This window comes from Haematobia irritans, chromosome 1 (genome assembly GCF_050003625.1).
Source record: "Haematobia irritans isolate KBUSLIRL chromosome 1, ASM5000362v1, whole genome shotgun sequence".
Classification (NCBI taxonomy): Eukaryota; Metazoa; Arthropoda; class Insecta; order Diptera; family Muscidae; genus Haematobia; species Haematobia irritans.
The window spans coordinates 280,244,930-280,389,108 of NC_134397.1; the positions used below are offsets into that span (position 1 = coordinate 280,244,930).

General features: G+C 34.4%; 12 protein-coding genes and 1 long non-coding RNA gene across 25 annotated transcripts; 7 read left to right on the forward strand and 6 right to left on the reverse strand.

Moving 5' to 3' along the window:
• Positions 1-3,962: 3,962 nt before the first annotated feature.
• Positions 3,963-12,907, reverse strand: Crz (Corazonin). Its single transcript, XM_075288624.1, has 3 exons — positions 12,829-12,907; positions 7,198-7,401; positions 3,963-4,545 (listed from the first exon to the last, which is right to left on the reverse strand). Exons 2-3 carry the CDS (start codon positions 7,392-7,394, stop codon positions 4,317-4,319), a joined length of 426 nt encoding a protein of 141 aa, XP_075144739.1. The 5' UTR covers positions 7,395-7,401; positions 12,829-12,907; the 3' UTR covers positions 3,963-4,316.
• A 4,340-nt stretch (positions 12,908-17,247) lies between these two features.
• CngB (Cyclic nucleotide-gated ion channel subunit B) lies at positions 17,248-24,879 on the forward strand. Its single transcript, XM_075297571.1, has 6 exons — positions 17,248-17,626; positions 20,140-21,876; positions 21,938-22,087; positions 23,283-23,367; positions 23,433-23,522; positions 23,586-24,879. Exons 1-6 carry the CDS (start codon positions 17,594-17,596, stop codon positions 24,746-24,748), a joined length of 3,258 nt encoding a protein of 1,085 aa, XP_075153686.1. The 5' UTR covers positions 17,248-17,593; the 3' UTR covers positions 24,749-24,879.
• A 5,846-nt stretch (positions 24,880-30,725) lies between these two features.
• LOC142227192 (uncharacterized) lies at positions 30,726-52,399 on the reverse strand. 6 transcript variants are annotated; one of them, XM_075297618.1, is made up of 11 exons: positions 52,310-52,399; positions 47,306-47,464; positions 38,244-38,293; positions 37,886-38,182; positions 36,945-37,484; positions 36,532-36,660; positions 36,348-36,464; positions 36,086-36,287; positions 35,912-36,009; positions 31,864-31,990; positions 30,726-31,792 (listed from the first exon to the last, which is right to left on the reverse strand). In XM_075297618.1, the coding sequence occupies exons 2-11, from the start codon at positions 47,415-47,417 to the stop codon at positions 31,656-31,658; spliced, it is 1,809 nt and encodes a 602-aa protein (XP_075153733.1). In that variant the 5' UTR covers positions 47,418-47,464; positions 52,310-52,399; the 3' UTR covers positions 30,726-31,655. The 6 variants fall into 6 exon arrangements, with proteins under 6 accessions (XP_075153733.1, XP_075153721.1, XP_075153729.1 ...); XM_075297606.1 differs by having other exon boundaries at positions 52,231-52,384; XM_075297614.1 differs by having other exon boundaries at positions 52,286-52,383.
• LOC142219823 (uncharacterized) lies at positions 49,209-49,747 on the forward strand. The gene is made up of 2 exons (XR_012717791.1): positions 49,209-49,470; positions 49,538-49,747. It is a non-coding gene; the product is annotated as an uncharacterized LOC142219823 (long non-coding RNA).
• Positions 52,400-55,540: 3,141 nt separating the features above from the next.
• mRpS21 (mitochondrial ribosomal protein S21) lies at positions 55,541-57,172 on the reverse strand. The gene is made up of 2 exons (XM_075297653.1): positions 56,929-57,172; positions 55,541-55,723 (listed from the first exon to the last, which is right to left on the reverse strand). Exons 1-2 carry the CDS (start codon positions 57,073-57,075, stop codon positions 55,607-55,609), a joined length of 264 nt encoding a protein of 87 aa, XP_075153768.1. The 5' UTR covers positions 57,076-57,172; the 3' UTR covers positions 55,541-55,606.
• Positions 57,173-62,891: 5,719 nt separating this feature from the next.
• Afti (aftiphilin) lies at positions 62,892-68,886 on the forward strand. 2 transcript variants are annotated; one of them, XM_075297677.1, is made up of 5 exons: positions 62,892-62,976; positions 63,294-63,572; positions 63,631-65,024; positions 65,091-65,322; positions 65,499-68,886. In XM_075297677.1, exons 2-5 carry the CDS (start codon positions 63,419-63,421, stop codon positions 67,109-67,111), a joined length of 3,393 nt encoding a protein of 1,130 aa, XP_075153792.1. In that variant the 5' UTR covers positions 62,892-62,976; positions 63,294-63,418; the 3' UTR covers positions 67,112-68,886. The 2 variants fall into 2 exon arrangements, with proteins under 2 accessions (XP_075153792.1, XP_075153802.1); XM_075297687.1 differs by lacking the exon at positions 62,892-62,976 and adding an exon at positions 62,997-63,153.
• A 923-nt stretch (positions 68,887-69,809) lies between these two features.
• Positions 69,810-70,439, reverse strand: Spase12 (Signal peptidase complex subunit Spase12). The gene is made up of 3 exons (XM_075297702.1): positions 70,283-70,439; positions 70,079-70,225; positions 69,810-70,019 (listed from the first exon to the last, which is right to left on the reverse strand). Exons 1-3 carry the CDS (start codon positions 70,310-70,312, stop codon positions 69,894-69,896), a joined length of 303 nt encoding a protein of 100 aa, XP_075153817.1. The 5' UTR covers positions 70,313-70,439; the 3' UTR covers positions 69,810-69,893.
• Positions 70,440-75,112: 4,673 nt separating this feature from the next.
• LOC142227250 (WD repeat domain phosphoinositide-interacting protein 3) lies at positions 75,113-76,983 on the reverse strand. Its single transcript, XM_075297691.1, has 5 exons — positions 76,828-76,983; positions 76,622-76,763; positions 76,121-76,554; positions 75,650-76,061; positions 75,113-75,584 (listed from the first exon to the last, which is right to left on the reverse strand). Exons 2-5 carry the CDS (start codon positions 76,686-76,688, stop codon positions 75,481-75,483), a joined length of 1,017 nt encoding a protein of 338 aa, XP_075153806.1. The 5' UTR covers positions 76,689-76,763; positions 76,828-76,983; the 3' UTR covers positions 75,113-75,480.
• A 3,573-nt stretch (positions 76,984-80,556) lies between these two features.
• LOC142227276 (uncharacterized) lies at positions 80,557-93,133 on the reverse strand. Of its 4 annotated transcripts, none has more exons than XM_075297731.1 (6): positions 93,001-93,133; positions 91,680-91,787; positions 84,226-84,294; positions 83,224-83,510; positions 81,216-81,375; positions 80,557-81,158 (listed from the first exon to the last, which is right to left on the reverse strand). In XM_075297731.1, exons 3-6 carry the CDS (start codon positions 84,263-84,265, stop codon positions 81,046-81,048), a joined length of 600 nt encoding a protein of 199 aa, XP_075153846.1. In that variant the 5' UTR covers positions 84,266-84,294; positions 91,680-91,787; positions 93,001-93,133; the 3' UTR covers positions 80,557-81,045. The 4 variants fall into 4 exon arrangements, with proteins under 4 accessions (XP_075153846.1, XP_075153852.1, XP_075153859.1 ...); XM_075297737.1 differs by lacking the exon at positions 93,001-93,133 and adding an exon at positions 92,865-92,912; XM_075297744.1 differs by lacking the exon at positions 84,226-84,294.
• Positions 89,474-89,959, forward strand: LOC142227302 (uncharacterized). The gene is made up of 3 exons (XM_075297763.1): positions 89,474-89,516; positions 89,585-89,671; positions 89,733-89,959. The coding sequence occupies exons 1-3, from the start codon at positions 89,474-89,476 to the stop codon at positions 89,957-89,959; spliced, it is 357 nt and encodes a 118-aa protein (XP_075153878.1).
• Positions 90,110-91,742, forward strand: LOC142227268 (uncharacterized). 2 transcript variants are annotated; one of them, XR_012719813.1, is made up of 3 exons: positions 90,110-90,770; positions 90,838-91,011; positions 91,065-91,742. XR_012719813.1 is itself a non-coding variant. In XM_075297715.1 (2 exons), the coding sequence occupies exons 1-2, from the start codon at positions 90,110-90,112 to the stop codon at positions 90,924-90,926; spliced, it is 750 nt and encodes a 249-aa protein (XP_075153830.1). In that variant the 3' UTR covers positions 90,927-91,742. The 2 variants fall into 2 exon arrangements, 1 of the variants encoding a protein (XP_075153830.1); XM_075297715.1 differs by having other exon boundaries at positions 90,838-91,742.
• A 19,359-nt stretch (positions 93,134-112,492) lies between the features above and the next one.
• Positions 112,493-113,886, forward strand: LOC142227342 (uncharacterized). The gene is made up of 3 exons (XM_075297820.1): positions 112,493-112,757; positions 112,847-113,033; positions 113,086-113,886. Exons 1-3 carry the CDS (start codon positions 112,744-112,746, stop codon positions 113,713-113,715), a joined length of 831 nt encoding a protein of 276 aa, XP_075153935.1. The 5' UTR covers positions 112,493-112,743; the 3' UTR covers positions 113,716-113,886.
• A 12,637-nt stretch (positions 113,887-126,523) lies between these two features.
• yrt (erythrocyte membrane protein band 4.1-like yurt) lies at positions 126,524-139,082 on the forward strand. 3 transcript variants are annotated; one of them, XM_075297887.1, is made up of 11 exons: positions 126,524-127,048; positions 132,606-132,753; positions 132,814-132,990; positions 133,048-133,256; positions 133,319-134,145; positions 134,205-134,348; positions 134,610-134,729; positions 134,830-134,978; positions 135,952-136,133; positions 136,425-137,159; positions 138,085-139,082. In XM_075297887.1, exons 1-11 carry the CDS (start codon positions 126,848-126,850, stop codon positions 138,226-138,228), a joined length of 3,036 nt encoding a protein of 1,011 aa, XP_075154002.1. In that variant the 5' UTR covers positions 126,524-126,847; the 3' UTR covers positions 138,229-139,082. The 3 variants fall into 3 exon arrangements, with proteins under 3 accessions (XP_075154002.1, XP_075154018.1, XP_075154010.1); XM_075297903.1 differs by lacking the exon at positions 136,425-137,159; XM_075297895.1 differs by lacking the exon at positions 134,610-134,729.
• Positions 139,083-144,179: the final 5,097 nt, after the last annotated feature.

A 144,179-nucleotide genomic window follows, 5' to 3' on the forward strand; every position in this document is an offset into this window, starting at 1 on the left:
CCCAAAATTGGACTTTCCGAATGGACCACCTAAGACGCAGCCGCGGTCAACATTTAAATGAAATTATCTTCAAAAAGTAAATGTCATGGACCAATCTAACGTTTCAAATAAAGAACCGATGAGATTTTGCAAATTTTATGCGTTTTTTTTTTTAAAAAAGTTATCAAGCTCTTAACAAATCACCCTTTAAAACCATTGCTCACGCAGATGAAAGACCATCCGAGACAAGATATTGACATTTGTAGACATTAAAAGGACATAAAACTAATGACAATCATTTAGACAGGTGAAAGAATTGAACGTAGCAAACAAGTATTGCACGAATGGGGGAATATTAGATGACGAAGATGTATGGGACTGACTTAGTCTTAATCACCTACAACTCCAAAGAAACAATTTCGAATTTAACGATACAAACGGAAGATTTTGTGTTGTCTGACATGGAGCCCCACAACTCCCTTTGTCGGTTTGTCGGTTTAACGAATATCATAATTAGTCTCATCGAGGAGGCAACAATGTAATGTGACAAAATCATTTTAGCCAATTTTGATCGTTGGTCGTCAGCCAGACGGAACTATTTTATTGTAGGCCAGTCAACGTCATGTTAACCGAATTGTAGTTCATGTTCAACAAAATGAGAATAATTACATCCATAAGGATAGCTCGAAATGTGAGTAAAGTGATCATAATTTAATTTGTTTTTGTTTTTTTTTTTTTTGGTTTGCTATTATCAAACAACAAATTTATATTGCAGTGGTGTATTCAACGATGTATGAGTTAAAATAAATTTACATATTTTTTATTATTGAATGCCGTAAAAGGCAGACAAAATATCCTTAGAGAAAAAAATTTTAATTGACAAAATAATTATTTAAACTAATTTTGATGTGAAGAAAAAATTATCTTCATTTCATTAACTAATAAAAAATTGGCCAAAATTTGAAATGTAAAGAACTTATTATTGTATTGTATTTTATTTTATTTTTTCATAACACCATAAACTACACTGAAAAAAAAAACATGATTCCGAGCCAAAGAGAATTGAAGTAAGGGTACCTTGGGAGAGAATTGGGTCTTCTCTTTTAAATTTGAGTTTTGCGTTTCTAAGAAACACATTTTAATTTACTCGTTGTCTCGTTTTTTTCTTAAATTTCTTTAAATTCTGTCTTAACTATAAGTAGAAATTATACTAGGTTTGAAGAAAAAAACATTATTGAAATACATTTCCTATTTGTGAACACTTTTTTCCTTGTAGTTCTAGTGAGCCTGAATCAAATCGGGCTGCCACTTTAACCTAATACGAAAATATATACAACCTACAATTTGGGCAATATGAATGACAAATTTCTTTAAAATATAGAATTTTTAGTAAAAGAAAGTTCGTACTCTTTGGATACATTTTTATACCCACCACCATAGAATGGTGACGGGGGTATAATAAGTTTGTCATTCCGTTTGTAACACATCGAAATATCGATTTCCGACTATATAAAGTATATATATTCTTGATCAGGGAGAAATTCTAAGACGATATAACGATGTCCGTCTGTCTGTCTGGCTGTCTGTCTGTCTGTTGTAATCACGCTACAGTCTTCAATAATGAAGCAATCGTGCTGAAATGTTGCACAAACTCGTCTTTTGTCTGCAGACAGGTCAAGTTCAAAGATGGGCTATATCGGTCCAGGTTTTGATATAGTCCCCATATAAACCGACCTCCCGATTTGGGGTCTTGGACTTATAGAAATCGTAGTTTTTATCCAATTTGCCTGAAATTTGAAATCTATAAGTATTTTATGACCATAAAGAGGTGTGCCAAAAATGGTGAGTATCAGTCCATGTTTTGGTATAGCCCCCTTATAGACCGATCTCCCGATTTTACTTCTTGGGCTTATAGAAACCGCAGTTTTTATTCAATTTACCTGAAATTGGAAATCTAGAGGTATTGTAGGACCACAAATACGTGTGCCAAACATTGTGAGTATCCGTCCATGTTTTGGTATGGTCCCCATATAAAACGACCTCCCGATTTGGGGTCTTGGGCTTCTAGAATCTGAAGTTTTTACCCTATTTGCCTGAAATTGGAAATCTAGAGGTATTTTCGGGTCATAAAGAGGTGTGCCGAAAACGGTGAGTATAGATCCATATTTTGGTATAGCCCCCATATAGACCGATCTCCCGATTTAACACCTTGGGTTTCTAGAAACCGTAGTTTTTATCTGATTTGCCTGAAATTGTAAATATTCTGGTATTTTAGGCTCACAAAAACGTGTATCGGATTAAGTTTTTATCGGTCCATTTGGTAATGCCTCCAAATAGACCGACTTCACTTCTTGAGGGTGTAGAAGGCGCACTGATCATGAAAATTGCTTGAAACTCAATGTAACATTTCCAGATTTTATTTCTACAGATTTCAAATCAAGACGTTATTTTATAATTTTCTTGCACACTTACAAGAGATGTTAATGATTCCTCTGAAACTCAAACAAAAATTCTTCTTATAAATCCAGAATCTGATATAGTCCTCATAGGTGAAATCTTTAAATTTATCTTCGGGAAGTATCCTCAAGTCCTCAAGCCCTCCTGAAATTTCAAAGGAAACCCTAATATTTGGTTCATGGTGGTGGGTATTTAAGATTCGACCCGGCCGAACTTAGTGCTGTATATACTTGTTTTCATTATATTTAATTAAATCTTAAATGTACACTGTATCTTTTAAGATACAACCAGAAAAAAAATTCTTACGTCTTAAAATGTTGACCGAATACTATGAAATCAAGTGTGTTGCATTTAAAACATCGCAGTGCTATTTCTAGAAATATGTTTTTCCGGAAATTTTTGAGTAATCTGCTGTCAAACTTGAGAATCAAATTTTGATCAACAATTCAAAAAAATACAAATTGGAGTTAAATAATATTTACCAGAGATGAAAGTAATGCTGTTAAAAAAATGTGTAATGTAAAAATATATCTACTCTCTACAAAAAAAAAAAAAAACAAATTGTTTATTTTGATTTATTTTGTTTTTTATTCGATCTTTTTCAGTTTAAATAAAATTCTTTATTTTGCCAAGCTTGAGATCTATTTGTTTTTATTATTTTCAATTCATCCGTCCTAATATATCGCAATTTTCGTTGAATTGCTTCATCAGAGGTGTATGATATATAACTCAATCACTATACCCAAAATTCTCATTAGAACATCACTGCTCTCGTCAGCTTTCGCTATTGCACTCAAATTGTTTATTTGTAAATAAAAACTTAGTTTAAATCTCGCTGTACTTTTTAAGATACAACCACCATTTCTTTTAACACATACTTTTTTTTTTTAAATGTTGTATGCAGATGTTCTTTCTTTAGCATCTTCACGGTGATCTTGTGCATTTAAGGGTTAAGGTATGCGTTTGAAGTAAAAAAAAAACCTTATACAAATAAAAACCTTTTGTTTTTTTGATTTAAAGAAATAATCTTTAAATTAACAAAGTTATTGACTAAAGATGAAAAGCTTCAAATACACGTTAAGATTTATTTTACGAATTTGGCATCTTTGGTTTAAAGATTTTGTTTTTTAATTCATGAAACATTTTTTAACTTTGATTTTAAAATTGACATTTTTGAAATTGTACATTTATTTGTTAATATACCGCAAACTGAAAAATTAAAATTTGATAAATGAGATCTGCATCCTACTTTATGTTATATGGAGCCTACATTTAAAGCTTGATAGCTTCCCAAAAAATATCTTTATTTTAAAAAAGCCGCATCTTTCGCTTGGAATCACTGCCAAAATCCTTAAGCGATATTTGGATTCAAGTAAACTTTGAAAGAAAATATATAGAAAAAGGTTTAGGTTTAGAACTGAGACCAGTATCATAGTTTTGAGTATGTAAAACTTTGTCTTTAAGTCTTTAATACACTTTTATTAAAAAGAACCCGCATAGTTGACTCAGAATCAAAACAAGTCGACTTTTTGTAAGTGTAGTTTTATTGTTTATCAATCACATTTAATTCGTTTGCATTCAATTTTTAATTTATACAATAAAATGAAATAATTACAATTTAATTCCTATTTACATAAAGAGACATTCGTACATAATAAAAACAAGAAAACAACCGCATGGAGCAGTTGTTGAGCCAGCCTCAAGTTGTATGTTTCGTGTGTGTGAGAGGGTTTGTGCAGTTTTTTGTTTTTTTTTTCACATTTTTATCAATTAATATTTTATATAGACCATAGAAGTGTAATACATTTATTTGTTATATCTTCCAGAGTAATCATTGTCCTTTATCGTTGTGGATTCATCTGCGGATTGGTGGTGTCTGTCTAGTGCTTGGCATAATCATCATTTGCTTCGATCACTTCCTCAAACAATTCATTTGATTGATGACTCCTTGAGAATGGATTATTGGGGATGTCTTTATTAATGTTGCTGTTGATGTTCTTGCCGCCGCTTTGATTACCCGATGCCAAAGGATTCAAGGCCAGAGCTGCTGCCGCTGCTGAATGTAAAAATAAAGGATTTCTTACTGCATGCTGGAGCTGTAATAAGCATCTGCAAATAATAAACAAATTAGGAATGTATAAATGATAATGGTATCCACTACAATTTATTGTGAAATATTAATCTCTACACTGTAAAAAGAGGATCAAGGGTAGGAAAAATTACGTAGTCGACATGCAAAATTAATTAATAATTAAATAATTTAAAAAAAAACAGTAATAATACTTTTGAATCTTTGGACTAAGGAAAATAAGTGAAAAAATATTGAAAAAAGAAAATTTCTTTAAAATAGAGGAATTTTAATTAAAATGTTTTTAAACATTTTTTCATTAAATTTAAGACACAAATCATTGAAATTTTGCATAACTCTGTTAAAGTCGTATGTCTTTGAAGAAAAAAATATTTATTTTCTTAAAGAAATTTCTGACTTACGGCCATTTTCTTGTAGCTCCGTTAGGCTTTAACTGCCAGTTAATAGAAATTAAATTGCAAATATCTTTTCTCCGGTTAACTTTAACTGAAAAATTTTCAGCAGTTAAATTTCTATCTGGCATGTGGAATATATACGCAAGATGACAGATATATCCATGGTATGGTTTAAAAGTTCGTTAACTAACGGAGCACTAACGGAGTTTCACGAAAATGGGGGTTAATGTAATAATTGGTATCTTTTAGAACTTCAAATAAAGGCTGAGATTTATTTTGAGGATTATGCATCTGTGGTTTAACTTTTTTTTTTTTAATCAACAAAACCATTCGTAACATTTAAGTATATGTTAAAATTTAAATTTTGAAACTTACATTTATTTGTCTATTTTTTTTTTAATATTTCGCCCAAAGTGAAACTTCGATAAATGATATGTGCACTCACATTTTAATTAAAAGTTTCTAATTTTTTCATCAAAAAAAAAATTTTTGTATGAAATTTAAGACACAAATTTGGGAAATTTGCATCCCTCATTTAAAGACGTAAGTCTTTGAACGAAGGGAAATGCTCCTTAAATTAAGAAACACATTTTTGATTTTAAAAAATCGTCCTTAAATTAACTGAAATATTGAATCTTTAGATTTAAGATAAAAAACGCTAAAACTTATTTTGAGGATTTAGCATCTTTGGTTCAAAGTTTTTCTGGAATTAATATAACAATTTTTTTCTTTGAAGTATCCGTTTGGATACTTTTGGATTTTCAAACTGCCATTTGTTTGTAAGCGAAAAGTGAATGAAAATCCGATAAATAATATGTCTATCCTAATTTTAATTTTATAGATCTTACATTTAAAGCCACATAAGTCGCTAAAAACTGCCTTTATTTGAAAGAAGGCGCATCTTTGGATCGGAACCACCGTGGTGCAATGGTTAGCATGCCCGCCTTGCATACACAAGGTCCTGCTTCGACCGAATACCAAAAAGTTTTTCAGCGGTGGATTATCCCGCCTCAGTAATGCTGGCGACATTTCTGAGGGTTTCAAAGCTTCTCTAAGTGGTTTCACTGCATTTTAAAGAAGCCGCATCTTTGGCTCGGAACCACCGTGGTGCAATGGTTAGCATGCCCGCCTTGCATACACAAGGTCGTGGGTTCGATTCCTGCTTCGACCGAATACCAAAAAGTTTTTCAGCGGTGGATTATCCCAACTCAGAAATGTTGGCGACATTTCTGAGGGTTTCAAAGCTTCTCCAAGTGGTTTCACTGCAATGTGGAATTCCCTTCGGACTCGGCCTTGTCATTGAGCTTAACATGGAATCGGGCGGCACTCAGTGATAAGAGAGAAGTTCACCAATGTGGTATCACAATGGACTGAATAGTCTAAGTGAGCCTGATACATCGGGCTGCCACCTAACTTAACCTTAACCTTTTGGCTCGGAATCAATAACATACTAAACTCCTTAAGGGAAGGTCAAAATCTTTGGATCCAAGCAAACTTTTTTTTGAGTGTGTATTCTAATTTTAATTTTATTAGTCTAGATTTCCAACTCCCCATTGCCCCATCTTTGGCTCAGAATTAAAATTCTTAAGGGAAGATTAAACTCTATGGATCCAATTGAACCAATATGGTTTATTTTTTTCTAAGATTCCAGAAAACATTTTTCACTTTATTTTTGTATCACATTCTTCATATACTTTAAAGACTCTTCACATATTTTAATTTTATGCGTACAAAAGTTTATGCATATTTCCAGGAGAAAATATTGTATCCCAGTATGCAACTATATTGACATTAGCTTACACAGTTGCTTCCATCATGCATGATTCTTGTGGGCGATGTCCCATTAAAGCGATACAATCACCATTAACATACACAACATGCCAATCGGAGGCAATATGGATGCAAAATAAATATTAAAACTATATTCCATGCATGCCGTATGCAATATAACATATTATTGCACTAAAATAAGTTCAAATCATACTTTGTCGTATAAACTTTTTTTTACAAAAATTACTTTCCAATTTAAGATATTTTCATATATACTTTTTGAACATTCTAAATGTACATTAGTATGCTAAAATAATTTCGTATTGGTTCCTACGCATGAGAAATTTTCTGCTGAGTTGCTTTCTTAAAAACAGTTCAATATATTATTTAATATATTATTAATATATTATTTATTTAAAAAAACAAACTTTCCTAATTTTTTCTTCAAAAAATTTAAGACACAAATTTTGAAAATTTGCGTCCCTCAGTTAAAGACGTAAATCTTACCTTTCCAATCTTCGTTCATTAGCGGTCTCTTGAAAATCAAATAATCCTGGAAATCCTTCATCGTCTTTGCTGAACAAATTCGTTGCTGAATTTCCCGTTCCGCTTCGTTTTCCATTGGTCCAACCACGGGAGTATTGAAAAGTTTGTCCCATGCAAGCCATCGAAAAAAGGAATAACAAAAGCACGATTCGCAACATTCTTTGGCTGTTAATGGCAAATTACAATAATAAATATTTCTATATAGTCATAGTTTCTACTCATAAAATAAATGTTTATTGATAAAAAAAAAATAAGACAGGTACTTTCATCACGACAAAAACATATGCTTTTATCATAAAATGTGCCTATACTAACATTTAAAATAAAGTTCAACTCTTGTTACAAAAAGTGTTTATTCCTTAATATAAGAGATTTTTTTTTCAGTGGAGTTTTTCCATAAATTGAAAATATCGATCGGTGAAATATCCTAAGATTGACTTTCTGGTTGTAAATCGTAGAAATATTCATCTGGAACCATATAAAATATCTGTCGTCAATTGAACTGACGATGTCGGCGAATTGGCTTGAAATTTTACTAACATTGGAGTGAGAAAACTTTTTGGCTTTTGCGTGTAGTTCATCATTAAGTTCCCAATATACTGTTTTAATCCTGCATATTAATCAACTAAGGACCGGTTTATTATCCTCCGGAGTATAAGTAACTCTTTTTGACACGATATTGAGAAACCGGGCCCAAGTATCAATAATGTATTGTTATGGAATCTGAAAAACGACCACCAAAGACAATAATTGAGGTAATTGTGTAAAATTTGGAATGGATATTTTTATATGGTTACACTCAGGGTTTTCTTCAGAATATAGATTCATCCCTATTTAGAAACTTGAGACAAAATTTTACTAAAATAAATTACCAACTCGTATTAAATAAATTATATATAATTTATTAAAACACTAATTAAAATTATCACTTACGTAAGTCATACACCGGGTTTTAGGTATGCGTTTTTTTGGAACCGTTTTTTTGGTATGCGATTTTTTGGAAGTGCAAGTGCAACTCGGTTAGACATTTATAGCGACCTCTTCAACGGTTATTAGAATGTATACCTTAGACAACAACCTCATGTCTACCAGTATCAATGGCATGTAATTGACAGAGATGTCGCGTTTACATTGCCGGAAAATCCAATAGATGTCGTTGTTGACGCCACAAGCATTTTTATACCCTCCACCATAGGATGGGGGTATATTAACTTTGTCATTCCGTTTGTAACACATCGAAATATTGCTCTAAGACCCCATAAAGTATATATATTCTGGGTCGTGGTGAAATTCTGAGTCGATCTGAGCATGTCCGTCCGTCCGTCCGTCCGTCTGTTGAAATCACGCTAACTTCCGAACGAAACAAGCTATCGACTTGAAACTTGGCACAAGTAGTTGTTATTGATGTAGGTCGGATGGTATTGCAAATGGGCCATATCGGTCCACTTTTACGTATAGCCCCCATATAAACGGACCCCCAAATTTGGCTTGCGATTGCTCTAAGAGAAGCAAATTTCATCCGATCCGGCTGAAATTTGGTACATGAAGTTAGTATATGGTCTCTAACAACCATGCAGAAATTGGTCCACATCGGCCCATAATTATATATAGCCCCCATATAAACCGATCCCCCGATTTGGCTTGCGGAGCCTCTAAGAGAAGCAAATTTTATCCGATCCGGCTGAAAATTGGTACATGGTGTTGGTATATGTTCTCTAATGACCATGCAAAAATTGGTCCACATCGGCCCATAATTATATATAGCCCCCATATAAACCGATCCCCAGATTTGACCTCCGGAGCCTCTTAGAGGAGCAAAATTCATCCGATCCGGTTGAAACTTGGTACGTGGTGTTAGTATATTGTCTCTAACAACCATGCCAAAATTGGTTCATATCGATCCATAATTATATATAGCCCCCATATAAGCCGATCCCCAGATTTGACCTCCGGAGCCTCTTAGAGGAGCAAAATTCATCGGAGCCGGTTGTAATTTGGTACGTGGTGTTAGTATATGGTATCCAACAACCATGCAAGAATTGGTCCATATCGGTCCATAATTATATATAGCCCCCATATAAATCGATCCCCAGATTTGGCTTGCGGAGCCTCTAAGAGAAGCAAATTTCATCCGATCCGGTTGAAATTTGGTACGTGGTGTCAGCATATGATATCGGTTCATAATCATGGTTGCCACTCGAGCCAAAAATAATCTACCAAAATTTTATTTCTATAGAAAATTTTGTTAAAATTTTATTTCTATAGAAAATTTTTGTTAAAATTTTATTTCTATAGAAAATCTTGTCAAAATTTTATTTCTATAGAAAATTTAGTCAAAATTTTATTTTTATAGAAATTTTTTCCAAATTTTATTTCTATAGATTTTTTTTCCAAATTTTACTTCTATAGAAAATGTTGTCAAAATTTTATTTCTATAGAAAAGTTTGTTAACATTTTATTTCTGTAGAAAATTTTGTCAAAATTTTCTTTCTATAGAAAATTTTGTGAAAATTTTATTTCTATAGAAAATTTTGTTAAAATTTTGTTTCTATAGAAAATTTTGTCAAAATTTTGTTTCTATAGAAAATTTTGTCAAAATTTTGTTTCTATAGAAAATTTTGTCAAAATTTTATTTCTATAGAAAATTTTGTTAAAATTTTGTTTCTATAGAAAATTTTGTCAAAATTTTATGTCTATAGAAAATTTTGTCAAACTGAATATTATAAGTATTTTATCGATCTTTTTTGATTTAATATAACCACGTATGGACTTACATACAATTTAGAAGACGGTGTTAGGAGGTTTGAAGATACCTTGCCATCGGCAAGTGTTACCGCAACTTAAGTAATTCGATTGTGGATGGCAGTGTTTAGAAGAAGTTTCTACGCAATCCATGGTGGAGGGTACATAAGCTTCGGCCTGGCCGAACTTACGGCCGTTCATACTTGTTTTAATCTCAATACTATGACAATTTGTATCTAGCTTACTGTTAGCCACTTTCGTCTCCAATGTAGAAATAATTTTCAAAGCAAAAAATATAAATACAACTAAAATTCGGAATTCCTTTGAAACTTCAAATTCATAAAATATTCGTGTGTCCAAAAACTACTTAAAGCTAAATAATTCTGAAAGTACACTCAAAAAAAATTGAACCATCTATTTCACTAAAGCCAATTTAACTTTATTTTAGTTCCCAGAATTATTATGTTTGGAGAAAGTTTATTTTACTCTAATAATTTTTTAGTTAAGTGAATTAAAAAAACAGGAAAAAATTATACACAAATGAAGTATAAGGATTTACTAAATTCGTACTTCTCATAAAATAGTTAATTATTTCTTCAAATTTGTAAATTTTACTACAAATGCGCCCATCTTGAACTTCGTATGGCACTAAAGACATTCTTGCAATTTTGAACTCCAATTTTTTTCGTCAAACTACAAAATTTTCTTTAATAAGTGAAAAAATGAATTAAGTCAAATACATTTTCTTGAATTTATCGAAAAACATTTGCTTATTTTTGTGATATCATCGTGATGTCAGCGTTTGTAGTACTGTTTAGTTAAAATTTTCTAAAAATAATTTAAATTTTCCAAAATTTACCAAAAAATTTCTTCCTGGCGGGTTCACTGTTTTTTACAGTGTAATAAACTCAATTTAGTTAAATTAACTTTATTCATAACCGATAAGCCAAGTTATGCTAAATAAATTGTAATAATAATAAACATTATATATGAGCTCCTAAAATGATTTAAATTCGTTTGACTGAATTAGATATTTATGCCCATGTTCCCAAATCCACTTCCAGGTGAATGTGAATCAATTCCACGATTTTCGTGTCCCACAATCCACTTTCACCGGAATTTTCGTGAAATCAAGTCACTAGCAAAAGTCTTGGAGAAAGTTGAATTATGTCCAAGATGGGTGTATTTCCGGTTAAAAAAAGTACTCGCGTAAAAAATTTGAAATGTTTTATATTTAATACATGAGTTTTATTAAAACTGCGTCATTTTTAATTAAAAAAAATATTAAATTATAATAAGTCTATTGATTCCACTTATTTTGATTTCCGCCTTAGTGAATTTGTGGGTGATTTGTGCAACCCAGCTGGTTACAGAAAAGTTCAAAAAAGCGTGGAATTAAGAACACCAAATTTTCACGTTCGTGGAATTGACGTGAATAGTGGAAGTGGAATTGAAGTGGATATCTGAACATGGGTGTTAAACTGTATACTTCATGTAAGAAAAGTGAATTAAAATGGCTTTTGTGATGTTTTTATTTTGAATAAAACGTTTATTTTCATCTCAAATCTTTGTTTTCGACTATTTCATGGGTGACGATTCTTCGACGAATTTTTTGACGATATTGACGAAAAATATTTTAAAAATTGACGATTTTAAGGCAAAAACAGTTGGCACCACTGCTCACGCATATTTACGCCATGAAAACCCGAATTCACACACGACAACCCACACTCACCACCCACCCATTCACGAGAATTAAAGGGAGTAATGAAAAATTCCCGTGATTCCCACTTTTTTAATTCATTTAACTAACCTACACCGACAAAAAAGTAAACTGTTTTATAGGAAGAATAAACTAACTCGTACGAAAATTGAACTAAATTTTACTCCACATTTTGAGATTTCGAAAATCATTGGCGCCAAATCATGACCATTTAAATCTTACTATTTTTGGGAATCGTACGAAAATGTTAATTTGCTTTAGTTCATATTGAACTTATGTGTACGGTCATTGAACTTTATACTCAAGTTTAGTTCTTAAAATGTTTGAGACATACTTAAAAAAACGAAATTTTCATTGGGCTGTGGAAAATTTTGCAAAAAATAATAAAATTTATTTTTTGCAATAAAAATAAGTTTAATTTAGCGTTAGTTTAACTACGGAATTTTTGTTCTGTGTACACACACATCATTACAATAAAGGAAACGTTCTCATATTAGGGAAATTTTCAACTATAATGATAATAATTACCATGAACTAAAATAAAGTTCACGGAAATTATTGAGTTGATTTTACACTTTTATCTTGTTGTAAATCTTGTTGTTGTAGAGCAAATGAACTCGAATTTATGATAAACGATTGTTTCAAATATTTGTTATATGTTTAACATCGAAAGAAACAATATCTAAATTCTCTCCTCTCACAGAAGAAAACTCTTCTTTCAGTGTAGAATACAACAAAATTCGATAAAGAATGTTTAAACTTCCATTGAAAGTTTAAATATTCTTCTTAGATTTAGATGATTCTACTTGGAAATGATTATCTTTACAAAAAGAGAAAATTCCGTTGAACCTCAGTTCGTAACCTTGAGTACGCAAAACCTCAATTTAAAAGTGAATTGCGTCTTAAAGATATCCTTAGTGTCATTTCTCACTTTTTTTGGCTCGCTATCAATACTAGAATAATTAAAGTAAAATCAAAGTTTTTGAAACTGTGTAAGATTTTTTAGTGTTTAGCCCAAAAAGTATTCCATGTAATTTATTCACTTAAGTTTTAGTCCTATTTACTTCTATTGATATTTTATAGACACTTTTGACTCCAAAAACATTACGGCACAAAATTTTACTTACATTTTGTTGATTTCAATATACACGGCAACTCAGTATATCTCCGAACTAAAGCAAACGTCCGCTGAATTTTACGTTTTGATGCAGACTGAATATCGAAGTGGATTATGTGGCCGGCTTTTATACAGCTTCTGTAGCTGATGAACAAAGGAAGGATAATTTTCCTAAAGGCACATCTAAGATCTACCTTACAATTATCCATAGAAATAACAATACACAGAACAAAATTTTTGGATTTTTTTCACAAGATTATTTTCATGATTTACTTCAGTCAAATCTTTCGAAAATTATTGCTGAAATCGAATAACCCATTTTTGGAATTTCAGGTCCTCCTCAATATTAGTTAAATGTTTCCTTTTATGAACATTACGAAATTCATCTAAAAATGGATTCTGCTACCAATCTTATATTTAACACTGTCAATTTTCACCATGTACCATGTACCGAGGTGACCCACCCTCTGTGTGGTTTTATTTAATTTGTGCTCTTTGAGGCTTACAAGCATTAAATGTTATTAGCAGCCAATTGTTTTTGTTAACTTGGACGAAAACAAAAAAAATCTATTCGAGTACATATGGGTGTGGAGCGTGTACCATCTTCCTTAAGCGTAACATCGATGAGCCACTAAGTCCCGAAACATCCCACTCAATATAAGATTTGGTGTTAGATGACTGAGCAAACTGAATGCATTTGCTGATTAAAAAATCATCGCAATTACTTTCCATGAACTATGAAACCCTTTCCTACCCATACCAATTCTCCCAAAGAACTTTGCCTTTGGCATCGCCTGCACACGCACTTCACGTATTTTGAGATTACGCGCAGGATTCAAATAACTCTTAAGTATTTTTTTTTTTGGCTGTGATTTTTTTACGAATTCAATTGCTTGTTTTTACCATTATTGCTATATAAAAAAAAACTATACAGTGGCCTTTAAAATAATACTGGTTTGATTTTTCCAATACTATAGACGTTTACATTTACAAAAGGATGACTAACTTATTACTCGTCCTCCCATTGTGGACACTAGGCTCGGATAGGTTAATGTCCTAACCACATTCTGATACCACAAATAGTGATGTTCTCTTTTATCACTGCAAAACCCTGCATTTTGAGGCCATATAAGTTCAAATCGGACGAAAGATATATATGGGAGCTATATCTAAATCTGAATCGATTTTGACCATATTTGGCACATACAATAGTATTGTTAAAAGTACCGCTTGTGCAAAATTTGAAGTAAGTCAGGGCAAAACTGTGGCTTTGAGCCGAAACATGACCCTATACCAAGTTTTAGGACAATCGGACTAAAACTGCGAGCTGTACTTTGCACACAAAAACACATCAACAGACAGACAGACAGACAGACAGACAGACAGACAGACGGACATCGCTAAATCGACCCAGAATTTAATTCTAAGCAGATCCGTATACTAAAAGCAGATCCGTATACTGTGCAAATTTTCACGTAAATCGGATTACATTTTTGACCTCTGTGGTCATATGGCGGAAAATCGGGCGAAAGATATATATGGGAGCTATATCAGAATTTGAGCCGATTTCAACCAAAATTAGCACGCATATCCAGAACCTTAATTCCACTCTGTGTGCAAAATTTCAACTAAATCGGGGTAAATCTTTGGTCTCTGTGGGTATATGAGTCTAAATCGGTCGAAAGATATATTCGAAATCTATATGTAAATTTGAAGCGATTTAAACAAAATTTAGCAAGCGTAGTTAGAATTTTAATTCTACTCCCTCTGCTAAATTTCACGTAAGTCAGAGTAAAACTTTTGCCTCTGTGGTCATATTAGTCCAAATCGGGCGAATGATATATATGGGAGCTATATCTAAATCTGAACCGATTTCAATCAAATTTACTACACTTGACTACACTACTAATTATATTCCTAGTGCAACATTTTAAGCAACTTATGGTAAAACTCTGGCCTCTGGAGCCATATAAGTCCATATCGGGCGAAAGATATATATGGGAGCTATATCTAAATCTGAACCGATTTACACTAAATTTGGAACAAATAATGTTACCATTAAACGTACACCTTGTGAAAAATTTCAAGCAAATTAGGGTAAAACTCTGGCTTCTGGGGCCATATAAGTCCCTATCGGGCGAAAGATATATATGGGAGCTATATCTAAATCTGAACCGATTTGGCTGATATTTTGCATATTTTACGAGAGCCTCCAAATATTCGGCCTTGAGAAATTTTAAGAAAATTCCTTGATAAATACGTCAATTATGACCAGATCGGTGATAAATATATATGTTATAGCAGCTATATCTAAATCGGAACCGATTTTTTTCAAAATCAATAGCAAATTGAGCCAAAGTAAAACTCTGTGCCAAATTTGAGAACGATCGGACTTAAACTGCGAGCTGTGCTTTGCACACAAAATTACATATACAGACAGACAGGCAGACGGACATCGCTAAATCGACTCAGAATTCAATTCTAAGACGATCGGTATACTAAACGATGGGTCTCAGACTTTTCCTTCTTGGCGTTACATACAAATGCACAAACTTATTATACCCTGTACCACAGTGTGGTGAAGGGTATAAAAATTGCAAAGGGATACAAATGTCGAAAATATATTTTTCGAAGAGTCGACTTTTCAAAATCAACGATTACAAAATCTACTTTTAACGTACTTTTTTAAAGCGGATTAGAAGTTTTTTTTAAAGCGGATTAGAAGTCAAATATGATGCTAATATGTCTATTGTAACTCTGGGTGTATCTGTAGACGATATCATTTGTTTAAAATTATCCGGTTTAACCGCAGTCCAAAATTTTGAATACGGAAAAAAGCCAATACTACACGGTTGAAAAAGACTGTTTTTCATATGTTTGGCTATAAACATTATATGTTTGGAACACAAATTTTTAAACACAATATTTTTGAGTGCAAGTATATAATGTTCATAAACTAGCATAACATGTTTGGGACATATATGTTAATATGTTAGAACATATTATGTTTGGGACATAAAATGTTTGTAAATATAATATGCTTGAATGCAAACATATATCAATTTAGAAACACACATATGTGTTTAGTAGCTTGGAGCGCTATTTAACAGGGAGCGATATTGAATTAAGTTGGTGGTTGTTGCTTGTTATTACAAAATTAGCATTTTATTTTTCCTTGGGCAATTGATCAGCTACTTCTTTGATCCTTACAAACTGTGTGGTCCGCTGTTCGAATCCCCGTCCGGCAAAAGGTAAAATTAAAATAAAAAACTCATAAAATTGAATAATTTCTTCTACAATGTTTGTATTACAGAAAAAGGTGCTAAGAACTAAAAAATCTCGTGGAAGTGAGAAAGATGTCGGGGAATATACAATTGGGCAGAAACAAAATTTTGAGCATTCAGGTCGAAAACCTATGTTGTTAGCACCTATATTACCTGTTTATTTTCATAATTCATTATGATTGTAAATATATAAATAAATAAATAAAATTTTGAGCACAATATTGTTTGGGAGAATTTTTTAAGCATATAATATTTTTGGGTGCAAAATGCTTCCAAACATATTATATGGTCACATAATAACATATTGTTTTTTGGAAGACAACATTATTGAATTTGGATGCAAAAATACAAAATGTTTGGAACTTAGACTACCCAAACATATATTGTTTAGACCAATATGCTTTCAAACATATTATATATTGGTAGAGATCAAACATATAAATGTTTGGCCAATACCCAAAAATGTATATGCTTGAAGCAAAATGTGTTTGGGAGTATATGTTACAGAAGCGATTTTTTGTGAGGGTGTAGTAACTAAAAAAATAATAGGAAAATTGTTGAAAAAAACAGTCCATAATATTCATGACTTAAGGTGGGTATTAAGTTCGAGATTAGCCGCTAAAATCGTCATTTTTCACGATTACTTTTCTTTAATAATCCATTTTAAGGAATACAAACATTGTGAAAATTTGTTATTCCCCATCAAGTTGTAATAAATTTTGCAACAAATATGTATAATTTTATGCCTTTTTTAAATGATTTAGATTTCACTTTAGCGGCTAAACTCGAACTTAATACCCACCTTTATGCTTAAATTGTTTTCTTTAATAAAGTAAAAAGCTTTCAGATAAAAGTTTGCTTCTCTTCGCCGTAAAGCTTTAGGCCTAGTACGTTTCTTGTCTTGATTTGTTTTCATGCCACGAATTTGGTCAAAACAAACAGCAACAGGTTGTCTATTTAGAATGAATCGAACAAAACAAAACCATTAGATATAACAAAGCGATTGTTGGCGGAACATGCGCAATTGCCTTGAATTGAAACTGGGAGTTGAGTTGGGGATTTTGGACACACATTGCTACACATCGGAAAAGATGAAAAAGCGAACTTATTCGCAGTTAAATCATTCAAGAGATAACAAAGAAATACATTTTCCACATTTTCCTCTCGGTCTGACTATTGTGTGTGTATAACATCTGAAAAGAAAAAAATAATATTTTTTTTAAATACAAAAAAAGACACTTTCTAACGTTGACAAAATATATCAACAATTTATTAAAAAGATATATTGCTAACTTTTCTTTCCTATAAAACGTAAACGAATTTCAGTCATTTCAATTAAATTCTGTATCTAAATGTCGACTATAAGCCAATAAATTTACACTACAGAACATATGTTAACGCATTCGCAAGTTTCAATGCATTTTGTGAAACTTGTTTGGTGTTTTCCATTAAACGTGCATATTTTGTGAACAAATGTAGAGGAGTCCTACTATGAATATGGAAAATATGGGTCGTCTTCGTAAGGTGAGTGATTTTATTTTTGTTTTTCAAGTATTATTATGCCTTTTCTGTCCCATTTTTCTCTGAACTGGCCTTCATATTGGCTGAAGTAATGAACACCTAAATGCCGCATATTACACCCTAAACAAAATCTCGGGAAGACATCTTGCCTGGAAGTATCTTAGTTATGAGCTCTAGTGAAAGAGGAGTTTTCCTTTCTGATAAACGAAATATTAGACAAACGGAGTTTAGTTTTGATATTAAACTATTCTTTAAAAGCAAAGAAAAGCGATTAGGAGCAATCATGATGTCACTTGTTATAAATTCGAGTTTATTTGCCTATAAAGAAAATTCTTGATAAGAAGGGGGAAATTTTGTTTATCTACGATTTCGTACCGGAGTACGAAATCGTTTCCATCTCTATTTCTTTCTCTCCCGGTTTCCATCTCTATTTCTTTCTCTATACTCTCTCTCTCTCTCTCTGTCGCTCTCTGAATAAAATATCACAACATATACATGTTTACTCGAAATTTGTAAATTTATATATGTTTACATTCACACATATTATTTTTATAAAACATTCATGCCCCAAACATAATATATTCTAACATATTAACATATATGTCCCAAACATTTAGTGTTAGTTTAGGAACATTGCATGTTTGCACTTAAATATATTGTGTTTAAAAAATGAGCCCGAAACACATTTTGTTTAAAACATTTTAATGAAATTGTCTTTGTATATTTTGAAGGCGCCAATTGGTTACTTCCATTCTTTTGCTTACAACATACTCTCTAGGTGTCTCTTTGTAAACACATATATGTTTATAGGCTATTTATAAATTAATATATGTTTGCATCCAAACATATTATTTACAAAAATGTTGTGTTCCAAACATAATATGTTCTAACATATTAACATATATGTCAAAAACAACTGATGTTAGTTTGTGAACATTATATGCTTGCACTTAAAAGTAATGTATTAAAAAATTTGAGTGCCAAACTTATAATTTTTAAACCCAAACATATGAAAAAAAGTATTTTACGTCCGTGCAGGGACATAATGTCTTGGTTTTCTTTTGGTCACTCTATTTTCCCCGCACTCGATGCAAGTAAGGCCAACTAGGGATGGCCGGTGGACATAGCTCACTCACCGAAATCCCCCATCATATCCATATACAGTGAAACCTCGCAGAGGTAGACGCGCGCAGTCACCTACATTTTGTCCACATTTGGAAGGTGTCCACACAGAATAAAATATCATCCAAAATATTTCCAATTAAAAAGTTATTTGAAGTTGGATTTTTTTTTAATTAATAAATTCATTGGTACAATTTACTTTTTAATCAAGCTCGGAAGACTAAGTCACTTAAAAAAGTGATCTATTCTTTTTTAATTTTAACTAAAAATTTATTTCAAACAATCAATTTTTTTATCAAACTAAAAAACACAAGCCAGTTCAGAAAGGAATTGAAAATCGTTACATTTTTAATGAACAAATTAATTGAGTTTTGTATTCAACATCAATTTAAAAAAAAATTAATTGAAATTTGCTGATGAAATTAATTAATTTTTTAATCAAGTATTTTTTATTTTCCAATTAAAACTGTAATTTATACTATCATTTTCGTGATTGAAGACATTTCAATTAAAAAATTAATTGGATCAATTAATTACGTGATTGAATCAGAAATTTTTTCTCGTGTCCACTTATGAGAGGTTAATTTCAAAGTGGTTATATAGCAAACGTCTCACCAAAGTTGTCCATTTTTTAAAGTGTCCATATCTAAATCTGTCATATTATTATTTCATCTTAAACAAAATTTGAAACCAGAAAAATGTTCTTGTTTTCTTTGTAATTTACTTTTCTTATAATCTCCACAACCAAAAAAACTTACTGCCAATTGGCATCCCTAGTAAAAAAAACTAATCCAAGTAAACCACCTAGCATCGATGATATTGGTATTCATGACACGACTGTCCCATTGTCAAACAGCGAACATACAACTGGAAAACAAATTAAACACAACAACCGAGTTGGCCAGTTAGTGACCACCCGCTTTTTTCGACAGAGAAGTTTGTTGAAGCTTTTAGTAGTTTGCTAAATGCCATTGCTAAAGGTTCTATTAACAATTTGAGGTGTTTCAAGTATTATGGCCTGTTCCTGTATATCGAACGAAAGCTTTCTTTCGTATTCCAAACGAAAGAAAATTGATTTTTGTTCTTTTATTTCGAAAGGCAAGTCACTTCATATTTTGTTGTCGAGTAATAAACGAACATATACAATAAGTGTCAAGAAAAAAGTAAAAGCTTTGTTAACATTTCAATGAATTCTCAGGCCAAAAATTTAAAAATACTCATTTTTAATAATCAATGTATTCTCGTACAAACGAATCGAACTTTCAAAAATAGAAAAACCCAAATTCATTCGAATTCGAGTGACTGCCTTTCTTTCGAACTGGTTTTCGTTCGATATACAGGAATAGGGCATTAATGTGCCTTCAATTCTTCTTTCCACTCTAACTTCTTCATAGCCGGTCAATGCTGGCAGTAATGAGACGCAGCTTTTGCTAAAATCTTCACCAAATATATTGGAAAATTTTCCCTACGAGGACTTTAGCATGCAACTTGGGTCGCAGCCGAAACGAATGACGTCACCGCCCACACGCCATCCTCGCCCTCAACACCATCACTCTAGCCACACTCGTCCAAAGTCACCCTTGTTCTGTGACACCCTGGAGCACCATGCATTCATGCAAAATGTTATCAATACCACCAAACCACCAAGTGCTGGAAGCAACTACGATTTGCGTTACTCATCGCCCAGCCAAAAAGAGGCCACTGTGCGACGGAGTCTGGAGGAGATATCCAAGGACATAAAGGAAATTGAGGATTTCCTCACGGTAACTGAACAAGTACTCAAGAAGGAACGTGAAATGGAAGCTGAGATCGAATTGGAATTGAAGAGAAAACGGGCCAAGGCTCAGGGAAGTCCCAACAAAGAGAACAAAACTCCTTCGCCCATCAATCGATCCCGTAGGAACTCCAGCAAATCAGTAACCTATAAAATCAATTCATTTCGCAATCGAAAAAAGAAGTGCACCTCTCCGAGATTCTTTAACTCACGTTTGTATTTTCGCAATGGGAAAATCGGTTGTTTGGAAGCTGAAAATGCCACCTGCAATGTACAGAGTACGCATGCATTGGTCAAGCACATCCTAAAATACGAAAATGAAAAGCCTTTAGTCAGTCCCGAGAGTGTAAGGAAGGTGTTGAGTGCAGCACCAGCGATTTCTCCACCGATTACTCAATCTAGGCGGACATCAGGTATTAGTACTGTGCCTTGTCCTCTACCTGGACAAATACCAGAAAAACCTCACTCTACAGAGGAATCGTTTGAGATGCAACCTCTCAGTGAAGCCATAACCAAGGCGACGGGTAAAGTTCTCTTGGATCCTGGGGATTCCGGAGTTCACAACTCTCCCCAAACTGAAAGTTTTGGCTCCAACAGTCAGCCATTGGTCGATGAAGATGAACAAGATGTGCAGATATGTTACGACGAACTGCCAGAGTTGCCTAATGAGGAACAGAATTTAGGTGCATTGATGGACAGTGAGGTACATGGCATGGATGCAGAAATTCCAACACATGTCATAATCAATCGTCTCTCCAGCGCAGACAGTTTGGACTCTGAGGGTCAACAATTCCTCAGGGACCAAGTGCGGCATTTGGTGCGTCGCTTTACAGCAAGAGCCAATAAAATGAAGACGCGCCTTGAAATGCCTCCAACACCCAGTAGCACAGCGTCCTCCCCTTCTCCACCACCTCCACCACTAAAGGCAAACAATGCGTTGATGAACAAAGGCGCAAATTCACCAGCAAAACCGCGTGCAACACCCCAACAAACACCCAATAAGAAACCCCTCTTCGTAGCCGATACTCCTCGCTCCAACGTGTGGCTCTGTTCGAGCCTCTGCAGTACCGATGACCAGAAAACCTTGGACCCGCAGGGAACACTGTACATTTCCTGGCTATGTGTGGTATCCATTTCATTCCTCTACAATGCCTGGGTCATACCTTTGCGTTCGACATTCCCCTTCCAAACTCCTGAAAATACAAACACCTGGCTCATAATGGATTTCTGTGCGGACATAGTTTACCTGGTGGACGTTGTGTTCTTTAAGCATCGCATTATGTATCTCTTTGAGGGTTTTTGGGTAAAAGATAAAAATCTAACAAGGAAGAACTATATGAGGAAATTGCAATTTAAGGTGAGTTGATTAAAGTCTCCATTTTTTTTTTGTTTCACCTTTGTCTTCTACTCCTTCCCAGTTGGATCTCTTGGCCTTACTACCTTTGGAATTGCTGTACTTTAAATACGGGACGAAGGCAGTATATTTGCGATTTCCCAGATTTTTAAAAATTCAAAGTTTCTGGGAATTCTTTAAGCTTTTGGATCGTGTCATCTCATCGCCCCATATCGTAAGTATTTTTCGTAGGCAAGATAATATCACCCTTGCAACAGCGTTACATACTTCAATGTTTTCTCCATTATGCATTTACGTAATAGACACGACTAGAAAGACGGCAAATTACCTTAAAACTTAAAATGTTTTCAAAATTATTACAGAACTTTTTGTCAAAATATTATTGTTTTTTTTCTATATTTTTAATTTTATTTCTATAGAAACTTGAAGTACCTCTTAGTTGGAGAGGAATATTTTGCAAAAACTACCAAAACATAAAGAATTCTACTATGCTACCAAACAGTAAAAAATCGACCATTTTTGGGAGAATTCGATCAACTGGGGCAACCATACTCCCACATCGAACAATGTTTATACCCTAAACCACATAGTGGTCAGGCTATAACAACTTTGATCTGCCAAAACATGTGCCTAACAGATCAGATATAGAATTGGAGCTTTATCTAAATGAGGTATCTCCCAATTTTCCAAAATTTCGCCATAAAATCCTTAATTATTAACCAATCTTACTAAAGGTCGGCGGAATCTAATAATATATTGTACTTACAATAGCTGCAGAGTATCATCCAAATCGGTTCAGATTTAGATGTTGTTCTCATATATATGTATCGCCGGATTTTCAAAAAATGTTGCCATAATAACCTTAATTTTGACCATAATGTCCGATCTTAGTCAAATTTAGCACAAGTTAATATTTTGTAATATCAACCAAACCTGTAAAATATCCACCAAATCGGTTCAGATTTGGATATAACTCCCATATATATGTATCGCCCGATTTTTCCGAAGTTTGGCTATAATGCTCTTATGTATTAACCATATCTCCCAAACCTATTTATACACCAAAAATTTAACGGGTGACTTAGGGTATGATATAGTCGGCCCCCGCCCGATTTTCTAATTTACTCACTTGTTTTATAATGCAATTATATATTCTTTTTTTAATTTTAGTTACATTTTTCTATCATCTATCTATCTTTACACACTGTTAATTGTTATCCATTATATTTTTTTTTTTTCAAACCCTGTATTTTATGTTAACCGAAACCTTATACACCTAAATCAAATTTTCTAGCATTTTAAAAGTAAAACACAACGCAAGTTGTCACAAGTTGCAATAGGTCGAAATTTTTATGCTAACTAACATGAAATACTGTAGAATTTCATTTTTCGGTTTTTTTGTTTCATAGGTCCGCATAGCAAAGACCTTACTCTATATGCTATACATGATCCATCTAACGGCAACATTCTACTATGCATACAGTGTTTATGAAGGTAAGATTTTCGAAGCACTTCAGGTTCCAAATAGATATGCTAATACATAATTTGTAACCCCCAAGGACTTGGAACGAATCGTTGGGTTTTCAACGGCAAAGGTCATCCATATGTTCGATGCTTTGCATTCGCAACAAAGACAGCAACGTCAATAGGTGAGGAATGCTATTTACGATTAAATGCCAATGTTAATAGCCTCTCTCTTCCATGTAATATAGGTAAAAATCCAAAACCAGAACTGGAGGGAGAATATCTGTTCATGACTGCGGCATGGCTAATGGGCGTCTTTGTGTTTGCCTTGCTGATCGGTCAGATACGTGACATAATTTCAACTGCTACCAGGACCAAAAACGAATATCGTCAACTAGAAGATGAAACTTTAGAATATATGAGACGTCTGAATTTACCCAAAGAGGTGCAGAAAAGAGTAAAAATGTGGTTTAAATTCACGTGGGACCAACAACGCACCTTAGACGAATCAAACATTCTGGATTCCTTGCCGATTAATCTGAAAACAGATATAGCCATATCTGTTCATATACAAACTCTGTCAAAAGTCCAACTGTTTGCCGACTGCGAAGAAGCTCTATTGCGTGATCTGGTCCTGAAACTGCGAGCGGTCACATTTTTGCCCGGTGACTATGTTTGCCGCAAGGGAGAAGTGGGTAGGGAGATGTACATCATAAAACTAGGCCAAGTACAAGTGATGGGTGGTCCCAATAGTGACACCGTATTGGCCACTCTCTATGAAGGTTCGGTATTTGGTGAAATTAGTTTGTTGGGCATCAATGGAGCTGATCGCCGCACAGCTGATGTACGCTCCAAGGGCTATGCGAACCTCTTTGTTCTATCGAAATCGGATTTAAATGAGGTGATTGCATATTACCCTAATGCCCAGGCTATTCTCAAGAAGAGAGCACGAGCCTTAATGCGTAAGAATGCCGCACGCGAAAAGGAGGAACGGGCTCGCAGTGCAGAACAAGCCGATGTTGTCATCGGAAATCCCAAAACTCCTGAAAATCCACCCAAACTTTTACAGACGGTCATACAAGCATTGCCTTATGAATCCCCAGCTGTCCTCTTACTCTGTCGTGGCTCCAAACGTATACGTAAAACGCGGCAATCAGTGAAAATGGAAACCATAGAAGATCGCGAAGTGGAAGAAATCCATGAGACCCATCATCGCATAAAAGCCAGAGATAGCTTCATGATACATCGAGATTCCAGGGCCTACTCGCCAGACCTGTTGTCTTCGATTCAAAGAGAATTGGAGAGCAAACATCAGTTTATCAATTTAACCGACTCGGAGAAAGCTTTGATAATATCAACGTCGAGTACTGATTCTGTGCGAGTTGAAGATATTGAAGAGTATGGAAAATAGATTTTCCGATAGAAATCGTTTAGAAAATTTATTGGTGATTTTATGTTATTTGTTAACATAGCAATTGTTGTAATTATATTTACAAAAGTATTTGAAATAAATGTGCTTTTGATGTTTTAAACAAAAAAAAAGATTTAGTTCCTTCTACTCGTATTTGTTCCTTTATAGTCCCTTTTATTTGTGTTTTTTTTTTTTAATCTGTGTGTGTCTAACCCATAACTTTAAACCTATTTTTCTGTACCCATATGACATCGAAATATTCATTTCCGCCTATATATGAAGTATATATATTCTCTAAGGCGATTTAGCGATGTCAGTAATAGAGCTGTATAGAATTTGGTAGATTCGTGTTTTGTCTGCACAATCCACAATGCCAGCCTCTTTAACATATACTCCCAAGCAAAATGTCCGAAATATAATTGTTTTGGAATACAAATAATAATGTAATTTATTTGAGTTATGCACCCCAAAGCAAAATAGTCGATGGCCAATCATAAACTTTTACCCAGTCCCTTCGCCACCTTTATCTTTCTCTCCTTTCTTTATTGTGCTCTCTTTCTCTCTCTCTCTCTCTCTCTGACGAATCTAAACATACATATGTTTATACGAAATTTCTAAATTAATATATGTTTTCATCCAGAGAGATTGAAGAAAATGCAATGTGTCAAACATAATATGTTCTAACATATTTACATATATGTCCAAAACATGTAATACTAGTTTATGGAGCACCATGGTGCAATGGTTAGCATGCCCGCCTTGCATACACAGGGTCCTGGGTTCAAATCCAGTTTCGACCAAACACCAAAAAGTTTTTCAGCAGTGGGTTATCCCACCTCAGTAATGCTGGTTTCTTTATTTTCGAAGGCACTTTTTTCGACGTGCGACATGCAACTTGCTTGGGTACATGCCTTTTTGTCCTATATTTAAAACTATCTATTATGTTATAAATTTCTCAAATGGTATTTAACAACAAAAACAATTTACCTTTAACTAGGGTTTCTTTTTCCCGGACTTTTTCCATTCCCGGGAAATCGGGAATTTTTTTCCAATTTCCCGGGATCCCGGTCATAGGAAAACTTGCTTCGATGTGGTATATTTTTAAAAATCGCCTAAGGTACGGTTATAAGGTGCTGTCTGGGCAATTAACTATGTATATTATACTAGAATAAGAAATATTTTGTAATAACAAAATACAAAAAGCTTTTTTTCTTGCGATACAGTGGGATTTTTCTGTACACCCTCACAAAAAATCGCTTCTGTAACATATACTCCCAAACATATTTTGCTTCACGCATATACATTTTTGGGTATTGCCCAAACATTTATATGTTTGATCTCTTCCAATATATAATATGTTTGAAAGCATATTGGTCTAAACAATATATGTTTGGGTAGTCTAAGTTCCAAACATTTTGTATTTTTGCATCTAAATTCAATAATGTTGTCTTCCAAAAAACAATATGTTATTATGTGAACATATAATATGTTTGGAAGCATTTTGCACCCAAAAATATTATATGCTTAAAAAAAATCTCCCAAACAATATTGTGCTCAAAATTTTATTTATTTATTTATATATTTACAGTCATAATGAATTATGAAAATAAACAGGTAATATAGGTGCTAACAACATAGGTTTTCGACCTGAATGCTCAAAATTTTGTTTCTGCCTAATTGTATATTCCCTCACATCTTTCTCACTTCCACGAGATTTTTTAGTTCTTAGCACCTTTTTCTGTAATACAAACATTGTAGAAGAAATTATTCAATTTTATGATTTTTTTATTTTAATTTAACTTTGCCGGACGGGGATTCGAACAGCGGACCACACAGTTTGTAAGGATCAAAGAAGTAGCTGATCAATTGCCCAAGGAAAAATAAAATGTTAATTTTGTAATAACAAGCAACAACCACCAACTTAATTCAATATCGCTCCCTGTTAAATAGCGCTCCAAGCTACTAAACACATATATGTTTATAGGCTATTACTAAATTAATATATGTTTGCATCCAAGCATATTATATTTACAAACATTTTATGTCCCAAACATAATATGTTCTAACATATTAACATATATGTCCCAAACATGTTATGCTAGTTTATGAACATTATATGCTTGCACTCAAAAATATTGTGTTTAAAAATTTGTGTTCCAAACATATAATGTTTATAGCCAAACATATGAAAAACAGTCTTTTTCATCCGTGTAGCATTAAAAATTGTATGGAAATGAAAGAAACTTATTTCGATGTCGCCATCATAAAACAGAGTCACTATATGTTGATGTTTCACTGCAATGTGGAACGCCGTTCGGACACGGCTATAAAAAGGAGGTCCCTTGTCATTGAGCTTAACATAGAATCGGACAGCACCCAGTGATAAGAGAGAAGTTCACCAATGTGGTATCACAATGGACTGAATAGTCTAAGTGAGCCTGATACATTTGGCTGCCACCTAACCTATATGCTCATGTTCGGTCAATATTCCCACACTGAAAAAAATATTGTCGTGAGTTCAAAGATTTCATGTCTTTAAAATACGAATACAAATTTTGCTTAGCATAGAAGACACATTTCTCTAATATAAAGTTTTTTTCCTTCCTCAAAAGTCGATAAACTTTTCAATGAAGTCGTATTGTCCTTATAATTAGTTGATTTCATTTAAAAATGGATATCATAACATGAAAGAAAAGATTGTTGGGCTAAGGTCAAGTTGACTTTAATAATTTAGAAAAATTCTTTAAAATTAATGAAATTGTCTTTATACAATGTCCTTTGTCTTTAAGTTTGTTGTCTTTTTGCATCTTGACTACAAAGCAAAAAATCGTTCAAATATAGGAAAAATAAAGTTGTCGTTAACTCCTTTTTAAAGGACTTTGATAGCATATGAAGAAAAAAAGCTGAAAAAACGAAAAACTAAAATTTGATTCCCAGAAGCAAGTACACAAAACCCAAATTTAAAAGAGAATTGTGTCTTAAAAGTGCCCTTACTTGTATTCTCCGCTTCTTTGGCTCGGAATCAATACCAAAATTTTTAGAGTAAAGACAAAATCTTTGAAACCGAACATGCTTTTTTTTCAGTGCAGAAGGAATACACTTTCTATATTTGAAGTTAAAGTAACTATCATAATAAAAGTTGCAATAATTAAGAAAATATTTTGATATTATACACCCAGTAAAAAAATTTGGAAGTTCTTCCAGAGGCACAACTTTAAAAGCACTTCCAGAAGATGCACTCCCATTGATGTTCTTTATTTTAACTACCCAGGAAGTTCTTTTAATTCAATCTTTTATAACTTGATTTGTTCATACTTTTAATGGGTAATTTTAACTTTTTTTGTTTCAAATAGGTTAAAAACAGAGTAAGAATTCATAAAATGGTACAAATCATTTAAATTTTGTCGAAAAAACTGCTAAATTCAATCTGAAAAAATTGTGAATTTTTGAAAATATTTGAGGTCAAGCGTTTCCAACAAACGTTAGAATCCATTAAAAATTATAAAAATTATTTATTTGACAAAATATAACAGAATTTTTTAATTTACATCCAAAACACTGAATTCAGATTACACCTAAAGAAGTGATGCAAATTCAGTGCAACGTCTGTTGAAATGGAGGACTTCCGTCCTATGACAAGCCCATCCCAACAAAAAAATTTGGAAGTTCTTCCAAAGGCACAACTTTAAAAGCGCTTCCTGAAGATGCACTCCCATTGATGTTCTTTATTTTAACTAACCAGGAAGTTCTTTTAATTCAATTTTTTATAACTTGGTTTGTTCATACTTTTAATGGGCAATTTTAACTTTTTTTGTTTCAAATAGGTTAAAAACAGAGTAAGAATTCATAAAATGTTTTTTTGAAAATATTTGAGGTCAAACGTTTCCGACAAGCATTAAAATCCATTAAAAATTATAAAAATTATTTATTTGCCACAATATCACAAAATTATTTAATTTACATCCAAAACATTGAATTCGGATCACACCTAAAGAAGTGACGCAAATTCAGTGCCACGGATGTTGAAATGGAGAACTTCCGTCCTATGACAAGCCCATGTTAAATTCATCGCTTCTGCGTCAATTTTGCACCACTTCCGGAACCAAAAAGAACATTTTCATTACTTTTTTGGCGACGCTTTTTTTGTTGGGCAATTACAAAAGATTCAAAAGGTTATATAAAGTAAAATGATCCATTGTTTATTATGGTTTACTTAGTCTACCAGTCTATTGGAATGCCGGTTTACAGAAATATGACGATAAACAATTAGGAAGAGCAACCTTCTATTAACCAATTGGGAGTTCGTTATATCCTGGGCCATATATGATGGACAAGGTAACTATTACTACTTGGTACCATATTGAAACAGGAGAATGCAATTTGCAAAGTAATTGAAAATTTTTACTTACATTATTTCATTCCATAGTTTATTTTTTCTAAACAAAAATACCAAAAACAACTAAATTATATCATATATTATTCTCTACTTACACTGAAAAAAATATTGACCTAATATGGAAGATTATGCAACTTGAATTTTAGGACTCCAAATTTACGCAATGCTAAGAACAATGACTTATTAATTACAAGAAAGTTGATAATCCTTGCTTCAAAAATTTTTTAATTAAATTTAGGACACAAATCTTGAAATTTTTCGAAGTTGTAGATATTTGAAGTAAGACAAATTTTCCTTAAAATAAAGAAAAACATTTTTAATTTAAAGAAATCGTCTTTAACTCAACTGACATAATGAATTTTTAAATGTACGATAAAAACGCTTCAAATATAGGCTACGACTTATTTTAAGGATTTGCATCTTTGGTTTAAAGTTTTTTTAGCATTAAGAAAACTGTTTTTACTTTGAAGTACCTGGCACAATTTGGATTTTGAAACTGGGATTTGTTTGTACATGAATATCTTTATTAATATATCGCAAACAGAGAATAAAAATTCGATGAATGAGATCTGTATCCAATTTTAATTTTATCGATCCTAGATTTAAAGCCGCGTCTTTGGCTCGGAATCAATACCGTAATCCTTAAGGGAAGGTCAAAATCTTTGGATCCAAGTAAACTTTTTTTTGAGTGTAGGCAAAATTATGCCCCATACACATGAGACTCAAAATCTACTCAAAATGGATTTGAAGTCCCTTATTTACAATGAAAATGATAGCTGAGAATAGTTAAAGTAGATTTTGGAGTGTAATGAGATTTATGATTTACCCAATGGTACTAAAAATTTTGTTTTTGCAGTATTTATCCCTCCATTTATATTTCCCGGGAATTCCCGCACTTAATTCCCGTGAAAGTGGGAGCGAAAAATTAGCGAATTCCCGAGAACGGGATCCCGGGAAAAATCCTACCTTTAACTCATGCTCACTTGGGTTATTTAACCACGCGGACAAATTGATCCCCTGCCGATAACATACACTTATGCTAAAGTTTTTTTCCAATCCCTAAAATAAAACTTGGGTTTTTTTGTTGGTCTTGTTCTGAACTAAAAACAATTTTATTATTTAGCATTGCATCATAAAATATAATTTTATTTATATTCTAAACAAAAGAATCGATTATTTGAACCAAAATTCTTGAATACTCAAATACTAACGAATATTCTATAGTTACAAATTTCACATAAAGAAAACAATTTCGATTACATTTGGTAGTTTTAATAATTCAGGTGCTCATCTACATACATAAGTCCATACGATTTCATTGACAATGAGAATGTTAATGGAAATGACAGGCCAATTTTGAAGAGATTTCGATTATATCTACAGTGGACTACTGCTGTCACTCCTAGTTCGCCACCTGGCACATAAGGCCTGTTTTATTTTTTTTTTTTTTTTGTTTAATTTTATATAATTTAATTTTGTTGTATATTTTAATAGGTGTGGTTTGCTTATATTTCTTACAATATACATCATAGATACATGTAAAGCTCGTAACATTTAGTCTGACATTAAAAATTCCTGGAATTTTTGTTTTTGGATTTTGTTTTATTTGAATTAACATTCAAAACTTAAAGAGTTTCCTTATGTTGTACATGTCTGTACCGTCCAAGGAGGATGAAGAGGGGAGGGGGAGATTAGTGGTAGTATCACTGGTCACACTTAATTCTCTATGATAGAATACTGACAGACAACTCAAAATTTTGATTATGGTTAAATAAAATCTTGTAGTAATTCGATTTAAGGTAAGGTGAGGAAATGTTTTGGAAACACTTCCCGCAAGTGCAATGTATATTTTATATATGTGTATGTATGTATTTATTTTTATACAAATATTTATATATTATTTTATAATATATGAATATAATTTAAAATTAATAGCTATGTATTTTATATTTCCATTTGCTGCATCCAAAATCTGCTTTGGCGTTACGTTACGTGAATACAGACACAAAACTCATTGCAATTTGCAAGCATATTTAATTAATATTTGATTTGTTATTATGCTGTGATGAAATAAATGTTCATAAATGTTGAGTCACTGATTATAGAGCTCTCCGTTACGTTTAATTTACGTTTGTTACGATCAGTTGCTAAGCCGTTTCGAAAGAAAGCTATACAGAATATATTTTTGTTTTTGTTGTTCCTTGGTATCGATTGGTTCATGAGTATTTCGTGGGATATTGGAATGGTTTGGGGGTTTCTCTATGGACAACATTGAATTTCCGATTTTTTTTTTTTGTTGATTCGATTTTAGTTTTTTAATTAGAAAGTTTCTCACGATATTTTTATTACAAAATTGAAGTGATTTTGATTATTTCCTCCTATGGTGAGTACATTTAATATTGGTAATTTTTATCGTTCGGTGTTTCTAATTGGTATATAAATATTGGTAAATATTTTGAAAAATGCCTTTCGTATGGATATTGGAAATGTTTAGCGTTTTACGGATAAGATTTAAACATTTGTTTGACTGGGTCGCATATAGCTTGTGTGGGCGTATGAACGCAACAACCGATTGTAAGGATATTGAGCTGCGGGCCAGAGTTCAGGTTTTTCGGTCAGTGTATCGGACAATGCTTGCAATAAGACGTCTGGAATGAAATTAAAAAAAAACGAGAAATGAATGAATGACATACCATTTATTGAGTAGGGTTTGTCTTACGTATAACTTTTTGCTCCAAGTCCAAAGGAATCACACCCAACTCATGTTCCCGCTCGAAGAAATCCATTAATTTCTTGATTTCTCTTTGTGCTTCATCTCCATGTGTTAGAGATTCCGTGAACATTATCTGAAAAAATTAAAATTTCATTATTATTATTATTATTATTATTATTATTATCAATATGTGCAACTGTTATACTTCATAGTGAACTACAATCTCCAAAGAATATTCCCGTAAAGGATTAATTTCTTTTCTGGGAAACGAAGTTACGTTGTTGCTTTCTAAGCAAAGTTCTTTACGAACAAACGTGGAAATGGGTATCATAAACAACGATTTATTTGTCTTTACAGAGACAACTTTACCAATAAACAAGTATATACGGCCAGGCCGAATCTTATGTACCCTCCACCATGGATTGCGTAGAAACTTCTACTAAAGGCTGTGGGAACTCTTGCCGGTATTAATGTATCGTAAAACTTCTTCACATCGTCTTCTAAATTGAAAGACAGTCCATATGGGGTATATGTTAGAAAAAAAGGCAGATTAATTAAAATATAAGCCTCTTTAGTTCTTGATCGGTTTATATAGAGTAGTTATCAATAATTTTGAACCAATCTGAACAAATTTTTGGGTGACTAGAACCAAATTTTAGTAGGACAGATGAAATTTGCTTATCCAGGACGCTCAAGAAGGGATCGGTTTATCTTGGGGCTTTATATAATTATGGGCCGATATAGACCAATTTTTGCATGGTTATTAGCGACCATATACTTATAAAGGGTGATTCTTTTGAGGTTAGGATTTTCATGCATTAGTATTTGACAGATCACGTGGGATTTCAGACATGGTGTCAAAGAGAAAGATGCTCAGTATGCTTTGACATTTCATCATGAATAGACTTACTAACGAGCAACGCTTGCAAATCATTGAATTTTATTACCAAAATCAGTGTTCGGTTCGAAATGTGTTTATCGACAAATTTTGTTCACCGATGAGGCTCATTTCTGGTTGAATGGCTACGTAAATAAGCAAAATTGCCGCATTTGGAGTGAAGAGCAACCAGAAGCCGTTCAAGAACTGCCCATGCATCCCGAAAAATGCATTGTTTGGTGTGGTTTGTACGCTGGTGGAATCATTGGACCGTATTTTTTCAAAGATGCTGTTGGACGCAACGTTACGGTGAATGGCGATCGCTATCGTTCGATGCTAACAAACTTTTTGTTGCCAAAAATGGAAGAACTGAACTTGGTTGACATGTGGTTTCAACAAGATGGCGCTACATGCCACACAGCTCGCGATTCTATGGCCATTTTGAGGGAAAACTTCGGAGAACAATTCATCTCAAGAAATGGACTGGTAAGTTGGCCACCAAGATCATGCGATTTGACGCCTTTAGACTATTTTTTGTGGGGCTACGTCAAGTCTAAAGTCTACAGAAATAAGCCAGCAACTATTCCAGCTTTGGAAGACAACATTTCCGAAGAAATTCGGGCTATTCCGGCCGAAATGCTCGAAAAAGTTGCCCAAAATTGGACTTTCCGAATGGACCACCTAAGACGCAGCCGCTGTCAACATTTAAATGAAATTATCTTCAAAAAGTAAATGTCATGGACCAATCTAACGTTTCAAATAAAGAACCGATGAGATTTTGCAAATTTTATGCGTTTTTTTTTTTAAAAAAAGTTATCAAGCTCTTAACAAATCACCCTTTACAACGTACACAATTTCAACTGAGTCGAATGCTCCTTTTATATGGGGGCTATATATAATTATGGACCTATGTGGACCAATTTTGGCATGGTTGTGAGGCCATATATCACCATAATGTACCAAATTTCAATTCCTCCAGGAGGCTCAAGAAGTAAACTTTGGGAATCGGTTTATATGGGGGCTATATATAGTAAAGGACCGATATGGACCAATTTTTGCAAGAATTTTAGAGACCATATACTAACACCACGCAATAATTTTCAACCTGATCGGACGAAATTTGCTCCTCCAAGGGGATCCGCAAGCAAAATCTGAGGATCGGTTTATATGGGGACTATATATAATTATGGACCGATATGGACCAATTGTTGCATGGGTGTTAGAGGTTATATACCAACAGCACGTACCAATTTGAACAGGATCGGATAAGTTTGTTTCTCTAAGAGACTCCGCAATCCAAATTTGGGGGTCGATTTATATGGGGGCTATACGTAAAAGTGGTCCGATATGACCCATTTGTAATACCATCCGACCTATATCAATAACAACTACTTGTGCTAAGTTTCAAGTCGATAGCTTGTTTCATTCGGAAGTTGGCTAGATCGACTCAGAATTTCACCACGACCCGGAATTATATACTTTTTGGGGTCTTTGACCAATATTTCGATGTGTTACAAATGGAATGACAAAGTTAATATAGCCCCTATTCTATGGTGGAGGGTATACAAATAAGTGTGTTTAAAATTTCGTTTCCCAAAAAAGAAATTAATAATTAAATGCGTCTTCTAAGCCAAGCACAGAACGAATTCGTGTTTTAAGGACACGACACCTTTGGCCTCTCGACAATTCTTTTCAGTGTAGGAACTATATTCGTTTTTTCCATCAAAACTCTAAATAAAAAGCGAAAAAATACACCCTGCCTCCCCTTCTATTAAAAAATGGAAAAAATTGGCCTAGGAAGAAATTTTAGGATACGCAATTTGCACAATATTAAGGAAATATTTCTTTAAAATAAAGAAATTTTAATTAAAAGAAAGATTATAATCCTTGCATTAAGAATTACTTTCTTTACATTTATGACGCGAATCTTTTATATGTTCGTCCCTCCATTAAAGACTTATACCTTTTAAGTAAAGCCTATTTTCTTTATTATAAAGATTTAAAAATTTTTGATTAAAAGAAATTTTGAATCTTGGGATTAAAGATAAAAAAGCTTCAAAAATAGGCTAATACTTATTTTGAGGATTTTTATTAAGGAAACCTTTATGCTTTCAATTATGTGTTATAATTTGGATTTTTAAACTAACATTTATTTGTACATGAATACTTTTGCGAAAAATGAATACGAAAATTCGATAAGTGGGATCTGTATCCTAATTATAAATATAAATGTGTATTTATTTTAAAGAAGCAGCATCTTTGGCACGGAATCAATACCAAAATCCTTAAAGGAAGATCAAAACCTACTAAACTTGTTTTGAGTGTACTATCGTGGATGGAAAATATCCAGGGCATTTGCATTGGCGTAAATTTCACCTATCTAAATAGATGGACTTAAAAAACTAAGCGCCAAAACAAGATGATTTTCGGAGCGAAAATAGTACATCTCATTCTCACCTTAATTTTTAGATGACCTCAGAATAGCGTTGAAGTAGGTCAATACACACTTTTATCATTCACATTGTTAACTGACATTTATTTTTACATTAACAGCTATTTAAAATAGATTGAAAATTAGATAACTGAGATCTGTATCCAAATTTTAATTTTATTGATCCTATATTAAAGGTATATAGGTCCCTAAATAATCTTCATTTTAAAGAAGCCGCATCTTTGGCTCGGAATCAATCCTTGGATTTGAGTGTATATAACCACTAATCCTATATAGAAATGTACAATGAAAAAAAGTAACCCACCAGGAAGACACATTTTAATTATTTTTAGAACATTTAGATTAATTTTAGAAAATTTTAACTAAACAGTATTACAAACGCTGACATCACGCCGATATCACAGAAATAAGTAAATACTTTTCGACAAACTCAAGAACATTTATTTGAGATTATTATTATTATTTTTTTTTTTCACTTGGAGTTCAAAATTGCAAGAATGTCTTTATGCTTCATTTGTGTATAATTTTTCCCCATTTTTAAGTTCATTTAACTAAGGTGCGCAAACAAATTTTAGAGTAAAGAAAACTTTCTCAAGACATGAATAAAGTTAAAATGGCTTTAATGAAAAAGAGGGCTCACTTTTCTTTGAGTGTATGTAGGAAGATTATGCCTTTCTTTCTAATTTATTTTAAGAAATCACAATGCATTTATATTTCCTACTTACTCTTGCTAATTTGTATATAATCTCCTCCAAATTATACTCTTTGTGATCGCAGTCTGCTATTTTGGGACGTTGTTGTTCGGCATCATCATCGTTCGTATCTATTGAAGAGTACAGTGATTTGATTACTATCCAAATTCCAAAAGGAAGAGAAAATGCTGTAATAAACTAACCAACCTTGTCTTACTTGATTGTTGTTCATGGCTTGAATCTTGTGCCACACAGCAATGCTGTCCAAAGCCTTCGCCAAATTCAAATTCTCTGGATCTTCCAAACTTTGTTCAAAATTCAAATACGCCAAAGTTGGTTTAACCGTAGTTGTAGTGGTGCTTGTAGTAGTCGTAGTAGAAGTAGTGGACGGTCTCGGTGTAAAGCTCTTCTGCGGAATTCACGCAAACATTAGCCAACATCATTTTCAATGAATACCTGAAGCTCTTACCTTTACTGTATTGTGACGGATTTCTTCGGGGAATATACGATTGGCATATGATTTCTGCAGATATTCAATGCCAACGCGAATCTCGTGCAAAAACTTTAGTGCGTCCTCTCGGCTCATCTAGGATAACAAGAAGAAATCTTCATAGACTCTCTAAATGTGTGATGAATGAAAAATGAAAGCTTACCATATCCTGTTGTATTAACTCTTCCACTGCACGAGCGACACCTGCCTCATCGCCAGTCCAGAAAACATATTGGGCCATATCAAAGGACGAATACTGACCATTGCCATGTCTGAGCAAGCTTTCGGCGGTCTAAATAAAGCAAAAGTACCAAGTGTATGTAATTATTAGAACATATGACAGTCCCGACTTTCTAGAGAGTTTAACGAAACACTGAAACAGAACAAAGCTTTCGTATTGAGTGCAAACAATTTTGTTGCAAAAACAGCCGATTGGATAACTTTTGGATGCATTGCTAATTTAAGCCAAAACAAAAAAAAGGTCCTCAATTCATTGGATGTTTGATTAAATATATATGGGGGTATTGTATATTTGTAGGAGGAACTCTAACGCTATTTGAATAGAATCATAAAAACCTTAGGAGCCATATGGGTCACAGATCGTCGCGATGTCGATTTGCGAAGTGCCGTTTCCTCTTCCAATATCAGATCACCAATTACTTGTCTTTCGGGTATTTCTTCTCGGTAGGGTTTCTTAGTGGTCTTGAATGGGCGGTATGTATATACCTTTGGAGTGGGTGCTGGAGTTGTTGCCACTGTAACGGGTGTCTCTGGAACTTCGGGAGCAGACTTGGTTATTACTTCCACTTCTGTAGGAGGTTGCTGATTCGTTGTTTCTACAGGGGTTTCAACGGGTGCTTCTTCCACCTTGTCACTAGTTTTTCCAGCATCCGATTTTCCAACCGTGTCCACTGGGTCGGCTGAGATATCCGAGTCATCGTCATTGGTCTCTTTTGTCGGTAGCTCCGGAGGTGTGGATGGCGGAGCTGTTGTTGTAGTCGTAGTGGTAGACGATTTGGTGGTTGGTATCACTACAGTGGAAGTTGTTGTTGTATTTGGAAGAACTGGATTCTGGCCATAAACTAGACGAGCAGCTCCATGTAAACCCAAACGGCACTAAGAAGCAGTGGTGGGTATATTAAATGCAAAATAGTTTCAATTACACCTAACCTCTTAATGTTTTTTTTTTAAGGAGTAATGAGCTATTAGCCTAAAAATTCTTCGAGTTTTTAATCACAACAAATCCCATGTCAATTAAAAAAGGACCTCACTGTAAAATCTCAGAAGTTTTTCTTACACATTCCTTTTTTAGTATTATTTATTTATTGTTTATTTTAATCATACAGTAAATGTATGATAAAGAAAAAAAGAAAAGTAGCATTGGCTGCTAAGGCCATCAATTTGTTTCATTTTTTTTTTTTTGTAATTTCAGACTATATATAAGATCAATCCAATCCAATTATAGGTCAATTTCTACTGTCTAATTTTGGCCGCATAAGAGAGTCTTCTAATCTTACCTTCGCTTTTGGCTTGTCACCACTCGTCGCTCTTGGTTGTTCCACGCCCGTGGACATTTCTGGTGGCGTTTCGGCAGCACTCTCAGCAGTCACTTGAGGAGGGCCCTGGGTGCTCTGTAGCTGTGATGCGGCAGACTCTAACTGTTGCTCTAATTCGGGTAGTGTTTCATTGGCAGATACCAATGCCTGAGGTTCTTCTGCAATAAGTGGCTCGGAATTGTGTTGATGACTGTAACCCACAGACTCATCGGGATGAACTTCTCGCAAATGCTCCAACTCAAGAACGTCATCGTCGATCTATAATTAGTAAATGGCTTTACAAAACATTGATCTACGTATGCATGAAGAAGTGTAATACTTGTGGAAATCCCATATTTATATTCTTGCTTAGCTCGTTATCCATGGACCCTAAAAGTAAAGAATACATTAAAATGAAAAATAGAATTTCTTCTAATTGACATCTTAAAAATAATTAATAATCTTAATAATATATCTGTCAAGTATATTCGGCCGTAATTTTGGCTAGGCCGAATACATTCCACCATGGAATACATAGAAAGTTCTCTTAAAGACTGTTAATAGGGTGTCAAAAGCCGTCACCGGTTAGGTTAGGTTAGGTGGCAGCCCGATGTATCAGGCATTAAAAGTTTCTATCACCTCGGAAGTACAGCATGAATTAATCATTAGTTTTTTTTAGTGTTAATTTTATTACAAATAATTGTTAATTCTTTGGGATTTTGAATAAAATTTGTGTGTTTAAACCCATTTTGCAATCGAAATTTCGGACCAAATTCAATCATAAAGGCAGCTACTTTGTTCGGTTTTCCCGGCGAAATCTATTGGTTTCTTTTTTGACGGCACACCCTCAAAAAATCACTTTTGTAACATATAATCCCAAACACATTCTGATCCAAGCATACAATGACTCACAAAAGTATTCGCTTATTTTGCTTTCTTGAAATCAAATGATTTTTTTTTGTAAACCGTTTAACATTTTTTATTAAACAGTTTTATTGAAATGTTGCCATAGACATACACAAAAAGAAAACGTAAACAAAAAGTCAAGAATTTAACTTCACTGTATTAATTCAAAACATTAAATCAAAAATCTTAAAAACAAATGTTCACAAAAGTATTCTATAAACATATATTCTAAACACATATATGTTTATAGGTAATTTCTAAATTAATATACACCCAGAAAAAAGTGCCTTCGAAACTAAAGGAAAAAATGTTTATAAATTTAGTTTAGCCATTTTATTTCCATTAAGTTACATTTTTGTGTGAAATATTAAAAATTACTTGTTTCGTAAAAAAATAAAAAAAACTGTAAAAACCGTAAAAACTAAAAGCAATTAGGAATAGTTCATTAACTAGAATAAGACATGGAATTTTACTAATACTGTTTTCTTCGCTGGGTATAAGAATTTACTACTGAACAAGAAAATTTTATTGACTGATAACAAAACATTCGTAAAAATAAACAAAATATGAACTAAAACCAAGTTTCCTCAAATTTAGTAAAATTTCTTATAAAACGATAACACTGACTTCCTTTATTATAGAAAGCTTATCGTACATACGAATAACACTTGGCATAGAAAAATATTTTAGTTCATTCGTACTAAGAAGTATTCAATCCTTTCAAAACTTAAGGACACACACTTGTTAGAATATAGGAAATTTACCTATATTTCTTTTATCTAGCTGTAATCGATACCTGTCATCGATGTAACCGATATGCTTGCGCGTGGGTTGTTTTTTTAGTTGGAATCGCGTTGTTATGGTATACGGAGAGATTGTTAAAAAATAATATAGTAAAATAATATAATAAATAACATATTTTATTTAAAATTAGTGAGAAAATTTTTCGTTTTTTCAAAATTATTGAACATAAATAACAAACAATAAGGGCCAGTTTCTCAATGTCTTGTTATTATTTATCGTGTCGATAAAACAGCTGATCCCATACAAAAATTTTACTAACCGGAGGTCTATCCACCGGTTAAAATTAATCGGAGGATGAGAAACTGGTCATAAGTCTATCAATGTTCGTGATGGTGTATAAAGAAAGAAAACAGCAACAGAAAAACAACCCCTTCATTCGTCTTCATTTTGGAATCTTCAATTATCAGGTAACATTCATACAGTGACCCTAACCTTTTGTGAAAACATTGGTTTATGATTTTTTATATTTGTAGGTATTGAAATTGTAAAAGGAGGACAAAATCGTTACGCAGCATCTTATTAAAAGTGAAAGGAACAAGAAGAAGAAAAGCATTACGTTTTACAGTTGGTAACTTTACATGGAATAATAAATTAATATTTCAAGGCCAGTCGATGCTGTTAATTCTTAATAAATATATTTAATATATTAATAAAACATGTCTTTTATTGAAGAAAAATTCCTATATAAAGAAATAAAACTGTAATTGAAAACGAAGGTAAGCAGTTCTAATTTTGAAATAAAAGGTTTACCACAAATATGTAAGATTTGTCCAAATGAATGAAAAATGTTCAATAAAATAATTCCATATATGAATTAAATTTAGTTAAATTTTTTCATTCTGTAGTATAGTGGTACATAAATATAGGAAAATGTTAACTAATATATGGAATGCATTCTACCTAATTTCTACGAAAATCAAGCAAATAAAAATGTCTTTGACGCTATACGAAGTTCAACTTTCTTCACTTAAAGAAGTGGTCACATTTTTTCTGGGTGCATATTTGAATCCACACATATTATATTTAAAAAAATCGTATGTCCCAAACATTATATGTTCGAACATATGCGTCGCAAACATGTTATGCTAGTTTATGGATCTTATATGCGTGCACTTAAAAATAATGTGCTATCTGAAAAAGTGTAGACTGTTGTTTTCACTTCTAAGTTCAATTTTTAGTACACATTTTTCACCATGTATAATACGTTTTCAATGAAATGCTATTACGAAAGTTTTCCCATAACCACTACCACCTCTTACCTTCTGTGAAAGGTACATGTGTCAATAATCCGTTTAATCCACTTTTGTTCAACGACCGGATATGTAATGTGTCTATGAAAGGGGTTTCCATAATACGTTCGTACAAATGTGGGTTCCTCTATGGGTTTCTATGTCGGTGATCGAATACATTGCCTAACACCCACCCTTTTTTAATGGGGAAAGGTTATGGCGTTTCAAAAAATTACATTTTGTATAAAATAACGTAAGAGACGATTGGATTCCCCCTGTCGTTGTTTTGCCACTGTTTTTAACACTGTGACAAGGAGACTGTCAATGGGTCGGTCATTTGACTATAAATTTAAAATGATTCGAGTTTAGTGTATAGTATATGCAGCATTTACGAGATTTGTATTAATCAAATAACTTTAATAATTGAAAGGGAAAAATAAGAAATCAATAGACAATCAAGACAAATTAAGAAATTGTGATAAATTCATAAAAAAAAAAACATAAAATTGAGGTGGACATTAAATTACCCTTCCACACTGAAAGTCATATTTTTTATGTTTACTTTTCTTATTATACGCCATTCACATTACTCTTTCATAATTCACTTTAAATAGAACTACGCCATGGTTAATATTTCTAGGAAACAAATTTTAATTTATTCGTTTTTTCAACTTTTTTCTTCATTTCCTTTAAAAACGTGTAAACGACAACTTAAATATTCAAATTCAGACGCGATTTCAAGTAGAAATTGTGCTTGTTTCAATTTCAAAAAAAAAAAAAACTCTTTAAAATAAAGTGTTGAAAAACATATCCTTTTTTTGACTTTATAAAACTTTATAAAAACTTTATAAAAATATAAAGTTTGGGACAAGCAGGCTCCATTGGTGTTTTAGCAGATTTTTCGGTTGTGTCTACTAACCAATTTCTTTGGCTGTATAGTTGTGTTCACATGCTTATGTAACGAAAACCAACTATCTGTCACAAAATTGTTCAGACGCTAAATACATTTTTGCAATTTCGAACACCAATTTTTACTTCCTGGTGGATTTACTTTTTTTTAAGTGAAATGTAAAGAATTATGCTTTAGTTTGCGTTGAAGTTTTTTTGTACGGCCATTAATATCCACATTTACATCATCAGATATTTGAGACATACTGGGGTAAGGAAATTTTCATTTGGCTGGGGAAAATTTCTTAAAAATATATATGAAAAGAAACTAAAGTAAAATACATTGTTTTGCAATAAAAATATTTTTACTTTAGCACGAGTTTGACGTTGGACTTTTCTCTGTGTATGAATATTCACCGATTTTAAATCCATATATTTAACTTAGGTATGGGCAGCCAAGAATAGTAATGCTACAATATTCACTTCACACCATTCCAACGACGTAGGGCTTCATTGTGTCATTCGCCTGAATGACCTTGGATTCATTTGAATAAAGGGGGAAAAAAGCAAAGCAAACTACTAGCCAACTTATAAATCTAGATACTTTCCATTGCGTGTGTTTGTGTGTGTGTGTGTGTGTATTGCTGATCAAAAATAACAAATTGTGTATACAGTGAAACCTTTGAAAGGTGGACACCTAAATTTTATCCACAAATTCAGCGAAATTTTTCGTTATTATAACGAATTTTCTTTTAATCCTTTGACGACGAAGAATTAACCGCTCGATAAAAGTAAGTTTTTCTTGTGAAATCATATTTAAAATATACCCAATTACAAAAAATCTAAAAAATATTTCCTTCTACGAGAAATTTCATTTCACGAATGCCCGTCTTCAGAAAAAAAAAATTTAAATACTTTATATAATTCACCACAAAATACATCATGAGCTTTGTTAGTATTTGTAAAATACAACCAACAAAAAATACGCGACTTAGCAAGTATGCATGACCATGCGTGCATGGTTATGAGGACTTTGTGTAAGCTTGCTCTCAAACCAAAATTTATTGTTAAACAAGTACGGAAAGCCTAAAGTCAGGCGAGGCCGACTATATTATACCCTGCACCACTTTGTAGATCTTAATTTTCGATGCCATATCACATCCGTCAAATGTGTTGGGCGCTATATATAAAGGTTTGTCCCAAATACATACATTTAAACATCACTCGATCTGGACAGAATTTGATAGACTTCTACAAAATCTATAGACTCAAAATTTAATTTAAAATTAGAGTCATTTTTAAAACTTTTCGACTAAGCAGTGGCGATTTTACAAGGACAATTTTGGTATTTTGACCATTTTTGTTTTGTCCACAGTGTGGCGCAGGGTAGTTTGCCAATTTTACACAAAATTAGAACGTTTATGATGCACCAGAGGATTTATAAATAAATTAATATATTAAAAGTTCATATTTGAACAAAAAATTGTGACCAAAACCGCGAAAATACGAAATTTAATATTGAGCAGCATTGCTCTTCACGAATAACACAAAAGCAAATGCACGAAAATTAATGTTTGAGACTGACTCTTTACGAAAAAATCAAAACGAAATGTCAGAAAATTAATTTTTGGAACTGACACATTTTTTTAAAGAGAATAGTGGATCATCTATGCAAGGCCGTATTCAGGGGGGGGGATGAGGGGGATCAAACCCCCCCCGAAATGAATGAATATTTTTATATAAATAAATATATATTTTTAGCTGCATAGAAAAATCTTTTCGAAGATGTTGAAGAAAAGCTGGAGGTTTTATTTTGAAAAACGCTTACCTATAAAACTTGCACAAATCATAGAATACTAGTTGAAAAGTCCGTCAAACGACGGTCGAAAATAACAAATTGTTTTTGTTTTCGCACCACAAATTTCATTTTTGGAAAATGTATTTCTGCTTTTTATGTGTGTTTGTTGTTCTTTTTGTGAACATGACTCGCTTTGTTTGGCCACAGAACAACAACGAAACAGCCAAACACACATGTGTAAATGAAATGGCGCAAAACCTGCGAAAAGAACCTGCCTAATTTAGCGATGGAAGCAATAAAGAGATATTTCCAAACGTGCATATTCTTTTAAAATTTTGGTCACTTTGCCAGTTACTCAGGGATGGAAAATACAATTTTTAGGAAAGTACAAAAAAGGTATTTTTTGATCGGAAAGGTACTTTTTACTAAATTTCAACAAAAATTTCACTGGAATATTATTGTCAAGAGACTGAATTTTAAAGAAAATAAAATTTTGACAACATTTTTTATATAAATAAAATTTTGCAAAAATTTTCTAAAGAAATAAAATTTTGCAAAAAAATTCTATAGAAAAAAAAATTTTGCAAAATTTTTTCTATAGAAATAAAATTTTGCAAAAAATTCCTATAGAAATAAATCTTTTACAAAATTTTCAATTGAAATAAAATTTTGACAACATTTTCTATAAAAATAAAATTTTTCAAAAATTCTATATAGAAATACAATTTTGACAACATTTTCTACCGAAATAAAAAATCGATAATGTAGAATCGCATTCGTTTTTCGACTAAAACATTTTTGAAGTTCAATAAAATCCTGTTTTTGACTATGTCTTTTACGAAATAGATTTTTTTCCCACATGGTCTGTTTTGCCATATTTGTAATTTCTCAAAATATTATAATATTTTGTCAAAGCTATTGTACCATAAATCTGATATCGACTCAAAAATGTCTACACAAAAGGTACTAAATCATTCGCGGGGGTACTATGGTACTGACCGGGGTGAAAAGGTTTGAAAAAAGTACTATAGAACTGCATTTTCCATCCCTGCAGTTACTACGTGCTCATCCGAACGTTCATTTTCAACAATGAAGATATTAAAGACGTATCTTAGAAATTCGACTAGCGAGAGTAGACTCAAAGGATTGACATTAATGTCGGTTCATCGCCGAATAAATGTGCCGACTGAAATAGTCATTCATTTATTTGCTGCCCAAAAAGCCCGTCGGCTCAATTTAATATTATAACAAGTATATACAGCACTAAGTTCGGCCGGGCCGAATCTTAAATACCCACCACCATGAACCAAATATTAGGGTTTCCTTTGAAATTTCAGGAGGGCTTGAGGACTTGAGGACACTTCCCGAAGATAAATTTAAAGATTTCACCTATGAGGACTATATCAGATTCTGGATTTATAAGAACCATTTTTGTTTGAGTTTTAGAGGAATCATTAACATCTCTTGTAAGTGTGCAAGAAAATTATAAAATAACGTCTTGATTTGAAATCTTAAATCTGTACAATTTCAGGCAAATCAGATAAAAACTACGGTTTCTAGAAACCCAAGGAGTTAAATCGGGAGATCGTTCTTATGGGGGCTAAAATATCGACCGATACTCACCGTTTTCGGCACACCTCTTTATGACCCGAAAATACCTCTAGATTTCAAATTTCAGGCAAATTGGATAAAAACTACGATTTCTATAAGCCCAAGACCCCAAATCGGGAAGTCGGTTTATATGGGGACTATATCAAAACCTGGACCGATATAGCCCATCTTCGAACTTGACCTGCCTGCAGACAAAAGACGAGTTTGTGCTAAATTTCAGCACGATTGCTTCATTAGTGAATACTGTAGCCTGATTACAACAGACAGACAGACGGACACCGTTATATCGCCTTAGAATTTCTCCCTGATCAATAATATATATACTTTATATAGTCGGAAATCGATATTTCGATGTGTTTGTAACACATGACAAACTTATTATACCCCCATCACCATTCTATGGTGGTGGGTATAAAAATATTGTATGCATACTTATGCATAATTAAAATTTTCTACACATGAGATTATATGAATATTTTTTTTAAAGTTGAACCCCCCCCGAATTAAAATCCTGGCTACGGCCTTGCATCTATGTATTATAATGTCTATGGGTTAGGTATAGTGGCGGCCCGATATTTCAGGCTCACTTAGACTATTCAGTGTATTGTGATGCCACAGTCCGAACGGCGTTCCACATTGCAGTGAAACCACTTAGAGAACCTTTGAAACACTCAGAAATGTTACCAGCATTACGAGGTGGGGTAATCCACCGCTGAAAAACTTTTTGGTGTTTGGTCGAAACTGGGTTTGAACCCACGACCCTGTGTACGGAAGGAGGGCATGCTAACCATTGCACCACTGTGGCTCTCTAGACGATGAATGGGACACATATCCATTAGTCCCATTAGTGTCGTTACCTTTTTAGAATAACTATATAACCGAATTAATCCATTTAAGGGGTTATCGTTAGAGGTGGTGTTGATAAGGGTTTATTTCCCGCACTTTGTCCATTCCCGGGAAAGCGAGAATTTTTTCGAATTTCCCCAAAGGGAGGTTAGGTTAGGTGGCGATGTATCAGGCTCACTTAGACTATTCAGTCCATTGTGATATCACATTGACAAGGGACCTCCTTTTTATAGCCGAGTCCGAACGGCGTTCCACATTGCAGTGAAACCAATTAGAGAAGCGTTGAAACCCTCAGAAATGTCACCAGTATTACTGAGGTGGGATAATTCGGTCGAAGCAGGAATCGAACCCACGACCTTGTGTATGTAAGGCGGACATGCTAACCATTGCACCACGGTGGCTCCCTTCCCCAAAGGGAAACTTGCTTCGATGTGGCATATATTTAGACATTTAAATAAATTAGAAATCGCCTAATGCTACACTGGTAGAAAAATGTTTTGTACTATTAACGAACAGGCTTCGTTGATTATTTTTCGTTAATAGTACCAAATTTTTCTATATAAGAACGAAAGTGATCGTTAATCTCTCTCTAAAACGTCTCTCCATACTCTCTCTAATACGTCTGTAGCGTCTGTGTAATTTGTACATAACATACACATGAAAACATGGCAATAAGCACATGTTTGCGTGTGCGTCTTGAAAAACAGACGGTAAAAAAAGTTAACTGAAAACTTGTCTGATGGGCAAACCTTAACAACATTTATGTTCTTTTCGCTTTTCGCAATGGACTGAATAGTCTAAGTGAGCCTGATACTTCGGGCTGCCACCTAACCTAATCTAACCTAACCCGAAAAGGCTGGGAGAAACTGAAGTCAATTTGTAATTAATACATCTAACCTAACCTAACATCCACCTAAGGTATTATGCACACACACATAAAGTTATGCCTTTCTTTTGTTCGGAGTCAATACCAAATTCATTAGCGTAAAGACAAAATCTTTGCTGTGTAAAAAACTATCAAATTGAATTAATGAAAATTAAATGTACTTATATTAAACTATAATTATAATAAAGTTAATAATATTACACGTATAATTAAATTAAACTAAATTTACTTAACCCCTAACATCATTTTATCTAAAATTAAATTTGGAGTTACTTTTTAGCATCAAGTAAGCAAAAGCGAATTGCGTGTTGGACTAGGAATCTATAGGAAAATCATTCAAATAAAATAGATACAAGGTCTTTGAATCAGGGTAAGCTTAATCCCAGTGTAGGCGAAGACCAAAAGAAAAACAAAAACTTAAAACCAAAACTTACTGTGCAAACGTGGCATTACAAGGGAGGGAAATGCCACCGAAGTGCTTGTCCAACAAAACAGCAATAGCGACACGAGGCCCAATCCAAGCCTATTGGGATTATGCAAATTCATTTTGACCAAAAGCAGCGATAACCAGGTCGTTCTTTGGCTTTAATGAACTGGAAATGAAGGAGAAAAAGGAAGTTGAAAATTTAATGTACTACTTTATAACAGAAACACAACACACCAACACGTCCTTTTACCGATTTACCCACACACACACATACAGTGAGTAGCAAAAGTAATTCCTCAAAAGCAAACTATCCACTTATAATAAATAAGCACTAAAAGTTGGCTCTACGGTTGTTTGAGATATATATTACCACTGATATCATGATTACCATGACTTTTGTTGCTCACTGTATATGTAATGGGCAAGGGACAAATATGACATTTCTTCGAAATTTTGAAAATGGAGTTTATCTTTTGTATTTCCAAAGAACAACTATGAATGATAATTTGAAAAAGTAAAACAAAAACCCAAATTCAATTCTAACATATATGAAACAAATTTGGAAAATCCCATTAATTACCCTCCCAAAGTTACAGCTATATCTTAGAAGAATCAGGAGGGGATTGATCTATCTCCCAAATCACTGTGTGTACAAATGATTCTAGGAAAGACATACAGTTAGATAACGCATTTGTATGAAATTTTTGTCCTAAGGCTGGAACTATGAGAAATCAGTTTAATTTCGCGGTTAATTTTTGTAAATTCTATCTTTGTTAATCCTTTTGTAATCGAAATTTTAGATCCCATAAAGTACATATATTCATGGCCATGGTGAAATTCTGAGACGAGCTAGCGATGTTGATTTCAACAGACGAACGTCCGTCTGTTGAAATCAAACTATCTTGTTGCAAACTATGGTGTTGCAAATGGGCAACATCAAACCAGATTGGACATCTGGAGCATATTGGAAGAGCAAATTTTATCTTATATATTATTAAATTAAACAAAATTTTCTATCGAAACAAAATTTCGACAAAATTTTCAATCGTAAGAAGAAGTAGTATCGTTAAATGTTTAATAATCTAACACTATAAAAGTGCCTTCGAAACTAAAGGAAAAAATATGTTCATAAGGGTTTTCTTTTTCCCGGACTTTTTCCATACTCGGGAAAGAGGGAATTTTCAAAGGGAAACCTGCTTTGATGTGACATACATTTAGACATTTGAATAAATTAGAAATCGCCTAAAGCTATGGTTATAAGGCGCTACCTATATATTCTGTTGATCTCTTACATCAGCCATAAATCATACTAAAATACGAAATATTTTGTTATACAAAATTTTTTTACAATGGTTAAGACAGTCTCTTTGGGTATAGTTTTCAGAAGCACACTATTAATATAGGGGGATTTTTTGAACATTATTTCGATTTCACCATCGTAAAACTGGGTCACTATATGCACATATTCGGTCAATATTCCCAAAAGGGAAACACTATTTCCTAATACCTCATTCACATTATACTTCCAAAATCCACTTTAACTAGATTTTAATTGTCATTTGCCTTATAAATAATGGATTTAAAATTAATTTTTAATACATTTCGATCCTAATGTGTATGAGGTGTAAGCTTGAAATTAAAATAACTATCTTAGAATTTTCATATTTCATTAAAACATCCTTGCAATAATTATGAAATTATGCAATTGCAAACGTGGGTTACATAAGGTACGGAAAATTTTACCTTTATAAAGGTTTACTCAGTTTAGCAGCCTATAGGAATGCCGGTTTACAGATATATGACAATCATAAATAAGGAAGAGCAACCTTCTTTTTAACAATTGGGAGCCCGTTAGAATCTGGGATAGAACCTACGACTATGTATGTCCCACAAGTCAACTACTACTACTTCCCTGCCAGCATTTCAAAGTTCCATTTCATCCTCATCGCTACCACAGACTCGTAAATGTCACCACAACCATCGCGAACTGTGATGGGGGAAGCATATCAAAAAGTACAAAATGTACATGAAAGTATTTTGCCATCACTACTGTTAGAAGAGCCATTTTATTTTTTGTGAAATGCCAAGCGCAACCAGCTTGTTATATTTTATTTAAATAAAAACGAAAATAAAGTTCTGAAAACATAGATATTACGCTTAAAATTGTGAAAGGTATATGGTAAATAATTTTCGACTTTCCAAATAGAAGAAAGTGATCGTTTTTCAAATATTTTTCCAGGCACGCTGTCTCCATCGAAAATAAACAAACTGGCTGATAGACGCTGCAATATGTAACTTGCTACTTAAAACTCAACATCATTATTTTATTAATGCAAAAAATTATGTTAAATGTGATGAGATAAACCGAAAAATGTTATATTTATAAGAAATTATAAATGTTTAATCAAATCAATAAACATCTACACAATCGTGTTTTACTTGACCACAATGATTCTTCTACAATTATCTTAAAATGCACTTTTTCTGATAGTTTGCAGGGGTTCTTATTGGCGTCCTTCGAAATTGATCTAAAAAGGCACCTAATAATTGCACTGATGAGAAACTTTTTCGTAGTAACTTGGCGTGGTACAACTTCTCAATAGTGACGGCGCTTTTCCGACGAGTTTTTGATGTCGTATATGATTGTTTTCGACGTAGTGGGGATTCTCAGAAGCGCCCCCAAATTCAAAAAATGTAGGCAGGGTTGGTACCTCAGTCATCCACATTATACTTCCAAATACCACTTTAACTAGATTTCAACTGTCATTTGCCATATAAAACCCTCTATTATATATTAAGTATTGTAAAAAATATTCCCGGGAATTAAGTGCGGGAACGAAAAGATAGCAAATTACCGGGATCCCGTTCCCGGGAAAAAAAACCCTAATGTTCATCAATTTAGTTTAGCCATTTTATTTCCATTAAGTTAAATTTCTGTGTAATAATATCTGTGGACTTATAACAAAACCCCATAAGTCAGAGATAGGACAATAAGTCGCGAATTTTTTATGTTTAATTTTGACAAAACAACATAAGTCCACATAAGGTTTGTGTAATTGGCCAATTTTTTTTACAAAGCAACATATTTCGAGTCATGGTGTTTTGTCGAAAAAAAAAACAAATAAAAATAAACGCATATATAACTTCAGTTGTGTTGTTTTTTAGTCAGAATATGATCAGGATTCAATGCAACAAAACGCCATAAATAAAGATTTTTTAAAAGAAAATATCATATGACAAAACAACATAAGTCGGTAATTCCTAATTTTCTCTGAATCGGGGGGTGCTAGGTGGTTTTGGCAAAGTCTAAAAATAAGCTATCGAAAAGGTCTATCATATAAATATTAAAAATTTTCCAAATCTTTTCTACTTTATGGGGTTTCGTCTACATATGGGGTTTTGTCATAAATCCACAGATATATAGAATGCATTCTTACTAAATTGTACGAAAATCACATCATTCAAACAAATAAAATGTCTTTAGCGCTTTATGAAGTTCACTTTATCCAAAATTAGTTAATTTTAACTTAAAGAAAGGGGGTCACATTTTATTGGGTGTATAACTTCAATCTGTGGTCAACTATAAATAGAATAGATCACATGCCTTACGACATATTTCCAATAACAGTGCATTTATATAGACATGTAAATTCCAACAGACACTATGTCTACTGCCGTCGTCCGTCGGCATTAGGGAAGGAGAGAGTAAATAAGTAAAATCGAATGGAACACCACCATTGGCTAAATATAGCAAAACAAATGGCAATAACACTAAAATCAATAATAATAAAAAGAACGTTAGCGTGAGGCAATGATAAAAAGGGAGAAAACTGCAGAAGAGAAGTAAAAACAAAAATCGCCACTCTGGGAAAAATAACATCGATTGTTTGGTTACCAGGAACAACGTCATCTCAAACACACACACACGACATATACAACCTCACCCCCTTACAAACAAATACCCTGCAAGCATTTGGGTGATTGTTTTATCGTCTTTCGCTAAAATGTCACTACTTCGGATCGTCAGGAAGTTTTCTGGTAGTAAAATCTCAAGCACAACAACAATAAAAACCAAAGATTATAAATTGTAGGAAGATAGGAAATTAGCTACTGAGGAGATCGAACCATTTACAAGTATTGACATAGCATTAAAATGCAAATAAAAAGAAATTAAGTGCACGAAATAAATTTCCATAAAGGGGAAAATGTATTTTTTTTTGTTGTTGCCTAAAATTTATCATTGTTTCCTTAAATTTTTCATTTAAAAAATAAAAACGAAAAACAACTAAAAGATTACAAACATGTATTGAACTAACATGGTAAATGCAACATTTGGTATGACGCAAGCCAACTAACTCGATAAGAAAATGATATCGCCTATGAAAGTTTTTTCTTCCGGGGCGAAACTACTTCGATACACTTTCGATAGAAAATGTTTGCAGGGATAATAAACAATCTCATGAATTTGTTGTTGTTTTATACATATGTATATCTTTTGCCTAACAATGAATCCACAAAACAGAAAAAGAATAGAACAAGCTCGTAATGGCACCAGGTCAGACTAAATATATGGCAAAAGGAACCATCCAGCGGAAGTTGTCGCACACACTCACACATCAAGAACACAAAGGCACACTGTTACAGTTCCCTTTATTTTTGGGGTATTCTGAACAAATTTTGTATTTAAATTAGTTTGTGACACCAACTACAAACATTTCTTGACAGTGAGAGGTGAATGATAAAAATCTAATGGTATGTCATAACCTCTATTGTTAAAGGGACTTGAGTCCTCTAACATCAACACAGTATTGTAAAATCGCTTAGTGACAATAATGTTTTGTCAAGAGCCTTTTCTGTTTTATCACTTTTTTCGAATTTTTGACCCGTGTTACGGCGTTATTTAATTGAAATTCGTTTGTCACATAATTTTACCCTTTTCCGAGTATATCAGATTTTTGTTCACAATGCACTTATAATATATTCTGACCCGTTTTGTGTGGTATTTAATTACGTTTCACTTTTGAAATAAGTTCACCCGTATAGAAGTCAGCTAAGTCTGTTCAGGCCGATGGTTATAATTACTTTGTATTGCACACTGAGCTTATTATGATTACCGAACCTAAGACAATTGTGTCGTGCTCAAAGCTTTTCCATTCTACAAAAGCTTTTTAACATTGCACTGTATTTCCAATTATAAAAAAATGGAAATTAGGGAGAATATGATAATACGACTGCAAATAGTGGCAACAGGTATGGAGTGTTCTTGGGACTAACACAAATAAGTTTGGGAAAAATTGTTTAGTGTACATAAAGAAAACTTAAGAATGTTTGTTTTTTGTTTGCAGTTTTAGAGGAGCACCTTCTCCCCGACCAAATATCGAAAAGTGACGTAGCGTATCTTTTGTAAACGTCCCAGAAAATGTCTAGCAAATTATAATTTGAGACAATTTTTGTAATGTATGTATCTAGTAAATGGGCATTTATACAAAAACTATAGCTGTTACTGTTAAATGTTCTTTTTTGTATTTTTTCTCACACTTTGAAAGATATTATAGGTCAAATAGCGCTTATTTTCGTAAGGCTATTTGGTCACAATTCAAAAATCAAGTTTTCAGAACATGCTCATATAGCTATTGAAATAGGTTAGGTTAGGTTAGGTGGCAGCCCGATGTATCAGACTCACTTAGACTATTCAGTCCATTGTGATTCCACATTGGTGAGCTATTGAAGTAATTGAGGTAGGTTTTAAAAATGAAAATTTTTGTTCTAAATGCTGTTAGTACAAGTAAAAACAGAAGAAAAATAAAAGTTTTTATCATTAGTTTTATTTCGATAGTGAAAGGGTTAATATCGTAACCTCTCCCCAGTCCTCTGTAAATTTCAAGTAACTCGGTAAAGTTTAATTGTTTCTCTGTATGTACTTAAGAGAAGCGGATGTCTCCCTATGCCCTTTTATTTTTATTAAAAAATCAGGACCTGATATACATTTCTAACCTCACCCATTTTTTCCGTAAAATTTCAGTCGGGGGAGTTTAGTTTTGTTTTCACTGTACTTAAAAAAAAAAGAAGTCGGGCAAAGGGGTGGTCCCCCTCCCCGACCAAATATCGAAAAATAATTTAGCGGATTTTTGTCTAGATGCCACCCCCAACATTCAATGAAAATTTCAAACAAATCGCATAATTTTGTTCCAAGTTTCAAAAAGTAGGGCAAGGGGGAGGTCCGCCTCACCGTCCACATATGAAATCATCAGGTACCCCATATTCCATAACCTCACCGCATGTTCTCTGTAAATCTCAGATACTGTAGAGAATTTTAGTTTTTTTCACTGTACTTTAAAAAAAAAGTCGAACAAAGGGGAGGTCCACCTCCGCCACCAAATATCGATATATAAAGTAGCGGATCTTTGTCTAGATGACAACCCCAACCTTCAATGAAAATTTCAAGCAAATCGGTCAACTTTGGTCCAATTTTCAAAAAGTCCGACAAAGGGGAGGTCCCCCTCCGCGACCAGGTGTCAAAAAATGATGGTACCATATTTTCACCACATGAACGCCCCCTACGATCTCTAAAAGTTTCAAGTTAATCGGTTCAGCCGTTTCGGAGCCAACTCGGAACATACAAACAAACAATCAAACAAACAAATAAACAAACATAGATTGAATTTTATATATAAAAGATTTGTATAAGAGGTACCACGCCCCTTTGTACAATCCCGCCCATATTTGCAGCATAACTTCGAAAATTCACACCAAAGCGACAAACAAAATTTTGTTGAAATACAGGCAATAGGAAGAGAAATAATTGAGTTTTTATTTGCAATTTGTATGGGAGGTACCACGCCCCTTTGTCCGAGCAAATATTTTTTGAGCCATAAACCACCTCGGACGTCCTGAGAAGACCCTACCAAAGTTTCATCATAATCTGATCAGTGGTTTAGGAGCGCATCGAGGACATACAAACACACATTCATTATATATATATGTATATATATATATATATATATATATATATATATATATATATATATATATATATATATATATATATATATATATATATATATATATATATATATATATATATATATATATATATATATATATATATATATATATATATATATATATATATATATATATATATATATATATATATATATATATATATATATATATATATATATATATATATATATATATATATATATATATATATATATATATATATATATATATATATATAGAAGATTTTGGTTCCTTCCATTTCCATAATTTTGCACGAAAAATTCTAGAAAGAATACAATGTTTGTTGGTTACATTTATATAGTTTTGTTTTGCAGAATCGATTCCGCCAAAAGCTAATGATATTTCTGAAACTGTTCTAGAGAAAGCGTAGTTCCCTCGTCGTTTACTATTAGTCCATAAGGTCAAGTGGTTTAGGTCAAGTGGTTTTGACAGTAATTATTTAATGTATATTTGCTTTAAAATTAAATATCAAACTTAAAAAAGTTCACCGTTTCCGTTTCATTACCGAACACACTGTTCTTCCCATGAAAAGCTTTCACTTCATAAATTCTACGATGGCTTTTCATTCTCCATCTTTTCTCGTTTGCGCCATAGATGAATGAATTTAGCTCGGGTTTCCTAAACTTTTAATCAAATTTAAAAATGTTTACTTGTCTGCGATGGTTGTTACTTTGTTACACAAAACAAAAAAAACAAATGTATGCAGTAGTCCTGCTCTTACAGTATGTGCTTGTGTATCATAAGCTTCGGAAGATAATCCTGGCGATTATGGTTTATGTCCTTGCCATCTCCGTTTTTGCCGCTATTCTAATTTTAGAATTTTTATTCCGTCGTTGTTTTGAGGGGAATGAAAATATAATGGAAAGGGAGTTGTTAAGTACTTGATGGGAACATATGTTCACACAAATGTAAATTAACTTCATTAATGTCATCAAAACATACGGCCAATGATTGAAAATAGAAATGGACAAAATAAATAAATAAGTGGTCGAACAGCAGTCGTCGTTAGGTGATATGCATGGCTTTTAATTTGGATAAACTCTGAAAATTTCAAGTTTCATATATTTTAAAAATTATCTTTTTTTAATTATCTTTAAGAGTTCCTAAAATTGATAACAAATCATGCATGCTAACCATTGTGGTTGTGTCTACTAACAACCTTACGACTTGCGGTAATTCTTAAGTATGAGTAAGTACATTCCTTCAATGGGAAACATTTATTGGTAACATTATTGAGAATACTTTTTATTTAATCAATTACATTAAAAAAAAACAAAAACAATTAACTGCATCCAGGAAAGGGATCTTCACGATTTTTACGCAAGACAAGTTGAATTTTTCGGTCCATATCCTCGTTGTAAATCGCTTTACATTTTTCAAAGTTAACACGTCGTCGAACCTGTTAAAATAATGGAGAAACAAACATTTAGATGCTACAGTTAAAAATAAAATAATGAATATTCGATCTAAAATTTATTTAAGAATTTGATGTTCACTATAGGAATGAAAATTGCGAAATATATATTATCAGGGTTTATAAGATACACACAAAAATGGGCACTAGCAAACATAAAATACCATATATTTTTCGCCACCACAATCGTTTTTGCCTTCAGCTTCGCTATTGGTTGATTTCATCGTCAGACACCAAAAGGTTTAGAAATGGTTAAATTGTATTTTCATGGTGTTGCATCGGGCTTCTGTTTTAGGCAGGCTTATCCAAAATATTGAAGCACACTCAGAAAAAAAATAATCAACCAATCATTTAGACTGAAAAGCTTTTATGGTACGAAATGTCGATCGATAAAAACTCTAATTATTGATTATAAACTAAATTATATTTAACAGGCTGTTAATAACAAACTCCAAATATATCCCGAAATTTTTTGACATTCCCTATCCCCAACTCCAAAATGTTGTCCCCATTCACAGAAAAAATCTCCAATACTGGCGCAAATGGTAATTATCAGAGAATTTGCCCAATCCACCAACAACATCGAAAATCCCTCCAGACTTCGATACAATAGTATTGCTATGCAACAAAACCTAACAAATAAGGATAGAAATAACAACTGTCCTATTCAATTTCATTTCGCAAAGCAATCTCTAGCCAATTCTAAGTAAATAAATCTTGGAGTAACTGTTCATCTTGACTGAGAGTCCCATTTAAATCACGGTGGCACCGTCAGCAAACAATAATGACGCACCTGGAGCTCGGGAGTTATTGTGTGTATTGGACTTTTTACGAAAATAAGGTCACACGCAAGGGATGATCACAATACGTCTTGGAATTTAAGAGCTTGCGATATCTTCCTTTGGTGACCGCCGATAACATCAAACTATATCGACTGTAAACTAATCTACCGAGTTTTTTAGTTTTATACATTGTTATTTTTACACTAGGTATTCCCGGATTCTAATAGATTTGATCCTTCCGGCAAATTGAAGGAACAATGCAACGGAATAAGGAAGCAAACAAAAGATTCATGAACAAACAATGGGCCTGTTTGTTCCATTGAAGACTATTTGTAGTGTTTTAGGGGTGATAAGTAAATAAGCGTTCATATAAAACTAACTTCATAATTTAATTGTTTTCATAATTACCTGGTATGGTTTCTCGTAGTAGCGAGTGCGACGATATTGGTCAAATATTTCCTCTTTTCCCAAAATTCGATTCAGAAGCCTGCAAGCTTCTTCCACATTGTTATTTTGAACCAAAACGGTACGAGCTATAAACTGTGCATGTCGCATGATATTGAATATTATTTTTATTTAATTAATGAATGAATATTATTATCCAACAAATAGTCCGCAGCAATCAGCACATACTAGCACATCAGATGATTTATGTTTTGACATCTCGATAGTTTATGGGGCGTTCAGCTTAGAACTTAATTCGTACAAAATATCCGTCAAAATCGCCATTTTTTCACAATTACTTTTCTTTAATAATCAATTTTAAAGAATATAAACTGGCAAAATAACGAGATTTCGTTGATTTTTTGGTCAAAATAAAAACTTCCCAAATATGTCAATACACAAACGAAGCCGTCTAATGCGTCGTCCACACTATAAGTTATTGCGAACGGAATGTCTTTTTTGAAAAGAATCTTACAGTGTGGCCAGTAGATACGAATTGCCGGCGATGACTAAATAGTTGACAAATGTGTTATCGATTACATAAACAAGCAGCAATATCGATTATATCTTCGATCATAACTTCTAGTGTAGATAACATTTGGTTATGTGCGACACGAACACTGTCGTCCGGATAAACTTACAGTTTTTCCGGCAGGAATGTCTGTGTTTGTAATGAATCTTACAATCGATACGAATTGTCGACGATGACTAAATAATCGGTAAATGTGTTATTGATCCCATAAACCTGCAGCAGTATCGATTATGCCTTCGGACTTAACTTATAATGTGGCCAATATATGGAATATGTTCGACACGAGCACTGTCGTCCGGAATAACTGATAATCTGTAAAGTGCATTATGCGCTTTACACACTATCAGTTATTTCGGACGGAATGTCGGTGTTTGTAACGAGTCTTACAGTGTGTCGGATCGATACGACTTGTCGGCGATGACTAAATAATCGGCAAATGTGTTATCGATCCCATAAACATGCAGCAGAATCGATTATGCCTTCGGACTTAACTTATAGTGTGCAAAATATATGAGATATATTCGACACGAGCACTGTCGTCCGGAATAACTGATAGTCTGTAATGCGCATTAAGGTGAGTATTAAGTTCGAGTTTAGCCGCTAAAATCTCTAAAGTGAAAACTAAATCAGTAAAAAAGTCATACAATTATACAAAATTTGTTGCAAATTTTATTATAACTTGATGGGGAATAGCCCAAAGCAAATTTTCAGAAAGTTTGTATTCCTTAAAGTGGATTAATTAAGACAAGTAATCGTGAAAAAATAGCAATTTTAGCGGCTAAACTCGAACTTAATACCAACCTTTAAGCTGAGTACTATGTTCAGTTTTCAAGCTGAAAACCAACTTATTTTCACGGTTACTTTTTTTTATTAATTAATTTAGAAATATAAAGTTATATGCAACCAATTCCTTGGATCTTTTCCATCCATTATTTGAAAAGACTTGATCAAAATATAATCGTCTTCATAAATATATTTGTACTTTTAATTTAGTGTTTTGGTGAAAACCCCGAACATAGTACTCACCTTAAAGTCTTGCCAAATAATGGATTGAAAAAGTCCAAGGAATTGATTGCAAATAATTTTATATTTCTAAATTAATTAATTAAAAAATTTAACCGTGAAAACAAGCTGGTTTTCAGCTTGAAAACTGAACATAGTACTCAGCTTTAAGCTGGGTACTATGTTCAGTTTTCAAGCTGAAAACTAACTTGTTTTCACGGTTACTTTTTTTAATTAACTAATTTAGAAATATAAAATAATTTGCAATCAATTCCTTGGATCTTTTCCATCCATTATTTGGCAAGACTCCATCAAAATATAATCGTCTTCATAAATATATTTGTACTTTTAATTTGGTGTTTTGGTGAAAAAACCGAACATAGTACTCACCTTTAGCCGCTAAAATCGCTAAAGTGAAAACCAAATCATTAAGAAAAATGCATGAAATTACACATATTTGTTGAAAATTTTATTATAACTTGATGGGGAAAAGCCCAAAGCTAATTTTCACAAAGTTTGTATTCCTTAAAATGGATTATTAAAGAAAAGTAATCGTGAAAAAATAATTTTTTTACGATTACGATTACTTTTCTCTAACAATCCATTATAAAAAATATAAACTTTGTGAAAAGTTGCTTTGGGGTATTCTCCATCAAGTTATAATGAAAGCTGCACAAATATGTATAATTTTATGACTTTTTTTTACTGATTTAGTTTTCACTTTAGTGAAAATTGGCGGCTAAAGCTGAGTACTATGTTCAGTTTTCAAGCTGAAAACCAGCTTTTTTTCACGGTTACTTTTTTCAATCAATTAATTTCGAAATATTAAATTGTTTGCAATCAATACATTGCATCTTTTCCATCCATAATTTGAAGAGACTTGATAAAAATGTTATCGTCTTCATATATATTTTTGCACTTTTAATTTTGTGTTTTGGTGAAAAACTCGAACTTAATACCCACCTTTAAGGTGGGTATTAAGTTCGAGTTTAGCCGCTAAAAACGTCATTTTTTCACGATTACTTTTCTTTAATAATCCATTTTAAGGAATACAAACTTTGTGAAAATTTGCATTGGGCTTTTCCCCATCAAGTTATAATAAAATTTGCAACAAATACGTATAATTTCATGCATTTTTCTTACTGATTTAGTTTTCACTTTAGCGATTTTAGCGGCTAAACTCGAACTTAATACTCACCTTTAAGCGAAACAACTATGTTATCGATTTTATTCAAATAAATTATAAGATGCTAGTTTCGCTTGGTGTTTCACAAAATATAAAATGGCTCTTGTAACAATAGTGATGCCAAACTACTTTTATGTAAATTTCATACTTTTTCATAACCCAATAAACACAAACGTTGGAAAAATGCTAAATTTCAACAATTTTTCAAACATTTTTTCAAAGGATTAGTGTAATATTCAAGTTGAAAAATTGTTGAGAAAATCGCGTTCTCAACAAAAAACAGACATTACCCTCAACAGTGAAATTCAACACATTAGCAATAATATCTCAAGTGTTATGCTCAAATTGAAATTCATCGCTACTCAATAATTTGTCAAACAATTTTCGATGCCAGTCAAATTCAAAATTAACATCGTTGCAAATACTTTTTAACCTAAATTTGTATGAATGATATACCCACTTCAAATTGAAAGTCAAAGCCAAAATTCTATGAATTTTGTATAATTTTTTCATTTTCATCAAAATAAAATATATAATAATACACTACACTACATAATACACTACAATACCAATTGATAAATAATAATCTTATTAAACATATCAACAAATAAGAACAAAAAAAAAAAAAACAAACAACAAAACATCTAATTATACAATTATTATTCGAGCTTTATGGACAGATATAGATTAAGGAACATGGTTAATAGAGCCATTTAAAAGAAAACGCCAGATACAAATCTATACACGCCTGGACTGTACATGTTTCGGTTCGGGCGAATGAACCTTTCCACAGCCTTTAGTATAGATCTGGCTGGGAGAGATAACTCAATTTTGGGCCCTTTATGCTAACTCCTTATGGAGAAAACATTTGGGAAATTTCCTCTTACAAATTGAATCATCTTTTCTCCCACTGTACATCATCTTTTCATAAGAGGAAATTTCCCAAATGTAAGAGGAAATTTCCCAAATGTTTTCTCCATAAGGAGTTAGCATAAAGGGCCCAAAATTGAGTTATCTCTCCCAGCCAGATCTATACTAAAGGCTGTGGAAAGGTTCATTCGCCCGAACCGAAACATGTACAGTCCAGGCGTGTATAGATTTGTATCTGGCGTTTTCTTTTCAATGGCTCTATTAACCATGTTCCTTAATCTATATCTGTCCATAAAGCTCGAATAATAATTGTATAATTAGATATAATGCATTTGGACGTCAATTGCCTGTTTCGGTATCAGGCTAACATGTAATATAACAAACAACAAAACTTTAAATATCTTAAACATTATTAGTAAACACTTTTGCATTGATAATTCGATTTCCTTCCTTTTGGTGTCATAAAACAGCATTAAAATTTATTAAGATGCGGGCAATTTGAAATTAGGAACGTACTGGACCGCGTGTTAGAATGATTTCCAGCCGAAGGAATTCACAAAATATCCATTTTAAACTGTTAATAGCATATGAATTAAACTGACGATGTGATCCACATTTTCATCCAGAAGTTGTTGATTTCAACAATTTGTTGTTTTAAACAATTTTAATTGGTTGCACTTGTAATGTTTCTGGAAACTTTTTCTTGTCGATAAGCCACGCATTTTTCATTGGTCAGCTTCTTAATGTTTGCAAGAATGTAGCATCCAAAGATTTTAGTTTTCTGCAAAGAGATTTAAATTTAGTGACTTCTCTAAAGTGTTGATTTAATTTTTCATATTGACGTACCAATTATTATAAACATTTTGAAGCAGTTCCAGTTAATTGTCCACCATTTTTTCATCTGCCAGCTTTTTAATGTTTTCAAAAACGTAGAATCCATAATTTTTGTTTTCTGCATAGAGATATACATTTACTGAATTCCTTAAAGTTTTATTTCATTTATTATTTTCACTTACCTATTTTTATAAACTATTTGGTTATTTGGCTAAAATTTTCCATTTTTTTTATTTCTTGCAATTGACCACGAACTTCGTTGCACAAATAAGTATTGAAAACCACATGGTTTTTTCGTTGCATTTTAGGGTAGTGTTTTGTCAAAGTTTTCTCATATTATCTTCAACACCTTTTCAAAGATTTCGTCAACATTTTGGCAAATTGGAAGTAATTCGCAAACAATTTGAAGATGTATTGAAGATGAGCTATTTCAAGTCAAGTTGAATTTATGTTGAAAATTATATTTACCCTCAAACTGAAAAGTTGTTGCATTTGAAAAACGCTCATCCTGTGTTTATTGAGAAGCTTCCCCCATCACAGTTGGCGATTGTTGCAGTGCCACTTACGAGTCCGTGGTAGCGATGAGGATGAATGGAACTCAGTTTTTCAACTTGAAAAAAAAACAAAGTACCACAGATGGACAAAATTTCGCTAGTTTTTCGCATTTTTTGGTTTTGTATGTAGTTTCAACGCGAAAACAGAGTACCGGCCTATACCTTTCACAATTTTAAGCGTAATAACTATGTTTTTAGCCCTTTATTTTTGTTTTTTATTTAAATAAATTATAATAAGCTAGTTGCACTTGGATTTTCACAAAATATAAAATGGCTCCTGTAACAGAAGTGACAGCGCTGTTCCGACGAGTTTTTGATGTCATATACGATTGTTTTCGACGTGGTGGGGATTCTCAGAAGTGCCGTCAAAATGTGAGTACTATGTTCGGTTTTTTCAACAAAACGCTAAATTAAAAGTACAAAAATATTTATGTAGACTATTATATTTTTATCAAATAATGGATGGAAAAGGTCCAATGAATTGATTGATAATCATTTTATATTTCTAAATTAATTAATTAAGAAAAGTAACCGCGAAAAAATCTGGTTTTCAGCTTGAAAACTGAACATAGTGTTCAGCTACATTCAAAAAATGTTGGCAAGGAAATCACTAAATGTTTAATTCAGTTTTTATTATACGGCTTCATTTATAATCTACTGGAGGAATTTGTACATTACCAAAACCCTTCACAACAAATAAGACAAAGTTCCTTAGCACTCTAATTATTTTCCGGAATTGAACTGAACCTTTTAAGTTGCTTACTTAGCTATTGTTTTACGAAACTGAATTTCAAAATAAAAGTTTCGTTGTTTTCTTGCAAATTTGTTGGAATCTTACTTATTTTTTGCCGTTGGGAAAACTGTAGGGGAAAAATATGGGGCGTAGGGAAAAAAGGGGGAATTTTTGGAAGTTGCGTGGGAATTTTCAAAAATCCTCCTGGCATCACTGTTGGATTTGATGTGAGATAAAAAGAATACGAGATACATGAAACATTTGGATTTGATGTGAAAAATTTTAACGTTTGTAATCTAAGGTGGGTTTATCAATGAGCTACCAAAGCATTCCGTGGCAGTTTTTCGGGGCTTCAGGTGGTCGCACAAAAAAAAGTTATTTGCTGCTGTTGAAAACTTGTTGACGAAACTTTTATGTTTATGGACGCGTTTTCCATCTGATCTTGTCGTATGGTGGAATGTTTGATGATATGACTCAAGTACTTAAAATTCCTACGTATATTTAGTCATGTTATTTCAGCCCCTTACCATCATCTCTAGTTTTTGCAATATGTATCTTCGATCGGAGTGCTTTTTTTATGATATAACTTATTATCTTAATCCCATAATTGTTTCACAGCTTACCAACAGGACGTGGCTACATCCTCTTTGACAACTAATCTCGAATACTAACAACTGTTGTGTGCATATTTGGATATTGCTTATATATTTAAAGGATAATATTCAGTGATTGTTGTACCAAAGATGGTCAACGTTCCGCCACTTTTATGCAGTACACCACCACCCATAGACGATATTCTCGACGAAGATGATGACATCGACGTTCTGCCTCCCACAATGCGCGGAATAGGCGATGAGGAGTTCTGCGACTTCTCTGTAGAAGATGTCGAAAACAATGGTAAGTTCTCTAGACATCAATGCAGGTACTTCTTATCCAACTAGTTTCCACTTTCCAGATCCTCTACCGTCACCATCACCAGATTTGGCACCAATCAGTATATCAAATGAAGGAACTCGTTCGGAAAATTTTAAACCTGAGGAACCTACTATTGTAGAAACTTTTAATTATAGCATTAACCATCGAGCCAAAGACGCTGCTACAGATACAATTGATGTATGTCCCCAAAATTTAACAGAGGAATCTTCTGGGGAAGAGAGATCTTGTAGAAACAATGCAAGGGAGATAGTTTGTTGCGAGAAAAAGGAAGAACTATTTATCAGTACTCACCACACTATACCTCCTTTGGAGAATGTTGTATCGATTGAAGATCTTGAGGATGATTTAAGTGAAGATGAATTATATTCTCCCAAGACATCGAAAAATTTAACAGAGAATGACGCTATTAAGGATAACGATTATTTCAAAATTCACCACATCGAAAAACAGCAGGAGAATCAGAAAAGTTCTATAACTGTTTGTGCAGATAGTGAAAATGATAATTCGAATACTTGGGCAAATTCTGAAGGAGATGTAAAGACTATACAAGAAGATAATAATATTGCCAGTTTGTCCACGAACGATGAAGAATTTGGTGATTTTGCCGATTTTCAAGATTTTGATAGTAATTTACAGCTTTCCAAAACAAGGGAGGAAGAACCTGTTGTACCCGTTGACACAAGAACTAAACCGGATTTCGAAAATAATTCCGAAGACGACTTCGATGATTTCGTTCAACATTCGCAAGCATACCGATTAGAGAATAAATATGAAACTCCTGTTTTGAATAATTCAACAAGCAACGAAGAAGTATGCTCAATAAAGGACGATTTCACAGGATCTACTACGGAAGAACAAGCGGAAAGGAACGAAAAGTATCACCAAACGTCTCCAATTTTAGGATCTGAGAATAGCCAAGAATCCGATGAATTTGATGATTTTGCAGATTTTCAAGAATGCAGTACAGCAACAATTGAAGTAAAAATAGAGTCGGTAAATGACATACCTAAAACTTCTAATTTACAAGAAGTGGATAAAACGGATGTGTCTGCTGAACAATCGGATGATGATGACGATGATTTTGGCGATTTTAATACTGCTGAACCAATAGCAAGTGCTCCCAATATAACGCCTAGTCCAACCAAAGGCGTTTCCAAGATATCTGATCCAGATGCCCTGCAATTACCTAAGAATCTTAATGAGCGCATATCCAATATCTTACATATAATGTTTGCCTCTATTGAGGGAACCCCGCCCACTTCTTATCAGTTCGATAATACACTGAAGACTCGAAAAATTCAGGACATTCCATTCACATCAATAGATGCAGCGAAAGCTTTGGAGTACCAGTGGTTGAATTCTGAAACCCGCCATTCATTCATTAAATCATTGGGCATTGATTCCCGGAATATTGTGAGTGTTTCTAAAACTATGTCATATGTTGAAGTCGGATTTATGTTTATCGCTCTTTTTCACTAGCTTTATGGGGATAATTGGAACCCTTCTTTACCAAGATTTGCTGCTAATTTGAGTTTTAATCCATTGAAACCTATGAAACCCACAACATCCAATAGTGGATCCGACTCCTTTACTCCTTCTTTAGAGCCAATTCCTGTAAATACTAGCGATTGTAGCAATACCAGTATCAATCATTTAACAAGCGATAAAAAGGAAAACGTTGAATTAGAATGGAAATTGGAAAAAGCCGAAGGTATAATAATCGTATATATAGGAATAAATCAATTCCTGGTGTCCAAAATGACAGTTTTGAATTTTGATCTAAAAATACAATCTCATAGAATTTTCAATGAGCCCGTAACTATTTAATTTTGGATACCAAAATATGATTTTTTCAAATTTAATGATAATATTTTCCATATTCTTTAGCTTCAGAAAAAACCAAAAAAATGTCAGAGATTTCCACTGCATGTAAGGAACCGATAGTGGATTCTACTCCTAGCATAGATAGTGATCCCAATGCATCGATAACAATGTTTGGGTGTTCATTGGAGAGTGAGGACAATAAATTATCGGAAACTCCACCAATATGTGAAATGCAATCTGTGAATACCCTATCTCTACCATCAATAAGTGCACTGGACGTTGGAAGTAATTTCAAGACATTAACACTTAATGAAACTGATGTAAAAGCATCGAATGATTCTCTTGAAATTGTTGTTGCCTCTACAACATTTTCAGGGTCCTTTAAAGAAACGCATATATATACACCTCCAAAAAATATTGATAACTCAGTATCGACTCCCTCGACATCATCAACTTCACCCACCAAATCTGCCAATATAGACTTCGATTATGAAAAGGCAGCTATGGGTGTAATTATCGATGAAACTGTTGTTAAAAAGGAATATAGAGATATCGAATATAATTCGCCTTTTGCTGTAGATACGACTATAAAAACATCTCAAAAAGCGGAAGCGGAAACATTTAATGCCGTGTCAGGTACACAACCAACGAATAACTTTAATAACGACATTGATGACGACTTTAATGACGAGTTTTCAGACTTTCAATCAGTGCCAACCACGTCTATCAGCAGCGATCCCTTACCTAAGTCACCGATCGATACTGCGGAGAGCGCGAAAGTCAATAACATTTCAACATATGGCATGATACTAAGCCCAGCGATTTTAATACCTCAAGCTATATCAATGGAATCCAACCGACCAAAAATAGAATGGGGTGAAACGGCATCAATAAATCCAGAAGAGCTGGCTCGAATTGAGGAATTGTTTCCAGAACCATCTAAAACAGCCAAGGCGAGCGTATCCAATTCTTCACAAAAATCAACTCCCACCCATCAAACTGCTCCGACAATCAGTGCTGCAGTTGCTAATAAGGAATTAGACAGTGATGATGATGACTGGTCAGAGTTTGTTTCCGTGCCGGTGACGACGCCTGTCAACAATAATATGACATTAAAAAGCGAGTCGAATTCCCCATTTAAGCAGAGATCTCCCATTAATTCCTCTAGAATGTCAAACCACAGCACCGCCAATGACGATGAATGGTCTGACTTTGTATCAAGTGCCCCTCCCGAGGCAAACCAACAGGTATCGGTGCCTGCACAAAGGGTTCCACAATTCAATAGTGGTGCTTGGCAGAATGCCAACTTTTACAATAATCCATTGAGCTTGTATCACAAAGGGCCACTCAATATTCACCCATCCACTGCAAGCCAACAGCAAACGTCCAAGAATTGTCTAAATAATAACAACAATAACTATAATCTGTATAACCAATTCCAAATGCCTAGTAATCATCAACAGATCCATGTAATGCAAAATTTTTCCACTGCACCAGTACCTACACCTTCAGAACGCCTTGCGGTATCGTCTAAAAATCAATTTCAAGTTGGATCCGCAAAAGTGGCGCCTAGCATAGCGCTAATACCGGATTTGGGATTCGTAGCGCCGGCCATACCCACACACACCTCCTTTATAAATTCTTTGCCAAAACCTAGTATTAACACAAAAAAATGACATTTGCTCAAAAATCAGAATCAAAATTCCAATGGGCACCAACAACAAAATTTGGTAAACTCCACGATTCAACATTCCTCCCAACGTTTTCAGAAAAAATTTACTACTATGACGACAATGACCATGTCGAAAAACTCTACTTACCGTTCCAATGCTACAAGTTACAGTGATGATATTTTAATATAGAACCATTTTAAAATGTTAAGTCCCTAGAAGTTGTATTTAGACATTCGTGTTTATGTTTGCTAGTTTAGTTCAACTAATCTTGTATGTTTCAACTCGTAATGCTGGAAATTTTTGTTGCAAGAAATTATACTACTTTTTAGTTTCCCTTAGCGCTTTTTTGGTTAGAAAAATTTCATTCGAGGTATGAGTTTTTATTTATATACCCCAACATCTAATATTTTCTCTATATTCATAATTTATGCTACTTTATCATTTTAGAAATCTAAAATTATATCTTGCAGGCTTTTAAAGTAATTCTTCAAAACACAAATCAATAATCTAACTCTATATTCCAGAGAATAAAGCCAATCCATTTTTGATGACGGCAACGGGTACTAGATTATTACTACCTGTGGAAAAACTTGACGCCGAAGTAGGGAAAAATGCTGTCTAATAGGCTGCGGAGGCTGTTATATAATGAAGGTCGTAAGAGTTATACTCGTATTTTATAGATCAATACTAAGACATATTTCGATTAAGATGGTAGTATCAATTTTTTGAGATTGAGATTGGAGATATGTTATTTCAGTATGTCTATCTTTAAATAAATACTTTTTGTCCATTGTTGAGTGAAGTGCAATATTGGCGGCTACTTTTCATCGAATAAATGCAAGTGTCACAAACAGTTGATCTATAACTGAACTCTTTTCAATTCCAATCAATAGATTTTCTCTTTATAAGATCTGAAAACAATAGTTTTCTACTTCGAAAGTTAACTTCATACGTTTTTTAAATGACTAGATGCTCTTGAATTGTATTTTACAATAATATTCTATAGGCTGGACATGTTTTAGTGTTTTTTTTTCTTAACTCCGGTGAAAGGCTTTCGCCTTTCTGTTTATGATAATGTCAATTTTAGGGTAGAAAATTAAGTAATATTTGTTTTTATAAATTGCTACATGCCTTTGATTTTTTTACAATAATACGCAATGCTGTACATGTTTTTTCCATTTTAAATTATATCAATATATCATGTGTACTACAATTAGAGTCGTAATTGACCCGAACATATGCATAACGATAAAGAGAAATATGATAAATCCGCATTTAATGTTTCCCCTAAAAATAACTTACTTGTTATATCCCTTAAAAACTGAATTTTCTTCTCAAGTCATTATGTTGCTACCAATTTCAATATTAAAAGTCTACTAAAATTATGTGGTTGTAAGTATTGACCTATTTGAGGATTTCGGAAATATAGCTGTACTTAATTTGCTGTAATATGATATTTGTTTTATTATTTTGTTTATTTCTTGTTAAATGTTTAAGATAATGCAATTGTAAATACATAACATTGTAATTAGATATATATTATCTTATTAAAAAAATGAAGATAATTTGCATATTGTCTATATGCTGCCCAAAACGACTGTGGAGCGAGTTTTTGCAAGTCATTGTTTTGAATTATTCATCTTATTTTGGGCAGTGTTGTGGAGACGTGTATACGTATAGTCAGGCTACCTATAACTGATCCATCAATAGTGAACGTATTGAATAAAGTCATACATACATATATCACCCTAATATGTATTGTTATAGAGAATTTAAAATATTGGAGTTTTATTTAATGCTATTTTCATATAATTTATGTTTTTCTGGCAAATGGTTGTACTAAGTTCGTTTCTGCGAAAAACGAACATCAGCACAGGGTTCTTAACTTATTTGTGCGAAATAAATTCGGACGAAGTTTCTTCATCCTTGAAAATGTATATTAGGGACACAATGGGCATATAAGAGCTTATAATCCTAACTGAAACAACTCGTTGAGATAGCCAGTAAATGCTAGATGTAACGGTCATAAAATCTATATTCCACACAAATAAGTAATTTCAACATAAGCATTTGGTTAACAAATAAGACTTAAGAAATACTCAAAATTATTTGTTGAGCAAATGTATGTATATATAAATTATGAATTTGTTTTTGAAATATATGTAGATTTTTTATTGATTTTTAAAAATATCATTTCATAACCAATTAGCTCTTCACACTTTATGAATTGTTTTATAGCCTTTCATTTCATTTTGTCATTCATTCCTTGTTGAATGCTTGATCCGTGTTCGGCATTTCGGAGGTTCCTTCCAGTTCTAATTGTACGCATAACTATTCCGGTGCATTTCCCATTCACATTTTTTGTATAAAGACCAGAGTTATATATTTTGCCATTTCAAAGCATCTATCTTACATTTGTATATCGATTAGCCCTACGTCTTCTAATTCAAAACCTAAACTGTTACAAGTCTGCTAGACCAAAAGTAGTAGCAGCCTTCTGAGTCGATCAAATTATCCAATATGATATGAAATTATCTAACCAAATCGATGAGAAGATATATATGGGAGCTTTATCTAAACCTACCCCTTCAGGCAAATCACTTGCCAAAGGCATCATGTGGTATCGTCTCCTTCTGGGTATTGCTAATATGTGTACTAACATATAGTTTGATAGACTGATGTATTCAAAATAATTTTTCAATTGTTTTTTTTTTACCATCTTTCAACGTTTATTTAATAATAAAGTCTAGCAATGTATGGAAGCGGAATGTTATTTAGTACAAAGTTATTTCTTCTTTTTTTGTTTGCCTTCTTCGGATACGCTTCCACTGGTTGTTGATGTGGATTCTGGTTTTGGTTTCTGCCAATGTAATGGATTTCTTCGGAACATAGGCCAAGGAGGAATCGTAAGCTTTAAGAATGAGTTTGTAGTCAGTCTATTTTAGTCAACATCGTAAACAAATTACTTACCAATGATGCCAGAACGAAACCAGCTCCCAAAGTATAAACGGTTTGCGAAAACTGTTGGATTATTGCACCCCAAATAAGACCAACTACTCCAAACAGAGTTATAATGAAGCGAGAGTACATCTCTGCTTTGTGCTGACCAACAAAATCCTACGAAACGAAAGCAATTGAACACTACACCAAAAATAGAAAAACAAATAAAATTACCATATGTGTCTGTATATTTAAATTGAACATCTTGTTAATTATTTCACTTTTGCATAGGCCAAATAAAACACTTTGGAAAATAAAACACGTCTGCAATAGGCGGTAGTGTTGGGAGAGTAACGAGTATTTGATTACAAGTACTCGTTACTGACTAATTTTTTGAGTACACGTTACAATTAAATGAGTACTCAATATCTTCAGTACAATCCAATTAAAAAATTGATTGAAACTGAAAATATAATCAGTAAACAAGTATATACGGCCGTAAGTTCGGCCAGGACGAATCTTATGTACCCTCCACCATGGACTGCGTAGCAACTTCTACAAAAGACTGTCATCCACAATCGTACTACTTGGGTTGTGGTAAAACTTACCGATGGCAATGTATCTTAAAACTTCCAAACATCATCTTCTAAATTGTAAGTTATTCCATACGTGGTATATATTAGACAAAAAAACAAGTTAGGAAAGCCTGGCGGGGCCGACTATATTATACCCTGCACCACTTTGTAGATCCACATTTTCGATACCATATCAAATCCGTAAAATGTGTTAGGTGCTATATATAAAGATTTTTGTCCCAAGTACATACATCTAAATCTGACTCGATCTGGACACAATTTATTAGGCTCCTACAAAATCTACAGACTTAAAATTTAAGTAGACTAATGCCCTGAAGCAATTTTTAGGCAACTTCCCGAAAGTGTATTTATGATTTATCGACCGATATATGTATTATGCGCTTTACAGAATATCAGTTATTCCGGACGGAATGTGGGTGTTTGTAAAGAATCTTACAGTGTGTCGGATCGATACGACTTGTCGGCGATGACTAAATAATCGGTAAATCTGTTATCGATCCCATAAACATGCAGCAGTATCGATTATGCCTTCGGACTTAACTTATAATTTGCACAATATATGGGATATGTTCGACACGAGCACTGTCGTCCGAACTGCCGTTCGTAAGAAGGCTTTTTAAAAAAGAAAGGGTTCTGTACTCCAGAAAACTGTATTGTTATATTTTAAGTTGAAGAGTCTTATTTTATTTTTTATGTGAATAAATGTTTGTTTTATTAAAATATAAATTGTTAAACACTTTTTTATTGTAGTAAGCTAAAAAATAGTGTTTTTAGGGACAACTTTTAATCAACAAACTTTAAGTTGATTAAAAACTAACCAACTTTAAATAAACGTATTGGTAACTAACTTTAAGCTAATTAGTAGTGCAGAGTTGGGCAATTGACTACTTCCTATGACATCGCCATGTTATAATAGTTAGTTGAGTCAATATAAAATCAACTCAAGTGTCTACCACTACTAATTGAGAAATATCTAGCTTTAAATTAATTTATGCCACATATTTTATACGGTGTAGAGGTTTATATGGGGTCAAGTAGATCAAGTTTGTCTAAACTTACTTCATGTTTCCATTCTCTGCTTCGTTTTGTATTCGGTAAAAACTGTAGACACAACTATTCACGCTTTGCTAATGAATTTCTGGGATGCTCGTTTGAGCGTTATCTTGATATTCGATGTCTTTGTTTTCTTTATGGTGTTTTGAAATCAGGTAAACCAGCATATCTTATATCTTATTTCCGGTTCTTGAGTACAACAAGGACCACTCAAATACGCATTGAACATTTCAACCATAATATTCTGGAGCGCTCGTTTGCAATTCGAGTTACCAGACTGTGGAACTCCTTACCTCAAAACATAAAGCAATTATCGAATAGTGTTCATGTTTTCAAAAAAAAGTTAATATCCCATTTTTCTCACGAAGCTTAGCAGTTTAGTCATTGACAATCTCTGTCTCACACTTATTCATTATTTTTTTAGAAATGTACATTGAGGATTTTGCTAGATTTTTAGATTTTTAAGTTTTTTTTTTATAGTTTTAGAATTTTTCGTGTTAGTGCCTTATCAATTTTTGATATATGTAATTAATATTTTAAATATCATTATTGCTCTACTTTATATATCTATCAACATATGGCCCATGGGGGCTCAGTTTGATTAAATAAATAAATAAAAAATAAATTTAACTACATGTACGACAGGGTGGTTACATAGAATACTATTGGTAACTAACATTAAAATGTAAACAAACCAAATTGAAAATATTTTTCATTTCATTTCATTTGTTTTATTTATTTAATCGAGCCCAGTAGGGCCATATATGATTAATATAATAATACTACAACGCAATTTAATATCTTTTGTTTACTAACATTAAGTTTGTAAACAAAACTGACATGTGGATGTACTTGAATTTTGTTGTTTTTATTTTTTTGTAAAGGTAAGTACTATGTTCGCTTTTCGCGTTGAAATTTTCATAGTTACTTTATTAAAACAGTTCAATATATACCAGATAAATTAATTCAATTGATGCGCATTTTCTTGTTCCTCTAGATTTCGACTTTACAGGAATAAGTTTGTTTTCATCTATAATTTTGATTATTTAAGGAAAAGTAATCGTGAAAATAATGTGGTTTTCAACTCGAAAACCGAACATAGTACACACCTTAATACTGCAACTACCGGGGAATTATTTTACCATGGGTATAATACATATATATTTAGTTCAAATTGATAGGTGTACAACTTTTTTTTGCTGACTGAATATTCCATATGCCAGTTAGAAACTTAACTGCTGAAAAAATTCAAGTTAACCAGAGAAAAGATATTTTCATTTCATTCTTTCTGTTAACTGTCAGTTAAAGCCTAATGGAGCTACATGAAAATGACCGTTAATCTGAATTTGAAATAGTGAACTTAGTACTGCCTTAATATGTTAATTACGACCTCCGTGTTGGATCACGTATTAAATGGGGCGACTAGTTTACAATTGTTATTCCATACTTTATAATGTGTACAATGCCAATGTTTTGGGCTTACATGAAATTTACATGAAATTAGAAATCTAATAAAAATGGATTTGAAATCCATTTTTTTTTAAATTAACAGTTGAAATATAGTTAAATTGAATTTTTGCTAATTTTATTGGGATTAGCAGTAATTTAAACAAACAACTAACTTTTCAGGATTACGTCTGCTGATCATAAATATCATATTGTTTTTAACTTCCCTTTTTGCCTGCTGAACAATAGCAGTCAGTGTTTGCTATAAATAACAGTTATTATTTCATTATTTTTATATGTTAGACTAAAGGTAAAACCTGGTCCACACCTCTAGCGAAGATGTCGCTACTAGTATTTTATTTCGTTGGAAATGCTTTATGAAAAAGATGCTATTCTGTTTGGAATCTGGTGCTAAACTTATAAAGATTGATCCAAAATCGACATACTAAAGATATGCAATATTTAAGAGTTTTAAATTGGGAATAGTTTTTAGAGGAAGCGAGGGATATGTCTATGCTGTTTATGTCACTCAATTTTTGATTAGTCTTTATGTAGGTATCTTTCCAATTTTATTTTTTAAGAATATGGATTTGCCTAGAGTAAAATACAGTATGGCGATTAAAAAATATGGATTAACGACACTAGTAAATTACTAGAATTTTCATAAAATTAACTAAATTAAGAAAAACCTACTTGGATCGTGTTTTGGAATGGGTATAGAAGAAATTCATTGTATTGAAGGAAATATTTAATGCAAAAGTTTGATATGAAATTAATTCTGCGATCTTGTTGTTCTACTCAGAATATTCACCGAACATTTCGTGAAATTACTAGCATAAGTCATGGCGATAGCTGAATTTTTTTCTTGATGTATGCATTTTCGGTTAAAACAGTACTCAAAAACTTAAAAAGGTTATTTTGAAAAAATAATAAATTAGATTCCAATGATTTTGATTTTAATCTTTCTTAATTTATTTGTGAATTGTGAAACCAAGCTGATTGCTGTTTATTTAAAAAAAAAATCAGGTCCGTGTGTTTGTCGTGATTGATGGAAATGTAGTGGATATCCTAACATGGGTTATAGACTCAATTTTTGAAAAAATATCCCTCAATTTGCAAAGTGTCAAAGAAACCTATTCTATACCCAAAATGTTTACTTATCTTTAATAACACTAGTTTACAAAATACATTTTTTTCATGTACAATTGATGAGATGCGACTTTTCTTTCTTAAGTATTTTGATCTTCTGAATTCGAAAAAAATTAAAAAAAAATTTTTATGGAACAGTTTTCGCTCTTTTTTCACTAAACAAATTATATCTCGAGTCCGATTATATCGTTGTTGATACTTAAATGAAAGGTATTGAAATGACGAATAATCGTGTCGTGGTTTACAGTGACCCTTTTCCGCCGGAAAAGTACAAACCATTGAAAACAATTTTTTTCTCTTCATGGTCGTATAGATGAATTTTTCACTCAATTGCTTATAACTTTGTCATTTTTCGGTCGTTTGGTCTTATTACTTACGATAGAGTATCATCTATATCATCTTTTTGAAAATTTGCCCTTTTTGCATCGATAGTTTTTGAACCACTTATCACAGATCCTATTATACACGATTATTCGTCATCTCAATACCAACAGCGATATAATCGGACATTTCTAACTCGAGATATAATTTATAATTTGTTTAGTGAAAAAAGAGCGAACAACTAAAAACAACGGGATATCTCAAAAACTGTCCCATAAAAATTTTTAATATTTTTTTCGAATTCAGCAGATCAAAATACATAAGAAAAGTCACCTCTCATCAAATGTACATTTTCAGTATAAACTAGTGTAATTAATTTTAAATGAAATAAACTTTCTCAATTATTGCCTTGGATCAATCCCCCACAAAGTTGTAATAAAATTTGCCAAAAAAAAGTTACGATTTAAAACAACGAATATTGGAATAAGAGTGAATCAAGTTAAAGTTCCTAAATAAGATAATATATGTATATTTTAGTTATATATTCTTGTTTTATATATAAAGCAATTTTATAACATTTATGATATTTTCACAATTAAAATGTCCATTTTCATGTGATAAAATTGTTTTCAGCTTGATTTTTTTAAATCCTTATAGTGGAATTAACAGATAAAGGAAACGTCAAAAAAGACTTTAAGCAACATCACAAAAAGGAGAAGGATAATAGGAAGGGTGGAAGGCAAATAATCAACTACCTTCGATTAAGGCGAAACAAACTAACCGGGCATTTGAGCCAGCTTACATATAAATATGTGTCCGTTAGCTTAACAAAAAAATGTGGCTCGTTTTGTTTGTTGTTAATTGACTTTAGTCATCATCTTGTAACTCCAAAAATTGTGTACAAACGTCACGGCTACACTCGCCCTTGCTGTTGAAAAGAAATTTGTAGTAGTGACCGTCTGCACAAATAGCTGCAATAACAAAAAATTCATAACTGTCAACATGCATTTTGTTCTATAATCCATAATTTTCTTACCAATGACGGAATTAGAATCCGAACCAAATGCGCAAATACATGGGGGTTCTTTTGGTATTGAAAATTTAACGAAACTCCACTGGCTGGAGAAGTATTTTGGTAAGGGTAAGGACGATTCCTTAGGTTTGCTATCATCTAAATTGAATACGTGTATTGTACCATGGTCAGATGAAACAACCAGCATAGTTGAAGCATGGTTGAAATTGATGCAATATATTGTTGCTTGGTTGCTGCCTCGTCGGAGTTCATTTATCTTTTTTCCACTTTCCGTGTCAAAAATGCGAATGAGTGTACCCTTTTCACTGGCGGTTGCTAAACGTGTACCTTGCAGATTAAAAGCAATGCAACTTATATTGGCTTCGTGAGCCACAATCTCCAACGGGGCTCTTTCCGTGTTGCCTAAATCAACTATCTACAAAGTAGCATTGTCGCAATAATTTTATTAAGTAGGATGTTTTAATTTACAAATACCTGAACGTGTCCAGTTCGCCTAGCCGGAAATGCCAACAAACTTTTATTGCTATGGGGACATAAAACGCATAAGCCATGAGGATTCGAATTGGTCTCAAATACATGCAATTGGCGTGGTTGTTGTGTAAAGGTGAAAACCTTTATAAAACCTGCGAATACTACAACGATACGATCGCGCCTTAATCGCACTGATTTAACTGGTTGATTGAAATCTAGTGAGATGGCAGGGGCTTTCTTTAAGTCATCCCAAATAATAAGTTTGTTTGGAGGGTACAATGGACGAATTCCCCCACCAACGACAGCTAAATAATTGCATCTGAATAGCATTTCAACGTAACTTAAACCACCCTCTGGGTAATACTGCCGTTCCTTTTCCTTGAGAGGATCACTATTGAATACTCGAAATCCGGAGTCGGTGGCACAAGCAAAGCAACCTTCATATAATAAGTAAATAATACCATTATATAAAAATCAAATCAAAATATCTTTAAAACAACATACCTTGATCTTGATTAAACCCAACATACTGTAAACCGTTCCCATAAACATTGTGATCCACTAAATCCATATCTTCAAAAGTTGAATTTCTTTTGTTCCTTTCCCTATATTTTTTTGATCGATTTGTGTCCACAGTGTACAATGCCTAAACAATGAAAATCTCTCTAAAAATTAGCAGGTAATAGTTCGAAATTAGCAATATACTGCACCTCTAGAATAAAAGATATAATCACACAGCAGCAATCTTCTAATCAGTAAAATGAAATTTGGGTATATTTATTTCTTATTGTATCTTTCTTTATTGTCTTCTTCTTGCTAGAGGTGGAGAACTATCGATAGCTCTACCGATGGTTGGTCACTATCGAGTTGCATAGATATAGCAGCCATACATTTTCGATTGTACTTTACGTGCTATCGATAGTTTGGTTTCCACATCACTAAGATTTATTAGTAACGGTTTTCTGTATTATACAAATGCTGAAGAAGCACAAGTGATGTTCGAAAAAGAGCTTGCGAATTTCAAAGTCAAACAAAATCGTGACAATAGAATGGCGGATGCTATTATTATTTAAAGACTTTTAATTATATTTGTTTAGTTCGGTCTGAGGTCATGTGAATAAAAACAGATGTTTTTTCAGTTGTAATTTTTATTTTAAAATATCAAATATTTGAAGACATCTCCGATGCTCGTCCTCAGGGAAAATTAATTAAGAATTAAAAAACAATGAACTTGTGCACAAGAGGGATATGTATTTACAACTGACGCTTCAATCTAATAAAAAAACACAGCCACTATGGCGAAGTTGTACCACGCCAATTTACTAAATTAAAGGATTGTTTTAGTTCTGGTTGTTGTTGTAACAGTTTTTAATGTAGTTTCATCCATTTTGTTCTATGCTTGTGTAGTTCAGCTGGTAGCCTGATCAAGGAACTCTGCGACAAGGATGAGGTGTGTCCAGAGTGATGTGGTAGTGAGACGGGTAGGCTTAGCTGGGCAAGCAAAAAGGTGACGAGTGTCATGTGGCCCTTGAATACAGATGGGACACACGTCAGCTACGCTGCTATCAATCACTGATAAGTATGAATTGAGGCGGCTGCACTTGCCTGATCTTAGTTGAGTCAAAACTACCCTGGTCTGCCGTGGGAGGTCTCTCTCCTCCGGAGCTATGGGCGGCGGTCGGACTCCGAGAACAGGATTAACCTTGTAGCTTCTCACCGCTTCAGCTACAGTATCCCCATGCATCCTGTTCAGACCTGTCTGGTATGCTGCCTGATCTAGAGGCTCACTTTTGTAACGCTGGACCTCGGGCTCTAGAAGGTGAAGATCAACCCTTACATTCCTGGGTGGAGGTTGTCTATCCACAAGATTGTGATTCGGATGACAACGTCGATGGCAACACAAGATGTACTGCTTTGACAACATGTAATTGTGTCGACGCACTGGGATGATCTTAGTCTCCGCATACAGGTGATCCAGGGGTGTACTGCGGAGACATCCTGTTGCGACTCTAAGGGCAGCGTTCTGACAGGTCTGTATGTTATTCCATTGCGTATCGCTCGTTTGAGGTGTCCACACTGGCGCTGCATAGTTTACCACTGACTGGCCAAGTGCCTTGTATGTAGTTAACAAGGTTTCTTTGTCCGCACCTCAAGTGCTGCCGGCAAGCGACTTGAGAACCTTGTTTCTACCGCGGAGCTTATCACAAATTGCAGTGGCATGGTCGGACGACTTAAAAAGGCTGTTGAATGTGACCCCGAGAATCTTGGGGTAATTTGTTGTCGGAATTGTTTCGCCATCGACTCTGACATTCAACTTCCGCCGTCCATGTAGTGAATAGTGTGGCTCAGGATTTGGTGGGAGATATCCTCAAATTTCTTGCAGTGAAATAACTGGTAAGATCAGCGAGGTAGACATTCAATCGATCGCAAATGTCATCAACATTCATCATTGTTTTAGTATCATTACTCAACGTCTATTTTTAAGCAATTAAGCGTACCCAATAAGGACCCGTCATATATATTAAATAATATGTCATAAAGCGATTGCTTTTACATTTATTAATTCTCAATTTGCTAAAAAAAAATTAGTGCAACAGATCACTTAGAGTGTCCCTGTCGCTACAAAATCCACAACAGTTTTTTCATGTTCCTACAAACAGGAAAAAGATTGGTTGCAGTTTGATCGTTGTGATAGTGGTTACAGGAACTATTGGAACTCTTCGTTCAACTATTAAACTTTGGTATGACCTAATCACACCTGTCATTTGGGATCGATTTTTATAAATCCTTTAAAGATGTTAAGTAACAATCTACAGCGCCAACAAATTGTTATACATTAAACCAATTTAGTTTAATTCAATTTTATTAACAAAAAAAAAAGAACATAAGAGTAAATTAAGAAGCAATTCCAAATTGCTATCATACTTAACGAATTAAAATAAATTAAAAAACAATTTCATATCGCTATCTTATATTCAAGGCAATCCAAATTTTTATCAGATAAACGCAATCTTGCCATTGCCCGGCAAAAACTTTCATTACCCGGTAATATGGTAGGTAGGCCTATTTAAAAATTAATAACCACTTATTAATTGACATCGCTCCGGATTACATTTACATACGCATGTCCTAGGAGGAAGGTACTTCTTCCCAGGCATACCTTCGGTCATGAAATAAGTTGTGCTTAATGCATATAATCTCCTATTATGTAATCCCTTATTCGTAGATTATCTCCGGATTACATTTACATACGCATCTCCTAGGAGGAAGGTACTTCTCCCCAGGCATACCTTCGGCCATGAAATAAGTAGTGCTTTTAATGCATATAATCACCTAATATGTAATCACTTATTCGTAGATTATCTTATCGTCTCAGACAACCAAATCTCGAAAATATTGACTTCTGTCGCCGAGTACAATGGATCAAAATATGACGAGTAATGCTGTAATATGAACACTACTTGTATAGCAACGAATATTTTAGAAATAAAAATGTAACAAATCATCTAAATAAGATTACATGCAAATTGCACAATTAAAATAGAAATAAATGTAAGTTGTTTAAAGGAATTGGATTCGTAAATTACGCAAATGACCGTTGAAGTCTAGTTAAACTGTATTTTGGAAGTGTATGTGAATAAAGCTAACAAAGCATTTATTTAAAACATAATATGGTAATGCCATCCATTTAAATTACCATTACATTACAATTATTTTTGAGTTTTTTAAGTAAATGCTCAATTATGTGAATACATTATACCTAATAATACAATCATTTATTCTATTTTATTAAATCGTTAACAGCCAACTGCATTACATTTTGAGAATAATAGAAAATATTTATATGTGCAAAATTATATCGCGACATTTTCCAACAAGGAATGGGCAAAAATTCATTAATAGAATATAGTTCAACAGCTAAATCAATTTCAGTTAACATACGAGTAAGAATTAAATCTTATTTTTTTTCCTGAGTGTGATTTTGCAGAAATTTTATTCACGAACCGATTTTATTATTCACGCACGCTCACGCACGAGAGTTGCTTCAGTTTTTATTCACGACTCACGTGAATCACGCTTGTCACGCGCACACCTCTAATAATAGATAACCTAACTACCCTGCCAACATTTTTGGAATTTGACGACACTTCTGGGAATCTCCACCACGTCGAAAACAATCGTATACGATATCAAAAACTCGTCGGAAAAGCGCCGTCACTATTGAGAAGTTGTTCCACGTAAAAGTTACCACAAAAAGGTTTCGCATGAGTGCAATTATTAGGTGTCTTTTTTAATCAATTTATAACGACGCCAACAGGAGCCCCTTCAAAGTGTTAGACAAGGTCCGCTAGAAAGGATCGTTTAGGTGAGTTTAAAAAGGGTCTAAAAAGTGAATTTTAGGGGAATTGAAAAGGAGTCGTTATGGTCAAGTAAAACGATTGTTTTGATTTTTATTAATTTGAATAAAAATAGATTTATTGCAATTTATACGAATAAACTCACATTGAACATAACGGTGTACCAGTACTTAAATTAAATATTATTTGTACTTCTAGATTTCTTCTAAATATGGGTATTAAGTTCAAGTTTAGCCGCTAAAATCAAAAGCAAATCAGTAAAAAATAATAAAGTTATAACTATTAGATGCAAATCTTATTATAACTTGATGGGGAACAGTCCAAAACAACTTTTCGTAAAGTTTATATTCTTTAAAATTGGTTATTAAAGAAAAGTCATTTGACAAAATGGCTAATGGCAGAACGGCTAAACTCGAACTTAATACTCACGTTAAGGCTGTAGCATATAATATGATAATGAGATTTTTTTTTAAATGTATATAATTTTTAAAAACGAATTTATCGTTGTATTGATGCTGCTAAATATACGAATCGAAATGGACCATGATTTGACGTTTTGAAAAATTTGCTTTAATTTTTGTTTTTACGGCTAATTAAGCGATCTCTCGCATGAAGAACATGCTGCTGACATACTCTGTTGATGTCCGTGATTGTACAATGTGTATATTTTAAGTTGCAGATATCTAAGTAAGAAAGCAAAACATTAGTACGTTTTTAAGTAAAAAGAGTAATCAACAAACCTTTAATTATTTTGAATGAAACGAAATTTTGTATACTTGGTTTAGTTGGCGTTCCACGCCATGTTAGATTTACTGCTAGTTTGTCGCTTATCACAGATTTAATTGCGGCTCGCATAAAGGAAGGCATATCACTTCCCCCAACACGTTGTATTAAATTTTTCTGAAAATGCATAAATATTAAATAAATTAATATTATCGCTACAAAAACTACACCTAAAAAGAGAATGTAGGTTTATAGTAGAAAAGTTTTACTAAAATATTTTAGCAATTCCACATGATATGATTAAACAAATTTAAATTTTTATACCCTGCGCCACACTGTGGAACAGGGTATTATAAGTTAGTGCATATGTTTGCAACACCCAGAAGGAGACGAGATAGACACATGGCGTCGTTGACAAAAATGCTTAGGGTGGGCTTCTGAGTCGATATAGCCATGTCCGTCTATCCGTGAACACATTTTTGTAATCAAAGGATTAGGTCGCAGTTTAAGCCCAATCGACTTCAAATTTGGCACAAGTATGTGTTTTTGGTCAGAATAGAACCCTATTGATTTTGGAAGGAATCGGTTCAGATTTAGATATAGCTCCCATATATATATTTCGCCCGATATGCACTTATACGGCCCTAGAAGCCAGAGTTTTACCCCAATTTGGTTGAAATTTTGCACTAGGAGTACAATCGGTAGTATAGTGAAATGTGCAAAATTTTATTGAAATCGGTTCAGATTTAGATATAGCTCCCATATATATATTTCGTCCGATATGAACTTATGCGGCTTAGAAGACAGAGTTTTACCCCAATTTGGTTGAAATTTTGCACTAGGAGTATAATTGGTAGTATAGTCTAGTGTGCCAATTTTTTTTTTTTTGAAATCGGTTCAGATTTAGATATAACTCCATATATATATATTTCGTCCGATATGAACTTATGCGGCTTAGAAGCCAGAGTTTTACCCCAATTTGGTTGAAATTTTGCACTAGGAGTACAATTGGTAGTATAGTCTAGTGTGCCAATTTTTTTTGAAATCGGTTCAGAGTTAGATATAACTCCCATATATATCTTTCGTCCCATATGAACTTATACGGCCATTAAAGCCAGTGTTTTACCCCAATTTGGTTGAAATTTGCACTAGGAGTACAATTGGTAGTATAGTCACGAGTGCAAAATTTGATTGAAATCGGTTCAGATTTAGATATAGCTCCCATATATATCATTCGCCCGATATGCATTTATACGGACCTAGAAGCCAGAGTTTTACCGCAATTTGGCTGAAATTTTGCACTAGGAGTACAATTAATAGTTAAGTCAAGTGTGCTAAATTTTATTGAAATCGGTTCAGATTTAGATATAGCTCCCATATATAGCTTTCACACGATTTGCAGTCATATGACAACAGAGACAATTTTTTTTCTCCGATTAATTTGAATTTTTGCACAGGGAGTAGAATTAGCTTTGTAACTATGTGTGCCAAATTTGACTGAAATCGGTTTGGATTTAGATATAGCTTCCATGTACATATATGTTTTTCTGATTTAGGTAAAAAGGGTCAAAATACCAACATTTTCGAGTTTAAGTTCGAGTTTAGCCGCTAAAATCGAAAACGAATCAGTAAATACAATGTAATATTAGAGAAAAGTAATCGATTTCAGTGGCTCAACTCAAACTTAATACTCACCTTAACACTGTGTTTTCTTTTGTTTTAGAAAATGTCATATTTCGAAGCAGAAATTGGAGTTTAAAATGCAAAATTTAAATTAAATTCCATAATTTTCAAAAATGTATGAACTCCTTTGTGCGAATGTGAAATGTAGTGCAATTGAGTACTTAATTTTTATTGAATTTTTTCTGATTTTTAGTTCATGCAATTCAATTAAGGAAAATTTTCCCTCATTTGGCGAAATGTAACTAAAATCAACAATTTTATGAATTAAATTTAAGTTAAATCTAATTCGTTGAAATTTTTTTGAAGGTACTACTTATTAAAAATAATTCTATTGAATCTTACCAATTGGGATTTAACGTCCTCATCTAAGAGAAGTTGGTCATCGAACTCTTTTAGTAGGTTTAACGAACAAATTGGAAGTGTCGGGAGGAGAGAGGTATCCGAGCTCCCAGGTTGGGACAATCGATTTTGCTTCACCTCATGCTTAAGAGCAATAATTTTCTCGGTTAAAACTCCAATTATTTTTCTATTTGTCTCTTCCAATTTTTTAAACTCTATTTTCATAGTCCGCATCTCATGTATTAATAGCTGTTGTGAGGTCTGGTCTTCCATTTCATCTAACACGATATCTAAAATCAGAATTTGTTTTTGAAATTATTAGTGAAACAATTTTGGAAGCAATTTGTGGTAAGCATGTTTATAAAAATTCAACTCAGCATCCAGTTTATAAAAAGTCATATATGAATCGAAACTCAATTGGAGTTTTAACTAAGATCATTATAGCATGACTTCTGTTGAGGAATCGGCTGTGAAAGGTGTATTTATGCATTTATTGGCAGTATTTAAAATCTATGCATACTTCAATCACAAAATGAAGGCTAACCTTTTGTCCGAAAAGGAATCAATTCTGCAAAAACTGAAAAAAGTTATTTCTTCTTGTTTCATAACCTGATTGGAATTGATCCAATGAAAACATTTATAATATTTAATTTTCGGAGTTATTAAAGAAAAGTACCTTTATTTAGAAATTTTCGTTTGTATATTATTTTCTATTTTCACCGTTAAGCTAGGTATTAAGTTCGAGTTTAGCCGCTAAACTCGAAAATATTCTATAAAAGCAGAATAAAAGCATAACTGTTTTTGTCAAATTTTATTAAAACATGGTAAGAAATAATCTAGAATAACAATTGAAAATGTTTATTTTTTCCAAAATGAATTATTAAAGAAAGGTAACCGTGGACAAATAGTGTTTTAGCGCGATAATTTGATCTCGGCCTTAAAGCCGAAATTAGTACTATTATACTATTGTTATTAATAATAATAATTATTTCTATCATATCTTACCATCGTTTCCGGAAGAGAGTGTAATGTACTCCGTTTCCATTTGATCGTCATTTATATCCCTATACCGACCTATACGAATGAAGAATATATATATATATTAAACGAAATGATTTGTTATGTTCAAGTAAATATAAGAAATCGTAATTTTTAAGTACTAATTGATCAATAAGCGGGTACACTGAAAGAAATGAAATTTTGATTGTCCTTTAGCGCTAAAGAAATGTCTTTTAAAGCAAATACAAAAAATTAGAAAGAACATGGCAAGTGACATCCTTGCCATAAATTCAGGTTTATTTGCACGCAAAAAATATTTTTCTGATCCAATCACGAAATTAATTGATCCCATTAATTTTTTAATTGAAATGTCTTCAATCACGAAAATGATAGTATCAATCACAGTTTTAATTGGGCATAGAAAAATTCTTGATTAAAAAATCATTAGCAAAATTCAATTAATTTTTTAATTGATTCAATTAAAAATTTAATTGATGTTGACTGAAAAACACAATTAATTTTTAAATTTAAAAAGGTTACTATTGTTAATTACATTTTGAATTAGCTTAGAGTTTTTATTCGGTTTAATAATTGATTGTTTGAAGTATATTTTTAATTAAAAATTAAAAAAAATCATCACTTTTTAACATACTTAGTCTTCCAAACTTGATTACAAAATTAATTGTATCAATTAATTTTTTTAATTAAAAAAATTTCAATTATTGACTTAATTAACTTAATGTTAATATCTTGATTAAAAAGTTAATTGTATCGATTAATTTATTAATTGAAAAAATTTTCAACTTCAATTAAGTTTTTAATTGGAAATATTTTGGTGATATTTTTTTCTGTGTGGTAACAAAAAAATGCATTATAACAAAGGCGAATTTCGTTAGGCTATACTTTTTTCTAGAGGAAAGAGTTTTTTTGTGTGTTCTGTGCTTCGGTTTCGCAGTAAAATTACATTGATATCGTGAAAGTCGATGAGTTTATTTCAATCTTTTAATTTTTTGGAGTTACGCGGTGAAATTGGAAAACAAAAAAGTAAAATTACATTTCTTAAAATATGTCCTTCGTTTTGTTGACCTGTTGTTCTAATTTAATTTATTATTATTTCGGCTTGAGGTCCTTTTAATAAAAAATCCTTTTTACGATTTTTGATTACTTGTTAACTTTATTCTCCAATATTTCGACTAACATCGTTAGTCATCGACGGGGATCTACATAAATAACAAATATTAATACACAATGTACGAGTAACACAAACAATTTATAAAGGGTGATTCTTTTGAGGTTAGGATTTTCATGCATTAGTATTTGACAGATCACGTGGGATTTCAGACATGGTGTCAAAGAGAAAGATGCTCAGTATGCTTTGACATTTCATCATGAATAGACTTACTAACGAGCAACGCTTGCAAATCATTGAATTTTATTACCAAAATCAGTGGCAGAAAATCCGCTTTTTTATCGACAAATTTTGTTCAGCGATGAGGCTCATTTCTGGTTGAATGGCTACGTAAATAAGCAAAATTGCCGCATTTGGAGTGAAGAGCAACCAGAAGCCGTTCAAGAACTGCCCATGCATCCCGAAAAATGCACTGTTTGGTGTGGTTTGTACGCTGGTGGAATCATTGGACCGTATTTTTTCAAAGATGCTGTTGGACGCAACGTTACGGTGAATGGCGATCGCTATCGTTGGATGCTAACAAACTTATTGTTGCCAAAAATGGAAGAACTGAACTTGGTTGACATGTGGTTTCAACAAGATGGCGCTACATGCCACACAGCTCGCGATTCTATGGCCATTTTGAGGGAAAACTTCGGAGAACAATTCATCTCAAGAAATGGACCGGTAAGTTGGCCACCAAGATCATGCGATTTGACGCCTTTAGACTATTTTTTGTGGGGCTACGTCAAGTCTAAAGTCTACAGAAATAAGCCAGCAACTATTCCAGCTTTGGAAGACAACATTTCCGAAGAAATTCGGGCTATTCCGGCCGAAATGCTCGAAAAAGTTGCCCAAAATTGGACTTTCCGAATGGACCACCTAAGACGCAGCCGCGGTCAACATTTAAATGAAATTATCTTCAAAAAGTAAATGTCATGGACCAATCTAACGTTTCAAATAAAGAACCGATGAGATTTTGCAAATTTTATGAGTTTTTTTTTTTTTTTTAAGTTATCAAGCTCTTAACAAATCACCCTTTATAAAATTCAGGAAAAATATTCAGTTGGGCTTTCGCTTTTCCAAATCCGAATTACCGGGCCTCACGCTTGACACCTGCCATCAGATTTTGTACAGCCACCTTGTCCACCTTCTTCCCTCAGAAAGCCAGTTTGCCTGGAACTGCTGCTCTTCCTTAGCAGTGTTTTAGGCTTCTTTAGGTTCCGCTTGACAATAGCCCAGTATTTCTCAAATGGGCGGAGCTCTGGCGTGTTGGGAGGGTTCTTGTCCTTGGGAACCACCTGCACGTTGTTGGCGGCGTACCACTCCATGGCCTTTTTACCGTAATGGCAAGATGCCAAATCCGGCCAAAACAGTACGGAACAACCGTGTTTCTTCAGGAAAGGCAGCAGACGTTTATTCAAACACTCTTTCACGTAAATTTCTTGGTTGACAGTCCCGGAAGCTATGAAAATGCTGCTTTTCAAGCCACAGGTACAGATGGCTTGCCAAACCAGATATTTCTTTGCGAACTTTGACAGTTGTATGTGCTTGATAATATTTGCTACCTTTCCCCTTCCTTTTGCCGTATAAACTCCTGTCCCGGAAGCTGCTTGTAGTCGGCTTTGACGTAGGTTTCGTCGTCCATTACCACGCAGTCAAACTTCGTCAGCATCGTCGTGTACAGCCTCCGCGATCGCGCTTTGGCCGTCGTATTTTGTTTATCATCGCAATTTGGAGTCACTATCTTCTTGTAAGTCGATAGTCCGGCTCGTCATCACTCTCGCATTGCAAACTATCTTCTTGATACATCGGTGAGACAGTACAAACTTCGTTCTCCAAATTGTCTTTTATTTCGTCGTCACAAACACCGTATTGGATATTATCATCCTCAGGCGTACCGCTGGTACGAACTTTTTTCGCAGATCTAATGTGTGCGGAATTCGATGTTGAGCATCCATACAAATTGTCCAACAACCGCTTCGCTTCCCGCTTTGCTCTAATTTGAATGGCTTTGTTGGAAGTAGAGCTCATTTTATCAACTTTCTGCAACTAATTTAATAAAAAGCAATGACATTTATTTAGTACTCTAGTACTGGGTCTTTATTATGGACATTTGAGGCGATACATTTACTATAAAGATTTTCAGCTGAATCGGATAGAAGATGTCCCTTCATTAAGATGGTTTCTTCAAATGTTAAAGAATATTCTTTGTTTAATTTCTAGAGTGAATATTAAATTTTTGTCGGCGTAAGGAAAATTACCTTAACTAATTTCTTTTAAATTATCCAGTGACAAATTATTGATCGAAATTGGTCATTTTAACCAGTATTTATGGAGGCTATATAAAAACAAGTATGTACGGCCGAAAGTTCGGCCAGGAATCTTATGTACCCTCCACCATGGATTGCATAGAAACTTGTACTAAAGACTGCCATCCACAATCGAACCGTCGTCTAAATTGTGAGTTAGGCCAACCGCGGTAAACAAAAAAGGCCGATTATATACGTTTATAATTCAGTTTGACACAATTTTCTATTGAAATAAAATTTTGACAAAATTTTCGATAGCAAAATTCTCTATAGAAAAAAAAAATGTTCATAAAATTTTCTATAGAAATAAAATTTTGACAAAATTTTCTATAGAAATAAAATTTTGATAAAATTTGTTATAGAAATAAAGTGTTGACAAAATTTTCTATAGAAATAACATTTTGACAAAATTTTCTATAGAAATAACATATTGACAAAATTTACTACACAGAAAAAAAGTGAGCTCTTTTATAGGAAGAATGAACTACCTCGCACGAAAATTGAACTAAATTTTACTCCACTTTTTGAAATTTCCACAAAGCGTTGTTAAAACCAGGAAATTTTAATGGCCTGTTGTACTTTTTAACTGCAATTGACGAAATTACATCCTCTCATAGAAGAAAAAATTAACTAAAAGTAAAGTACCAAATTTCAGCCGGATCGGATGAAATTTGCTTCTCGTAGAGGCTCCGAAAGCCAAATTTAGGGATCCGTTTGTATGTGGGCTATACGTAAACGTGGTGCGATATGGCCCATTTTCAATAACATCCGACCTACATCAATAACAACTACTTGTGCCAAGTTTCAAGTCGATAGCTTGTTTCGTTCGGAAGTTAGCGTGATTTCAACAGACGGACGGACATGATCAGATCGACTCAGAATTTCTTAGAGCAATATTTCGATGTGTTACAAACGGAATGACAAAGGTAATGTACCCCCATCCTATGGTGGAGGGTATAATAAATACTTAGGTCCAGTTTCTCAATGTCTTATTATTATTTATCGTGTCGATAAAATCCCATACAAAAAAAATAGTAACCAGTGGTCTATCTTCCGATTAAATATTAATCGGAGGATGAGAATCTTGTCGTTAATAAATAAATTGTGGACATGTCTGTTGAAAACGACTGTTTCTATTTAAAATGTGATTTTTACCCATCTGTGTTGTTGTTGTAGCCCTTTGGAGTTGGAATTCCCGTGTTTATAGGGAAATAGGCATACTCCAAATCCCATTTGGAGTATTTGGAGTATCTGTGTTGATTTAAACAACTGACGTACGTTTCGTGTTTTGTTTCACTGGCGGTGTTGCCCAAAGATTATCTATTTCCCAAGATGTACATATCGCTTGTTCTTTCTTGCCGATAGGTGGATGAGTTCATGTTCAAACCAAAGACAATCAAAGAGGAAGACATGAATTGGGCTTTGATAGTGTTAGTGACAAGAACCAGAGATTAGCCCCATACTTGTAGGAGAAGCACTTCGAACTTACTGGTTTGATGTAGACAATTTTTATTTTGCTATTTTCTCGAAAGTTCCCGAAAATTTCTCTGTTGATAGCACTAAATTATTAATAAAATGTTTCATAAAGTGTTTTGGTTCTTTTAAAAGTTAAAAAAATTGCTAAAATAAGCGAATTAGATTTTGTTACGAATGCAAAATTAAAAGAGAAACCGAAAAAAAGTTGTAACTACTTATCGAACATGTATGGGGCTAATCTCTGGTTTTTGAGAAAAAAGAATAACAACATGCCCATTTCACGTCTTCTTCTTTGATTATGTTTGGTTCAAACATGTATGAAAGTATTTATTTGGATTTCGGTATGATATTTACGAAAGAAAGGAGGAAGCAAAAGTTATGAAAATTTGTCGATGGTTAAATTTAATAGGTAGGTCTGTTCCCCAATGTATGCGGTTAAAATGTTGGTCAATTGAAAGTTGGTGTGGAAGGAAATTTTCCCATCAATTATGTACAGGTAAGTTGACACCAAGGCTTAGAAGAAATTTTATCTAACAAGCTTCCATTTCTTTCATTAGGTTCACTAAATGCTTTATTAAATAATGGCAGTGCCTTAAATATTATGCAAAGCACAAATCGACATTCAGCTGAAATCTTAAGTGTTCCAAATGACTTTGAACCCGAAATGGGACCAAGTACTTCAATGGCTACAGGTCAAACTACAGCAGCCCAAGAGCAACAACATCATTTATCAGCTGCTAACATTAGTCAAAACACTTCGCCGCAACAAAATCAATCTCAGTAGGCATCAAACACTGCGGCATCAACACCGCGCCATAATGTTTTGTGTGTGCAACAGAACATCCCACCTTCTTTGCCTTGGGGCTATTTGGCTTTGTACCCATACAAACCACGAAAGAACGATGAATTGGAATTGAAAAAAGGTTGTGTTTATATGGTAACTGAAAGATGTTTGGATGGCTGCTTTAAAGGCAAGAATTGGAAAGATGTGAGTGGAATATTTCCGGGAAACTATGTGACACCCTTAAGAGCCAGGGATCAACAGCAACTAATGCATAGTTGGAAGTTAATTCCACCTGCAAATTGTGCCACCATATCGAGCGATATGCAGATGAGTAATCACACATTTAGCGGTAATCCAACACTACAACAACAATCAAATTATTCATCTTCAATGCGTCACGATTTGGAGAATATAAACGCCCGTCTTACCTTGGCAAATTTAACACCTCCCCAAGCATTGCCGCCTGATCTACCACCACATCATATGGGGGCAAGCACTGGAAATTCAAACATTCTACAACAAAATTTGTCTTCAAAGGAAACACGGATAAAGAAGCCCTCAAAGAGAAGCCAACAACTACAGGTTGTATTTCATCCTCATCATCATCATCGACATCAACATCATCCGCTTCGGCGGGATTGGAAAAAACTTTTAAACGCACATAAAATCAAGATCAAACTCGCCAGGGGCAGCAATAGTGGCTGCTTCAGCATTCCACAGCAAACACAAGTAAACCTACGCAGCAGCAACACCAACAATCACAAAGCGGAACACAACAACTCACATCAACAATTACTCCAGTGCATGTTAGGTAACTTTCTCTACCCATATAAAGTTAATATTACAATCTTTAATTTTTCTTTTTGTTACATCTCCAGGTCCGGCTCTTGTCCCAGTCAAATTTTGCAAAACACCCCCAATGATCGCAACCGTATTCATAATGAAAATAAAGATGAATCATCTATAGCTAAAGTCCAACACCAGCAGCCACCGCAAGCGGGCTACGGTTCTCAACGCATAAAAACTGCAAAAGAAAGACCATCTTTAGAAAAGTAAATGTAAAAATATTTTGATTTTATAAACTAATTTTTTTTGCTTTTAACAGTTCACGACTTCAATTGATTCTACATTACGCACTATTTATGCTAATCACATACAACAGCAATCGAATGTTATGCCTAACAAATGTGGCCAACAATTGCAACAAACAATCCCCCAGCGGCTACGGTCATACATCGTAACTCTCACTCTTTGGATGCCTCGAATCTTTCGCAAATCCTATTTTTATTTACTTTGTTCAAGTATGCATTTGATGGCATAGCCTAGTAAAAAAAGGGCACAATATAATTGTATAATTGATCGAATATAATTGGCGTATTAGATCCAACCAGGCTAATGAATAGTTTTATGTTGGTTTCTTGCTTCATTGCTTATTTTGATAGATTAATTTTGGCGGAATTGAAAACTTGAACTTTAATGCATAATAATAATAATAAATTATATAGACTTTAGTTATTCGTTTATTAATCGAAATGCTTCCTTAATTATACACTTAATATTTTCTATACTTTTTAAGTTGATATATCTCTGTTAAATTATATATAATGTACTTTACACACACACACCTTACCTAAATACGAATCCCAATGTTGATGCTAAATTCGACCTTAATACACACCTTAAGTCTTTACAAAATCTAAATGAAAAACATCGTACTTACCAATTGTGTAAAATTAACGGCTTTCGAATTTAATATTTTAATAAAGTTATGACAACAAGGAAATTGCGCTAAAATATGCTTTAGTTTGGATGAAGCGAACAACTTAATCTGTAATATAAGAAAACAATTTGTTAAAAACTTTCTCAAATTAAGTTATAACAGCAAGCAAAATTTTTGCAAACATTTTGTTGGCTAGTCGCATTCAGAGTATTTTAATTATATTAGAGAACTGCAATATAGTTAGTTTTTAGGTTTTTAAACATTTTAAAAACTAGAAATTTTGTCCATCTATTGACTTTATTAACAACAACGAAAGCCCTAAAACGAAAAGGGTTTAACACATGCTCTAAGTAAAACAAAATTACTATTAATTTACAAAATTTTAGGTTATAGGTCCTTTTCTATGGGACTATTAAAAAAGGTTGGTGAGGGATCAGGTATGTTATGATAAACTGATATCTTTTAAATTTTATCATGGCTAGTATTAAGTGTGATTACTACAACTTGTTATGGGTCAAGTCAAATGTAAATGAAATTAACCTTAGGTCCTTACTGCCACACCATTGACCAAACCTCCAACAAAAGAGAGACTGAATTTACTATGCTACCTATAAGGCAATTGGCCGGTCAGTGGTAAACTATACAGCGCCAGTGTGGACACCGCAAACTAGTGATACGCAGTGGAATAACATAAAAACCTGCCAGAACGCTGGCAGGTTTTCTTTTCTCTTGTCCTGATAAACCAACCCGACTTACCGCCAGATCGCTCTGGACGCATCCACCTTAGTCACAGAGCTCCTTGATCTGGCTACAAGCTGATGTACCAAAGCGTATTACATGAAATTGATGAAATAACAACAACAAGAAATATGCAAACTTTTTAATTTGTGTTAACTTATAAAACAAGGGAAAGTATTGGATGTGTATCAGTTCATGTTATAAGCTGTATTTTTAGTCTTTTACTTTTTATAACTTTTGTTTCCATGAACAATTGGCACTTAATAAAATACCTTTCAACACAATACGGTGAAAAGGTAAATTCCATCTGGAAGATATTTCTTTTAATTTTATTCTTTGGAACACGCACACCACAAATTTTGTAATTTTAGTTTAAAATATCACCAGATTGCTTTCTTTGCTTATACTTGTATAAAATAAACACTTCAATATTCACAATATACTTACAGTTAGTTTTGGTTTATAAAATAAATCGTTTATAAAAGAAATCGTGCACTATGAAATCGAAACACTAACCAAATACTTTATTACATTAATGGGAACATAACAGTTACTGGAATGACAGTGCTGAAAACATACATACATGAGTCGCCATTACGATTGTAAACATTTTGTTTTTGTAATTTTCGAATTATCGCGAATTATCTTGACAAACGTTTCTGTTGGGCGTCCGTGAAAAGGATAGCGATGAAAACAAACCTTGAAATGCTGGCAGGGTAATAGATGGCCCGTCGCTCTCAGACCAGAAAATGTTGAAGAAGCCCAAATGAATTTTCGAAATTAAATTTTGTAGTTTCGCAGTTTTAGTCGTTTTTTTTGTTTTTTTGTTCAACTATAAACTGTTGAATATATAATTTGATTATAAATCATCTCCAGTATCAAAAATGTTCAAATTGTGGATATAATAGGAAAAATGTAAAATCGAATCTCAGAGAGAATTTATTTTTTTTTTTTGGTGTTTGTTTTATTGGCGATGTTTTTCACATCAAAAGCCAGGGTATAATCGAGCGATGTATCCACAAACAAGGCCTACATCTATTGTTGACTTCGAGGAGATCTTATGTAGATCTGTTGTAGAACGATGACAGCCGTTGATTCTCCAAAAACCAGGGCTGGGTGTGAGTGATGGTGTGGTGTGTTGATCTTGATGTTCCAGTACAAAGATGATAGTCATATATGAGTCTATGTGTTTCAAATAAAGAGTGTGTGTATTTTCTCGGCAAAAGGACGTCTTTCTTCGCTCTATATTAACGATATCACAGGAATGAAATTGCAAAGTATAATTAAAAATAAAAATAAATCAATAAATATCACAGCAAAAAATATATATCACAGATTGTTTCAGGTGAATCGATTGCCCAAAAAGGCCTTATATTTATATAGGTACTTTTGTTTCATTTATAAATCTCGTAAGCTCCATATAGAGCTTTATGTCTTTAGTGGCGAGAATATCGACAATATTTTGGTACTTGTTGAAGAAATCGAACTTTCCTCTTGTCAAATCAAATTTGGCGCATTCAAAAATCGTGTGGTGTGCTGACTCAGGCACCCAACAACGATCACATATGGGTGTTGAGACAGCCCCAATCTTGTGTAGAAACGGTTTATCGTACAGATGTCCAGTAAACAAACGATTTAGTATTTTGGCATTTTTAGAATCAGATAGCATATTACCAGAAAGGGGTTTTTGTAAAACATTAGGGCACAATTTAAAAAAGGTTTTACCTTTGTTATTGCAAATATTTTGGTATTCTCTATTCCATTCATTCCATAGACAGATTTCAATTTTCCTTATGGCCTCCTCTGGAGTAAGATCAGCCCTAATGGGAGCTCCCACTTCCCTGGCCAGTTTAGCTATATCATCCGCCACCTCATTGATTTTGATACCACTATGACCCGGTATCCATACTATTTGGCATTTTTTAATATTGGAATTTACTACTTTCTCATGGAAGCTGGCAGCAATATAGTTGTTTGTCTTTACACTTGCAATAATCTTGCAGGCCGCAAGGCTATCAGTGAAAAAGACACATTTCTCAGACTCATCCTCTATAGCAATTTCCAAGGCCTTGACTAAGGCCCAAGTTCCCCAAAAGTAGAAGACATTGAGGTATCAATTTTGAAATGGAATTTTTGGTCATAGTTCACATTTAGGACACCACAGCCAGTTGAGGAGCTTCCCACTGACGCATCCGTTGCGTATATGTCATAGTCATCAGCTTTGTAGTCAGCTATTTCTTTATTATATATTACTTTTAGGGCTTCAATTGGCGTGTCTTTTTTACTCCCAGATAATAGGTTGAATCTTACTGAAATGATATTAGAAAAAATGGGGTTAGAGACATGTTTAATGTTGTCAAATATGTTTTTGAAATCATAGTATACTTTACTATAACTAGATTTCACTTTCGGATTGTCAGATATAGTGTCATATAAATTCCAGTTGTTATATTGTATTTTGATTAATTCCTTGGCTGTGAGTAACCTCGCCCTATATGAAGGGGGCAATTCATGCGCAAGGGCATATACCACATGATTTGGGGTTGAAAAAGAGACCCCAAGACATCTTCTCAGCATTTTATTTTGCATACTTTCTATTTTCTTGTTAACGTATTTAGGCGCATGGGCAGTGGTTGTCCTGGAGTATTCAATCTTGGATCGTACTACAGATTTATAAATGTTGAGGGCATAGTTAGGATGTAATCCACCACGGATCGAGGTCACACATTTTAAAAGATTGATTCTATTACCGGTCTCCTTAGCTATTGCATCATAGTGATCTTTCAAGTTAAGAGAGCTGGTAATTACTCTACCAAGAAATTTCAGTTTCTTGGTTTGCTTTATGATATTATCTCCAATCTCGAGGCCAATGATTCTGGTGTTATTTCTTGAAAAGCACAGGGTTTTACATTTCAGAGGGTTGAAATCTAGATTAAGTTTCTTACATTCATCTGAGAAAAGAGCTGTTTTGGAGAAAAGGTTTCTTTTGGCTTTTTCAAAACATTTATCAAAGGACATGATTATAAAGTCATCGGCATATTGAAAAATGAGCGTCTTTTCATCCTCAATTGCATGAAGCGCCGCCGTGTAAATGTTGAAAAGGATAGGCGAAAGACAACTGCCCTGAGGCAGGCCGTCTTTGACCACAACCTCCGCCTTGCCTAAGGTCAGAATTCTTTCCGACAAGAAGTTTCGGATCCAATTACAGTAATTACTGTCAATTCCAGATTCAACTAACATCTCATGTAGTATATTTACACGCACAGCGTTATACGCATCACTGATGTCAAGAGACAAAATCAAAACATTGAAACCATTTTTCTTGAGAATTGCAACTCTGTGTAAAAATTCATTCAGACATGTGTTCGTTGATGAATTTTTCCTATACGCAAAGGACCGTTGTGGAATTAGTCTATTACTCTCAATCATTGGCATGATTCTGTCTTTAATCATTAAGTTGATACATTTCATAAAGACCGATATCAAGGAAATGGGTCTAAAGTTTTTGATGTCATCAGCATTTCTGTTGGCTTTCAGAATAGGAACTACTTTTATTGTTCTCCAGGAGATTTTTATCTCATTCCTTAAAAATACATCATTAAAAGCCGTAAGCAAAGCTCTTTTGGAAATGCCAGGAAGCACATTAATCATCTCATAAGTGATCCCATCATTTCCTGCCGCTGACCGGGGTTTTCTTTTCTTTAAGCATAGTTCCAATTCTTCAAATTCAAAAGGCTCAACTTTATTAACATCATTCTCATTTTCCTCAAGTACAAAATCCGATTCTTGGTCTTCTGAGACCTTGACCTGGTCTCTTAAAACTTCCAGATATGCCTGGCTGTTGTCCTCATTCCAATTAGTCCTGGCAGGATTATTCCTACCCCGCACATTGTTGATGAAAGTCCATGCAGCTCTAGTATTTCTCGAGGCATTTACCTCCTCCAATTTATCCAGAAAACTCTGTTTCTTGGCTTTCTTTACCGCCTCCTTCCAAGTCTCAGTTGCTTTCCTCTTCCAAATTTTCATAGTTGGGGGAAAATCTGGCTTTTTTTGTAGCAGCTAGCTGTAATCTAAAGTGCCTTTTTAATTCGTCGTTCCACCAGAATTTAGGACATCTTCCTTTGTCCACCTCACACTTGGCCATTTCAACCTCTTCTTTTAGGGATATTTCAATAATATCTAAATTCGGCTCCAACTCCATATTTCTGAGAGATTTAAAAAGCTTATTCTTGCAGAGGAATCTAGAGCACTTCTCTCTACCTTCCTCTATCGTAATTGAAATAGGAAAGTGTCTGCTTCCACCAATATATCCTTCACACACATCCCATAAACCATCTAATCCAATGCGCAGAAAAGATAGATCCAAAACAGAACCATCCGAATCCATATTTCTTCTGAAAGTACATTTGCCATTATTCCAGCATCTGAAAGAAGTGCCATTGATAATCTCATTCAGTTCACGTCCTCTTCTATTTCCGGTCCCATCACCCCAGATGGTATTTCGAGCATTGAAATCCCCAAGCATGACTGGATTTTCATGTCTATCCAGAAAAAGACAGAGTTTCCCAACCTCCTCTGCGAAGACATCCAGAGCCAAGGATGGGGGAAAGTATACTGATGCAATAGTTAGATTTTTCCGTAGATTTCTTGTTTTTACAATTACAATATCTAAATCAGAAGCATATGTTATTGTTGAGAATTTGATATGTTTCTTAAGACCAATGGCTACACCATCATAGCCATCGCCTCGAAACTTCTGAATAAGATTAAAGTTGATTAGCTTATTTCTGCAATCAGCATATTCCGCAAAAATTTCAGAAAGTACTACAATATCAAAACCATAGTTGTTTAGATAAAATTCAAGTGAGTTTTTATTCTTGTTAAACGATTGTATATTATATTGACAAATTTTAACCATGACGAATATTAGAAATGTGATTATTATCATCAGGTAAACCACAGTTTGATGTAACTTTGTTTAGTCTTGAGGAAAAATGTTTCATCGCACCAACAGCCACTTCATTACCCGTCATCTTCATGAAATCCATCATAAACGTCATCATCTCTTTGGTCAATTTTTCCAGCTCTTTTACTCGCAGGTCCTCCGTCATATACACTGGTGATGATGGGACTGATTCAGGAAACATTCTGGGTTGCATTTCCACTCCTGGACGATGTACATACTGTTTTTTAGGTTTTTTGGTTACAGAACTATATGTAAAAGGCGTGAGTATTTCATTTACTTCTCTATCTCTCAAAACTTTGTTGTTATCATTATTTTTCCCCATTTTAGGCAGCTCAGGAAAATCATCATCACAGGCAAGTAAATCAAAACGGTTGTCCCTATTATACATTTGGAGAACCTCCCTTTTCGACATCTTCTTTTTTGTCATTATTTTGTTAGTTTGGATTTCTTTTGCCCACACCGAGCATACATCTTTTTGTTTTGCAGTATGACCACTATTTTTACACAGAATACAAAAATTTATGTCACATTGGCCAAAGCATTGCTCTTCATCCTTTCCACATTTGATGCACCTCTTCTTGGATCTACAACCTTGTTTCGTGTGACCTAATCTTCCACAATTATGACACTGCCTAACCGTGGGGTAAAAAGTGTCCACTTTCAGGACTGTTTTTTCAAAGATAAACCACTCCGGATGACTATCACCAGCAAAGCCAATTTTTATTGTTTCAGTAGGACGAAAAACCTCAGGATCTTTCTCATCCCTGACAACAAATCTCTTTACCGACAAAATTTTCTTTGACGATACTGAGTCCGCCATTATTTCTTCCTCCGTGAACATTAGAGGAACATGTCTCACAACCCCAAAAGTTTCAATGAAGTTCCTAGGAACAAACGCTCTCAATTTTCTTTCTTTCAACTCTTCATTATCTAGGAAATTGTTTGCAGACACCACATCTTCAAACGTTACTTTGTATAGGGTGACTCCAATGGCCACCACTTTTTTAATTTTTTTAAATTCTTCAGATTTTATACCTTTAATTTTGGAAATAAAGTACAGCCCGTTTTTGACTACTTTATTTTTAATATTTTCAACTTCGGATGTGTCAACTAAAACATTTATCTCACCTGAGAAATCCGAGGTGTACCTAACCTCATTGTCATTAATTCTCCTTTTCTTGTTTTCTTGCAGTTCAGCATTATCGCCTCGTCTCATTTGTTTGCCGCCATTCACACACACATTTACACCGTTATTGCCGCCAACTTCTACGCCGCCATCTTGACCGACGCCACTAATTTCCATATTTTTCGACAAATTTCCATTATTGGAAAAATTCTTATTTTTCCCTTTTACATTGTCAATATGACAAATAATAAGTGAGTTCGAGGGCCCAGCCCTCTCCTCATCATCACTCCTCATGGCCACCACTCCAGCCACTCACCACTTCTTACCACCACTCACACCAGAAATAATGGAGAAAAAATTAACTGCTCCACAAAAAACCAGCACTCCGTGTTGACAAAAGAAGATAAAATAAATCGTTTAGCAGCACCAAAAACCAAAAAGTTTCAATTTAGCTTCACAGCCAAATATATTGTTACGAATTTGATAATTATAGATTTAAGTTTATTTAAATTAGTTTCCGTTAATTTAAATTTCAAATTGTAACGATAAAATTTCGTTATAACTTGTTGGAATCATCTATTCATTTTCTAGCACTTTCCTGAATTTCTTTTATGTTCTTTTGTTTGCTTATTTTCATGTAAGTTCTCACTCTCTTTGATAACAACCCCTTTTCTTTGTTAAGGTGAGTACTATGTTCGGTTTTTTCACCAAAACACTAAGTTAAAACTACAAATATATTTATGAAGACGATTATATTTTGATCGAGTATTGCCAAATAATGGATGGAAAAGATCCAAGGAATTGATTGCAAATAATTTTATATTTCTAAATTAGTTAATTAAAAAAAGTAACCGTGAAAACAAGCTGGTTTTCAGCTTGAAAACTGAACATAGTACTCAGCTTTATTTTGCATTCTCATTTCATCTCATTGTATATTGTCATTGTTTTTGTTCTTGTAGTAATGCGAGCGTATATCTATGTGAGTGTGTATGTGTTTAGCGGCCACCAGATGAATGACTTAATGGCCGTAGATCCTTCTAGCATTGTCTAAGAATGTTCTGGCGTTGCCAGAATATTGTAGTGCTACCAGAATGTTCTCGTATTGCCACACCGTCATATATAAAAGCGCTCGCATGCTGCTAACGAGTCAGTCTTAATTAAAGCGTCAAACGAATTACTTCAGTGTGAACGAATTGTAAAGTGTGAAGTCATAGTAAATAAATTGTAGATTGTCGTTATTTAAAAGAACTGTGTTTTAATTGTCGGGTAATAAAAAAAACGCCTAAATATAAAAACGTAACAATTGGTGTCGGAAGTGAAATAACGAAAAAAACAATCTACAATGAAGTTTAATGAGCTTCGTGTGGAAGACTTAAAAAAGGAATTGAGCAAACTGGAGCTGCCGACAACAGGCAATAAGGCCCAGCTTCAAAAGTGTCTACTGGAAGAGTTTGAACGGCGTAATATGGACATTGCGACGCATGAGTTTGATTATAAGGAAGACATTGATGAATCAATACTCTTCAATACAAGCAGTGTAGAAACTCAATCTGTGGCTTCGAGTGTCGTAGATTACACATCAATGCTCAGTGTTTTGAGTAAAATGATGGAGGAAAACTCTAGAAAAATCATGGATGAGAATTCTAGAAAAATGGAAGAAAATTCTAGAAAAATGGAAGCAAGTTCTAGAAAATTGGAAGAAAAATTCGACGAAAATTCTAGAATTCTCAACGAAAAATTACAACAAATTTCTGAAGGCATGGAGAAACGTGTGGGCCATATAGAAAATCAAATTGTGGAATTGGATAAGAAAGTTCTTTCCGTGGATGAGAAAATTATGGTTCATGATGAGAAGTTTCTGCACATCGAGAAAAAAATGTCAGAACTGGAAATTAAAGGTGGCCCAGTGCGCCTCATCGAGGGCTCAAAAATCAAAACTCCTGTTTTCGATGGCTCAACGTCATTTGATGTCTTCAAATTCCAATTCGAAATGGTTGCTTGTAGAAATTTGTGGAATGACGATGATAAAGCAATTGAACTTCTATTGGCATTAAAGGGCAATGCTGCTGATGTGATACAAAGCATTCCCGCTGCTTCTAGAAATAACTATAATGAAGTAATAGCGGCACTTCAACGCAAGTATGGTGGAGAGCACAAGCAGGACATCTTCAGAATGGAATTGAGAGGAAGAATCCAGAAATCGAATGAAACCCTACAAGACTTCGCAACAGAAGTTGAGCGGCTAGTGCTTTTGGCATACCCTGGAGAGAATCATCCTCTTATAGATCGTATCAAGATTGAGACTTTTGTGAATGGCATTCGAGACCCTGAGATCAAATGTGCAACATATGCCGCACAAAAAGCTACATTCACAGAAACAGTAACATTTGCACTTGTACAAGAGACTGCGAGTTTGCTGGCACGGCCTCAAATTCACAAAGTACGCAGAGTAGAGACCGAGTGTGAAGAATCGAAATCGGTCATTGAATTGGTAAAAGAGGCTCTAAAGCAGATAATGCAAGAAATGAAGCAGCAAGCAAATAAATCTAGAATGAAATGCTATAACTGTGATAAGGCTGGACATCTTTCCCGGGAATGTAAAGCGTGGCGTAAAACGTCGGGGTCAATCTCGCCATCTCCATTAAACAATAATCAGAAGAAGGCGACCACAAAGCCAAGCGACTCAAATTCAAATTTTGCGGTTAATAGAAAAGGTGGCAAACAAGTTATTGATCAAGCCTTGACACGACGGCATTGCAATGTAGAAAACAGACGCTACTCGAAGGCTGAACCAAAGGAGACAGTTGTAAATGTCAGGCAGTTACACATCGAATCTGGCACAGACTGGTCAACAGAGCAACGTAAAGATCCCATTCTGAGAAAAATTATTTCGGCAAAACAAGAAAATAAGAAACCCAGCAAGAAAGACATCGCAGCCGAAAGTCCACTTATGAAAGCATACTGGGCTCAATGGGATAGTTTAGTTCTAGTCAATGGATCCCTGCAACGTAAATGGGAAAGCGAAGATGGCAAGAGCAGCCGAAACTTGATCATCGTTCCAGATTCCAAAATAAGAGACGTTTTGGCGGAGTTCCATAATGGTCCCAGTGGAGGTCATCTGGGAATAACCAAAACCGCCGAGAAAGTGAAGCAACGATTCTACTGGGTTGGATGCCAGAAATCAATTGCTGAATGGGTAGCCAATTGCGAGAAGTGCATGAAGGCGAAAGGTCCAACAAGGAAAAGTCGAGGTCCTATGCAAGAGTATAGACCTGGAGCCCCGTTTGAAAGAATAGCAATGGACGTGGCAGGCCCTTTCCCAGTAAGTGATTCTGGAAACCGTTATGTCCTTGTGGTCATGGATTACTTCAGCAAATGGCCGGAGGTGTATGCAATTCCAAACCAAGAGGCAAAAACGATTGTGGATGTGGTCAACAAAAACTGGATATGTCGCTACGGTGTGCCGTCCGAGATTCACTCAGACCAGGGAAGAAATTTTGAATCGGCCATATTCAAAGAGATATGTGAATCCCTTGGTATCAAGAAAACGAGGACTACGCCATTACATCCACAACCCGATGGCATGGTAGAAAGGTTTAATCGCACCCTGGAGGAACATCTTCGAAAAGTGGTGGACAACGGCCAGAGGGACTGGGACGAGCATATACCAAAGTTTTTGCTGTCCTATAGATCTGCCATTCATGATTCCACCTCTCGAACACCGGCCAATGTTCTATTCGGAACTGAGTTAAAGTTGCCTGGAGATCTGATATTCGGCGCTAAACCTTATGAGCTCGCCATGGAAGAAAACAGAAACGACATCCCAAACACTTTCGGAGAAGTTCACGAATCAGTGCGCAACAAAATAAAAATGGTCAGCAACAGAATGAAGGCGAGATACGATCGTGCTGTAAATACTGAGGGCTTCCAAGAAGAAGAATTGGTTCTGCTATTTAACCCGCAACGAAAGAAAGGACTGTGTCCCAAACTGCAAACACAGTGGGAAGGCCCATACAAACCCTGCCAGCATTTCAACGTTCCATTTCATCCTCATCGCTATCACAGACTCGTAAGTGACACTGCAACTATCGCCAATTGTGATGGGGTAAATATATCAAAAAGTACACAATGTACATGGAAGTATTTTGCCATCACTATTGTTACAAGAGCCATTTTATATTTTGTGAAACACCAAGCACAACTAGCTTCTTATATTTTATTTAAATAAAAATGATAATGAAGTGCAAAAAACATAGTTATTTCGCTTAAAATTGTGAAAGGTATATTGGTGAACAATTTTTGACTTTCCAAATGGAATAAAGTGATAGTTTTTCAAATATTTTTCCAGACACGCTGCCTCCATTGGGAATAAAAGCACTGGCTGATAGACGCTACAACATCTAACTTGCAACTTGTAACTCAACATCAATCTTTTATTAATGCATAAAAATATGTTAAATGTGATGTGATAGTCGTATAAATGTTATATTTATGAGAATTTATAAATGTTTAATAAAATTAATAATCATCTAAACAATCGGGGTTTACTTCACCACAATGATTCTTTTACAACTATCTTAAAATTCACTTTTTCTGATTGTTTGAAGGGGCTCTTATTGGCGTCGTTCTAAATTTATTAAAAAAGGCACCTAATAATTGCACTCATGCGATACTTTTTTGTAGTAACTTGGCGTGGTACAACTTCTCAATAGTGACGGCGCTTTTCCGAGGAGTTTTGGATATCGTATACGACTGTTTTCGACGTAGTGGGGATTCTCAGAAGCGCCCACAAATTCAAAAAATGTTGGCAGGGAAGTCATCAAGAAGATCAATGATGTTGTATACCGGATTCAGAAGGACGACAGCCCTAGATCAAAGATGAAAGTTGTACATCTGGAACGATTGGCTCCTTACGGAACAGGTTCTGTGCCTGTTCGGGACGAACAGGCTTAAGCGGGAGGCAGTGTTACGAATTTGATAATTATAGATTTAAGTTTATTTAAATTAGTTTCCGTTAATTTAAATTTCAAATTGTAACGATAAAATTTCGTTATAACTTGTTGGAATCATCTATTCATTTTCTAGCACTTTCCTGAATTTCTTTTATGTTCTTTTGTTTGCTTATTTTCATGTAAGTTCTCACTCTCTTTGATAACAACCCCTTTTCTTTGTTATTTTGCATTCTCATTTCATCTCATTGTATATTGTCATTGTTTTTGTTCTTGTAGTAATGCGAGCGTATATCTATGTGAGTGTGTATGTGTTTAGCGGCCACCAGATGAATGACTTAATGGCCGTAGATCCTTCTAGCATTGTCTAAGAATGTTCTGGCGTTGCCAGAATATTGTAGTGCTACCAGAATGTTCTCGTATTGCCACACCGTCATATATAAAAGCGCTCGCATGCTGCTAACGAGTCAGTCTTAATTAAAGCGTCAAACGAATAACTTCAGTGTGAACGAATTGTAAAGTGTGAAGTCATAGTAAATAAATTGTAGATTGTCGTTATTTAAAAGAACTGTGTTTTAATTGTCGGGTAATAAAAAAACGCCTAAATATAAAAACGTAACAATATATTATCAGGCTACAAGCCTCACAAAACACCACACAGCTTTAAAAGCTTCACAAAAAAAATTGCTTCACAGTCTGTTTAAGAGTCCACAAAATGATCTTTACACAAAGACGATTGAAAGACGTATGTCAGAGAGAATTTGTAATTCCCCCTATTTTCTTCGTTTATTCCTCATTTTGGGAACTGTCAGACTGCGTTTGACACGGATGGGTCATCTATTATTTCTATGTCTCTAATACAAAGACATTAAACTTGAGGCAAAGACAACAAACTTGAGGAAGATAGGAAATTGGCTTGCGTCATGTATAGGTAAGTACTAAGTTCAAGTTAGCCGCTAAAACCAAAAACAAAACAGTAAAAAAGGTACACAATTATCGGATCGGATCGGATTTAAATAATAATCCGATCCACCTTTGCATTATAAATTCACGAAAATCAGTTCTATAAATAAATTATTTCTTAATTCACATTGCAAATGGTGCCATGTTATGAAAATACTGACTGATCGATTTACGTCAGTTTTTCCCCTGCCAACATTTTTTGAATTTGGGGGCGCTTCAGAGAATCCCCACTACGTCGAAAACCGTCGTATACGATATCCAAAACTCCTCGGAAAAGCGCCGTCACTATTGAGAAGTTTTCCACGCCAAGTTACTACAAAAAAGTATCGCATGAGTGCAATTATTAGGAGCCATTCTGGATACATTTAGAAGGACGCCAATAAGAGCCCCTTCAAACAATCAGACAAAGTGCATTTTAAGATAGTTGTAAAAGAATCATTGTGGTCAAGTAAAACACGATTGTTTAGATGTTTATTAATTTTATGAAACATTTATAAATTCTCATAAATATAACATTTATACGGCGATCACATCACATTTAACATATTTTTATGCATTAATAAGAGATTGATGTTGAGTTACAAGTTGTAAGTTAAATGTTGTAGTGTCTATCAGCCAGTTCTTTTATTCCCAATAGAGGCAGCGTGTCTGGAAAAATATTTGAAAAACTATCACTTTATTCCATTTGGAAAGTCAAAAATTGTTCACCAATTTACTTTTCACAATTTTAAGCGTAATAACTATGTTTTCAGCACTTTATTTTCGTTTTCATTGAAATAAATTATAATAAGCCAGTTGCGCTTGGTGTTTCACGAAATATAAAATGGCTCTTGTAACAATAGTGATGGCAAAATACTTTCATGCGAATATATCACATGCAAAATACTATCACAGTTGACGATTGTTGTAGTGTCACTTACGAGTCTGTGATAGCGATGAGGATGAAATGGAACATTGAAATGCTGGCAGGGTCAACTCGTAGTTTTGCATGGAATTTCAACGCGATAAACTGAACAGAGTACCGCCCTTTAAAGGGTAAAGGATATTGGTGATAAAGGTTCCAAATGGAATAAAGTGATTGTTTTTCAGATATTTGACAGACACGCTGCCTCCATCGAGAATAAAAACACTGGCTGATAAAGTCTGCAACATGAAACTTGCCACTTGTAAATTAACATCATTCTATCATTAATGAAAAAAATATGTTAAATCCCAATAAACACAAACGTTTGAAAAATGCTAAATTTCAACAATTTTTCAAACATTTTTTCAAAGAATTAGGGTAATATTCAAGTTGAGAAATAGTTGAGAAAATCGCGTTCTCAACAAAAAACAGACATTACCCTCAACAGTGAAATTCAACACATTAGCAATAATATCTCAAGTGTTATCCTCAAATTGAAATGCATCGCTACTCAATAATTTGTCAAACAATTTTCGATGCGAGTCAAATTCAAAATTAACATCGTTGCAAATACTTTTCAACCTAAATTTGTATGAATGATATCCCCACTTCAAATTGAAAGTCAAAGCCAAAATTCTATGAATTTTGTATAATTTATTCATTTTTATCAAAATAAAATATATAATAATACACTACCCCTGCCAACATTTTTTGAATTTGGGGGCGCTTCTGAGAATCCCCACTACGTCGAAAACAGTCGTATACGATATCCAAAACTCCTCGGAAAAGCGCCGTCACTATTGAGAAGTTGTACCACGCCAAGTTACTACAAAAAAGTATCGCATCAGTGCAATTATTAGGAGCCCTTCTGGATACATTTAGAAGGACGCCAATAAGAGCCTCTTCAAACAATCAGACCAAGTGCATTTTAAGATAGTTGTAAAAGAATCATTGTGGTCAAGTAAAACACGATTGTTTAGATGTTTATTAATTTTATGAAACATTTATTAATTCTCATAAATATAACATTTATACGACTATCACATCACATTTAACACATTTTTATGCATTAATAAGAGATTGATGTTGAGTTACAAGTTGTAAGTTAAATGTTGTAGCGTCTATCAGCCAATACTATTATTCCCAATGGAGGCAGCGTGTCCGGAAAAATATTTGAAAAACTATCACTTTATTCCATTTGGAAAGTCAAAAATTGTTCACCATATACCTTTCACAATTTTAAGCGTAATATCTATGTTTTCAGAACTTTATTTTCGTTTTTATTTAAATAAAATATAACAAGCTGGTTGCGCTTGGCGTTTCACAAAAAATAAAATGGCTCTTCTAACAGTAGTGATGGCAAAATACTTTCATGTACATTTTGTATTTTTTGATATACTTCCCCCATCACAGTTCGCGATGGTTGTGGTGACATTTACGAGTCTGTGGTAGCGATGAGGATGAAATGGAACTTTGAAATGCTGGCAGGGACACTACATAATACACTACAATACCAATTGTTAAATAATAATCTTATTAAACATATCAACAAATAGGAACAAAAACAAAAAAAAAAAAAAAAACAAACAACAAAACTTTAAATATCTTAAACATTATTAGTAAACACTTTTGCATTGATAATTCGATTTCCTTCCTTTTGGTGTCATAAAACAGCATTACAATTTATTAACATGCGGGCAATTTGAAATTAGGAACGTACTGGACCGCGTGTTAGAATTGATTTCCAGTAGAAGGAGTTCACAAAATATCCATTTTAAACTGATAATAGCATATGAATTAAACTGACGATGTGATGCACATTTTCATCCAGAAGTTGTTGATTTCAACAATTTGTTGTTTTTAACCATTTTAATTGGTTGCACTTGTAATGTTTTGTTATGTCAACACCCAACAGTCGATATTGCCGTTCGGTACGGTACGCTTAGGTGACTCAACTGTCGCTACCTCGATTACATATCATGGACCGCCCGTAGTGGAGTTAATCGATAGTGTAGACAAGGCACACTCTATAGTGGTTAGACAGAGACGGTGGGAAATGGTTGGAAGGAATTGACGTTTCTGTCAAGTGGCGGGAAGTAGCTTGTTTTTTTTTCCCAAGAAGAATTGGTTGAGGTAGGTCGCAACCACGGAAAAGAGGCCGAAAATAAGATTTTGATTTTTTTTGGGAGTTAATCACGTGGCGATATTGGAGCGGCTTTTCTATATTGGTGAAGCGACTATCAATTACGAGTGTGCTGGAGAATATCTACTGCTGAAGGCACGAGATTGAGAAGGGTGCCCTACTGCCGGCTACTTGCAGCCAACTCCAGGTTAAATTTGCTTGGTATACTCGGGCGAGTCTTCGTCGAGGGACTCCATTGGTGGGAGGTAATCAAGAGGCTTTGGAAGCTCACTCCCCTTTCTTGGAAAGGTTCATACGGAACGTTAGCCGCGCGGCAGAGGTTGCGAGGTCTGATCAGTCATATCCCATTGTACATAAGGGTAGAGCCTAAATTTGAAGAAGTGGCAATTTTGTAAATTTGTGATCGCCAAGTGGGGCTCCGCACAGACTGTGCGTGATCTCGAATAACGGTCATTCTACCCCCACCCTTGACGGATAGGACACGTGGTGTACGTGATTTGATGAACCTTCGCGTCTACAAGTCAACATTGCCATCATTTATCAGCGTTGGTTGGAGTACTCCGATTCCGGACCAGACTTATTGCTGGGTACATTTTAAACCAGGTAGGACGAAAACCGAGATTCGGGAGTATACTAAGCGTCACCTGTGGGTGCGACCCAGAAGCGAATCCTACGTAACGGAATCAAAGCTAGGACTTTATACAATACATTGACGTCACCGATTCATCAACATCTGTACGGTCTGTATGATCGTTGTAAACCGTATGTACACTTAGGTTACAGTAAGTAATTTGCCTGTATATATAAGTATATAGAGATTCGAATGTAGTACGTAAGATTGATACAAGTGATTATTTAAGCAAGGAAACATTTTAAATTTATTATCGTAAGTTGGTGAATGCAAATGCTGCGATTTAGTTTCCAATACTCATTAAATTACCCAAGACAACCGCTTTAAGTGGTCAGGATTTTTGATTGAATTGATAGACACAAGTTTATTCTCGCATATGGTGGTACAAAAATTAAATATTTTCGACCAGGATTTAATCAAGATATTTAGTATTACATTTTTTCTTTGAGTGTGTATAACCATCAGTACTTGGGTTCCTAAAAGTAAGACAACGTGTTTAACTAAAGTCTAAGAGTCAACCGTAGTAGCAAAAGTCGATCGATTTAGGCGAATTGGATGAGTTTTCTTGTTATTTTCTGTTTACTTTTCATCTCACTTGTTCCCCAACATTCTGAATCACCCTCGGTGTAATACACATTGGAAGAAAAAAATAATAGCGTGTCATATTTATAAGCTTTTACTTCGTGTATCTTATTTCTAATAATATTGTTACGTTTTAAGATAGGATATATTGTTATTATAAATCGATGAAGAATTGATTACCCCTATACTTGAATTTTGACCCGATATTGTTTAAGCTCAAACGTGATATACATACCACCTAATTTGTAATTATTGGTTGGAATTCTAATTCACTGGCAGGACCTCTAAACGCGAAATAAGTTCTTTCTGATTTCGAAATGGAAATCGTTATTTTACTCAGCAGTGTATATATGGGTCTCATAGTGGGATAGAACCCCATCCATCAGCGAACCTTTTGTTATTACCCTAGATATATATTAGTTACTAATAGCATAAAATTTTGATATGAATATTTTTTTTATTACTCTGAACTCAATTGGCGGCCAATGTTTCTTTTCGAAATAAATGAATTCTAATGTATTGTAATTTGAATTGATATGCAATGATTTCTAATTAAGCGAATATGAGGTAATGTAGATTGGACCAGGGTTGTGGTATTTTCGGGGGCCCTCATGCTTATATGAGTGGTCCAAGGGGGTTGGTTCTTAAGCCACCCATAGGGAGGGCTGACTGGGGTTCAAACAACACCTGAATCCCGATGTATTTATTTACTTCGAAGAAAAATATACACCATAGGATGCACATGACCCAAACAAATTAGAAAGTGGTACGCTTGTGTTTTTTTTTATTTTTGTTGTGTGGCGTAGAATTGTTCTAGTGGTCGGCAAGGACTCCACGAGGGCTGAAGCGAAGCTGGTAGAGATTTCTGCGTACCACGAAACCGCCGATCAAGAGGACAACGAGAGCCTAGACGTGAATTGAATTGGATTGGCACCAATTTGCAGCTCTGGAACACACACAACAAGATGGCGCCCAACGTCAATGGCAGATCTACATTTAATGTGTCTGGGACAATGTTTTTATGATATTTCCTAATGCGATTGGGGTGATTTGTCATTGATAATTGATGCACAAACTGACTGCCAGGAAACATTTTATGGATTCCTATATGCAAGTTTCGCACCAATTGTTCAATTATTTTCTTTCTTGTAGCTGAAGCACGGCGAGTCGTACAACTTTATAAATTTAAATTTGTGCTAGTTTCGATTGTGTATTTTAGCTTAACCTTTCCCGATTTTTTTCTTTTGTGTTACGTCTTGAGGATTATGCCGTATTTCTTTCTTTCGGTTTCCCAATTGCTGTAGTACGGTTTTTAAGGTCTCCACATTACACTTTATACAAATATGAGTTTTGGGTGTAGCGTGTGAGGCTTGTTAGGAGAATTTGTTGGTTGCGTTGTTTTTATGGTGTATCGTTTCGAGTAAATTGATGAAATTATCTGTCTCAACCCTGGAACTCCAATTCTCATTACCACATTAGATTTATGATAGATACTCAACATACTACATATCTTCTTACCATAGGATTTTTGTTTGATGAAATTTGTTATTCGAACCGACGGATAAATTTACTTTACCGACTTTTGACATTTTAAGTTCGCTATTGGTGTTCTGATAATTTTTTTTGTTTTGTGGGATAATTTTATACCCACTTGGAATATTTTTTTTTTATTTAGTTCTAAGTGAATTGAATATTTGATTTAATAACATGCCTGACGATCCTACGTTCTCGAGATACGCGAGAGTACCGGCAAGGCCCAATGGGGCAGCAAACACTACAGGAGCGGATAGTGGAAGGCAGGCTGGTTCGCATAATGTGTCAACTTCTCCTACTCGTCATGAAGATCAGGAGGGAAATGCTTCGGCGAGGGAAAGAAGTAGGGACAGCACGATCACTCAGCCATGTTATAGTCCCATTACCGATCATGGCGGGGGTATTAATGCAAGAGTGGGGCTCGACAGTACCAGCGTGTTCGAGGTTATGGAGGCTGCAGTAGGAGCGGCACAGGAGTCGATGCTACAGTTGATGCGTTCAGAAATGAGGTTGGCTGTGGCAGAAGCGGTCAAGGTTGCGCTATCTAACTCGTCTGCCCATTCGAACAATCCCCAAGAAACTTCCGATAATATCGATTGGCCCCACGATATGCCATCTGGAATGAGATCGGTAATAGGAAATGGCCACGAAACACGTGATTGCCCAATACAGACACATAGTCGTGGAAATGTGTCATCTCCGAATATGAATCAACGTACTTATGCTCCGAAATACCCGTTCATGGGAAAATGGGGATTGAAGTTTGACGGAACACCCAAAACCCCATCCGTCGAAGAGTTTATATTCCGTGTTGGCAGGCTACAAAACAGTTATGGCGTTCCGGACCAGGAGCTAGTGGATGGCTTTCATCACCTATTGGAGGGTAGACCTAACAAATGGTATTGGAACCGCATCCAACTGTACCCCGACCTAACACTAGGGAATTTAAAAGCAGATATAGTGAGGGAATTTAAGCAATTCCAAACGAATGTGGATGTGCTTAGGCAAATTATGGACCGGAAACAGGGTAAAGATGAAAAATCCGCGGAATATATCGACAGTATTAACGGTCTTAGAAATAAGCTCAGCAAACCGCTCCATGATTACGAGCTCGTGGACATTATAAAGGCTGGCTTAAAACCTAAACTGGCGCATATGATCTTCGGTACTCAAATTTACTCTGTCGAACATCTTAGGTCAGAATGCAGGAAAGCTGAGGATTTTTTGGAACGCGAATTTCAACAGAGATCAAAATTTAATCCCGTAACTCGTCATGTTAATGAAATTTACGAAGGTGAAGTTGATGAAGCTGCGGAATTAGTTGATGAGCTCCGTATTAAACAATATCCGAAAAGAACGTATAACAATGAAGCACTGAAATGTTGGAATTGTGGTCTCGTTGGTCATACCTTTCGTAAATGCATCGCAGAACAGAGATCATTGTTTTGTTTCCGCTGCGGCACCCCGGGGGTGATGGCTCCACAGTGCGAGAAGTGCAGGCAAACGCAGGGAAACGTGAAAACGAACGTGACCGGTGGGGACTCACGTTCCAAACCCACAAGCAATTGAATTCTGACTTGGATAAACCTGTAAAGAATAATAATTGCCCTGCTGCCATAAATGAACCAAACCCCACACTATTACAGGATAAGACCACGGCTTTTGCCAAACCTAACCTGATACGACCATTTCATGATAGATTGGAAAATTACATTAAAGTTAAACAGCGGATTTTTGCCTCCGATACTAGCACACCTAAGGTTTCAGAAAAAATATTGAAGACTCGTGAAAGGCATAAACGCAGGGTACAACACCGTAAAGAAATAGCTTCCTGCAGCTTTGATATTAAATTGGATTCGGACCCAAGACCTTTTCGCGAGGTGCTCGTAAACGGGATGAAAGTTGTCGCTTTATTCGACAGTGGAGCTACAATCACGGTATTGGGGAAGAATTGTGAGAAGTTAATTAGAAACCTGGATTTGAAGATTTCACCGGTATATAAGATTAGCGTCGGGACTGCAAATGGTCAAAGGGCCCCCTGTATTGGGAGGGTCACGGTTGATATTGAGTACGATGGTCAGTTGCATGTCTGTGAGGTCTACCTCGTGCCGACATTAGAGAACGAAATGTATTGTGGAGTAGATTTTTGGAAAAAGTTTTCGGTTGCTCCTAATCTTATTAGTAGCATTACCCTAACGGATATCCCAAAAGATTCAAATGCACATCAACTCTCTAAAGAACAGCTGGAGGCCTTGGACGGGGCTAATGGCCTGTTTCACGATGTCGAAATTACACTCACGGTCGACTTGTAAAGAGAAAAAATGTGATTTGTGTTTCTATAACTCGTTTTTATCGAGCAATTAGTCGACTGGCTACTCGATCGATAACGTAACCCCTTTCAAGCAAAATTGAGTTTCTGTATGTCGAAAGTACTGTCAACTCTACGATCCGATTTGTCATAATTAGTCACTTGCTGTTTTGGTATCGACTAATAATGCTTAAAATAATTTTGTTATATTGTAAGTGAAAATGGAGCGCAAATGGTAAGAAAACTTGGAAAATAGTATACAAATTTGTTTTCTTGTACATTACGTCCTTTTGTACAACTGGTTTTACTGTTTTCATATTTCAGTTTAAAGAAGTCGACCATGCAGCAGCTGAAGGCTCTTACTTCGTTTATGGAGGCCAATCCAGATTTAGCTCGGGGTATTCCGGTTTTTGGATCGACCAGAATCTCCTCAGAAGAGCAGTGGCAAGATTTAACCCAAGAGCTCAATTCATTGGGTCCACCAACACGCTCTACATTTGATTGGAAAAAGGTTACATTTTTGTGTTTTGTTTGGAAGTTTTGACTAAATTTTTATTTTATAGACTTGGACGGATTTAAAATCCAGAACGAAAAAAAAGATTGCTTCCAACAAAAAAAGCTTAGTTCAAACAGGAGGTGGCCTTTATCGATTTTCACAGTTAAGTGAACTTGAAGAGTCTGTTGACAGAACTCTTCATCTTTCTTCTGCCGCAGCGCCCAGTGGTTCAACATTTGGTATTGAAGAAGATGAGGACAGTTTACTGTCAATGGAGATATTGACGACTAGTCCAGATAAAGTAGTTATTACGAGTCCTACATGTGAAAACGCTGCCGAAAAGAAAGATAAAGATTCTCAGGTACGATCTCAAAACAAAGGAAATGAACTATCGCCTTGCTCAATGCCTTCATCTTCAAAAAAGAAGAAAATGTGTGATGAAAAGGAATCCAGTTTTTCATATAAGAAAAAGAAAACTACAACTTATGAGCAATTGGAACTAATACGGCGACAACTAAAATTGGCCGAACAAAATTCAATGACAACGGTCGAAGCAACTGAGCAGATTAAAAGGTTAGCCGAAGCAGCAGAGAGGATTGCAGTTGCGGCAGAGACACAAGCCCAAAGTACCCGAAAAATTGAGGGTAGTCTACTCAGAATTGAAGAATCAATTGAAAATTTCTTGTATAACAATTGAATACAAACTTTATCAATGTTAAGTACTTACTCCTTCAATTGAATTCCTATATATATTTAAGTTTTTAAAGTTAAAGTGAAGTAGACTGATTTTTTAGTTTTCGTTATAACTTCGTTACTAATTACATTAAATTACACAATAAAAATATGTATTAAATGGCTGGCCATTAAATTGCACATTTTTCTTTTCACATTATTAAAAAAGGGTTTCAAGTCCACTTTTATTAGATTTCGGGCCTAATGTGAATGGACTAATACAAATGGTAGTATCAATCACCAACGTCAATTAATTTATACAATTGTACAACTTTAGTGTTTGTGATTGATTTTTGTTTTAATTCAAACATTAGTTGAATCAATTAAAATTTTAATAGATAATTGTTTAAAATTCATTTGAGGTATTACTGTGAATTTTTCTGTGAGTGTAGGTTTGAAGGTTTTTGTGAAAAAAAATATATTTTTATTTACTTTGTGAATACATACATACATTTTTCACTGATTGTTTACAAAGGCACAACCTTTTTAGAAGCGCGTAGTACACCCAAAGAAATTTGTTAGTAGGGACAGCAGAAAAGTCTGCTAAAGCAGCAGTATTTAGGAGTTTGTAAGTATATTACAGTGCAAAAGTACATCAAAAACTAATTTTTGTTCTTAAATATGCTGTGGGCAAAAAGTTATAACTCAAAAAATTTTATAATTTGTTGTTAATTAGGCCCTGAAGTAAAAAAATATAACAGCAGACATCGACTGCAGTTTTAGCAGACTTTTTCTTTGAGTGTAGCCTAATATGAGATCAAAAAAAAATATATTTTTATATCGATGTCTACATACCAAAGTACGCTAAGTGTAAGAAGTGTGAAAAATTTTATTTTTAGAATTTCTCAAAAACAGTATAAGATATAAATTTACTTCTTTCGTCTTAAAATCATGTTTATTTTTTTAGTATGTACGAATTCAAAATAGTGATAAAATGACTTGGCTAAAGAAACAACGAACTCCATCAAAAAATGTTAAGTCGACTTAGCGTACTCTGGAATAAGGACATCGATACGAACACCTCAGGAATTTTAAATATTTACAGATAATAACTAATTTATAAGAGAGATAACAAAACAATTTAGGATGTCATATCGCAGAATTTACAGATTATTTGCTATATTTCTACGTATGGAAGAAGCTCTTTCATCGCTTGCTTCGTGACTTTCACTATCATTTCCCTCGCTTTCAATTTCTAAATCGTCCGGCTCTGGACATTTGTAATAAAGGCAAATGTTATGTAGCGCGCAACATGAATTAATGATTTTAGTTGTTTTTGCTGTACCGTAGTGTAGTCCACGAGATCCAATGATGCATCTAAATCGATTTTTAAGTACTCCAAAACAACGCTCAACTACATTCCGAGCACTTGCGTGTTTTTTATTGTATCGTTTTTCAACAGTATTCGATGGGTTTCGAAAAGGTGTCATTAGAAATGGTTTTAACGGGTATGCAGAATCACCTGCAGCAGTAATCAAAATATTTATAAGCTCATTATTAAACTAAAGCAAAGTACCTAGAATCCACGAATTTCTGTTTCCACTATCATAGCTTTCCTGCAGTTTTGCGTCAACGGAGCTATGATCCCATATGAAGGCGTCATGGTTGGCACCAGGGTGTCTGCCATCAACATACAAAATTTTTGTTTTATGATCACAAATCTGAAGTCAAGAAATAACTTACATTCTGATACTTGAAACAATTGAATTATTCTTACCACCATTGCATTGATACTGTAATATCCTTTTCTATTATAGTATAGGTGTTTCAGATTGTCACCTGGCGATTTTATACGGACATGTGTTCCGTCGACACTTCCAACTACACCCGGAAAACCGGATGATTCAAAGAAACCTTTTTTAATTGCTACTTCCTCCTCTGGCAATGGCATTTTTATCCAACTACGGCAAATTTTTTTCTCAAAAATGTCCAAGCACTCAGTGATGACTCGGGAAACAGTTGCTTTACTCGTGGATGAAATAATCTCATTTCCCACGGTTTGTTGGTAACTGCCTGTAGCGAGGAATCTCAAAAATGTGGCTAATCTTACATCGCCTCGGACGTGAGTACTTCTATAAGAGGGAGCGCTATATTTTTCAAATTCCTCATGTAGCATCCGAAAGACATCTTTCGTTACTCGAAAATTCGCGACAAATCTATATCAGAATATACATAATTATTTTGCATTTATTAACAACGCACAAAAAACTTACAATTGTGTGGGCATTTCTAAAACATTATGCATATCACGGAGTTGTCTACGTGGCACGCTAGCTGTATTATCCTCATTTTCACTATCCGTAAAATATACGGTCACAGATAAATCCATATTTTTATAAAAAGGTTGAAAACACTATTGTTGATTATTATTGTTTATATTTGTTTTCCACAATTTACATGTCAAACAATAATGAACATGGTTGTATTACTCCAACATAATTTAGTAGTAGAATTACTGTTCAGCGTAATACATACGTGACAGACGTAATGTGCAGTCGAACGAACTCACTCGAGATAGAGAAACCAAATCTGACTCGAAATCGAGTGACTGTAATTCGGTCGACTAGCTATCTAGTCGACATTGTGAAACTGGCTATAAGTCTCACTTTTTAGATTTTGAGACTTACGGTCTGGGTAGAACGAGTGTGGAGGTCCACGAAATTGATACTGCTGACGCAGTGCCAATAAAGCAACGCCACTACCCAATTTCTCCCGCGGTTGAGAAGTTGATGTATGCGGAGCTTGACCGGATGTTGAGCTTGGGGGTTATTGAAGTCAGCAACAGTCCTTGGAATTCTCCCGTAACTCTGGTTCGCCGAGGGGAGAAGAATAGGCTTTGCTTGGACGCCCGAAAGCTTAACGAACGAACGGTCAAAGATGCATATCCGCTCCCATACATCGACGCTCTTCTAGGACGGTTACAGGACACATATTATATTTCGAGTATCGATCTCAAGGACGCCTTCTGGCAAATCCCGCTGGCTCCAGAAAGTAGACCGAAAACCGCCTTCACTGTTCCTGGACGACCACATTACCAATTTACCGTCATGCCGTTTGGACTGTGCAATGCAGCCCAACGGTTATGTCGGTTAATGGATAAGGTGATCGTCCCGGAGCTGCGACAGCGCGTTTTCGTCTACTTAGACGATTTGTTAGTCGTGTCCTCCGATTTCGATACTCATATGGTCTTGTTACAGAAAGTTGGTGATCTCTTATCAGCAGCTAACCTCACCATAAACCTCAGGAAGTCCCGGTTTTGTCAGACCGAACTGAGGTATCTTGGATATATCGTAGGCGGGGGAAGTTTGAAACCCGATCCGGAGAAAATTGAGGGCATAACGAAGATCCCGCTGCCTAGATGTACCCGAGATGTCCGGAGATTTCTGGGTCTTTGCTCCTGGTTTCGTCGTTTTATAAAGGACTATGCGACTCTTTCTGCCCCAATTACACGGACCTTAAAAAAGTCGAAATCATTTAACTTCGATTCGGAAGCCATAGGTGCATTCAATGGATTGAAGGCGGCTTTGACTAGCGCGCCTATTCTGACTCATCCGGATTTCACGAAACGGTTCTACGTACAGTGCGACGCATCGAACCTGGGCTTAGGGGCTGTACTGTACCAGCTGGACGATCAGGGTTTGGAGCGACCTATAGCATTCCACTCCGCTCAGCTCACCAGTGCTCAACGTAACTATAGCGTTACGGAGCGGGAGTGTCTGGCAGTGGTAAATGCTATAAGGAAATTCCGGCCATTCATAGAACTTATGCCTTTCACAGTAGTAACCGATCATAGTGCATTAAAGTGGCTAATGGGGCAAAGAGATCTGAGTGGGAGACTCGCAAGATGGAGCCTTCAACTTCAGAGCTACCAGTTTGATATTGAACACCGTAAGGGTAGCCAGAATGTCGTGGCGGACACCTTGTCCCGTCTCCACGTCGATGAGATGAATATGTTCATTGAGGAAAGGCCGATCATCGATATGGAGTCCCCAGAATTTCAGTGTGAAGAGTATTCACAACTCAGAGAGCATATTTTAGAGCACAATGATAGGCTACCGGACTTAAGGGTCGAAAAGACATATGTTTACAGAAGAACGCTACCTTCGGATGGAAACTCGGCACATGAAAGTTTTACCTGGAAGCTATGGGTACCGTCTGGACTGACGACGGGGTTAGTGGCGAACGCTCATGAGCCTACAGTGAAATCTCACTGCGGTATTGGAAAGACGATAGCAAGTTTGAGGCAATATTTTTATTGGCCAAAGATGGCGGCTCAGGTGAGGAGTTACATTAATAACTGCACGTTGTGTAAAGAGATAAAAGCACCGAATAGGACTCTCAGGCCACCGATGGGCACAGAAATAGTTACCTTTCGACCCTGGCAGAAGATATATATCGACTTTCTCGGTCCATTCCCAAGATCCCGATTGGGGAATACTTTCATCTTCATTGTACTTGATCATTTTTCGAAATTCGTACTACTCAAGGCAATGCGAAAGGCAACCTCGGAGTTGGTCATAAGATTCCTGGAGGCCGAAGTATTTCACAAATTCGGAGTGCCGCAAATTGTTCACTCCGATAATGGAAAGCAGTTCGTAGCGAAGGAATTCGCTTCCTTTCTGAATAAGTACGGTTGCCAACACCTGCGAAATGCGCTATACTCTCCACAGGCGAACGCCTCCGAGCGGGTGAACCGCTCAATAGTGTCAGCAGTAAGGGCGTATGTAGCAGAGGATCAAAAGAATTGGGACAGACACTTGTCGGCGGTCGAAAGTTCGCTTAGGTCAACCTTACATACCGCAACCGGAGTTTCGCCATATTTTGCCTTGTTTGGATTACACATGGTCACTCATGCTAGTGCTTATGGATTGCTGGAGAAACTAGGGGCTTTAGAGGATGGGGAAATAGAGGTGTTGCCTAAGAGTAGTGTGTTGGGGCTAATGAGAGGCACTATAAAGGAGAATCTACATACAGCCTATGAAAAGAGCGCCAGGAAATATAACACACGCTCTCGTGAGATTAAATTTTTACCCGGACAGGAAATTCTTCGCCGAAATTTCATGCTCAGTGACGCGACGAGGGGTATAAATGCAAAGCTTTGCAAAAAATTTGTTAAATGCAGAGTGGTAAAACAAACAGGCAAGCATTTATATGAGCTCGAAGACTTAGGAGGCAAGCCCATAGGGGTATATCACGCAAAGGATTTGCAGCATATAGTCCCCACAAGGAGTAGATAAAGTGGCGAAGGTTTTATTAAATCTCGAAATATTCAAATAAGGCGATATGGACAGGTCCTGATCGACACCAATGAATACAAAATGAGTCTAAGGTGGCCTTGTTATCACCATTAATTCAAAATAATCCGAAGGAATTTTTTTTTGGATTTTTTTTTTTTATGGTCTCACATATCCTGTAGTGTTGCAGTGAATGGATTGAGGCCAAATATTTATGGGTCAGATATATATGGGTGTTCCAAAAGTTACGAGATGTTCGGCATTATAATCGGAATTATGAATATGGACTATATAATTAGGGGTGTTTTCGATTCGCGAGAAATTTATTGCCTTGGTGTTATACTACTTTGTCCTTCATTGAATTTTCGCTCGGATGGTAGTGTTATGCCGGATTTATTGTTAATTCGTAATATTAATAGGGACACGGTGTCCTTCATATTGTGCGATCAATTTCGTGAAGGTTACATCTTTCTTTTTCTTTCAATCGAGATCGTCATAAGTCATTTAAACCGATTTCAAGCGATTAGTTAATCCATGTTTTATCCGTGGCCTCAACCTGTATGGAATTCGATTTGGTGTACATTACCTAGATGTATAGTTTATGTATTCTCTAACGACCGCGGCATAGTCGATCCAATTGAGGCTGCAAGTAACTATCGAAATTTTACCCGGATACACAGTTTTCTATACGATCTTTTCTCTCGATTCAATTCAGAGTCATTTCGTTGATTGTAACATAGGCCATTTGAATGTTGGCGTTTCGGAAGAACAATGACTCAAGCCTAGGAATCGCAGAAGTAATGGATTATGTTAATGGTAATATACATTTTACGTTCAATAGCCCAGTGCCTGTGCGGTAAGTGACGATATTCCGCCGCCGACTTGTCTATGCATCTACTTATGCTGAGTAGATTAGAATAAAGTTTGAGCAGACGATGTTGTATTCTTACATGATCGCATCGGCGTTGTCACAACGAGATTTTACTTTGGATCAGATTTTGTCCAAAATCGGACCAGAATTTTCTCACGCGGACCAAATTTTTAATTGCGAAGGAGAATGATTTAAAACTTAGCTTATTGTTGTACATAGAGTTTATTGTTGTACATTTAAATAGTGAAATAAACCAGAAATGACTGACATGATTTAGGGCCTGTCATAGTAATCAAAAAAGTCGACTTTTCAACGGTTTTTTTTTAGATTTGAGAAAATAGACTTTTTGAAAAGATCGAATTTTAAAGTCAATTCTAGATGACATCAATCGTCGGGATTCACTTAGAGGAGATTAAGGACCACAACGGTCACGCATTAGGTTCTACTGGCTTTGCCCTTGAAGACCCTACTGGAGATAATACTATAGATTAGCGAATTCTCATGCAATTGTCATTACGTCGTATCCATAGTTTTATGTGAAAAATGTGGTCCATATCGGTCCATATTCTTATATAGCTCAATCCTAATTTTCAACATCTTGTGCATATTCGAATAGTGGGGTTAAAATTTCAAAAAAAAAATATGAAACCAACACCTAAAACGCTAAATTTTCATTAGATTTTTGGTGGTTGAAATGGTACCTGCAAAAAATTGCAACGCAGGCTCGCACACTATTTATATGGGATTCAACGGAGACGATATACTTACAATGAATGTAAGTGTTCTCCTCAAAATGGTGTTTACTAGTTGCACACAATCAATTGAGCACTCATACACAAGGACCTGGAATTAATTAACCTGGAATCACCGCCAGCCTTACTACTATACAATTACCATTCCAAATACTACTATACAATTATCGAAATATTTTCAACTATGTAGCATCTCATATATATATATATTTCATTTCACTTGATCATAATGGTTGTACTGTACATCAACATTTCATTACGTACGGATATATGACACCATAATACACTCCAGTGGAAGAACCAAGGTAGGCTACCGATGCCATTCTTTTGCATTCCTTTGGGGGTCAGTCCTTCATAACCCTATGCCGAAAGGCGTTTTCGGGCGGTGCATCGGAAGGGTGATCTGCGAAATGTTGGAATATTTTGTTATTTGCGGGGCTTGTTTTGGCCGTGGCAGTGCTCTTATCCGGGTAGATAGTGGCTGTCATTTAGAGTTGGGGTGGCTGCTGCGCGGCAACGTTGTGGCTAGGCTGTGCTGTTATAGATATGAGGTCTAGAGAGCTCGTATGGGACACAGGGTCTGTCAACGATATTGACCAATATTCGGCAGAGTCAACGAATATTGGTTCAACTAGTATTTTCCGAAATTTTAATTTCTCTTGGAGCGCAGGTTTGCGAATTGTTTTGACAATTTATACTTTCTGCAAGATGGATGCCGATGTAAACAACTAGTGCTGTGGTAATCAATAAGTAATCGGATGACTTAACACAGAAGTATTGGTGCTGGGTGAGTGAGGCACAATAGAGCGGCGGGCGATCTTACACTCAGTGTGAACGGGGTGCCGACGCATGTTTATTATTAAGCCCGGCCTTTGTAAATACAGGGTCGCGGTTCTTCCCCACCTAAAGGCCGGTACTATGTTCATTCTTGCGAAAAATGTTTATGGAAACCATTATTTCGCACATAGAAAGCGGCGTTTTTTTAGGTAGCTTGGAGCGCTATTTTACAGGGAGCGATATTGGATTAAGTTGGTGGTGTTGCTTGTTTTTACAAAATAACATTTTATTTTTCCTTGGGCAATTGATCTGCTATTCCTTTGATCCTTTGTATAGTTTCGGAACAAAAATATGGTCCGTGTTTGATTTATAAACCCGAACAAATAGGTTTTAATAAATAAATTATTTCTTAATTCACATTGCAAATGGCGCCGTGCTATAAACGTCAGTTTTTCAACACGAAAAAACAAAGTATCACAAATGGAAAACATTTCGCAAATTTTTCGCATTTTTTGGTTTTGTATGGAGTTTCAACGCGAAAACCGAACAGAGTACCGGCCTTAAGGCGATAGTGGAACTTGAAGGTGATTGCTATTCCTTGGGAGTGTACTTCTGCAAGTTGGGTCTTATGGGATAGAATGTGAAGGGTTGGTTCCGTCGCTTTGAATTGACAAGAGCGGCAACGCGTTTTCTGACTGGAGGAGACTTTCGTCGGTATGGCTGGTTGGCGCTAATCGGATTTAGGGAAAATATTCCAACGAATAGTGCATTTTTTTTTATTGGTTGTCCTAATGGATGTGAGGACTATGTTATGTACCTTGTTGGCGGAGATTTCCGACGCGGAATTTATGGAATCAACGATGTCGTGATTTGAGGGTTGTTGTTGACTTCCCGATACAGTTGACCACGACTAGCGTGACAACTGATCGGGTTTGTTATGTCAACACCCACCAGTCGATATTGCCGTTCGGTACGGTACGCTTAGGTGACTCAACTGTCGCTACCTCGATTACATATCATGGACCGCCCGTAGTGGAGTTAATCGATAGTGTAGACAAGGCACACTCTATAGTGGTTAGACAGAGACGGTGGGAAATGGTTGGAAGGAATTGACGTTTCTGTCAAGTGGCGGGAAGTAGCTTGTTTTTTTTTCCCAAGAAGAATTGGTTGAGGTAGGTCGCAACCACGGAAAAGAGGCCGAAAATAAGATTTTGATTTTTTTTGGGAGTTAATCACGTGGCGATATTGGAGCGGCTTTTCTATATTGGTGAAGCGACTATCAATTACGAGTGTGCTGGAGAATATCTACTGCTGAAGGCACGAGATTGAGAAGGGTGCCCTACTGCCGGCTACTTGCAGCCAACTCCAGGTTAAATTTGCTTGGTATACTCGGGCGAGTCTTCGTCGAGGGACTCCATTGGTGGGAGGTAATCAAGAGGCTTTGGAAGCTCACTCCCCTTTCTTGGAAAGGTTCATACGGAACGTTAGCCGCGCGGCAGAGGTTGCGAGGTCTGATCAGTCATATCCCATTGTACATAAGGGTAGAGCCTAAATTTGAAGAAGTGGCAATTTTGTAAATTTGTGATCGCCAAGTGGGGCTCCGCACAGACTGTGCGTGATCTCGAATAACGGTCATTCTACCCCCACCCTTGACGGATAGGACACGTGGTGTACGTGATTTGATGAACCTTCGCGTCTACAAGTCAACATTGCCATCATTTATCAGCGTTGGTTGGAGTACTCCGATTCCGGACCAGACTTATTGCTGGGTACATTTTAAACCAGGTAGGACGAAAACCGAGATTCGGGAGTATACTAAGCGTCACCTGTGGGTGCGACCCAGAAGCGAATCCTACGTAACGGAATCAAAGCTAGGACTTTATACAATACATTGACGTCACCGATTCATCAACATCTGTACGGTCTGTATGATCGTTGTAAACCGTATGTACACTTAGGTTACAGTAAGTAATTTGCCTGTATATATAAGTATATAGAGATTCGAATGTAGTACGTAAGATTGATACAAGTGATTATTTAAGCAAGGAAACATTTTAAATTTATTATCGTAAGTTGGTGAATGCAAATGCTGCGATTTAGTTTCCAATACTCATTAAATTACCCAAGACAACCGCTTTAAGTGGTCAGGATTTTTGATTGAATTGATAGACACAAGTTTATTCTCGCATATGGTGGTACAAAAATTAAATATTTTCGACCAGGATTTAATCAAGATATTTAGTATTACATTTTTTCTTTGAGTGTGTATAACCATCAGTACTTGGGTTCCTAAAAGTAAGACAACGTGTTTAACTAAAGTCTAAGAGTCAACCGTAGTAGCAAAAGTCGATCGATTTAGGCGAATTGGATGAGTTTTCTTGTTATTTTCTGTTTACTTTTCATCTCACTTGTTCCCCAACATTCTGAATCACCCTCGGTGTAATACACATTGGAAGAAAAAAATAATAGCGTGTCATATTTATAAGCTTTTACTTCGTGTATCTTATTTCTAATAATATTGTTACGTTTTAAGATAGGATATATTGTTATTATAAATCGATGAAGAATTGATTACCCCTATACTTGAATTTTGACCCGATATTGTTTAAGCTCAAACGTGATATACATACCACCTAATTTGTAATTATTGGTTGGAATTCTAATTCACTGGCAGGACCTCTAAACGCGAAATAAGTTCTTTCTGATTTCGAAATGGAAATCGTTATTTTACTCAGCAGTGTATATATGGGTCTCATAGTGGGATAGAACCCCATCCATCAGCGAACCTTTTGTTATTACCCTAGATATATATTAGTTACTAATAGCATAAAATTTTGATATGAATATTTTTTTTATTACTCTGAACTCAATTGGCGGCCAATGTTTCTTTTCGAAATAAATGAATTCTAATGTATTGTAATTTGAATTGATATGCAATGATTTCTAATTAAGCGAATATGAGGTAATGTAGATTGGACCAGGGTTGTGGTATTTTCGGGGGCCCTCATGCTTATATGAGTGGTCCAAGGGGGTTGGTTCTTAAGCCACCCATAGGGAGGGCTGACTGGGGTTCAAACAACACCTGAATCCCGATGTATTTATTTACTTCGAAGAAAAATATACACCATAGGATGCACATGACCCAAACAAATTAGAAAGTGGTACGCTTGTGTTTTTTTTTATTTTTGTTGTGTGGCGTAGAATTGTTCTAGTGGTCGGCAAGGACTCCACGAGGGCTGAAGCGAAGCTGGTAGAGATTTCTGCGTACCACGAAACCGCCGATCAAGAGGACAACGAGAGCCTAGACGTGAATTGAATTGGATTGGCACCAATTTGCAGCTCTGGAACACACACAACAGTTTCTGGAAAATTTTTCATGTCGATAAGCCACTCATTTTTCATTGGTCAGCTTCTTAATGTTTGCAAGACTGTAGCATCCAAAGATTTTAGTTTTCTGCAAAGAGATTTAAATTTAGTGACTTCTATAAAGTGTTGATTTAATTTTTCATATTGACGTTCCAATTATTATAAACTATTTGAAGCAGTTCCAGTTAATTGTCCACCATTTTTTCATCGGTCAGCGTTTTAATGTTTTCAAGAACGTAGAATCCATAATTTTAGTTTTCTGCAAAGAGATATACATTTAGTGACTTCCTTAAAGTTTTATTTCATTTATTATTTTCACTTACCTATTTTTATAAACTATTTGGTTATTTGTCTAAAATTTTCCTTTTTTTTATTTCTTGAAATTGACCACGAACTTCGTTGCACAAATAAGTATTGAAAACCACATGGGTTTTTCGTTGCATTTTAGGGTAGTGTTTTGTCAAAGTTTTCTCATATTATCTTCAACACCTTTTCAAAGATTTCGTCAACATTTTGGCAAATTGGAAGTAATTCGCAAACAATTTGGAGATGTATTGAAGATGAGCTATTTCAAGTCAAGTTGAATTTATGTTGAAAATTATATTTACCCTCAAACTGAAAAGTTGTTGCATTTGAAAAACGCCCATCTTGTGTTTATTGGGATGTGTTGATAGTGGTATAAATGTTATATTTATAAGAATTTATAAATGTTTAATCAAATTCATAAACATCTAAACAATCGTGTTTTACTAGACCACAATGATTTTTTACAACTATCTTAAAATACACTTTTTCTGATTGTTTGAAGGGGCTCTTATTGGTGTCGTTCTAAATTTATTAAAAAAGCACCTAATAATTGCACTCATGCGATACTTTTTTGTAGTGACTTGGCGTGGTACAACTTCTCAATAGTGACGGCGCTTTTCCGACGAGTTGGTGGGGATTCTCAGAAGCGCCGTCAATTTCAAAAAATGTTGGCAGGTATAGGTTACTATTCGTAACTAACATTAAAATGTAAACAAAACAAAACAAATTGAAAATTTAATATTACGAACATTAAATTTGTAAACAAAACTGACATCTGGATGTACTTGAATTTTGTTGTTTTTATTGTTTTTGTAATACTGCAACTACCTGAAAATTATTTTGCCATGATCCTGTGTTTATTGGGATTACTTTATTAGCAAGGTATATTTATTCCAACTTGTTGAACATATTGTTCAACAAGTGAGAAATTTAATTCAATTTGACTGACAATCAAAGTTTCAATATGGCGACTAACATTTTTGTTTTTGTAATACTAAAACTACCTTACTAAATCTGCCTTGTTTATTAGGTTACGTGTCACAGTAATGACACAAAAATGGTACAATTGGCCCTGCTTCCCAACACTGTTGCTGAATTTTTACTGAATACCAGATAGTAATGAAGTAATCGATTACAATGTATAACAAGTTTAGTTTTGAGTTAATTTTAATATGTAAATGTTTTTATTAGTTATATTCGCAAGTTGCATTTGTTAATCTATAACAGCGATAATAATAATATCGGCCGTTAACGAATTTGGAAAAAATATCCTGTGCAATCAATTGCGAAAAGAGAAATGTGTGGTTTTTAGAAACGCGTTAGTGTGCAGTTAGTAATTGTTGTCGCTTGTTGTTGTTGGAAAATAATCTGGGGGAGTAGGTTGATTGTGTTTTGAATGTTTTCATTTGTGTTTGTTGGTTACAACCAGGAGAATTGTAATCCGAGGAGAATTGTAATTCTCTGCCATTGAGCTGCCAAAGAGATAACAAAAAACAGGATCAAACTCACACTGAGTAGAATTAATTCAAGTTTACGTACACACATATCTCGCTGCTAGTGGTCGCTGTAGTTTTAATGAGGTTGGTCGTTGGTCACATCATCACTTCTGGAATAGTGTTTTGCTCATGAAGTACCTGAAGAAAAGAAACAAATTATCTGCACCAATATCATTACTTTGACGTTTAGTATCATACTTTGGGCTATTTTTCGATTGCCGTTTGCACGCAATTACGAATTGGATTTTTTGTACTCACTATACTATCGGTGTGATTTGCTGCCGTTTTTAGCATCATGTTGCGATTCCTCAGTCGTCGAAAAGCACGAAATAATTATGTGGAAACAACAAGTTCTGGTAATACAAACGACCGAACTGATGGCCGAGGAGCATGTGGGGGTGGAGAAATCAAACCACAAAGAATTCCGGTAAATAAAAATAAGATCGATTGCCGTGTGATACTTCTGGACAACACAGATCTATCCATTGAATTGTCGGTAAGTATTAAATCAAAGGAAACAATCCATATTGTTATCCCAATTCCATTGGGTGGAAATTGTTATGCATACATCTGTTCAATACAATAATTCCAAAATGGGCGTGTATTTGCCGAAGAATTAGATTTTCTGATAAAATGGTACCCCTTCAAGCAATTGGATGTTTGTTTTATCGCCTTTCGCTAAGATGTCACTATTTTGGATCGCCAGGAAGTTTTCTGGTAGTAATATCTCAATCACAACAACATTAAAAACAACTATCGCGTGGGATGATATGGCCTATGAAAGTTTTATCTTCCATGGCGAAACAAATTCAATACACTTTCGATAGAAAATGTTTGCAGGGAGGTGTTACTCAGTTGCTTATGTTATAACCGCTACCGCTCGTTTTCAAGGTAGGTGTAAAGTAAAAGTGTTTGCTTTTTAGCATATTTTAGTAAGGCAAACTGTGCTGCAACCACACACAAACATTTTTTTTCTGATTCAATCACGAAATTAATTGATCCAATTAATTTTTTAATTGAAATGTCTTCAATCACGAAAATGATAGTATCAATCACAGTTTTAATTGGGCATAGAAAAAATTCTTGATTAAAAAATTAATTGATTTCATTACCAAATTTCAATTAATTTTGTAATTGATTCAATTAAAAATTTAATTGATGTTGATTGCAAAACTCAATTAATTTTGTAATTAAAAAAGGTAACTATTTTCAATTACATTCTGAATTGGCTCAGAATTTTTATTTGGATTAACAATTGATTGTTTGAAAAAAAAAAATTAATTAAAAATTTAAAAAAATGTTCATCACTTTTTTAACTGACTTAGTCTTCCGAATTTGAATAAAAGTTAATTGTATCAATTAAATTTTTAATTAAAAATTTTTAAATTTTCAATCATTGACTAAATAAACTTAATGTTTCTATCTTGACTAAAAAGTTAATTGTACCAATTAATTCATTAATTGAACAAAATTTCAACTTCAATTAACTTTTTAATTGGAAATATTTTGGTGATATTTTTTTCTGTGCATAGAGTATGTTAGGGGAATATCGCTTTTGTTATTTTAACTAGCTGTAATTTTCGTATAGAGGGTCGTGAAAATCTATAAGGAAATAGTTCATCCACATGAGCATTGGCGTAGCTACACAGAAAAAAATTTCACAAAAATTTTTCCCATTAAAATCTTAATTGAGTTTTAAAAAATATTCAATTAAAAATTTAATTGATTCAACAAATTTTTTAATTGAAACAAAAATCAATCACACAAATTAATAGTATCAATTAATTTTTTAATTGGATCAATTAATTTTTTAATTGACTGCCAATTAATTTTTTAATTCATACTATCATTTCCGTGATTGAAGACATTTCAATTAAAAAATTAATTGGATCAATTAATTTCGTGATTGAATCACTATTAATGGCCTCATTTGGCTTATTGTATTGTCTCAATAAATTGAAATTGAAAATTGAAAATTGAAAAATTTTTTTGTGTGTATGAGGGTAGTGAAGGGGGTGGAGGTAGAGATAAATATACACCCGCCAAATATCTATTTATGTTTCTGCAAGACGAAATTATAGACCAAAGAAGTTTTATTTTATTTATTTATTTATTCAAAAATTCTGTAATACAAAGCCAATAGAGGCCTATAAAAATATATTACATCATAACAAAAATACTGAGCCATCGATATAATGTAAACAAGTTAATATCTTAAACTAAGAAGAAACTAATTTAATTGGCTCCCCAGCCGCAAGAGTAGTAGTGACTATTAAAATAGCGATGAAATAAGTGGAAATTGGTCCCATATACAGTGCAAGTCAACATAAAATCAATAACTTAAAAATACATAGGAGTTACATAGAATATACCAAGTGTGTATGCAATAGATGAGATGTAAATCGTCCAAGAACCTTACAGTTTAGGTAGCACTAGCCATATATTCCATGAGTTTGAGACGAAATGCGTCATTACAGTGAGAAAAAATGCGTAGTTCTAGAGGCAATCGATTCCAACACCGAGCTATTCTGACCACAAAAGATCTAGCATAAATATTCCTCCTTATACGAGGAATAAATATCTGAACATTTCTAATAGAACGCGAAAAGGTAAAAGTAGAAACCAAATCTAAAGGTCTAGAAGTGTGGATGATGTTATAAAGGGTGATTTGTTAAGAGCTTGATAACTTTTTAAAAAAAAAAAAACGCATAAAATTTGCGAAATCTCATCGGTTCTTTATTTGAAACGTTAGATTGGTCCATGACATTTACTTTTTGAAGATAATTTCATTTAAATGTTGACCGCGGCTGCGTCTTAGGTGGTCCATTCGGAAAGTCCAATTTTGGGCAACTTTTTCGAGCATTTCGGCCGGAATAGCCCGAATTTCTTCGGAAATGTTGTCTTCCAAAGCTGGAATAGTTGCTGGCTTATTTCTGTAGACTTTAGACTTGACGTAGCCCCCCAAAAAAAAGGCTAAAGGCGTCAAATCGCATGATCTTGGTGGCCAACTTACCGGTCCATTTCTTGAGATGAATTGTTCTCCGAAGTTTTCCCTCAAAATGGCCATAGAATCTCGAGCTGTGTGGCATGTAGCGCCATCTTGTTGAAACCACATGTCAACCAAGTTCAGTTCTTCCATTTTTGGCAACAAAAAGTTTGTTAGCATCGAACGATAGCGATCGCCATTCACCGTAACGTTGCGTCCAACAGCATCTTTGAAAAATACGGTCCAATGATTCCACCAGCGTACAAACCACACCAAACAGTGCATTTTTCGGGATGCATGGGCAGTTCTTGAACGGCTTCTGGTTGCTCTTCACTCCAAATGCGGCAATTTTGCTTATTTACGTAGCCATTCAACCAGAAATGAGCCTCATCGCTGAACAAAATTTGTCGATAAAAAAGCGGATTTTCTGCCAACTTTTCTAGGGCCCATTCACTGAAAATTCGACGTTGTGGCAGATCGTAAGTCTATTCATGATGAAATGTCAAAGCATACTGAGCATCTTTCTCTTTGACACCATGTCTGAAATCCCACGTGATCTGTCAAATACTAATGCATGAAAATCCTAACCTCAAAAGAATCACCCTTTAAAACAATAGGATATTGCGATAATCAACAAATCTCCTAAACGAACATCCAAGGAATCGTACTACATTCATTTATTGTTAGAATTATTCTTTGAAGCCAAACAAAGTATTAAAGTGCGTTTATACAAATCAAGATGATGAAAAAATAACATTTTATTTATTCATTTATTTTAGTAATACTAAGCCTTCAAGGCCGACACATGTATTACATAGTAATATTGCATAGCCTAAGTTTCGCTAGATATTTCTACACACAAATATTCACGAAAATTTCTCCAATTAAAATTTTAGATGAGTTTTAAAAAATATTCAATTAAAAATTTAATTGATTCAACAAATTTTTTAATTGAAACAAAAATCAATCACAAAAATAATAGTATCAATTAATTTTTTAATTGGGTCAATTAATTTTTTAATTGGGTCAATTAACTTTTTAATTGACCTTCAATTAATTTTTTAATTGATACTATCATTTCTGTGATTGAGGACATTTCAATTAAAAATTAATTGGATCAATTAATTTCGTGATTGAATAAAAAAAAAAAATTGTGTGTACTCTTGGTCCCCCAATCACAATTACACATAAAAAAAAATTTTTTTTAATATTTAATATCTGCCCAAATCAGCTACATAGAAGAAATACGGATATAATACAAAAGGAATAAATATTCTCATATACAAGTTGGTGAAGAAACCCCATAAATATTTACCCTTCAGTCCTGAGACAAGTAAACCAACAGTTTCAGCCGAAAAGCTTTATTGGTAGTGGATTCCATATACGAGCTAACATATGCGCACGACAAATGATCTATCAAAGGCCAAATTAACAATCCTAGGTATAATGACCTGCGTATTGCGACTAGAGAGGAAATAATTAAAATATCAGGTACAAGGTCCGGAACTCCACTTCTAATCACTTTGTAAAAGAAATTAAAACAATTGAAATTGATAAAAGATTCAAAGTGCATTCCTAGCAAACTCTTGACGAGTCCGGAGATATGTATGTGAAACGTGCAATGGTGTTCACAATTCGCCTAATACTCCTTTTAACATAGTCGAATGTGCCAGACACAATTTCCAAACCATACAAAATATGTGGCATAAGTATGACATTTGTGGAATGTCTTCATAACGATCATACAAAAGAGTTCTGATATAACCTGTGTCGACAGGTATTTTTCTGGCTCAACAGATTATTAAAAATTTAAGAAAATCGGATGTTAAGAGCAACTTCTAGAACAAACTTCCGCTCATTTCATTTAATTTATTTTAAATTTTCATGTTATTATAAAATGTGTCAAAAATGTATATCCTTAATTCAGTTGAACTTTTGTTTTAATTTATTTGTTTATTTTTTTATTTCGGCTTGAGGTTCTTCTCCAATTGTTAATTGTCAATTTAAATACGTTTAGAAACTGAAGAAAACTTTCCCTTTTTTCTTCTTTTGTTTTATGTGTTAAAATTTTAATTCCCCGTCGAAGACTCGCGATGACGAACAAAAGGCCGATGTAAATAAATTACAATAGAATTTCTCAAATATATTATATACAAATTTTATGAAAAACTTTTTAGTTAAAACTAAAAAAACTTTAATATACATACATATGAAATGAAATAAAAAAAAAAAAAAACATTACACAATAAGTAAAAAAGGTACTATGAAATAAATGCATTAGCCCCATTGCACCTAACGCAAAATTTAATTTGTAGACAGCGCTCTATCCTAAGATGCGAATCTCTACTCCATAGCAATCAGTGGTATCGAGAAATTACCACTTTTATTCATATACTCGAAACAAAAATTTAGAATATTATTCTGTTTAAATTAATTTTATAATTAGTTTAAGCTTTCCTTTTTATCTTGATTTTAAAATATTTTTGTAGTCTTACTGTAATTTGTTTTAAATTGGCCATCTGAAGCTTCGAATTATCAAATAAAGCCAACTTATTTTAAAAATTGCGTGGAATCGAGATCTACTCAAAACTATAATTCATGTGTTCCAGACCCGCTGGAGAGTCGAGATATGGTTATATTTGTGTTGTGGGCCACTCAACACAAATTTCAGAGGCTGGAGAGAAGCCTCTGAAATTGTGCAATTGTTTAAAATTATTAACCATAAATCCATTGCAATGTACTTTTACATAGTGTGTTGTGATTTTATAATGAGATCCATTATAATTCATTTTCACACACATTAATTAAGGACCAGTTTATTGAGCATCTCGATCGATACTCATTGATAGATAATTATTCGACGGACATCAGGCGGCATCATAGTACCACATCCCTTATGATTGGAATTAATATCCCAAAAACTACGTGAATACTAAAGTAGTATGCAGTACATAATCGTACATTCTCCACTAATCATCTTGAACACGCTTGAACATTACGAAATAACAAATTGCAATAAAAAAGCGAACTCTAAGTTATTTTAATGATATTTACTCTCTTATTTCAGAAAAAGGCAATGGGCAACTTTCTGTATGAGCAGGTGTTCTACAATTTGGATATTATTGAGAAAGACTACTTCGGTTTGCAGTTTATGGATGCAAATCATGTGAAACATTGGTTAGATCCCACAAAACCAATTAAGAAACAAGTTAAAAGTAAAACATTTCGAAGATTGTTCGTAAAACTTTGTTAAGCTTTCTGAGTTTTTTTTTCAGTTGGGCCTCCATATACATTTCGTTTGAAAGTGAAATTCTATTCGTCTGAGCCTAACACATTGAGGGAGGAATTAACACGTTACTTATTCTTTCTGCAGTTGAAAAATGATTTGCTCGATGGTCGTCTTGAGTGTCCCGATGACAAGGCATCTGAACTGTGTGCCCTAGCTCTACAATGTAAGTGCTAATACTAATCGGAAATATGGCACGTATTGGTATATAATTTTATTTTAGCTGAATTGGGAGATTATGACGAACAAGTTCACACAGCGGCAACCGTGTCAGAATTCCGGTTTGTACCAGACCAAACAGAAGAATTGGAAATTAATATTCTAGAAGAATACAAAATGTGTCGTGGGCTTACCCCTGCTCAGGCTGAAATGGCCTTTTTAAACAAAGCCAAGTGGCTGGACATGTATGGCGTTGATATGCACACAGTTTTGGTAAGTTCGTTTTGTATGGTTAAAAAATATATCGTAAAGGTAATCTACGATTTTCATTGCAGGGAAAAGACGGCTGCGAATATCATTTAGGTTTAACGCCAACCGGTATATTAGTATTCGAGAGGGATCAGAAAATAGGATTATTTTTTTGGCCGAAAATTAGTAAACTGGATTTTAAAAAGAAAAAGCTGACACTTATTGTCATAGAAGACGATGATGAGGGCCGGGAACAGGAGCATACATTTGTTTTTCGTTTATACAATGAAAAGGCGTGCAAACATTTATGGAAATGTGCTGTAGAGCATCATACGTTCTTCCGTTTGAGAGCACCCGTTAAAGGACCATCGGCACGTCAAAATTTCTTCCGTATGGGATCACGATTCCGATATTCCGGACGCACTGAATTTCAAGCAACCAATCAAAGTCGAGCCAGACGCACCGTACAATTTGAACGCAGACCATCACAAAGATTTGCCAGTCGCCAATCGCATTTAATGCGCGATCGCCAAAAGGCTTCACAAGAGAATGCCGCCTCGGCTCTGGCATCTGTGAACGCTAGAGCTAGAGAGGCTAGAGAGGCCTCGGCTCCTTCACAGCCACCATTACCACTCACTCCAGAAATCTTGAACACAACTGCAGATTCGATACTCTCTACGGCCACTGTTGATAATCAACCTATTATTAATACCATTACTCCATCGCCTTCCATTCAAACAGTTATACATAATGTAACTGCTTTCGACGATGCCATATGTGGAAATTCAATTAACTCTCAAAATAACGCTAATGCCTCGTTAGGACGAAATTCGATTCGTTCGAATTCGAGTACTGACGATCCGGCATATAGTAAGATAGGCTCATTTGGTAGAGCAGCTGGTTTAACTGTAAAGTGAGTAATTGCAAATACAAAACATTTCATTGTGTTAATTCAAGCATTTTTACGAATAGATTGGATACGGAGTGCTCCGGTGCATCTAACATTGCTCCCTACTCTCCTAATAATATTAAAAACTTTGAGGAAACTAATCCATTCCGTACGAATATATCTCACAATGGATCGTTTGGCAAAGCATCGATACATTCAGGTTTAAGGTATGTTCAAAAACTAATGAATGTGTGTTGCCCCAAATATCTTTATAGTATTAATCATGTGTGTTCAATGGAATTAAATGAATTTTACAAAAAAAAAAAAAAAAAAAAAAAAAACATTTAATTCGTATTCCATGTTGCCCCAACTCATTGCTCTATTCTTTAATTACTCACTATAGATATATCGAAGTAAAATTATTTACATATATTTGTGCTCGTTTTTATTTTACTTTGTTTGTGTTCTTATGTTCTGTATTTGTGCAGCATTAAGAGTGGCTTGTCGGATAAAGACAAAGAACTAGATTCATTGCTAAAATCCATAGTAAAAGACCCATCCCCATCAGTTTTAGCCACAGAAGCTATTAACGATGCTAACAGTATAAGGTATAGTACTTCAATTTTTGTATTTATTAGCTACGTGTGTATTTTTTTCCACCAGCCGTGAAACGTTCCTAAACTCCTTATTTCTTTTCTATGTTTTTAGGGTTACGATTAATAAAACATATGATATGGATCATAATACGGAGACATTGAAGCGCCTATCAAATTCTGAGAAACCGAATAATCAAGTAAAGTTGGCTAATGTTCCTGCTGCCTTACCTCCAGGTCATATAAAGTGTAACATTTTAAAGGGTAAGCCAAAAATACAGTAAGTTTCATTCATATTTGTCAACAATGAAGTAAAATTGATTTTAATTCCGGTAATTTCTGACTTGAACTCGAATCGTATAGATGAAAACGATCGTAGAATTATAACTGCTAATACTCTTGTTTATTTATTTCAAAAATTTATTGAAAACCATAAGAAGTCCATTTTCGAGTTCTGCGATTATTGGAAAAATGATTTTTAACCTCGCGACTTTGACTTTTTTAAGAGATCTCAATCACATTCCATCCGTTAAAAGTCGATTTTTGTCACTATAAAAAGTAAAATTTGAAGATAACAACAAGTTGACGTCGACCTATTTTGAGAAAATGAGGATTAGTCGAACAGTCGTTAACGTGGTCTATAAATCCGTTTTAGAATCGTCAGTAAAAATGTAATTCCATTTTTTGGCAAATAACTGTGAGATGATGTTGTGTTTTTATGCAACAACAGAAGATCTTGTATGAAAGAAAAATATTCTTTATGTTCCAAGATGATTTAACAAGATTTTATTAGAAATTGTTTGTCATGGAATGTATGAGTACACCCATTGGACGTGGCTAAAATTGCCATGTTCCACAATACTTTCATCCAAAACAATTCAAAGTCTTACAGAAGAATTAGAACCAAATACACTTACACAAAGAGAAAATGGAAATGGATAGGCCACACACTTAGAAAAGGTCCTAAGAGCATAGCCAAATCCGCCCTGGATTGGAATCCTCAAGGCTCCAGACGATCTGGCCGTCCTAGAAATACGTGGCGCAGAACTGTTGCACTAGAGTTAAGAAAACTCAATAAGTCATGGGAGGAAATTAAACAAATCAGTGGAAATAGAATACAATGGAATTTTCTTGTAAATGCCCTATGTTCCCAAGTGGAATGAATAAAGAAAAAAAAAAAAAAAAAAACTTTAAATCATATATATTATTTATGTTTTTCTTCTTGATTTAATTGTAGCACGAGTCGAAGAGGAGCTTGGGGCTAACACTAATGCCAAGTTAACGAACCAAATGTTTGTTCCTGCCGCAACTTCGATCAATAATAATAACAACAACATGAGTTGCAATAGTAACATGACCAACAACATTCTGAACCATAATGAGGGACCAGACTCACTCAATGCCACTTATATTTCTGTGGTATGTATGAATTTCTTGTATCAAAAAAATTTTACAAAAATATATGCAAGAGAAGGCCAACTATGATAAGTTATTTATTTAAATACTTAAAATATTTGCTTGGTTTTTATGCCTTGTATGCGATATTCTTAGCTTTTTTATTTGTATTAAAATTGCTATGATTTGTTGTTTTGTCTTTTTTATTTTTTTTTGCATTTTTATTTGACGTACAATGTGCTTTGCCATCCGTGTCCACGTTTGTGTACGTGTGGCTTTGTCTACGCAATTGTTTTTTAATCGTAACTCGAAAAGGGGGGCGATAAGTTGACTTTGAGCATAACGGAACAGAAACCGACAACTGCTGTTAACTCTGGTAATAATTTGTCCTCTTTAACTGGCACGAGCACAAATTCCAATAACAATGACTACAATGCGTCCACTACCACTACACTCTCATCTCCATTTGTATCAGATTTTAATATGAATACCAGCACTCATCCCGTGTCTACATCTCCACCAAATTCTTTAACCATCATGAACACCATTCCACCTCTCCCATCATCGAGCACAATCAATAATAACAACAACATCTGCAGTACTGATACAGTCACGAGCACAGTAACAAACAGTAGTCTTTCCTATTCATCTGGTAGTGGATCTAAGCCAAATGTTGTGAAGACATCCGTTCCTTCGTCATCTACTGCTTCGTCTTCGTCCAATACCAATGGTGAGAATAAGCCCACAACGCCTACCTTGACATCGACTACTGCGGAAATGTTAATAAACGAGATTTTCATTAATAATATAATCAATAATAATGCAAAAGGCAATACAGAGATGAACAACACCGATAAGAAACCCAACGGCACAAACGAAGTAGATTCCGCTAGACCACTTAATGCTCCCACTCCATCGGTAGGGACCCTTCTGTTTTCCACTTTGAGCGAACAAGAACGCCAGCAGAAACAACGTGATGCCATACATAAGCAAAACTCCATGTACGCAATGCAATCTAACGAAAGCGCAGATAGTATCCCAGATAAAAAGGTTTGTTTCATTGTCATTCTCATTCCTTGCAATTTTGTTTAACTACATGCTGCTTATTTTGTTTGTATGTTTTGTTTGGTTTTAATATTTAAAACGCTCATTTTATTTTAGTATTTTTCATTGTGCATATGCCATTTTTATTGTGTAATCGAGTGTCACTTTGCAATTTTTAAAAGGCCCCTCATTAGTATAAAAAAAGAATTCGCAGCAAAACGGGTCCGAAATTATTTGATAAACTTCATCAGAATGATTTTTGATCGGCGTTCACAACAGCTTGGTTATTGAAGTTTAGAAATCTGCACCAATATATGTGTGGTTTTAAAAAGACATATTTTAAGAAATATATTCCCGACTTTCAAATTGTTAAAAATTCAGGTTCTTCGACGAAATTTTTTTTTGATCCCGAATATGACACTATTAATATACTCTGAGGGGTAAAAAATCTTTTAAGTGTTGCATATTAGCCGGTAAAATAATCATTGAAATAAAATGTAATATTTTAAACATTGAGAAGCATTCAAGTGAGATGGAAAGCGGTTGCGTTCGTTTAATTGATACTATACATGTTTGTGATTAATTTTTGTTAAATAAATAAACAATTTGCTGAACCAATTAAATTTTTAATTGAATATTGTTAAAATTCAATTAGAATTTTAATTTTTTGATATTTTTGCTGTGTAATAAATTTACATAAACATATAAACAACAATAACAAAAACTTTACAAACAAACAATAACCAATATCAGTACAAAATTCACAATCTAACCACTGCACAACAGACGAAACCTAATTAATTATGATTATTTTAAGATATACTTTGTTGATGAAAATGTTTGTTGAATGCAAGCATAAATAATAATTTTAAACAATAATATACTACTACTATTATTATTATTATTAATTTGTTTTGAACTTTTATTATAGCCTTATACGCAAAACCGCAGTCTCCACAACCAACACAACGACGCAATGGTTTCTCCTTGGCTGGTTTCCTCAGAAGTCGTCTCGGCACCTAAGGGCAAAGAACCGGCCATCATAAGAAAATCTGTTATTACAACACAGTTGTAAACCGAATTTAGTTTTAAATGCATAATTTTTTATACATTATAGTATGTTTATTTATATTGGTCTCTTATATGTCCACGATCTATTTATTCTATTTACAAAAGAGGTCTGCTATTATATATGGATCAGATGCTTCCCTTGAATGAAAGCAACCACAAAAGACAATGGAAAATCAATTGCAACATAACTTTGAAAAAGTTATTTAGACTATAAGTGCCTTAAATGCAGCTATTAATATACAATGATCTACTTATTATGCTAAGTACTTAATTAACGATTCTATATACAAATCAAATTAACCTTAAAAGACTTGAAAGAAGATTAAACATTTGTGTACGTTTAAATTGTCCCCCAGGACCCACCACATCCATCATTGGATAAGGCATTTATTTTTGAGCGTATATGTATTTGTTTGTTTAATCATAAACAGCATTCCACATTTTGAATGTATGTCGATTCCTTCCATTAAAATACAATAAATATTGTCACTATTACTAAGTAGTTAATACTTCTGTCAATGTGTGTATGTTCTTACACAAATATGTTATGTATTTTTATATAAATGTATACTTATATACATTTGTTTTATCCAAAAAAAAAAAAAACAAAAACTTCTTGTATCTTAAAGTATTATTATACAGCAAAGCAATAATAACAAAAACAATAAATGCAAATCAATTTATAAAGAATTGTAATTCTAAACAAGAATATTTTAAATCCCAATACAACAACAACGACATTTTATATAGATGCAACATAAACTTAGTATACCCCCATATATTTAAATATACAAAAGAAATAACAAATATATATTCTATATTTAAATAAATATGTTCATTTACAATAACGAAAATGGATTTATATATCTTAACCATCATATATCCTTGCTAGGTAACGTACATCTATAGCTTTTGAGTTAAGATACAGTAAGGGACAAAATTGTTCTATAATTTCGTGTTCTATAACTAAGTTCGAGTTTAGCCGCTAATATTCACTAAAGTGAAAACTAAATGAGTAAAAAATGTCATAAAATCATACATATTTGTTGCATATTTCATTATAACTTGATGGGGAATAGCCCAAAGCAAATTTGCACACAGTTTGCATTCCTTAAAATGGATTATTAAAGAAAAGTAATCGTGAAAAAATACGATTTTAGCGGCTAAACTCGAACTTAAAAAGTGGTGCTTTGGCCGGAGTGGTCGCTATGAGCAGTGATGATGAGGAGAAGGTTGGGCCTTCGAACTTACTTATTGTTTGTCATATTGACAATGTGAAAGGAAAAAAACAAAAATTATCAAAGAACATGGTAAATAGTGGCGTTTGTCAAGATGGTGGCGTATATGTTGGGGGCAATGGTGCTGTAAATGGAGTCAAAAAAGTGAGACGAGGCGATAATGCTGAGCTACAAGGAAATAAGAAAAGCAGAATCAACGACAATGAGGTTAGGTACATCTCGGATTTCTCAGGTGAGATCAATGTTTTAGTAGATACGTCTGAAGTGGAAAATATTAAAAATAATAAGGGTTGTTCCTGATGTTTTTCATCCTACTGAGACAATAAAAATTGGTTTTGCAGGTGATAGCCATCAAGAGTGGTTTATTTTTGAAAAAACAGTCCTGAAAGTGGACACTTTCTATCCGGCGGTTAGACAGTGTCACAATTGTGGAAGATTGGGTCACACGAAACAAGGTTGTAGATCCTGGAAAAGGTGTATTAAATGTGGAAAAGACGAAGGTCAATGTAATGGTCACTGTGATGTTAATATTTGTATTTTGTGTAAGAATAATGGTCATTCTCCTAAACAAAAATATGTATGTCCTGTGTGTGCAAAAGAAATTCAGACAAACAAAATAATGACAAAAAAGAAGATGTCAAAATGGGAGGTTCTCAAAATGTATAAAATGGGACTCGTTTTTTCATATTTGTATGTTTGCCGAAAAAATACAATATCCATTCTAGAAAAATCGATAATTTTTGAAAATATTCGAGGGCAAATATTTCAGACAAGCGTAAGTAGTATGCATTACAAATTATAAAAAATTATAAACTTTTTTATTTGGAAAAATATCACAAAGTTTTTTAATTAACATTGAAAACACTGAATTCGGATCACACCTTAAGAAGTGATGCAAATTCAATGCAACGGCTGTTGAAATGGTGGACATCTGTCGTTTGACAAGTTTGTATTACATTGATCGCCTCTTCGCCAAATTTGCACCACTTCCGGACCCAAAGAGAACATTTTCACTACTTTTGTGTAAATTTAGGAACTTGAATCATAAGTTCAACCACAGCTTTATTTCATAACAGGTTGGCTGATAAGTCCCCGGTCTGACACATAGATGCATATTATTTTTATATAGTACCAACCTTCAAAATTTGACGTCTGTAAGTCAATTAGTTTGTGAGATAGATTGTCTTTTGTGAAGCAACTTTTGATATTGTGAAAAAATGGAAAAAAGGTATTTCGTGTTTTGATAAAATACTGTTTTCTGAAGGGGAAAAATAAGGTGGAAGCAAAAACTTGGCTTGATAATGAATATCCAGATATGTGGAATAATTGTTATCGATTATCTTGAGAAGGGACCAAACCATCAACAGTGACTATTATATGGCGTTATTGGAGCGTTTGAAGGTCGAAATCGCGGCAAAACGGCCCCATATGAAGAAGAAAAAAGTGTTGTTCCACCAAGACAACGCACCGTGCCACAAGTCATTGAGAACGGTGGCAAAAATTCATGAATTGGGCTTCGAATTGCTTCCCCACCCACCGTATTCTCCAGATCTGGCCCCAACGACTTTTTCTTGTTCTCAGACCTCAAAAGAATGCTCGCAGGGAAAAAAATTGGCTGCAATGAAGAGGTGATCGCCGTAACTGAGGCCTTGCGCATGATTTGCGCCGTCATATAGGGCGAGGTTGCCCACAGCCAAGGAATTAATCAAAATACAATCTACCAATTGCAGTTTTTATGATACAATATCAGACAATCCGAAAGTGAAATCTTATAGTATAGTTATAGTAAGGTATACTATGATTCCCAAAAACATTTTTGATAATATCAAACATGTTTCTAACTCCATATTTTCATCTATAATTTCAGTAAGGTTCAACTTATTATCTGGGAGTAAAAAGGATACGCCAATTGAAGTGTTAAGAGCAATATGCAATAAAGAAATTGCCGACTATAAAGCTGATGGATACGATATATATGCCACGGATGCTTCAGTGGGAATCACCTGGACTGGCTGTGGTGTCCTTAATGTGAACTGTGACCAAAAATTCCACTTTAGACTCGATACCACCACGTCTTCTACTTTTGGAGAACTGTGGGTCTTAGTCAAGGCCTTGGAAGTTGCTATAGAGGATGAGTCTGATTAATGTGTCTTTTTCACAGATAGTCTTGCAAGTGCAAAGACAAACAACTATATCGTTGCCTTTTTTCATGAGAAACTGGAACTTTCCAATATCAGAAAATGTCAGTTATTATGGATTCGGGGTCACAGTGGTATTAAAATTAGTGGGGAGGCGTATGATATAGCCAGGCTATCCAGATATGTGCAATAACAAAGGTGAAACCTTTTTTAAATTATGCCCAAATGTTTTACAAAACCCCTTGTTTGGCAATATGTTAACTGATCCCAAAAAAGCCAAAATTTTAAATCGCTTGTTCACTGGACATATTTTATTTGAAAAAGTGTGATCTTTTTTTCGTATGTGCTCTTTTTATAAGCTGAATGTGCTCTTTTTGCCTCTTCAAAATCTGGCATCCGTAATTGGTTCTGGAGAATCAATGGCTGACATCGTTCTATAAAAGATCTACATACGACTTCAAGAATAGATGTAGTTCTTGTTTGTGGCTACATCGCTCGTTTTTTAACCTGGTTTTTGATGTGAAGGACGTCGCCATTTAATACAAACACCAAAAAAACAAGTAAGGAAAGTCTAAAGTCGGGCGGAGCCGACTATATTATACCCTCCACCCCTTTGTAGATTTTTTCGATACCACATCAAATTCGTCCAATATTCTCCTTTTGCAAAATTCCAAGCAAATTAGGGTTAATCTTTTGCTTCTAGGCCTATAAGTCCTTATCGGGCGAAAGATATCTATGGGAGCTATATTTAAATCTGAACCGATTTCAATCACATTTTGCACACTTGACTATACGACCAAGGGTAAAACTTTGGATTCTGGGTGCATATAAGTGCATATAGGGCGAACGATATATATGGGAGCTATATGTAAATCTGAACCAATTTCTTCTAAAATCAATAGGGTTCTATTGTGACCCAAAACAGAAACTTGTGCCAAATTTGAACTGCGACCTAGACATTGATCACAAAAATGTGTTCACAGACAGACGGACGGACAGACACCCATCTTGAGCGTTATTGCCAAAGACACCATGTGTCTATCTCGTCTCTTTCTGGGTGTTGCAAACATATGCACTAACTTATAATACCCTGTTCCATAGTGTGGCGCAGGGTATAAAAAGATAGAATTACTTTGAAATGTTCAAAAACATATGTTTTTTCTACATTCTATTTTGTGCCGCTAACTTAATTTTGTCATTTCATTTTGTTATGCTTCGGTTTTTGCTATTGGCAATGCTAGAGAAATTGCATCAAATTTCGTCGAATGCCGTAATCCAAACTATTGCGGTCATTCGGGATCGACTTTTATAAATCACAGGATTCGGGATTTCAAAATATAGAATCCCGTGTTTTTTTAGGGATTCCGAAAATTTCTGGATTCTTTAAATATGTTAAATAATAGTTTAATTCAATTTTATTAACAGAAGAACATAAGAGCAAATCAGAACGCAACTTCAAATTGCTTTTATACTTAGCGAACAAGTAATGCTAAAACACCACAAATTAACAAATTGGAATTAGTTTTTCGGGATCCCTAAAAATCCCGGGATTCAAAATAAAAACTCCCGGGATTCGGGTGACAGCCCTAATCCAAATTTTTAATCGTATCGACAATTTTTTCGAATTTAATATCGAATGCCGTGATTAGCCTCAACCGTCGAACGGAACGGACGTGTTTTTTAATAGCGGATAAAATCATCGTAATAAGTACCTACTACGAATTTCAAGTGTGGTGGGATATTAGGCCACCATGCAGAGAAATTCAAAGACATCCACTGGGTTGCTAACTTCAGGGCCCAGTGGACGAGTATCGACTGGAGTTATAGATTTGGGCAATGACCAAGAGTTAGGCCCAATTAGTCGACCTGTAGACGGGTCGACAGGTGGCGACAATTTGACAAGTCGGACCTTTTCCAAGGTAACGGCATCAAAAGGAGGTAATCCCTCACGAAAGAGATTCAAAGAACGCAGAAATGCTTTGTTTATCCTAAAGAAATTAGGATCAGTCGACCCAAGCACGTTGTCGGCTAAACAAAGCGATTCCTTAAAATGGGCTCAAGGAATTCTTGAGGCTGGAAAAAGGGAACGATCACCGGATGAGCTGCCATCCTCCAAAAGGGATCAACGATCGTTTGCCTCAGTTGCTAAAGACAGCCTTGTGATGGCTATCATTAATAAAGGAGCATTGGACGGTATGGTTCCAAAGCAAAAATGGGGGGAAATTGAGAATGCTTTGTCTGGCGTCTACTCACAGGTGCTGGAAAAGTTTCCCGGCCCAGATCCTCGACACCAAGAGGCTGGTTGGTATCAAGGACGATTTAAGCTAGTCGCATTTGAGGACCAGAGGTCTATAGAATGTTTTAAAGCTGCTCTGATACTAATTGGTGAAGTTTGGGAAGGAGCTGCTCTAGAGTTAGTCGAGAAGAAAGACATACCGGCTAGACCAAGAGCACATGCGTGGATACCTGCAAACCCTCCTGACCCTGAATCTATTTTAAATAGACTGAAACAATGCAATCCATATCTTCCAACAGCTGATTGGAAGGTTGGCCGTTTGGATGAAGTGGATGGGCCAAGA

Coding starts and splice junctions, on each gene's coding strand:
- LOC142227250 (XM_075297691.1), bottom strand. CDS start 76,688: ATGGATTTAGTGGATCACAATGTTTATGGGAACGGTTTACAGTATGTT. Junction 76,555..76,621: donor TGGGTTTAATCAAGATCAAG/GTATGTTGTTTT, acceptor TATTATATGAAG/GTTGCTTTGCTTGTGCCACC. Junction 75,585..75,649: donor GGATTCTAATTCCGTCATTG/GTAAGAAAATTA, acceptor TTGTTATTGCAG/CTATTTGTGCAGACGGTCAC.
- LOC142227268 (XM_075297715.1), top strand. CDS start 90,110: ATGGTAACTGAAAGATGTTTGGATGGCTGCTTTAAAGGCAAGAATTGG. Junction 90,771..90,837: donor ATTACTCCAGTGCATGTTAG/GTAACTTTCTCT, acceptor TTACATCTCCAG/GTCCGGCTCTTGTCCCAGTC.
- Afti (XM_075297677.1), top strand. CDS start 63,419: ATGGTCAACGTTCCGCCACTTTTATGCAGTACACCACCACCCATAGAC. Junction 65,025..65,090: donor GCATTGATTCCCGGAATATT/GTGAGTGTTTCT, acceptor CTTTTTCACTAG/CTTTATGGGGATAATTGGAA. Junction 65,323..65,498: donor GAAATTGGAAAAAGCCGAAG/GTATAATAATCG, acceptor CATATTCTTTAG/CTTCAGAAAAAACCAAAAAA.
- LOC142227192 (XM_075297618.1), bottom strand. CDS start 47,417: ATGAATTTGCATAATCCCAATAGGCTTGGATTGGGCCTCGTGTCGCTA. Junction 38,183..38,243: donor TAAATATGGGATTTCCACAA/GTATTACACTTC, acceptor TACTAATTATAG/ATCGACGATGACGTTCTTGA. Junction 36,288..36,347: donor TCCGTCACAATACAGTAAAG/GTAAGAGCTTCA, acceptor TGAATTCCGCAG/AAGAGCTTTACACCGAGACC.
- yrt (XM_075297887.1), top strand. CDS start 126,848: ATGTTGCGATTCCTCAGTCGTCGAAAAGCACGAAATAATTATGTGGAA. Junction 134,349..134,609: donor TCGATACATTCAGGTTTAAG/GTATGTTCAAAA, acceptor GTATTTGTGCAG/CATTAAGAGTGGCTTGTCGG. Junction 134,730..134,829: donor AACGATGCTAACAGTATAAG/GTATAGTACTTC, acceptor CTATGTTTTTAG/GGTTACGATTAATAAAACAT.
- LOC142227276 (XM_075297731.1), bottom strand. CDS start 84,265: ATGGAAACGGAGTACATTACACTCTCTTCCGGAAACGATG. Junction 81,376..83,223: donor AGGACGTTAAATCCCAATTG/GTAAGATTCAAT, acceptor ATGCATTTTCAG/AAAAATTTAATACAACGTGT. Junction 81,159..81,215: donor TTCATTCAAAATAATTAAAG/GTTTGTTGATTA, acceptor TTTCTTACTTAG/ATATCTGCAACTTAAAATAT.
- LOC142227302 (XM_075297763.1), top strand. CDS start 89,474: ATGTTTGGTTCAAACATGTATGAAAGTATTTATTTGGATTTCG. Junction 89,517..89,584: donor AAGTATTTATTTGGATTTCG/GTATGATATTTA, acceptor TAAATTTAATAG/GTAGGTCTGTTCCCCAATGT. Junction 89,672..89,732: donor TTCCCATCAATTATGTACAG/GTAAGTTGACAC, acceptor TTCTTTCATTAG/GTTCACTAAATGCTTTATTA.
- mRpS21 (XM_075297653.1), bottom strand. CDS start 57,075: ATGCGACATGCACAGTTTATAGCTCGTACCGTTTTGGTTCAAAATAAC. Junction 55,724..56,928: donor ACTACGAGAAACCATACCAG/GTAATTATGAAA, acceptor TTATTTTAACAG/GTTCGACGACGTGTTAACTT.
- Spase12 (XM_075297702.1), bottom strand. CDS start 70,312: ATGTTCAATTTAAATATACAGACACATATG. Junction 70,226..70,282: donor TAAATATACAGACACATATG/GTAATTTTATTT, acceptor TTCGTTTCGTAG/GATTTTGTTGGTCAGCACAA. Junction 70,020..70,078: donor GTTTCGTTCTGGCATCATTG/GTAAGTAATTTG, acceptor TCATTCTTAAAG/CTTACGATTCCTCCTTGGCC.
- LOC142227342 (XM_075297820.1), top strand. Junction 113,034..113,085: donor CTACATTTGATTGGAAAAAG/GTTACATTTTTG, acceptor TTTATTTTATAG/ACTTGGACGGATTTAAAATC.
- Crz (XM_075288624.1), bottom strand. CDS start 7,394: ATGTTGCGAATCGTGCTTTTGTTATTCCTTTTTTCGATGGCTTGCATG. Junction 4,546..7,197: donor AATGAACGAAGATTGGAAAG/GTAAGATTTACG, acceptor TATTATTTGCAG/ATGCTTATTACAGCTCCAGC.
- CngB (XM_075297571.1), top strand. CDS start 17,594: ATGAATATGGAAAATATGGGTCGTCTTCGTAAG. Junction 21,877..21,937: donor TGAGGAAATTGCAATTTAAG/GTGAGTTGATTA, acceptor ACTCCTTCCCAG/TTGGATCTCTTGGCCTTACT. Junction 22,088..23,282: donor TCATCTCATCGCCCCATATC/GTAAGTATTTTT, acceptor TTTGTTTCATAG/GTCCGCATAGCAAAGACCTT.